Source organism: Lytechinus pictus, chromosome 9 (assembly GCF_037042905.1).
Source record: "Lytechinus pictus isolate F3 Inbred chromosome 9, Lp3.0, whole genome shotgun sequence".
NCBI lineage: Eukaryota > Metazoa > Echinodermata > Echinoidea > Temnopleuroida > Toxopneustidae > Lytechinus > Lytechinus pictus.
Window position 1 is genome coordinate 13,754,394 of NC_087253.1, and position 110,257 is coordinate 13,864,650.

A 110,257-nucleotide genomic window follows, 5' to 3' on the forward strand; every position below is an offset into this window, starting at 1 on the left:
TGGTCAAATTTTAGGAAAAAATACATTAATATTTCAAAAAAAATTTAGCTCGCGCTTCGCGCTCGCATTATATAAATAAGAATTATGAAATAATATATTTATGATGATTTATAGGAATAAAGCTAAGAAGTGACTATTAAGACTACCCCTTCAAAGAAACCAAAAATCATCTTCGAGCGGCCGATCTGGGAAAATATGGCTGAAAACAATTCCGGGCCCCCCTATTGGCGAAGGCTGGATCCGCCCCTGGATCCCCGGCCGCGGCACCTATGCCCGTGAGCAAGGCATTTAATATACAATGCTTTTATCCTGCTTTCAAATAAATGAAAAAGCTATATGCACTATAAAAAAAAATCGATTCTCTCATTCGAATATCACTGAGTTGGGCATAATGTGAAATTTTGAAAACCGTATTTTTTTATTTAAAGGTCAAGTCTACCCCAGAAAAGTTTATTTAAATCAATAGAGAAAAATCTAACAAGCATATAAATCATCAAAATCGGATGTAAGATAAGAAAGCTATGACATTTTAATGCTTCATTTATGTTTTTTTTTAAATACAGTCATATGCACAACTCAGTGATATGCAAATGGGAGAGTCGATGCACGTCCATCATACTTTTTCTTTTGTTTTTATTGTCGATTAAACAATATTTCAATTTTACAGAAATCAATTGACAATAATGTAAAACTTGACTGAACCACAAAATGTTATTTCACATGACAAGGGGGAGAAAATCAGAATGTTTCATAATAAAATAGAGTACAAAATAAACAGTGAGTAGGTGACGTCATCAGTCACCTCATTTGATACCGACCAGGATGTGCATATAACTTTTGTGTGAAATTAGGCAAAATTATTTTACATCCGATTTTGATGACATTTGCAATGTTAATACTTTTTTTTTCTCTTTTCAAGTTTTTGTTTGGATTGACTTAATTGTTCTTTAACGTCCGATTTTGATGAAATTTTTCAGCGTTATGCTCGTTTTATGTTTTTCTATTGATTCTAATCAACATTTTTATTTCTGGGCTGGAGTTGACCTGTAATCAGCGCTAATATGCTGGACCGGTGGGGAGTTTTTTTTTTATTGACTGTCGTCAATGTAAAGTTTTTATCTATAGATGGCGCTCTGTCAAAATCACAGGTTGGGACCAAATGCCAATTATGGGAAATTATATGCTTATACATGTTATTTTTTAAAACATCATGACATCCTGTACCTCAGTGGGGTTTGGGGATTGAGTTGGAAAGGGTGCTCCTGACAGTGGCAGATCTATGGGGGGAAGAGGTGGGGTTTTAGGGAGTTACACCCCTCCCTCCCCATTGGACTGGCAAGTTTAAAATAAAGTAATGACCTACATTTTGGAGCCACCCGAAATTATGTTCATTTTAAAGGGAACATTTTTTTATTTCTCAGTAACAAAATGACCTTCATTTTGTAGTGAAGCCCCCCCCCCCTGTTTTTTTTTGGGGGGTCAAATTTCTCGGTCGAACCCCCTTCATGGTAAAAAGCTAGATCCACCCCTGCCTGAACTCACAAAAAACACACTACATATATTTTAAACATCACTCTCATATTTCTAACACTCAGTTTCACCTACAGATTGACGGCAAGTCATTAGAAGGGAAAACTCACTCTAAATTTTTAGGGGTTATCATAGATGAAGCTTTATCTTGGAATGAGCATCTGCACCATATTACAATGTGTATTTCGAGAAGCATTGGAATTATTTCTAAGTTAAAATTTATTTTGCCTCTTAAAACTTTATTCCTATTGTACAATTCCTTAGTACTCCCGTATATTACTTATTGTAACGTTGTTTGGGCTAATTGTGGCTCAACAAAGCTGACTTCTATTTTCAAATTACAAAAGAGAGTTATTCGCATTTGTACAGGATCTCATTACTTGGCTCACACTGATCCATTATTTTTCAAACAGAAAACACTAAAAGTTGCCGACTTGTATACTCTTCAAGTAGCTATCATTATGTTTAAGTAAATTAATAACCTACTCCCTTCGTCTTTTGATGATATGTTTAAGTTCAATAGTTTTGTCCATACCTACCCAACTCGTACATCTGGAAACTTTGATCTCACAAACCCAAGACTGTTAATTACCTCTAAATCAATTCGACATCATGGTCCAGACATTTGGAATAATCTTGCAGAAAATATTAAATCTTGTTCCACTTTATACTCTTTAAAATCAACTGTTAAAAGAAATATCATTCGATCTTATTCATCCCAACCTTCAAATTAATCCTCATTTACCACTATAAATTAAATAAAAAATATAAATTCTACAGCTATCTTCTGCACCCGCACCTGCACCTGCATTGCACCCACTTGTTCAGTAATTATACCAATCATAGTCACGAACCCTTTTTATGAGGCCGCCATCAATTACAAGCTTAACCGCTCACGATGGCGGTCTCCTGCGTTCATTAAATTTTGTTAATGTTCCTTTTTTATTATCAAAATGTGAAGTATATGCCCACACCATTTTTTCCTTCAAATTATGTATTATGTTTATATTGTATGCATTATGAATTATTTTGTATATTACAAACAATGTAAATATTTATGACTCGATAAATGATGAGAGTATCATCTAAAATTGGATTGAAAAGTTTGAGATTCAGAACTCACTTGGCCCCCCATCACAATGTAATAGATGAGTAATTTCATCTGAATAAATATGGGTTTTTTTTTAAAGAAGTCATCTTTTCTCCACTCTTAAATTTGATTGTAAAATACTCGATTAAGATTTTTTTTTTTTTTTTAGATTTGAAGTTAAACCTTATGGCATCTTACACCACTTGCGGATCTAGGGGGCGCATCCGACCCGTGCCACCCCCCCCCCTTCGAGAGTCATAATCAAACATTTTTAATGTAAATACACCTAACACAAGTGTGCCCCCCCCCCCCTTTAAAAGTGAGGACCATTTTTTTTTTCTTTGCTTTACACAATTTTCTGCAGATGAAAGCAGACGAAATTACCTTAGATTTGATACCTTTTTTTTTGGGGGGGGGAGGGGCTTGTCAAATTTTCCTCGGGAAAATGTGCCCCCCCCCCCTATTTTGGAAAATCCTGGACCTGCGCCCCTGTCTTGAATGGAAATAAAGACAGAAAAAAGTAAGTATATAAGAAAGAAAGAAAGAAAAAAAAAAACGAATGAAAGATAGAAAGAAAGAAAGGGGAGGGGGAGAGAGAATATGAAGTCATTACTCAGTATAGTTTTTATGCATTCACCAAAAGGCTTCATTACTATAAAGGTTAATTTTCTTTCTTCAAGTTCTTCTTTTAGAAGGCTTACCAGCAATTCACCAGATGTAAAATAATATTTAAAGCGCCTTGAAAAAGGTTATTAGCACTATCGTAAAGTTTTGTCGTAAACAACAAGTCTTCTGAACTGACTCCGAATTAGGTGTGGCAAACTACTCAAATATTTGATATTTTCGAATCGAAATCACCTAAATCGTAAGTACAGACTATCAAATAAATTAATTTCAATGGTGACTATGTCATTTTATTTCTGAAAAGTAAGTCAACTTTGTTGTAGAACTAAATTTTGTGTGTGCATGTCTTTCGGATCGGAGTGGGTGTTCATCCTTCGCTCTCGGGTTGAAGCCATACAATAGACACACGGCGTTCGCTGCAGCTGGAGCAGGCTCCGATCTTTTCCCTGGGCTGGAGCTCCGCAGCGCAGCAAAGCCAGGCTCCCGTATATTGACCTCGTCCTCGCCGAACTGTCCCTGGCGCTGGCAGGGTTAATGTTGGGGGAAAATGCAAAATTGTTTACTTTCGTGTCTGAATAAACGGCTGCCGAATAAACATGTAATCTACAATGACTGGGAGAGGGGTAACCCAGAGAGCTCCCGCCCGCGTAGCGGGCGGGAGCCCAGAAGCTTACCGTGTATTATACCATTGTCACCGGACTAGGGTGATTTATGGTCTAAATATTTCTCCAAATGAATTGTGAAAACGGAAAGTATACAATTACCACGATTATATGGATGAAGGTCTAACGAGTGGCAGATTCCTGACATCTGGGCACAGTCTGGAACCTCAAAAAAACGAAAAGTTCTCTCCTTCTACCCAGTCTCGATCGGCCATTTTGTTACGATTTTTAACAAAAATGGCCGATCGAGACGGGGTTGAAGGAGAGAACTTTTCGTTTTTTTGAGGTTCCAGACTGTGCCCAGATGTCAGGAATCTGCCACTCGTTAGACCTTCATCTATATAATCGTGGTAATTGTATACTTTCTGTTTTCACAATTCATTTGGAGAAATATTTAGACCATAAATCACCCTAGTCTGGTGACAATGGTAAAATACACGGTAAGCTTCTGGGCTCCCGCCCGCTGCGCGGGCGGGAGCTCTCTGGGTTAGGAGAGGGGGAGAGTGGGTTTGTCAATTGTAAACTAAAAATTGTCCATAATTTGTTGTTGTAAACGATGGCTTAATGCCTTGATGCATGATTGATTAATTTATTTTAGAGTCTGAGGATCGAGGAGACTGAGGTCTGAGCTTGAGATGATGAGGCGAGCATACATGAATCTATGATGACGATTTGCTTGCATGGTTGTCAGTGTCTGTGAATTTAGTTGTTTAGCTGTTCGACTCCAGCTTTCTTCACTATCGATCTGTCATGTGTGTAGTGTTGTATCAGTTTTTATATGTCTGGCTAAGCATTACAAGATGGCAAGTGAAAAGTTTTTCCCATTTCAAGCAGTATCATTTAGATGGAATAGCACGTAATATTGTAATGAAAACAAAGCACAAACCTTGTTACAAATTACGATCATTTGACATTTGTTCATTTAAAAGCTCTAGTTCTTTAGATGGTAAATCAGAAGAAAAAAAATAAAAGGTTTTACTTTATAGTTTTTTGTACAGTTATGAATTTATGACTGTATAAGCAAAATGAGACTGATCATTAACAACATCCCACATGTTTCGCAAATAACTTGTGTTTTTGTTATTTCATTTGTTCTGTGAATGATTGCAATATTAACTCTTGCCTATTTATCAGTTTGAGTAGATGTGTACAGTTGTACACAACTTTGCTTTTCTATGTTTCCCTTTCTTTTCTCAGCATTCTTCATGATTTGATTTTTTTATTCTGTTTGTATGTTGTTTTGTAAGTTACAGTTGCTTTGATTTTAATTTTCAGAATAATCACGCAATAATTCAAAGCAAAATATGTACAATATGGATTAGAATTTTGAAGTATGTTGATTTACAGAGTGAAACATGTAGGTCAACAGGTTCATGTAGTTTTACAAGTCATGAAGTCCTTAGAAATCATATTGAAATGGGGGCTGAGATTGTGGTAAAATACATTTTAAATTACAGTTTTATGACACTGTTTGTAAAATAATTTAAAAAAATAAAAGATTATTCTGAAGTTTCCTCAGGATAAGGTATCATAATTTGATCCTTTTGAAGCTATACAGAAATGGCATCTATAGCAAAGTACACATGTACATGTTACATGCCTTTGAATATTTAAAGAATGAGTTTCTAAAATCTAAAGATATTTTATAAATCTGAATTGACAAAAAAAAAAATCAGAAATACATGGTCATGGTTAAATGTTTCCCAAAAATTGAAAATTGCCATTGTGCAACCAATGCAACCTTTTGTGATTCATAATATGAATAAGATTGATCGTGTGTTTTCTGTTATTGCCCCAGCTCTGTGGAACAAGCTCCGACCCCATAATCAAAATGCTCCCTCTGTTGAAATTTTCAAACCCTCACTTAAAACTCATCCTTTTTCCACACTGTAGCATAGTTTTTAGAGTTGAGCTTTTTTGAGCTTTTTACTTTTTAATAATAATCATACTAAACAATAATGAAATCACTATAATAATAATTACAAATTTACCAAAGACTGTGCATAATAACAATAAAAATAACTATACATGTAATCTACATTTTTACATGAGGAAAACACTTCTTTTTCTATAAATTTGTTAATGATTTATTTATTTCGACTGTAAGAATTATGAGATTTATAATCGCAATTAAGATCTCTGCTATGACATGTTATCCTCTACTTTGTAGGATCTTGACTTCTGCTATTTATATGCATAATGATCTTTATCAATGCAAAATAAAATGTAATCTTTGGGGTTAGACTAAGCCCTTTAAGGGGAGCAAATTTACTAATGCTGTGCCTTGTTTCTCATTTAATGTGTGGTATCAATGGATAGTCTTGATAGGGATCATACATGTAGGCCTAACTTTTGAGAAAACATTAATTTTATTTGCCTATAATTTTATTTGTGTCGATAAACTAAGATGGTTTTGAGCGGAAATCTAACTTTTTTGCTACTGTACATGTAGCACTTGGTAACATAATTATTGTGATATGAATGTATTGAGTAGTGAATTATAATTCAAGTGTGCTATATTTAAAGACTACATTGCTCAGAATGTTTCATTATGGGTAGTAAACCTGGCCAGATATTATTAATTGAGGATTTGATGTTGGGCTATTATAAAGGCTGCTGGCTCATATGCCCTTAAAAGGTCAAGTCCACCCCAGGAAAATGCTGACTTGAATAAATAGAGAAAAATCAAACTAGCATACATGTAGTACTGAAAATTTCATCAAAATCGGATGTAAAATAAGAAAGTTATGACATTTTAAAGTTTCGCTTATTTTTCACAAAACAGTGATATGCACAACTAGGTGAGTCAGTCGATGATGTCCATCACTCATTATTTTGTTTTTTATTGTTTGAATTATTTCATTTTTTATAGATTTGACAATAAGGACCAACTTGACTAAAACATATAGTATTAATGCTAATTCCACATGTTCAGGGAGGAATTAATCGTTGTATCAAGTGCTTGACAATGAGGAGAAAATTAGAATATTTCATATTTCATACAATAAAATACAAAAGAAATACTGAGTGGATGACGTCATAGTCTCCTCATTTGCATACCAGCCAGGATGTGCATGTATATATACTGTTTTGTGAAATTAAGCGAAACTTTATGTCATAACTTTCTTATTTTACATCCGATTTTGATGAAATGTTTAGTGTTTTGCTTGACATTGGATTTTTCTCTTTTTATTCAAATCAACTTTCTGTTGGGGTGGACTTGTCCTTTAATAAATGAAGTCAATCATCTGGAATGGATAGGAACAGTTAGACTCAAACTTGTAATGGAATGTGCCCTGTTGAGTTAGACAAGGTCACGGGGGTTACTACCACTCAAATACTTTTACGCTCCCATGGGAATGCTTTTTATCAGTCTGATTATGAGTAGCCTTCTACCGATCTGACATTGACATTCTGTGTCGATGACGTACATGTGTTCAAATCGGTCATCTCGCCTTGCAGTGTTATGATTGCAAGATTTGGAATTAAAGTAACCTCAATTTTTAAGCCATCTATAGGCCTGTATTTTCACCGTGGTTTCTGCTGAATTTATACATGTATGTAACATATTATTGTGCTTTGCCCAAAGTGTGCATTTTTAATTAAACTTCATAGTGTACGCGATAAAACATAAAACATAATTTTTTTTTTATTCATGGTTTTGTACCATGGTACAATAAAACCTCTTTTGAGAATATGGGCCATAGAGGTTCACTGTCTCCTTCTAGTGTAGTACTGTAATTAAAGTAATTAAATAATTAAAAGTTGTTTGATTTTATAAATAACATATATACATGTACATGTGTAGCCTTCATGAACAAACAATTGGTGCAGTGAATCCAGCTTGCGTACCCTCAAATTACCATCCTCATTAAATGCTGATTTTCACAAAGATACACATACATGTATGTGTGCCCTGACTTGTATGAAATTGGCCTTAAAGTCTTTATATAATGATTCACCCGTGGGCGTGGAATCAGTTTGGATTTCATAAACAAATATGGCTTTAAAATATTTGCATTGAACATATTTTGTATCCAGTCAAGCATGGGATATGACTGTGGTGTAATGTTTGGAGATAAAAAGTTAGAGATTCTTTAAGTGATAACTTGTTTTTGTTTATTTTTAATGAAACAAATTTTTTTCTCACAGGCTTTCTGGGACTTCGGCCATTCTGAAATCCTTCATGATGCATCCCTGTCTTGTGGTCCCTCTTCTAATCATTTCTTTGTATTTTTGTAATTAGATTAAAGTTCTTGGGTTAAAGGGGAAGTACACCCTGCCAATAAGTTGAGGAAAATTAGAATAAAATATTGGTGAGGGTTTGTGAAAATCTTTCATAGAATAACAGAGTTCGGAGTTTTTTAAGCTTTGGTTTTGGATGCCACATATGACCAGCTCCTTTATTTAGCATGTGATATGAATATTTTTTTATGAATTATGCAATTTTCTAAAAAGAAATGAAAGTTGTTTTTTTTGGGAGGGATATATCATCAGACAAATCATATTTTATAAGAAAAATATTTTTATTTAATTAGTTTTAGATTAAAAAATATAGAATTTACAGAGTTGATATTTACATGATACAGTGTTACATATGAGGGAGTTGCTTGCATACAGTATGACATCACAAATTATAAACTTAAATATATAATTTTTTGATGGATTTTCATCAAATCTTCACCATTTTCTTTCTATTTTGCCTTTTATATTAAGCCTAACTTTTCATTATGCAGGGTGCTATTTACTTTAAAGAAAGATATTTTAATTTATCAATTTTAGATTTAAAAAAAAGACTTTAAGAGTTTATAATACATACAGTGTTATATGCGGGAGCTGCTTGCCATACAGCATATGACATCACAAATTAAAAACTTAAAAACTTCATTCTTTGATGGCTTTTAGTTTTTATCAAACCTTCACCATTTCTTTCCCATTTTTATTATTATAATAAGCCTAACTTTTCATTATTCAGGGTGCTATCTTTTGATATTTATGCCCCTGGGGCCCGTTGCAGAAAGAGTTGCGTTTAAACGCAAGCCAAAAAATCAATCGCAAGTCACAAATGTGCGCTGTTGATTGGTTGAAAATCAAGTTGCGCTTGATTTTAAAAGTTGCGATTGATTGCAACTCTTTCTGCAATGGGCCCCAGGGGCATGAATATCACTTTCTGGGATTTTTTAAACACAAGTACACTGTAGGCCTACATCCTACATGGCCATGATCATACTGGAATGATAAACTGTTTGCTATTTTTCCTTTGTTTATTATATACACAAATATACAACTAGTACATTCTTTGATGTAGGTCTTTGTGTCTGGTTTATGGAATCATGTACATAAACTACATAGTATACTCTTGCAAGAACAAAGTACTGGTACTAATCTTTATCATCATTTGAATATTAGCTCAGCTGGTTTCTTTGGGTATGCCATCATGCACATAATGTGTTCTCACGTTTGTGCAGTATTCACACTGTGTAACCCATCTGGTTTCTTTTAAAAGGGACGTGCAGTGTTCACACCGTTACTTGCATGTACATCCATCATACATGTGTATAACTCAGCTGGTTTCTTTGGATATGCAGATACATGTACGTGTACGTACATGTGTTCTGTGTTCACACTGTTGCAGCCATCAATGGTTAATAACTCAACTGGTTTCTTTGGGTACACAGGTAGATGTACATTGTACATACACTGTGTTCACACTGTTAATACTTTATACATCCATGATCCATCAGTGTTTCAAAGGAAAAGTCCACCACAATAAAAAATTGATTTGAATAAAAAGAGAAAAATCCAACAAGCGCAACATTGAAAATTTCATCAAAATTGGATGTAATATAAGAAAGGAATGATATTTTAAAGTTTCGCTTAATTACACAAAAATAAGTGACATGTACATGTAATGCACCTCGTGGTTGGTACATGAATGCATATGAGGAGACTGATGACATCATCCACTCACTATTTCTTTTGTATTTTATTCTATGAAATATGAAATTTATTCAAATCAACATTTTTCTCAGGTAGACTTGACCTTTAAAATAACTCAGCTGGTTTATTTGGGTACACAGGTTAATGTACATACTGTTATCTGTGTTCACACTGTTACAGGCTCCATCAATGTTTGAATAAAGAATACATAAAACTCAGCTGGTTTCTTTGGCCCCAATGTGGCCCAATGAAAAGTACATAGTGTTGATGTCCTCTTTTAAATTTAATGACCTTGTACATGTATGTACACAGATGCTCCCTAAAGTGAGCACTGCCTTCCCTTAAGGTGCCCTTTAAGAAAAAAAATGGCCTTTAATAATACCCCTTTGAATTCTTAATCCGAGCTGTGATGTTGTACATGTACAAAATGTATCTTGTGCATGTTTTGAAGATGTTGTGACAACACATATTTGACTTCATTGCAGCTTTGAAATACCTCTACTTTTTAACGGTTGTGAATTTCAAAGCTTTATTCTCGTGGGAAAACCCCAGAAGAGAATGGAAATGTTTTCATTAAATGCTTGGGACCATGAATTAGCAGAGAATGAATCGAAAATAAAGGAAGTCATGCAGAGAAGACCAGCACAATTCCATAATATGATAAATTTTCAGTGAATAGATGAATTCTTTATCTTTTTGATAACATAACATTATTTTTCTCTCTCGACAAGTTTCAACCGCTTCACGAGACAACTGTAGTATTGAATTCACCACGATAATGAACATTTTAGAGTTATTTTTATTTTTAAAGGTAAATTCCAGTTCTGGTAACGATCTCAAAATGACTTTTTACAGAATCTGATATAATGACCACCCAAGTGTCTGTTTGTATGAATAAAAAATATGTGCCCAAGGATTCTGGAAGAAATTGTGTAACTGCTGAGAAATAAGCAAAATAAGCGCGGATTCGGTCACTTCCGTCGGGTCTTTATTCCAGCAATAATAATACACTGTCCCACGTGTGCCTATCTGTGTTGGCGATTTTCAGTGTGATCGTATTTCAGCTTAGATTTTATGATTTCACAAAGTTCAGTTTATGTAATTGTACCAGATCTAGGTCCACGATGATATAGTCTTACTTAACCTTGGTTTTACAGACTTTCTCACGAAATTAGTATTTTACTGCAACTACTATCATTTAGCTTTAATTTGCGAATTGTGTGGATGGTGATCTATGTGATTTTGTACTGTAGCAAGTAGAACCAGTTATCACTCAAACCTCTTGATTTCTGAATTCTGAAATTCCCATAGATAAACACATCTAGTACGTAGACAATGGGTTGATTATCACTAAAAATTGTGATAATATTAATACTGGGAGTTCGATCTACACATAGTAGCTTGTTGCTTGGTTGGGAAAGCTTCAGGCAAGCTCACAGACACAGTTTCATTAAAAATATTTGTTTCCATACTGTACTGTGTTTAAAAGAATATTACATTTGGTTGAGCAATTTTTTTAAAAAGCTTTTTGTTGAAATCTATTAAAAATAGCCCATGAGTAATGTATAAAGTAAGGTAAGTTTCTATGAGTGATATTTCTCTTAAAATTAGGAGAAATGCCTAGTTAGCAGTTAAACTTTGGGGGTAAAGGAAATGCCAGCGTTGTCAGATTTCTGAAGATATAAAGTTCATCAGATTAATCCTTTAATCAGTCTTTGACTGAGATTGGCATGTATTATTTCTATACCCCTCAGTGTGAGGTGCGGCTCATTTCCGCGTCTTCAAAATTGACAGATTCTATTCAGATAATCTGATTTGTGTTTACATTCCTGTAGCTTAGCAAATATTTGGCGGACTGTACATGTAGCAGTTATATTCAATGGCTTGGTATTTGAATAATTTTGTAACCAGGAAGAAGAATTTATTCCTGTAATAGTACTATTAGTACAAATTTGTGTATTACCGTAATGAATGTACATAACGTGTAGAACTGCAACATTCAGGGCGATTCCATGCTAGAAAAATCAGCCATTTTCACAACATTTTTCAACCTGCTGTCCAAACGAAAGGAAGATCTTCAACTTGCTTTGTGGTAATATTAAAGTACTACTGGGTAGACATGCAAAAAACTGACAACCAACAGAAATATGTTGTCCATATGTGAATTATAGCTTGAAATATTGCGTGTCGTACGGGACATTTCTGCGTCCTGTACGACACACAGCATTTTCACCTATAATTTACCCATAATCAATTTTGTTTGTGTTGGTTTTTCACATGACTACCCACTATAGCTTTATCATTGACAAAAAAAATTATTTCATTGCTCAAGCATTCGGCTAGGAAACTAGACATTGTTGTCAAAATGTCCCGTACGACACGTATGGAATCACCCGTCAGCGCTTTTCACAAGTATCGTAGGAATGCAGTTTGGTGCATTGTCCTCTGTACTTTGCAAGAAATAAAAGGAGGTTCTTTGGGAAATGAATTTGTACTGGTTATGAATGTTCTATGATATTTTGTTGTACTATTGTAGATGTATATATACTGACAGTCTGGAAATAATGGGAATATGACAGGGGGGTGTCCACTGTCCATCTACATACATGTATACATTGACATTTTACTGATGATGTTCATAGGTTATTGATAATGGTGATGATGATGATTGAATTAAGAATGGTGATACTTGTGATGATGATGATGATGATGATGATGATGAATTAAGGATGGTGATACTTGTGATGATGATGATGATGATGGTGGTGATACTTATGATGATGGTGGTGATGATGGTGATGATGATGATGATGGTGATGGTGATGATGGTGGTGATGATGGTGATGGTGATGGTGATACTGATGATGATGATGATGATGGTGATGGTGATGGTGATGATGATGATGATGGTGATACTGATGATGATGATGATGATGATGGTGATGGTGATACTGATGATGATGATGATGATGATGATGGTGATGGTGATGGTGATGGTGATACTGATGATGATGATGGTGATGGTGATGGTGATACTGATGATGATGGTGATGGTGATGGTGATGGTGTGGTGATGGTGGTGACGATGATGATGATGAGGAGGAGGAGGAGGAGGATGATATTGATGTTGAATTGTCGATGATGATTGATAATTTTGATTTCTACCATTTTCTGGATACCCTTTCTTTCATTCAAATTGCAAAATATTTTGGTCACAATTTCCTTGAGCCATCTTTTACAAAAACATCAATTGTTGTCTCGACTCCTGTACTTTTCCAACTCTAACAACAACATGCTGAATGAATGCAGCATATGTACATGTAGGCCTACAATTGAAAATTTTAATTCAACCAAATGATAAGAAATATCATTGACTTTACAGTTGCGATATTAGGTGAAGGATACGCACACTTCATAGGTGTGTGTGTGTTTTTCTTCACTAATGACTTTGCATGAACTTGCAATAACAATTGATATACAATATTATTTAGTAGTTATCTCTTTCTTTCTTTCTTTCAATGCCTCTGTCTCTCTCATTCTTCCCATTGTTGGCGATTCTTATTGGGATCGATTCGCAGGAAATACTTGAAGCAGAACGGCTTCAGGTTGAAGGTCACACAGGTGTGTTGGAATGATAGATAGACATTTATAAATGACCATCCAACGTCTTTATTACTTTCATGTGGGTGGCACAGATACTCTTGGGGTGAAATTTGGGTTAGGAATTCAATCGTTTGGGTCATATGACTGATTTATTTGTCGGGGGAAACAAATGGATCACTATTTATTCAAATAGGCAACAGTATTCTTTTCTTTTCCATTATTAATACATGTATGCTGAACTTTTGGCACTTTCAGTTGGTGTGTACAGTTCATGTATATGGCATACAACAGATTTATTTAAAGGGTAACAAATGGATCACTATTTATTCAAATTGGCAACAATATTCCTTTTCTTTTTCCAATAATATGCTGAACTTTTGACACTTACAGTTGGCATTATTTCATAGGCATAGTCTGCATTGCTGATTGTTGTTTTGAAGGTTGAAAATGGGGGCATCTGATTGGGATGGGTTGGGACAGATATATTAGCGGTATTTGCCCTTTACAGTATATATTTTTTTCCCCGGGGTGGGTCTTTTCATCAAGTATCTATTAATTTAAGTAGGCCTATAGGAATGCAGAAATAATGAACTATGATAAAAGCAAAAAACTATAGATATAATAATGAGATTTTCACTGTACAGATACAAGTTTATCACTAGTAATCATTGATCTTCCATACGGGGGGGGGGGGGCAGTCAAATATATTGCTGTACACACGCGTGACCAAAAAAACACGTTTAAAGGGGTGGGTTTTTTCTTCAGTTTTGGATGCGGCTGCGTGTGCACTCATTAAGGCTCTCAAAAACACAGATTTTCAAAAAAAGGGCAGTTTTAAAAGACTGATCAATGGTCTATCGCAGGGTCAAACGTATTTAGGGTTTTTTTTTTTTTCAAAAGCTTTTTTGTCAAACGTGTTTTGGGTATGTTTTTTCCTTCTTAGCTTTTTCCCGGGGTCATATTCTGGCGACAACTTGTTTAGGGGGCCAAAATGTGTAAATAAAGCCCGCGAAAAACTTGTTTAGGGGGTTATTTTGCACACAGAGAAAAATCCCCCCCCCCCCTCTTCCATACGTGTTCTTCCAAGTGTATAAAGCTATTTTTAGACCAGAAAAACTAACGGGGATTTATCAGGACTGGAACCAAGAGGAGTTGACATGTTAAGATTGCATGCATTATTAGCACTGTTTACAATCTCTATTTGAGGATCTTGAGGGGGGCTTTAGAAAGTGCTTCCTTCACAAGAACTAGATCAACAATAGACCAGGTCCAGATTATCTGTCTCAGCAGTGCCAGGGACTCTTTAGTGAGGACTTAATCAGATTTGAGAGTGCTTTACTAGGCTATCTTCAAGGCCTATTCTTTCAGTATTTGTGGTGCATGTTCCTTTGTGCTGTATAGTTGTAATGATTTAATCTCTTTATCACCTCTTTTTAATCTCTATTTAATTCGTTTCAGTTTAGGCTCTGATTTTATAGGTCCCTGACCCTTGTAATTCTTCACTTTCAATACTAAACTTTAAAGGGATGGTCCAGGCTGAAAGTGTGAATAGCTTAATAAATAGAGGAGAATTCACTGAGCAAAATGCCGAAAATTTCATCAAAATTGGATAACAAATAACAAAGTTATTGAATTTTAAAGTTTAGCAATATTTTGTGAAAACAGTCGTCATGAATATTCATTAGGTGGGCTGATGATGTCACATCTCCACTTGTTCTTTTGTATTTTATTTAATTTTAATGAAATTAGGTTTATTCAAATTTTTTCCTCCAAGAACTAGAAAAATTGGATTGACAACTGATTTAGTGCATTAGATATTTATTGCTGCAACTTATTTCATAATAAGGGAGACATATTATTCACACAAGTATGAAATAATGAAAAAATTATGATTTTATGTAATAGCATAAGAAAACGGAAAGTGGAGATGTGACATCATCAGCCCACCTAATGAATATTCATGACGACTGTTTTCACAAAATATTGCTAAACTTTAAACTTCAATAACTTAATTATTTGTTATCCGATTTTGATGAAATTTTTCGGCATTTTGCTCAGTGAATTCTACTCTATGTATTAAGATAGATATTTTCAGCCCGGACCATCCCTTTAATAATGGATTTCAGTTTGGAATTTCTATCATTCTGTTTTGGATTTCAATTCAAAATAGATTCTGTCATTGTAGGGTTTATGGCCAGTTTTGTTCAGGAATATGTGTTCTTCTTAAAAAATTGATAAAATTGATACACTCGGTGTTTTTAGTAATTTATTTTAGCACCCTATTTTGATTCAAGTTAAAATAAAACATTTGAACTCTTTTTTCCCCCGATATGATTTATAAAGGATTGGGGATTAAGGATTAGAAAAAAAATTACAAGGTTGGAAACAAAAAGTCAGGTGGTCGGCCCAAATATATATATTTTTTTAATAGGCCTACTCTATACATACTGGAGTGGAGACTATGGAAAGTGTGTACCGGTAAAATGTACACGTGATTAGTTAATAGTCTACTGCGGGTTCAGTGAGAAGTTTTTCAAGCAGTTTTTTCTTTTTTTATTAATGATCAGACTGCAAAGTGATAAGAAAGAGATAATAATGTTGATGTATAATCTTTGCTTGAGATGAGGCTAGATTGTCCTAGATATATTTACGTTTGACACTCGTCCTTTTGAGCCATTGAAGTAGATAGCCCATTGAGACGTCTAATGAATGAATGGAATGTTTGAGAGTAAACTCTTTATTGTTCTTTTGCTCTCACGAAATAGCCTGGGGGCGTGTCGTGGTTTGTTGCTTTTAAATAGAAAGCGTGTACTCTCTAAAACCGAATGTCTGGTATTTATTACTACTAGAGTCTACTACATGTACTAAATGATTTAATAGTCAGTAGCTACTAGCTAGAGTAAGTGCTTGACATGTACATGTAGCTGAAATGTGATACTGTTCCAGAGCTTGTTTCAGTCATTTCTTACAATTCCTGGATATATTTTGGGGGAAGCTTGCTTGTGCTGCATTTGTCTTATATTATGTAAGTGTAATTTACAGTTACTTGAATTTCCTGTAGACTACCGTGTGTACATCATGTAAACACAATTTACATGTTTACATGAAATGTACTGTATGTAGGCCTACATACATGTATGTATAAGAAAAAATAAACCTTGTGCAGTGTTTTAACATGATTCTTATCTACAGGGGCGGGAAAATCCAGGATTTTCCAAAGGGGGGGGGGGGGATTTTTCTGAGGAAACTTTTGACAAGCCAAAAAAAAAGAAGGTTTTCAACCACAAATTAAGGATATTTTGTACCCGCAAAAAATTTGACAAGCCCCCCCCCCCCAAAAAAAAAAAGGTCTTCAATTTCAAAAGAGGTTAAATTAAGGCATTTTTACATTACAAATTTTAATTTTGCTTCTCAAATGGGGGGGGGGGGGGCACGTGCCCCCTGGATCCGCGCCTGCTTATCTACACCATATTGCATACTGCATAGATACTTGAATCAAGCTTTCAAGTTTAAAACGGAAACAATTTTTGTGGGTGTGTGTGTACAAAGTGTGCTATAACATGCATGTCAGGAATTTGCCCTGCATGGATGTTTTTTCTTGGTTCTCATGTATTTATTGTCTTGTAAATTTCATTACATACGTGTATATGATAGGCCCCAATGCAAACAAAGTTCGTTGGAACTCCTTTGGAAGTGCACAGAGATTTCAGATGATATTATCTTAAAACCGTTCATGTATGAAATATTAGAAGTATAAGCAGCTGCAGCTGTCGCTGTTGCTATTGTTGGCGTTCAATCAATTTCACCTTCGTGAAATTGTGTTTACCCCAAGAACAGTTGGCCACTGAGCACATCTCTCTAGATGTGTCCTACCCGGCATTTTACTCTATGATTACTGGTAGTCTTTGCAGACCAGTCTTTAAAATTCCAGTGGCATCTAACGACTCCTTATTCTGGTAGGGTTTACATTTACAATACATGTTCTGTATTTTGCAAAAAGTATGTGGACTTTTGTCTTTGTATATATACAGATCTAATGTTTCGCAAACACTGAGGGGTACAGTATACAGCATTTTCAGGTTTCAAAGAGTGCGGTACATATGTATGCCTCTGTTTCTATGCATATAGAGATTCTGTATTTTATTCCATTATTGTGTGGAAACTTTGGAAATGCACAGTACATGTACATGTAAATTTGCTATGATTATACATTAAAATTCTAGACATTCTGCATACATGTATTGCAAAATTTTCTCTTTTAACTGTTTAATAATTTCATTAGATTTTTCTTTGTTTTTATCTTTCAGACGCTGTCTTGCAGGGAAGCTGCTCATCACAATGGACCTTCTCAGATGACATCACGATGACATCATAGATAGACGTCTACCAGCCATGGTGGAGTTGAAAGTATGGGTGGACGGGGTCCCGCGGGTGGTGTGCGGGATCACCGAACTCACGACCTGCCAGGAAGTCGTCGTTGCTCTGGCCCAGTCAACGGGTCAGGTCGGACGGTTCAACCTGATGGAGAAATCACCAAAGATGGAGCGTATCCTGCACCCAAAGGAGAGTCCATACCGTGCCTTAGAAAAATGGGGTCCCATGTCAAAGAATGTCCGCTACTTCCTCAGGCGGAAGGGAACAACACCGTATAGTCGGACACCACACAGCAGCAGGCCGTCTTCCGTGACGAGCCTGAACCTTTCGAGTCCCGATGATCGCTTCTTAGCGGATTTCGGAGTGGATGGCGAGGATGAGGATTTGAGAGCGGCCGCGTATCAGGCGTCAATGTACGGCAACGGGAAGCAGGGTGCACTGCAGAGACTTGAGCTAGAGAGACATACTCAGCTGATGAAGGAGGAGGAAGAACGTCGGATCCAGAAGATGGAGAGAACAAAAGACTTTCAGAGAGATCAGGCCGTTGAGAAAATCAAGGAGATTGAAAGGGAGAGATTTATAGACCAAAGGAGAGAGATGGAACGACAGCATGCGTTAGCGATCGAGAAGGAACAACAGAGGAAGAGGGAGAGATGGAAGGAGGAAGCACAGGCTAGAGATGCGGAAGAGGCGGCAAAGATAAAGAAAATTGAACATTTAAAAGAACAAGAGAAACAAAAAGAACTTGAACAGCAGAGGCAGCAGTACCTGAAAGAACAGGAAGAAAAGGAACATAAAATTCAAGAGTTGGAAGAGATGGTGCGAGAGAAGGAACGGCAGAAGGAAGACGAGAAGAAGAATGAACTGGAGAGATTGCAGGAGAAGCAGAGAGAAGAGCAGAGGATTAAGGAGGAAGAGATAACAAGATTGAAAGAAGAGGCAAGGAAGCAGGAATTGGCACGTAAGAAAGAAGAGGAGAGAAGGATAGAGACTGAATTGAAAAAGGAAGCGGAAAGGATAGCGGCCGTGCAGCGAGAGAGGGAATGGCAAGCAGAGAGGGATAGGTTACAAAGGGAAGCAAAGGAATTCGAAGAACAGAAGAAGAGGGAGGAGATCAAGAGAAAGATTCTTGAAAAGCAGCGAGAGGAGGACCAGCTTCGAGAAGCGGAGAAGGAAGAGGAGCGGCAACTGGAAATTGAAAGGGTCCAGAGAGAAGCAGAATTAAGGGAAGAAGAGCGAATAGCGGAGATGGAAGTCGCGCGTCAAATAGAAATACAGAAGCAGAGGGAAATCGCCAGAGAGAAAAAGCTGATCGAGGAAGAGTTGCGGAAAAAAGAAATTGAACATCAAAACGCCCTTCAGAGGCAAAAAGATGAAGAACTCAAAAGAGAAAAATTGAGGCTCCAGGAAATGGAATGGGAGAAGGTCAGGATAGCTGAGAGGGAGCGACAGAACGAACAACAGCGACGAAAGGAAGAGCGAGAAAAGGAACAGCAGAAGCAGGAAGAGATAGCAAAGGAGAAGAAGAGAATCGAAGAGGAAGTTCAGCAGAGAGAGGGCGAAAAGCTTAAGGAATTGGAGCTTGAGAAAGCGAAGCTGGCGGAAATTGCGAAGAGGACGGAGGAGGAGCGACTGAAAGAGATCGAGAGACAGAAGGAATTGGAGAAGCTGAGGGCGGAGGAGGTAGAGAAGAAAGAAAAGGCACGGAGGGAGCGGATCGAGATGGAGAAGGTCAAAATCCTGGAGGCCAGAAGACAGAAAGAAGCTGCCAGGAAAAAGGACGAAGATCAAGTAAGAACAAAAGTGATCCCTCTTTTCATGTTCTATTAAAAAGCAATTTTGATATGGAAGGCTGAAGTACAAATGTTAACCAAACTCTGTCTATCTGTACTGAAATTTGGTTAGAGATTAATGAAAGTAGTTTTAGTATTTCACTGATTTCATGAGGAAGTCTGTAAAACCAAGATAGATTTTATTAACCAAACTCTGTGAAATCCTGAAATCTTAGCAGAAAAACAATCGCACTGAAGATAACCAACACAGGTATAACACATATAGAACAGTGTAGTTTTATTGCTTGGAAAATCCCTGACAATTTTAGAAATGCCTTGCTTTATATTTTGCTCATTAAAATTTCCTTACACAGTCATATACCACATATTTTTATTTATACAAAAATGAAACAATGAAATGCACCCCAGATCAGAGTTTGATTAAACCTGAATTCAGAATACAAGCCTATGATGTGTAAACTTTATCTGCTCATTTCTTTTCTGTCAGAAACGACTGAAGGAGAAGGAAAAAATCAACGAGCTGAACCAGATCGTCAGTGTTCAGCAGGAGCGGATCGAGACGCAAAAATCACAACTCACCAGCATCGAGGATGCCATCCTATCCCTCCAGATGTTTGAGATGGACCCGGAGCTGGACCAAATCGAGGATAAGATCATCGAGTTCGAGCAGGCCATTAAAAAGAACAAGAGTGCCCTTAAAGAGATGGAATTCTGGGAGAACGAGCTGGAGATTGAGCTACAGCTGTGTGACAGACTCAATGAGGAGGTAAGAATAATGTCTACTCTTTAACTTGGGGATTGAAGTCTGACTTTGAATTGCACTTAAATTTCCAGTTGTGTTTGTTGTATAAAAAAATATTAGAAATCGCCCCCCATAATAATAATAACAAAAAGAAGAAAAACAAATATAATAATAATGAATTACGATGTTGATGATGGTGATGATCATGATGATCATGATGATGATGATGATCATCATCATCATCATCATCATCATGGTGATGATGATGATCATGATGATGATGACCATGATGATCATGATCATCATCATCATCATGGTGATGATGATGATCATGATCATGATGATCAATGAATAGATTAAATAATGAAAAAATAAAAAAAATAAAATAAAATTGCCTTGCAATGAAGAAAGAAAGATAATGAGTAATGGGAGCCATGTAAAGATAGAAAACATAATGTAAATGTCATTTTGAAATTTTTGGTTTTCAATAATTTTAACACAGAGGCCCGTATACTGAAGACAGGTTTAACTCAGACCATAGTCTAACTTTGTGCTAAAATTATGGGAAGCCAAACGTGTCAAAATTTAAGTTGTATGTTTCTTATGCTCTTTCCTGATTCATTGATGGTGAAGACAATCGTCTATTTATACATGTACTTTCAGACAATTACGAATGATTTGAGAGCCAAATGAACTGAAATATGATATCTCTACTGCTAGTGATTTATGTAACAATTGGCTATCCATACTTGAACCACAACATTAATCCTGAGTTTTTAAAGTAAAACCCGACTTCAGAATACGGGCCAGATTGGCCTATTAAAGTTAAGCTGGACTTCAGAATATGGGGCTCAAGCGACTGGTGGAAGAACAGCCTAGGACTCCCCTAGTAATGCATGAATTTTCTATCTTCTCTTGCTTCAATATCAAGCCAGCTATGTTTCACGATTGTGTGTTTTGTAGGTGAAAGCACTGAAAGCGAAGGTTGAAAAATGCCAGAGACAGACGGAGGAAAAGCAGGCGGAGATCCGGAGGATCGACGAGAGGATGCGGAACGAAGAGGAGAAGATACAAAGAGAAGGAGACGAGCAAGCAAAGAAAGACCTTCTTGTGAGTACCTTGATCTTTCATTCTATCAGTTTCTCAATCATAGAGGTAGCTTGGTCTTGTGGATATGTCTCCGGTCTATAGATCACAAGGCTCAGGGTTCAATTCCCAGTATCGATCTACATAGGTGTCTTAGTCTATTGGATATGTCTCCAAACTAGATTCCCACCTCATTTGGCAAGATGTTGATCTACAGTTGAGGACAATAGTTTACATTCACCCATGGAATTCAGTGAAATTTGTTCTCTTACCAAACATCGTAAACTTTACTATATCTTCAGAAATATAAATACTACCATGGTGAATTTGGTATCAAATGAAAGAGCGTATTAAACTCTTTCATATGATTGGGATGCCGTTTGGGATAAAAGTGTATTTCGGCTGGAATTTTCTTTGAAGATCAAAAGTAATATTCATGCCAATGACTTCTATTGTAATTTCAAACATCGTTTCATAGAAATTTATAAATGTCAAATGTATGCTTTATATTACATTTTCTATCCTTGTCACCACTGAACAAAAAAAGTGTGATCTGAAATGTTTGTGTTGAGAAGTAACTAGCACAAATATGAAATGTTTTTGTCAAGTTTTTATGTTTAATTTGTCTAAAATATGAAGATTTTTTTGGGGAAAATGACACCTAAATATTTGTTTGCTCGTTATGACGAAACGGGCATGACATACTCATTTGTTTGATATCAAATTCATCATGATAGCACAAATATTTCATAAGATACAGTGAATTTTATGATGTTTGGCAAGTGTCAGCTATTCTTTGAATTTCCTGGGTGTATGAAAACTTCTGGCCTCAACTGTATATTTATATGTACTTTTGCCACTCTTGACCCAGGTGAGGTAAATGCTTACCGGGATGGAATTCATTCCTTGAAATGCCAGTAAAAAGTACTTTATTGGCAGTTTTGCTATTAAATTGGGGTAATAATATGCAGCGCAAATAGAAACATATTATTGCATATTTGTGCTGTATGTACTTGTTGGTTTATACACAACTTTAAACGCAACTGGTGATCTTCTGGACTGTTTCATTAAATTGTCAGCACTGAAAAATTAAATTCAACTGTTTTATAAACATTTACCATAGTAATAGTCCTTGACCTGGGGCCCCATTTCATAAAGAGTTACAACAGTTGCAACTTTGCCATTATGGCAACTATCAGGGCTCAGCAGCCAATCAAAATCAAGGTTACCATGGTAGTTGCCATAATGACAAAGTTACAACTGTTGTAAATCTTTATGGAACGGGGCCCCAGATTGTGCCCCGTTAACTCTTACTCAATGTGAAAGGTACAGCAAGATCTTTCAGACTGGAGAGTTTACCCCGGTGACTTTTGCTCAATGAGAAAGGGGTGTTTGACTGAGAGTTTATGACACCTATCTGTCATTCTGTTGTTTTATGTCATGTGCCATAGCTTTCAAGGTCAGCTGAACTTTTGTGATATGACCTTTGACCTTCAAGCTTGGAAACACAAGTGTGTGATTTCAGAAGAGGGTAAAAAGTTCATAGGTATCTGTTTCATTGCTTTGGGTCATTAGGTTCATGGTTAACTACTTTGTGTTCTTTTCAATTTAACTTTACCTACCTTCACTTTTGCCCCCCCCCCCCACCATGTCTATTTCTGCTATTGAAATGATTGTGGTTTCAATTGCTTATGTCTGTCTACCCCCCCCCCCTTCAATTTCCTTCCCCTCCCCTCGCTTTCTCTCTCAATCTCTGTGAGTGAGACAGACATAGAATAGGATGGGGGTCGGGTGTCCGGACACTTTATATTTTTGAAGCCTTCTCTTTTGTCTTTGGATTACACTAAAAATATGAATTCAGTAGTTGTAATCATCTTCTATTTTGTTCTCTATGATATTTCCTAATATTTTGTACTAAAAATTGAAGAAATTTCTCTTGTAAATTTTTCCAAATGACTTTCTAAAATTGATCGTCCAGACACACAACAACTGAGTATACTAAAAACAGTTTTAACAATAGGAAAAAAATGTTAAGGGGAAGGGGTGTATAACATTTTAGTGGTTTTTTTTTTTTACTTTGGGCCTTTGGGTGTGTTTTTATTTAGGGGGCGGGTCTCTGTATAAAGTCATCTATTTCTATATATTTTTTGATAATAATAATAATAATGATAATAATAATGATAATAATGATAATAATAATAAACTATATTGATTTCTTTAATAGAAAGTGTTTCAAAGTGCATGCAATATTGTAAGACCAATACAAGCATATGGAGAGCACTGTACATATAGTGGAGGAGGAGGGGTTAATAGTCCAACATGCACGAATACAAGTATCAATCAATCTTGGCAATAAAACTTGAATCATAAACCTTCTCCAGATTGTTTTCTCTCTCCCTTGTTGATAATAACTCTACAGGTAGCCCTCTTTATCGTACTTGGCCTACTGTTTTCAAATCATGTTTGATATTAAATGCTTTTTTTATGACCAGATTTATGAGAGATAAATCATAATTTTATGAGAATCCTCCTGTTGAATGGTTGCCTTGGCAAGTAAATCTCAAGATAACAAGGTCCCTTGGACAATAACATTTTTGGTTTTATCAGGAAACATTGTACACTCAGGGGATGTTTGATAAATCTCAATTCGTAAAGTTACAAATGACTTTGTTAGCAACTGGAAAATGAAGTATTATAATTGATTTCATCTTTAATTTTAGCATTTTCAACAAAGTATTATGGGAAAGTATAATGCTGGGGCCTGTTGCAGAAAGAGTTGCGTTTAATCGCAAGTCCCAAATACGGGTGTTTCATTGGCTGTAAATCAAGTTGCGCAAGATATTTTGAGTTGGGTCTGATCGCAACTCTTTCTGCAACGGGCCCCATGAGAGACTGCCAGAGGCATTGCACTTTCTGCTGTAGGCCTACAATTTTCATTTGAAGTTTAATTTACATATTTATAGATCATAGAAAAAGAAATAAAGGAAATCATGTTTCAATTTTTGCCAATAAAATGATTGTGAAGCCATCTTGGCTTGTCAATGTCATACATGTATAATGATAATAATAATAATAATAATCTGCTTTTATATAGCGCTTAATACATCGAAACGACGTGTCTAAGCGCTTTACAGATCTATATATTATTACCCCGGTCATCGGATTCCCACACACAATGTGTGCAAATCATCCACTCCCTGGGGAGTATTCCAGTCAGTCGCCGATGAGGTACATATACATCCATTGTCATGTGTAGCTTTACTTGCAGCATTGTGAAACAGGTTTAGAAGGAAATGAGACACTACATGTAGCTGAGAAAGGGCAACCATTCCATAAACAAGACTTCACAGTTGACTATATGTTCGACTTGGTGACCTTTTTCTTGTGTTACTTGATGCGCAAAATTTCATCGATGTTGATTATTAAAGCTCTTATTATTAAGGGATCACCAGTCTTCAGAAAGTTGCTCATAACTTACAAACAGCTTTATTGAATTGAATTGAATTTATGAATCACTCTCTCCAGCCATAATTACCTTTGATATTAATCAAGATTATGATATTTGATAAAGTGGCAAGTGCCCGGGAGTTTGGGGGGGGGGGGATTCCCTCCTCTAATAAAGAATTTGAATAAGGAAAAAAAAGAGGGAAGAGCCCCCAAGTGTGGTGGTGATTTTTTTTATAAAGATCTGTGTTGCTTGTCAGAAAATTTTTGATAGGAAAGTACATGTATGTCTAAAAGGGTTTTTTTTTTTTTGGGGGGGGCAGGGGGCTTGAAAGATAATATTAAAGGAAAAGGGTACTAACCCCGTCTTACAAGGTATGTCAGGTACACTGCTTAATAAAGCTCTCCCAAAGTTACCTTATAACTAGAGACAGGTGGTAAATCAGATGAAATACTGGAGAGGGGAAACAAAGGAAGAACAAAAAAAGATACATGAATTAAATAATGATAATAAAAAGAGGGGGAAAACAAGTGTAGGGAAAGAAAACATATTAAGAAGAAAATTTGAAGAAAGTGTAAAAGGTGAAGATTGAGGTCAATTTTACTTGAAACCATCAATCAAAATATCACAATTCCCTTATGATTCCTATATTTCATACACAAAGTGTAAAATTTCACCTCTTTTGGTGTTCTTGAGGGATTAGTCTCTACGGGGGATTAAAGCAATTATTATTTCAAGGGGTTTTTGGATCGCACTGTATTAAAGTCTGCAACAATTCTTTTCAAAGATCAGATCTTTTGAATTCTTTGAGGAGAAAGGTAAGAGGAAATACTGGTTCTCTTTTGTGTGGGTGAGATATTTCGTTTTGACTAGTCTTTACAGTGTATATATGTACAATAGAGGAAGTGGATGTTAGAGTAAAACTGCATGATGTTGTTGGATATTGAAAATATCATTGAACACGTGTGCGTTTTTACAAATGTACGTGTATGTAAAAATCTGAAGAAGAAAAGAATTAATGTGCACATTATAAAGTGTATATGAATTTCAAGTGTTGAAGTTCACATTACTTGCCGTGGATAACAAATGTACAACTTCCTTTTTTATAGGCTACTAAGATATAGGTGCATGTACAGTGTAGCATTTGGCACTGGTGTAGAGATGATGGGGTTGGGGGCGATGGTGCCCCCCCCAAATTTTTTTTTTTTTAAATCAAGAAATTAAGAGAAGAAAAGGAAAAGGGTTGAAATATCATAAATATTATATTTTTCCTGAATATTAAATCAAAATCTATCACAAAATTAGTAGACTTTTGTTTTGAAAACAGTCAAAAATTTTCTCACTTGCAGATGTTTAGAAATATTGCTTATAATTTTATGCTGTATCTGGCCCTCAAAATTTTTGGCCCATTATTCTCCTGGCATTTGATCCACCAAAAATTTAACATAGAAATTCATCACATTTGAAAAATTCTTTGTTGATTATACCAACCAAATCGAAATTGAAAATGTTCGGTTTGCATCATTTCTTTCAGGCGATCCAGGTTCAGCTTGCAGTCTTTGACAAGGAGCTGGAAGAATACGCAGAGAGCCTTCGAGGAGTCAACAAGGAGATCCAAGAGGTGGAGATGCTCCTGGAGAAGAAGGAGAGAGAGATCAAGAAGTTGGTGGGAGACGTGGAGAAGGCAGACAAGGAGATCAAGGAAGAAGAGCGACGGAGACTGGAGGAAGAAGAGGAAGAAATGAAAAGAGTCGAAGAAGAAGAGAGGTATAAAGAGCTAGAGGAAGAAAGGAAGAGAGAAGCGGCAGAGAGGAAAAGAGTCGAAGAAGAGAGGAGGAGAGCGGCAGCAGAGAGGAGGAGAGCGGTAGAAGAGAGGAAGAGAGCGGAAGAAGAGAGCAGAAGAGTGGAAGAAGAAAGGATAAGAGTCGAAGAGGAGAGACGGCGGGCGGAAGAACAACAAAGACAGGCAGAAGAAGAGAGAAGGAAGTTGGAAGAGGAGAAAAGAATGGAGGAAGAGCGAAAGAAAGAAGAAATGAAGAAGGCAGAAGAAGAGAGAAAGCGAGCAGAGGATGAGAAGGAGAAGGAGGATAAGAGGAAGGAAGAGGAGAACAAGGTAGCGGAAGAGAAGAAGAAGGAGGATATTCAGAAGGAGAAAGAGGATCAGCAGAAAGATGGAGAGAAGAAAAAACCAGCTCCGCTGCCCAAACAAGGAGAACTCATCAAAAATCCAAGTAAGTTTCTTATTAATACTGTTCTAGCAGCCTGTAGCTTTAGGAGTACATAATTGTACAAGATTTCATTACAAAGCACTTTGGTTTGGGTTGCATGGTAGTAAATTTGATAATTACATAAATCAAGAAGTGAAATTCTCATTAAATTCTACCTACATGTACATGTAGTATGAAATTGTTGAAGATCTGTTCACAAAATACAATGCCCGTATTCTGAAGTCAGGTTTAACTTTAAAAGACCATGGTCTAACTCTGTGCTAAAATTATGGGAAGCTAAAAGTGTCAAAAATTTTATTAAATTGTATGTATCTTATGTTTTCTGTGCTCTTTCTTGATTCATCGATGGTGAAGACTATCGTCTATTTATACTTCCTAGACAATTATGAATGATTTGAGAGCCAAATGAGCTGAAATATGGTATCTCTACTCTTGGTGATTTATGTAACAATTGGCTATTCATACTTAAACCACAACTTTAAACCTGAGTTTAAGTTGTGGTTTTTGTCTCGCCTGCATAGCAGAGCGAGACTATCCGACGGCGACGGCGGCGGCGGCGTCAACATAAAATCTTAACCTAAGGTTAAGTTTTTGAAATGACATTATAACTTAGAAAGTATATGGACCTAGTTCATGAAACTTGGACATAAGGTTAATCAAGTATTACTGAACATCCTGCCTGAGTTTCAGGTCACATGACCAAGGTCAAAGGTCATTTAGGGTCAATGAACTTAGACCATGTTGGGAAAATTATTTTCAAAATCTTAACCGAAGGTTAAGTTTTTGAAATGACATCATAACTTAGAAAGTATATGGACCTAGTTCATGAAACTTGGGCATAAGGTTAATCAAGTATTAGTGAACATCCTGCTCGAGTTTCAGGTCACGTGACCAAGGTCAAAGGTCATTTAGGGTCAATGAACTTTGGTCAAGTTGGGGGTATTTGTTGAATTACTATCACAACTTTGAAAATATATGGATCTAGTCCATGAAACTTGGACATAAGGTTAATCAAGTATTAGTGAACATCCTGCTTGAGTTTCAGGTCACATGACCAAGGTCAAAGGTCATTTAGGGTCAATGAACTTTGGCCAAGTTGGGGGTATTTGTTGAATTACCATCATAACTTTGAAAATTTATGGATCTAGTTTATGAAACTTGGAAATTAGGTTAATCAAGTACCACTGAATATCCTGTGCGAGTTTCAGGTCACATGACCATGGTCAATGGTCATTTAAGGTCAATGAACTTTGGCCGTGTTGGGGGTATTTGTTAAATTACCATCCTAACTCTGAAAGTTTATGGATCTAGTTCATAAAACTTGGACATAAGAGTAATCAAGTATCACTGAACATCCTGTACGAGTTTCAGGTCACATGACCATGGTCAAAGGTCATTAAAGGTCAATGAACTTTGGCTGTGTTGGGGGTATTTGTTAAATTACCATCCTAACTCTGAAAGTTTATGGATCTAGTTCATAAAACTTGGGATATAAGAGTAATCAAGCATCACTGAACATCCCTGTGAGTTTCAGGTCACAAAACCAAGTCAAAGGTCAGTTAAGGTCAATAAACTTAGGCCATGTTGGGGTAATTGTTGAAGTGCCATCATAACTTTGAAAGTTTATGGATAGAGTGAATGAAATGTGGACATGGGTGTAGTTGACAGTCTTAAGTCTCCGTTCAAATGTCATTTATAGTCAATGAACGTGGTATTATGTCATTATATGAATGATGTTTTTGTGAATTATTATTTTATAGTAGTTTTCAAAGTTAGCACTGCTGCTATATTAAATTGCGTAATGCAGGCGAGACTGCCAGAGGCGTTCCACTTGTTTTTTTACCTGATTGCTAAGAAAGCATGAATGCTTGTTAGCAAGCAACCAGAGGACCGACGGCTTAAGGTCCTCTCCGAGGGACCTGGTAATGAGGATAAATGCCTTACCAAAGGGCACTAGCGCACCAAGTGGGAATTAATCCCGGGTCACTGGAATCCGAAAACCCCACTCTACAGACTGAGCTATCGCGCCTCCTCAGTTAAACCCGACTTCAGAATACGGGCCATTGAGTCATAAAAAAAGTAATTTTTAACCTTCTTTACACCTGTGTTCTCTATCCACTTAATCTTTTTCCGTGACATTATGTGAGGACACAACATGGATCAATGGGTTACATCTATGCATTGCATCTGTGCTTGGTGGTCAGCAAAGCATTGGCTTTAACCTGCCAGCTCATTTGTTGACATCTGTAACGTTAATATCCATATTAACACACTCATTAACTAAAAGTATTTTAGTTTAGGAGTCGCTGGTCACGAAACTCAATGCAGTGAGAAGCAAGTCTATTTCTGTTATTATTATTATTATTATTATTATGGGTGTGGGAGTGATATTTGCATCATAATTAGTTGTCAATTTTGGGGGGTGAATGGCCAATATAAAAGAGGTACGGAAATCATAGATACAATGAGTGAATAAGTCAAATTTGAAATCCTTTTGCTGGTACCGGTATATCACTCGGTTCATCACTCAAATACAACACTACTCGTCAACACCTACACACTATCTAGACTTCTATGCTCCCGTGACTATGTTCTTCTCTCGGTTCCAAAGTGTAAAACAAAGTGGGGGGATTTGGGGAGGGCTTTCGTTAATACAGGGCCTCGCTATGGAATACCCACAAGAGATCGTTATAGCCAGTCTGCCATGATATTTAAGATTGAACTGAAAACTTACCTTTATAATTTTTTTAATCAATTATATGAGTTATTTCTGTGTTCCTATGTAATTTTGTTTCCTCCCCCTTCACTTGTGCACCTTGAGAATCTCTAACGAGATGGAAATGGCACTTTGTATATTGTTGATAATATTATAGGGCTGCCATGGGCCGGAAATTATGCAAATTGTAGACAATAAGAGATTGAGTGGTAAATGAATTGATTTGATTTTCTTTTTATTTTGTTCTTGAATCATTTTTCCTCACAGCTCCAGGAAACGCTCCTCCTCGAAAGATGCTAAGAAGTCCCAGAGATCTCTTCAAACAAGCTCCAAGCTCGGACAACCCTGAAGGCGTCTTCGTTTAAACACCCCTGCCGTAAGAATGGGATGATCCACCTGATTAGACAACCCTCAAGGCGTATTTGTTTAAACACCCCTGCTGTAAGAATGGGTGATCCAGTCTTGCATGAAAGATTCTGGAAGTGGAAAGCCCTATCAGTTCAAACAATCTCCTGTTTTAGACAACCCTGAGATGTTTAAACACCCCTACTGTAAGAATGGAATGATCCGCCTGCTGTATACACTTCTAACCAACTCTGAAACATTTCCAAGCTCAGACAACCCCGACAGCATTTTGTGTTAAACACCCCTGTTGTGAGAATGGAGTGATCCACCTAGCACCTCTATGTTTTGATTGGATGGATCCATGTGTCAAAGGTTATGTCTTAAGTTTGTACTATTCTGAACACTCCCCCCCTTATTCTTTGACTAGATTCATGTCGATCATTCATGTTGAAAACTTGAGCCATGGGTTAAATTTGAAGAATTAATTGTTTAAGTTTGGTTTCCTTGTATATTTTAAAAAAAAAACCTTAATGCCAGGAAACTACCTGCATCATATATGAAATGAAAATAATCTTCATTTGTTCATTTTTAAGGAATTCTGCAGTTCGTATAGGTTTTGTAAAGGACCAATAAGTTTCAGCAGGTGACCTTATAACAGACCAAATGCTGTTACAAAGGTTTGAACTTTGACCCAGAAGGAAATGTTGCATTGCTATGGGTCAAAGGTTAGGTGTTGGGTTTCTTATTAGACAATGTTTCATGAAGTGGCTTATAAGTGACTTTCACTGACAAAATCCCTCTCAGCCAATCAGACGTAAGTATTTCAGTAGCTTATAACATATCAGTGGGAAGATACTTCATGAAAAGCTTCCTATCTCTTGATATAATAGAACTCAGAGGATCAAGTTAAATCTTGCCAATTTTTTTTTTTTTTTCTTTTTTTTTTTCCTAAAAAATGTTTAATAAATGCTACAGGAGTGTGATTATATTACTTTATTGCCTTTAGATGTTTACAAAAAATAAATGTATCGGATGTATGAGGTTGTTGTTAAACACAATCAAATACGTCATACAGTTTGTGTAAATATGCCATTGGTCATTTCCATAACATAATTATGTCCAATGCAACCCCGATGTGTGGGTCTTTCGTGAAATTATTTTTCTGTTTTCTGTTGACTTGGACACGTTATGAAGTGACGTTGGAGTGAAAAAAGTGGGAGGGGGTGTTGGACATACAAAAGGGTTGATTATACTGTATTGTGGAATTGCCCAGGAAGTATAAATTTCATAGATTTCAGAATTATTATTAGATATTGGTTCATGGGTATTCCATTGTGGTTTTATTTTGCTGGTAAGGAAAAGAAACATATCAACGTAACTTTATTAGATTTTTCAAAATGAATTTATTGTGCTAAGATAAAGTTGGCAAAATTATGCTCTTTTCAATTTATGACAATAATGATAATGATAATATTCAATTTCATTAACAGATGTCCACATGAAGATTTTTAAAAAATATATGTACATGCACAATGCATATGTTTACAGTGTACATATTAAAGTTGAAGGCTCTCAGAAGAAATCGTCTTCTGGAGATGATCCTCATAAAATAGGAAGTATGTCAAAGACAGAGTGAACAAAATCAGATAGGAATTAATTAGTGGGTTTTTCGAGAATCAGAAATCTTATCAAATCAACTCAAGGCACTAGTGGCCATTTGGTCTGGTTACAATTGTATGTGGTATGTAATATAGAGTAAAAAAAAAAGGTTACACATATTACTATTCAAGTATCTACATGTATGACATACTTTAGAATAGTAAATCGGTTACACTTCGTAATTCCGAAGGTTCGTAATTCCGAAGGTTCTTTATTCCGAAGGTTCGTAATTCCGAAACACGTAATTTGCCTATACCTCGATGTTCGTTAATCCGAAAACGTAAAAAGGTTCGTTAATCAGAACATTTGTGGCGCTATTCCGAAGGTTCGATAATCCGAAAACGAAATAAGGTTCGATGTTCCGAAGGTTCGTTAATTCGAAAACGAAATAAGGTTCGTTGTTCCGAAGGTTCGTTAATCCGAAAAACGAAATAAGGTTCCTTGTTCCGAAGGTTCGTTAGTCCGAAAAGGAAATAAGGTTCGTTAATCATTTCGTTTTCGGACAAACGAACCTTCGGAATTACGAACCTCATTTCGTTTTCGGATTAACGAACCTTCGGAATTACGAACCTCACTTCGTTTTCGGACTAACGAACCTTCGGAATTACGAACCTCAGTTCGTTTTCGGACTAACGAACCTTCGGAATTACGAACCTGCGGAAATACGAACCTTCGGAATAACGAACCTTCGGAATATCCGAACCTTCGGAAGAACGAAGCTTCGGAATTACGAATGTATGCGTAGTAAATCAACCCTATGACTATTCAATAATTTATTTGATTGTGGAAAGGATCACTTCAAAGAGGCACACGTATGTGTACACTATGTTAATTGATAGACCAATTTACTTTACCATATGGTGTGCTTGTAAAGTAAGATCAAGTCTTTTTTGTTTGATCAGATACCCTATGATAAAGTGTATATACAATGATTATATGTAGAGAGAATCTTTATACCTTAGACGAAGGCTTTTGTTTTAATGCAACTCGTTTTGTTAAGTAAATACATATACTTTGATAAGAGACAGAATTTCTTATGAATAACAGTTTGGCACAACATACTTGTTTTATTTAAGAAAAAAATTTGAATATTACTATGTTGTTTTTGACAAGAAGATACACATTGCTACACACTTGTACATGTACATGTAGGTACATAATGATTATTATACAGTATTTGAATCGATACTTTACATATATACATGTATCCATTTTTGCACAAATCTTTTATACAAACTCGCTTGCGTCCAACACTTAAGTATTCCAGGGCCCCCCTTATCAAAGTGTTGCAAATTCAAATTATTCTCAACTATGGAAAGCCAGCTGTGACATAATCTTATCTTGGAGGCTTGGGTGAAAAGCAAGTTCTGGCACTTCATTAAAAAAAATAGCATTTAACTTGATTGAAGTCCTGGACCGATATTTGGTGCAATACTTCAGTTAAAAAAAAGGTATTTTATTTAGAATTTTACTCTGATGGAATACTTCGTTATTTGATTTGTGAATTTAGCTAAGTGTTTTACCTTATGTATTGAACTGAATACAAAATATAGCCGAGCCTAATACTTTTTTTGGCTAGGATCCAAGATTTAATTTGAATACCTGTCTTGTATGTTTCTTTTTTCTGTAGAGTCATTTTGATCTTGGGCAATTTCATAAAGCTGTTTGTAAGTTAAGAATGACTGGTGAACCCTTTTTACATGCTAAATCATCAGCAATGAACATTTTGTGTATAATAATAATAATAACTTAGTCTTATACAGCACTTTTCATGAAATCCATATCAAAGTGCTTTACAATTAGAGCATATGAAATATACAAACAAAAGTGAATAAGAAATTTTATAACAAAAAATGAAAATATCAAGGACACTGTAAATGGGGCTATGTTGAATATGTACATATATACCATATGTACCACAATAAGAAAGGATCACCAGTCATTCTTAAACTTGCTCGTAAGTTACAAACAATGAAATATACAAACAAAAGTGAATAAGAAATTTTACAACAAAAAATGAAAATATCAAGGACACTGTAAATGGGGCTACATGTATGTTGAATATGTACATATATACCATATACCACAATAAGAAAGGGTCACCAGTCATTTTTAAACTCGCTCGTAACTTACGCACAGCTTTATGAAACACCCACCTGGTATATATGCTCTACATATGAGTGATGCATTATGGCATGACTTGCTTTCCATATTTGGGATTGATTTGAATTGCGTTCTTTATTGATACAGGGACCAAGTTGCCTTTTCTATGTTCCGACCACCTGAATATATTTCACTGTGTCTTCCAGCTGTATTCAGAAATCTTGATTCATCCATCTCGCTGTTGTAACTTTTAAAGGGTTCTGTGGCGAAGGAGAAAGAGTTTTGAGGTTTCACGGTACGACATGTATTCTTTTGTAGGCATGTGTTAGTCCTGAAAAGGACCTCTCAATCTCGACATTTCGACTAGCGTGTTCTTTGTCGTCTTCAGGAGGAATGGTGTACTGTGAAACTGCTACACTCGGTCTCATTGTTGTAACTTCTGAAGGTTTCCATGGCAAAGAAGAAGAGTGTCGTGGTTTCACGGTACACCATGTATTCTTTTATGAGCATACATGTATACAGTGGTGCTAAAAAGCTGGTGAACCTCTCCGGAAAATGAACATATTTAGAAGTGTTCAAGTTCTGCCATCTTTTAGATATTCAATTGTGAAGTCAGGTGATAAAATATTATATTCAATGAAGTTCGTTTCTCTGGGAACGCCGAACATTGTAGGGTTGATATCTCCATTCAACACTCGGCACAAAGGAGTGCATTTTCTGGAGGGGTTCCCTAACTTTCTGGCGCCACTGTATATTGGTCCTGAACAGTATCACCCAAACTCAACATTTCGACATGACTGATATCGCATTTCATCACTGTTTAATAAGGGACTGGCAGTTAAATATTTTATCGTGGATTACCCAGGAAAAAAATGTTTTCATTCTCGTTTCCATTTATTATCTGTGGATGTTTGCTAATATTTTCAATATTCATAATCAGGAAGGATTTGTCTGTGTGACAAGAGCTCTAAAATGTGAAGAAGTTTATTGTAAACTTGATTAGGATTTGTCTGAACCTGTATTCTATTATGTGTACTGTACTTTGTGTATTGTATTTGTGAAATTAGTAAGCTCGATATGCCGTTCAGTACTTGTCGTCGTATTCACTTAATGCTGTATCTCTGTCGTGGTTGTATTTAGATTTGCAACAATGTATTGAATTTGTGTCGTTAGATTTTCGTTCCAAACCATTTTGGATGCATGTTTACTTTAATGCGATGATGGATAGGCGATCTTATTCCGATTTTGATGAATTTTTGCGATAACTTTTTGTGCTTTAAAAGATTTATTATTCTTCCCATATTCAAGTATTCTGTCTTCATATTTCATCTGTGCAAAATCAGTAATTTGTTAAAAGCTGTAGAGGTACATGTATCAAGTTTTGGAGAAGGTGCGTTTCCTTTTTTTTCTATATTGAAGGTAACTCTCAGGTCACTTCTCGACTGAATTCAAAATCACCTTGCTTTATATTACAGTACAGTTCAATAAGGGGGCTTTGCAAGTAACTTACAATCAATTGGAAATCATTTTTTTTAATAAAAATATCAGTGACTCTTGTCATTAATCTTGCAATCGATTGCTAACAGACATTGTGTTCACTGTAGTAAAAATCAATTGATTTGCTTTAGTTTCAAGTAATCAATTGCAAATGATTTGTATAATTGATTGTAAGGAGTTTCTTGCAACATCCCCTTATCATACAACAGACCAAATATATTTGTCTACTTCCTGTTGGTACATGGATCTGTCCTTCCACTAAGTTTTTCCAAGCATTAATTTTGATTTATACAGTTTTGTCACAAAGTAGAAGCAGAAATTCACCTTTTGAATGTTGTTTTATGGGGACAGGGACAAAGCATGAATTCACGCAATTGAATTTGATAGACTGTATTTCATGTTACCGAGCAGAACACATAAAAATTATATTTTCTTCTCTAATATAAATAATGCACATGTACAAGCACAGACTTTTATTTTTGTTTAGTTATGGAATAATTAAGGCTTTTCACACATCAGTAGTTCATCGAACTCTGGTTTACTTTATTTCAAACATGCAAAGATTATATTTCTTTTCATCTTTCTTAAAAATTATGTGCAAGCGTGGACTTCTATTTTTGTTTAGTTGCATTATGCTTAATCAAGGCTTTTCACACATCAGTAAATAATAATAATAATATAGGTATATTTACCCAAGGAAGCCACTTCAGTTCTGAAAACTGTTCTACCAGCGGGCACGTACATGTAGTTCGTTGAACTCTGATGTACTTTATTTCAAACACGCAAAGGTTACATTTTGTTTCAATTTTCTTATGAATTATGTTCAAGCATAGATGTTGTATTTTGTTTAGTTACAATATGTGGCTTAATGAAGGCTTTTCGCATATTGATAGTTCGTTGAACTCTGATCTACTTAATTTGAAAATGTTATGTTACAAGCACACTAGTTAAACCGACCCCATACTACTCAAACGTTATTACGTTATTTAAATGGGATATCATTGGATTGTTTGGAGTCGGTTTCATGGATGTGACTGTAATATGTGGAACAAAGGGCAAGTTTATATGTATTCTTTGATCAGATATCATGTGTACTTCTCATATTGTACGTCACTTTACAGAAACTCTGATTCTGTGGGATGTGTGTATAAGCCTCAATTTTATGTTGCATTTATAGTTTATATACTGCATTTATATTTTGTATTCATCGCATACTCATATTGTTTATATTACACAAGAAGTATTATGAAATATATATCTTTGCTCAGTTTATATTAGATTTATAATGATAATGAATTTTGAGTTTTTATGTGCGGTTATGGGTTGGTAGAGGTCTGACTCGTCCACACAGAAACATTGTTAGAGCTAACAGAAGGCCTAGTCAGTAGTCACACTTTGATATCAAATGTTGATGCAAAATGCACATGTTCTTCTGACGCTAGGCATCAGCAGCGAATTTACTGGTTGTAACAGGAGCCTCTGTTAGCGCAATCTTGTGTGGCCGGTGCTGGATGATAAAAGCATGGAGAGAGAAGCTCAAGAAATCAGAGAGAGGATGAGAGATTAAACAAAACAAGCAATCTTGGATGTAAGAAAGAGGACATGTGTATAGTAAAAGGAAGAGAATAACGCGAGAGCGATGGATGGATAATATATAAAGAGCGGAGGGGGAGGGGGGGAGAACCAGAGACAGAACTTTAATGAGTATGTGTGTGTGAAAGGGAAAGGATAAAACAGCACAAAATGGAGACAGACACCGGCGAGAAAGAAATTCATTACACATTCTGGTTCATTTTGGTACATAAATTTAATAATTTCCATCATCTCTCTCTTCTACTGTACATCCAAAATCACATGGACTCATACACAGTACTGAACATAATGCAGAATATAGTAGTAATACAATCATACCAAGATTGGATACACAATCTCAAAATCAGATGACGGGTTATCAAAAGCATAATAAAGCCTGGTTGAGAGACCAATAACTACCATCCCAATAACTTCATGTCATAATGAAACCAAGATTTGTCTGGAATTATTACATGAATAATCTCTATTTTCACAAATTAAATCATTCTTTGGGGCATTACTTTCATTACACTGGGCTAAAATAATTTGACAATATTTTTTTAAATGATCACTTTTTTAGAACTGTAAAAATCATTGGAAAATATTTTTTTAAATGATCACCTTTTAGCACAGTGCAAAATTCATTGTGGAAAAGGAAGAGAAAGTTCCAGAGAAAATTATTTGATAAAAGAAAAATGAATAGAGTAGGATGTGATGTCTAAAATGTGATTATTTGTGGAGATGGTGAAAACTAGAAAGTCCAACGAAAATTATATTTCAAGACTTAAGCTGAAAATACCCAAATTCGTATTTTCAAATGCTGAAATGAAACAGAGATGGAAGAGTCCATGAAAATAGCTAAGAAAATACACAAATAATATTTTAAAGACTGCAATGATGGCCCAGTCTACAAATTTTCAAATTAGGTTTCATTAAAACCTACATGTATGATAAATATAATGCTTTCTTATGGGAAGTTGCTGATCCTCAAATTTGAAATTAACTTGTAATATCTAACTTTTAAAAAATGAATAACATTATTTAGCCTGCTAAGAATGTGTGCTAATTTGCAAGTACTTGGAATAATTAATCTGAACAACAAATACAAAAGTTTTTTTTTTTTTTTAGTCAGTTGTTAAAGTAAGTTACATACAAAATATTTCAGGGCATCGATATAACTACTCCAAATATAGTATTACATGTCCATAGCAACAATCGTAAATACTAGTAATTAATAGTCAGTTACATGAAGGTGCACAAGGCGTTCATGCACTGGGCCACAACACTCCATGTGAGGATCACCTCCCGGGGGAGGGGGGGGGGCACTCACATACATTGGTGGTGCGGGGACGTGCCGCTTTGATGACCCACTTTTTCAGACCTAATTTTCAGTTCTCTAGATATTCTGAATGACAAAAGTTCCGTTCAGAAGACGCCCGCCCGCTTGCAAGACCCCCGTTACAAAACATTGTTTCCCTAGCCCTGCCAAAATTGTCAAGCGCGAGCACTGCATGCGAGAGCTGCACGCACGGCTTCACAACTCCCTCCGCTAGCAGCTCCATGCACCGCTAGTGCCCACATTATACATGCGCTGCGCGAGCGTGCACTGTACCTACATACCGTGATCCTGTTCTGTAGACCCTGTTTTTCACACTGCCCGGTATATATTTCAGGGTTTCGTGAGGCACACTACCATCAAAATACAATTTGAGTGCCCCCCCCCCCCCCACATCACCTCTATACAAATATCATCAGCTTGATTTCCCTTGAATTTTTGGTCCCGAGGGGAACGTTTCATCAACACTTTTATGTGACAAGTTGTCAGCTCTGACAACTTTACTTGATTTTGATTGGCTGAGAAGCACGGTTACCATGGTAACTGTCAGATGAAATAGGACTTGTCGGACGTTTTATCCAACAAGTCCTTTCATGAAACGCTCCCCAGGGTCATTAAATGAATCTATCCACAAAGAACACCTGCTCATAAATACAACTACTTTTCTAGACTTCCTTCATCGTACATTAAGGTGACAGCATTATAAACAGGTTTTTAATACATGTAGTGTATATTTCTGCTAATTGAAATTAAATATCCATGGTCCATGTTGACAATTTTCATAAAGGTTTACCAATTCACTTATCCAAACTTCCCAAATTCCAAAGAGAAAACTGGGTTTCATAACACTTAGGTCAATATGCATTTGTTCCTGAAATTGTTAACAATTTTAACTACCGGTATTATATTTATTTTCATATTTTGACATTAACAAGTCTCCCTTTTTTTTTTACAAACACTTAACTTCCACTGATCTCCCACATACATGTATATCTATTATAATCACCATCATCTGCCCCCCTCACACAAAGATTGAAAGTATCATGAAAATATTGTTGAGAAAAAAACAACAACCCAACATAAGGGAAATGGGGTTTATTGTAAATAAAGGGTTCATTCATGGATGGACAACATACATGTAACATTGCAAAAATGCCATGGGAAGACTGGAAACCTTTTGGCACACAAAAAAAAAACCTTCAGTAATAAAGCACAAAAGAATATTCCTACATCTGCTGTCTTCGCAGCCTGATTGAGGGAGTCAGGTATAGAATATAAACTGTTTACCAGAGAAAATGATCAAACAACTAAACTGACTTTGTGATGTATGGTAACCACTCGACCACGACGCCCCACCGACGTAAACTGATTCAATTGCAACTAGGAGGAAATAGACCAACTAAAACAAACTTCCAGTATGAAAAAATGAACCAAAAGATACTTTGAATCATTCAAATTCAAATATAGAAGAATATACAGCTCTCACTGTACTGCAGTATACCCATTAAAAGAACAAATAAACAAATTGCAATGGCTGCTGGAGCCCCAAACAAGAGCCCAAATCCATCTCAGTTTTGCGGAAAAATGCTGAATAATGATGCTCCAGACTGTAACATGTTTCTTCTTGCACAATGTTACAAACCAACCATGTAATACATTCAATTCCATTAAAATCATAATAAAAATCAAATCAAATTACAGCAGTCATTTATGATTATACATCATACATAATATATCTAATTGTCCCCATGTGTCCACTGGAGATAACATAAACACATTTGATTTAATAATAAAACATGAAATACTGATATAAACTCATATTGTGATAATATTTTTAGATGGGAGTTGCTTCAATTCTATTGCACTTTCAAATTTTAAACCAAGGATTACAACCATAGATTTTACGATATATCAAATATATTTGTTAGAATCTTATTACACATTTACTGGCATGACTATTCAATTGTAACAATTCAAGAGCAGCAACATTAAAAAATATCAACACATGTGGGATGGCTTTAATACAGTAGTATAATTATTGGTACCTTGCAAAGAATTGATATTGGATTTGAAACACAAAATCCTATCTATGAGATAGATCATAGAAAAAGCATATAATCAAATTCCAAATACCGGTAATCATATATATCTATAATTCTTACATCACACAAAATCATTTAAGAAAATAACAATCACAAATAATTTTTTGTCTGACATATAGTTGTGCTCATAAAGTCTTCTTAAATTAAACGTTATATGTTTGTCATTTTGCCTCCGACGAAGATTCTGCTAGGATCGAAAGCTTAGGCCCCCTTTTTGACTTTCTAATTTACTCCATTGGCTCTCTTTTATTAGATAAGCAGTTTTCAGCAGCTTCTTTTTGCCATTAAATTAAACGCCCTTAGCACCACACTTCCTCGCACCTCACCGGTGCAGAAACGCCCTTACACAATGCCCTTATGTGCGCTACTAAGGGCATTTCTGCGTGCATGCAATGCACGTGCGTGTGGTCCTAAGGGCGTTCTTGCAACGACTCGACAAAATAAACAAGCAAACAAACAATATTCTATCAAAAAATAGTTAAAATACATTAACAGTAAGTCGTACATGTAAATATGCAATCCATACATACACGATGAAGACTTTGTGCACACGTTTTTTTTGCTAGAGACCGTTTCATAATATTTTGTAAACGTCATTTACCAAATCACCAGATATTAGTGAAACATCTCCTCTTTATTATGATACGTATATTCACATGTACGTACTCAATAGCACAAAACCAAAAACAACATTTATATTTATCATATCTGGGTTTTTTTTGTAAATGCAGGGGGAAAAAACAGATAGATAGTAAAGTGCAGGAATTAAAAATTATATATGTATATTTGAAGATGAGGATTCCCCCCCCCCAAAAAAAAAAAAAAGTGATACAACAGATTTTTTAAGGTTGTGAAACCAATTTCAAGTAATGAAAGTGGCAGTGCTTAGATTTTCCAAATAAATACTTGATTAAAAAAAAAACAATAATGATTTTCATTTTTCATAAGAACTTTCATGATCGAAAATAAAAATACATTATCAATGATAATTTCATGAGCAGATATACATATATTTCATACATGATGTGATAAAGGTGTAATATAAAATCAAACTGAATATTCCTCAAATTGGCAAAAACACAAGTATCAAAATATAGTGAATCTCTATATAACAAATTGGCAACACTGCCTCTCTTATATTTCTCAAAACACAAAACATCATTCTGATTCAGAGAGACTTTTTTTTTATTATAAAATTCTTCTAACCTGTTACTCAGACCTGGGAATGAATGAATAATAAATATGGCAAAAAATATTTAAATAATTGATACATTTTTTTTAATTACTGTTTTTGCTATGAAGCTGTAAATATGTAACTGCAATGCCCTACCTTGAGACAGAAGCTTTAAGTGGTTACAACTGAAATGTCACCCAAAATATTACAAGTAACATATTACTATGTGTAACATTTGTGTGACATATTTAATGTGATATATTGCATTTTTGGAGGTTTGACTATCGATTTACCTTTTGTTATATTATACTTTAATATGAAATTATCAATCTCTGTAGGATGAATATTTCAAAAGTGGAAAAATTTATACTCTATTTCCAATCAAATAACTCAAATAGTTGAATATTATTCCCTACATTCAGAAGTCCCTTTCAAAATATGATTTAAAAAAACAAAGTAGCTGATATAAATTGATAAAAAGGATATAAATATGTTGAATATGGAATATTTCAAAAGGGTGAGCAAATAAAGAAACATTTCAATCTAAAAATGTAATGAAAAAAAAAGAATCTAACTAAATTTTTATGGCAAATGAAAGAGCTTTCTTCAAAAGTTATTGCTTTTGAACTGCAGCTGTATGCAAAGTAATAAAATAAGGCCAAGCTTTTTCACAAACATAAAATCGCACATGAAAGCAACACATTAAAGATAGTAATACTGCCAAACAAACAAAAATTGACCACAGCTATTATGTAATATTTCCAATGACCCAACATTAATTGGTTTGTAGTCTGTTTCATTGAATGGTCCATGACATTTGCTCCGCCGACAATTGCTCCCTGGGAAAATCTGCCATTAAGCCAAACATAAAATCTAAACCCTCCATAACTAAATGAACCCAATTCAATATTTCAACATTGTTCTGAGCCAAAAACGACATTACAATCTTAACTCTAACCATATGCCCTCTGAGATATTAACAGTTAACACCGGAGCAAATGCTGTGTCACCCATTTGATTCCTGCATGAAAGTCACACCGATTTATTGGTAGGGTGGTAAATAGGGTGACACGACATTTGCTCCGGCGACAATTACTCACGGCTTTATTTTTTTAAGATATAGGGTTAGGATGAAGGTTCAAATAGGCTTTATATATTAGGTTTAGGGAAACGTTTTAGGTTAAGGATAGGATATAGTGCTCAATCAAGGGTTGAAGTTGGACATTCCATTAGTGTGGGCAATTTACAGCAGAGCATTTGTCGCTGGAGAAAATGTCATGGAACCGGTAAATTATAGACTTTCATGTAATTATCTTTAAATCAGTGTTATTTTGCAAAACAAAAAGAAAACGAATACAAAAATCACATTAATTTTGCAGCCACATAGCTGCAGTACATCGAGCACACGACTTCCATTGTCTAGTTTCTACGGTTTGTGTTTTGACCAACGCAGATTGACTTTATTTATCGAGTCAAAGCACTGCCATTTATGTGACCATCAAGTCTGCACATTCAATTGAAATTTCTTCATAAATTATAACGACACATATATATATCAAACAAAACAAAAGGTTTGAGAACAATTGGACAAACAATAGGAAAGTTATGAGCATTCAAATGTCGAAATCACAAAATATGCTATGGAGATCCTTCCATTGGCAATGTGACCAAGATTTGTGATGTCACACATGTACAACTCTCCCCTTTATACACTGAAGATAAACCCAAATACATCCATTTTTCACATTCTAATAAATATAAATAGTACAAAGACCCTGTCACTGATGAAATTTATGACACCTCTATTGCATGTCCTCCAATGAAAAAGCGGTTTATTATCAATTGGTCTAATGCCAATTTGTCCAATTATCAACTCATCTACTAAGTGTATCATTTGGTCTACCATCAGTTTGTCCACTATCCACATGGTCTAAATGCCATTTCGTCTAATAACCAATTGGTCCAATAGCCATTTAATCCATATACCATTTGGTTTAATTTGAATAAGTGTTAATTGGGCGAAATGAAAGAAAATTAAATGGATATTAGACCAAAACGATTATGACACGAAATAGTCATACATGAACTAGTGATTAAGACAAAGTGATGATTGGACCAAATGGTTGTTAGACGAAATGTTGATGGACGGAATGGCATTAGATGAAGTTAAACCATGTGATGAGTGGACGAGTTGGCAATAGACGAATTGGCAATTTACAGAAAAAACTCTGGTCTACAGATAGATATAATAACAGAGACAATTCAAATTAAATAATAATGTAGAGAAGTAATTAGGAATCTGTGCAAATGTGACATCACACAAATTCATCCCAATGCCCATGGGAGGATGTCCACACCATTAGTGATCTCAATATTCAAACGCTCATGACTTTCTTATTATTTGTTCAGTTTTTCTCAAACTTTCATTCATTTGTTTCTTTAATTTTTCTGTTTTCACACAAGCTATTACTGTTCCCAGTGTTTCAATCTACTTTAATACACATACTGATCATATGAATAAGTACTTTATTGCGCTAGAAACTTATTCATCATTCCTGTTAATGATGAAACATTCTTAACAACTGCTTTCAAACCCAATTGTAAGGGCCTAAATAAATAGTATTTATCTCTCAAAATCTTTGATTTTGTTCTAAAAGTACATGATAATTTGTCTCATCACCACTACCATAGTTTTTATTGCTTTGGTTATCGATAGCAAAGTACACGTAGGTAATCTTGATTTCTGGTGAAGTAATTCCATCCAAAATCATGGCAAATCATTTCTTTCAAATACATACGGTCAAACAGTGGGCGCTGTCAATTTGTTCTAAAGAAACAACATGGCTTTGCCCACTCGCCGGGGCCTGTCTTACAAAGAGTTACGAATGATCAAATCAATTTCCATACCATGATTTTTTTCTACAAGAAATTTGCACAATATCCTTAGTAAACAAAGAGAATTGCACCGAATCTTTAAGAGAATGATGAATGCACGACTATACATCATATCTAGAGAATATTTTGAATAAATTTGCATTTCAGATGTTGACGTTGCTTGCCGTCCAAAGTTGTAGTTAATCAGATCAATCACAACTCTTTGTGATACGGGCCCTGGATTATATGTTACGGGCCAATAAATTCCAGCAAGAACATTGAGAAATCCTGCTCAGTATTATCATTTCCATAAATCAACTTGGTTGATTCAGTGTTTGAAAAACAGTCTAATGTGAAAGCTTTGATATGTAGATCTGGGCCCCGTCGTACAAGGAGTTGCAGTTGATCCGATCAACCACAACTATGGATGGCCAGCAACGTCAACATCTAAAATACAAATTTGTTCAAAATATTTTCCAGATATAATGTATCTTCATACATTCATAGTTCTCTTGAAGATTCAGTGTGATTCTCTTTGTTAACTTAGGAGAATGTGCAAATTTCTTGTAGAAAAACATTATGGTATGGATGGATTTCCATACAATCGAGATTGATTGGATCAATCGTAACTCTTTGTAAGGCAGGAATCTGGATGAGGAATTACAGGCCTTAAAGTGGTGATATTCATAGTCTCTGGTGTCACTAAATTCCTTATGTATTCTTCACTTTATCCGTCCGCCGTTCTCCACCAAAAAATGACACAGCTCCATGGGGTTCATATCATGGCCAGTCTATAACAATTCCATTGTGGAGAATATATGTGAAGCGTGAAGCCTCAAAATTGATGGCCAGTGTATATCAATATTAATATTTTCACCTTGTAATAATGAGTACACCTTTGCATTGTGGACTGCAATCAGCATTGTATAGGTCTGCGTGGATAAATCAGATATGATTTTTATAATGGCCTGAAGTACAAACACCCAACATATAAATTTCACTCGGTCTTGGACCAGGGTTCGTCGAATCAGTAGCGGGCTTTCGGACCAAAACTTTGGTGGATGGACAGTTGCAACGAGTGCCCAGTGAAGACTTAGTAGAAAGTGATGCCATTTTCTCACCATTCTCAAACCTACAGCCCTCCCTAAAGCAGCTCCATATAGTGAAGTGTATAGAAGGTAGAAAGCATCCCTGGTGAACACCTCGATCCGCATTAACACACATATACCTCACCAGAACTCAAGAATACCGCTGGGATTCTCATCTTCCCAGGTTGACTCTCCGACTAAGCTCAACCACATGTTCCTTCAGTTTATCCCTCTCCCTATCTGCCGTCAACAGTTCTTCCTGTAAGTGCTCGAGCGTTGACAGTAACGACGTCCTCTCCCTCTCGAGCACTGCGAGGGCGTCCTTCATATGAGCCATCTGGCTGCGGAGGATGGTGTTCTCGTCGTTGAGCGTTGCCATGGCAGCTGTGTCTTGTGACGTTGTGGGTGCGTTGGTGTCTACGTTGTGGTGTGTGGTTGGTGGCGTGGGGTCGTTGTCTTCTGTTGCTTTCAAGCTGATGCCTTGCGGATGGATACCTGATAGAAAGAGAATGAAATCATAGTTGATTTTTATCAGTTTCCTTGTAGCAAGAGCTGCCAACCTTGACCATCAACTCTATGATTATGATCATGAAAATCACATTTCCAGGAAGAAAAAAAAAATATATGAACATAACTTGGGACAAAAGGTTGAAGGTTGTTGAATAAGCAGACACGTTTTCGTCGTGAACAATTAAGTTGTTACCTTTGACATGGAAAGCGCCATCTGGAGACCGATGCACTCTGACTGATGGTATTCTCAATTGAAGAGGAGGGCTAGAAACAGTATCAGGGTAGACCAGAGGTGAATCGTCCTGAAAAAATAAAAATGAAAGAACAATTGTTTCATGAAAAGTAACTATTTACACTTTTCAAACAATTTCGGTACAGAACCATTAGAATTTCATCATAAATTTCACAGGTGATAAGGATATTTGGAAAGACTAATTCAAAAAGTCATGGAAATACATGAACTTGTTTGCTTTCTTGGAAAAATAAAAGTATACACATAATTTTTTTTTTGTGTAAAATTCTGTAAATTCATTCTTATTCCCCAATCCGTTATTTTTTATCTTCTATTTTCTGCATCATGTACAGTAGTAAATGTATTGACTGGTGAATTCAAACTAAGCAAGCAGAGAGTGAACTAACCTGTAATGTAACTGCTGTGTTGAATACTGTGATGTCCAGTGGCATGGGCTGAGAGTCCAGCTCATCTTGGACAAGGGAGCTCAGGTTGGTCAGCGATGACTTGAGGAAATTCAGGTCTACATCACTCAACTGCAAATTAGTAAAAAATGTATAGACGACTGAAAAGTAATTGTATTTAGCATATGGGTATTATGTTGAGGATGATGATGATGAAGATTTAAAAAAAAGAATGTTACAATACATCAGTATTAAAATGAAATATTATATTACTATCTTCACTGCTACAATTATATTGTCATTTATCATTAGATCATTATCATCATCATCATTGTTGCCGTCGTCATCGTCATCATCATCATCACCATCATCATCATCATCATAATCATCGTCATCACCATAATCATCATCATCATCGTCGTAATCATCATCATCGTGTTAAAGTGCATTGATAATTAAGTGCAATCAATTAAAGAAATCAATCGGTTTGGATCTTGTGTTCCATGGGGCACTGAATCAATGAAGGAAGCATTTCATAAAACAAATATTTAGTGATTTTTATTGACAATTTTGCCCTCAGCCAATCAGATGCAAGGATACCAGTAGCTTATAATGTAACAAATAGTCAGTGAAAATCACTATTTTGCTCTCCTGTTTGCAAAATAAGGAACCCTGTCAAAGGCCTTTGTCAAGTCTTTTAACAGGAATCCTGCTATAAACTAAGGTACTATGAGTCTTTTCATGGTGGCTTTCTGTATTCCCCATTGTTCTATGATGAAATATGACAATTGGTAATGAAAGCCCGTTTGCGGGATTACCGCACAAAAGACCCGGCTCTTGACAAGAACTGACAAGACAAGGCCAAAAAAAATTGGGGGGGGGGGGGCTATTTTTACAATTTACTGCCTAAATCTGCAAAATTGGATAAGCTTTAATATTTTCAGTGATCCTTTTTTTTATTTTCCAGGGGGTGTATTCTGAACATTGTCTTTTCTCCATATTTTATCTTATCTCAGAGATATGACAAAATTGGTATTCTGGTGGATGTCATAACTTTTGTCACAAAAATTGTCATAAATTTCGTCTCTTCTCTTTAGCGCGCACCAAAAAACACGCGGCTTTAAATGCGCATAATCCTTTTATACAAGCAAAAGATATGACAAAAGTTATGACAGGGGGGTAGCAGTCATAAATTTTGTCATATCTTTTAGTACCAAGTATCCCGAGACCCTACCGACTGAATAAGAAGCATATAATGATATTATTTAGATTAGATTGTGGTAGTCGATTCACTTATCATCCAAGACAATTTTCAAAATTATTTTTTCATGCTACAATTAGTTAGGCCCCACGTATCTATTCCTCCCTTTTTTCTCTGTTTTCCTTCTTTTTCTACTTCTCTTCTAAAATCCCTCACAGCTCCCTGTCTCTCTTTGTAATAAGCGCATCGATCTCCGCGTAGTTGCGCAATGCCAACAACTATTGGGGATACGCCCTACCTGTCACGGGGCCTTCCTATTGGCTAGAAGGGTTCCCACTGGGAACTAACGATGATTTTGATTGGTTTGCTTCCGAAAAGATGGGCAGGAACTTTGAGAGATAAGACAAGGGAAAGACAATGTTCAGAATACCGATTTGTGACAATCATAGCGGTGTCACATCTCAGATAGAAATGACAAAATTTATGACAAAGTTATGACAGTGTTCCAGAATACCACCCCTGGGCTCTAAATCACCTGAAGCCCCTGGGTAATTATTTCCCTGGACAAGACGCGACTTTTGACAAAGTACCTCACAGTTTGATATTTTACCTGTAGTTGCAGGTAACCCCTCTCTCCTCCTTTTTCACACAGCTTCTCAGCCAAAGGCCCGGAAGTAAACCGCATCAATGCCTTGGCTGGTTTTACCGCCGTCTTCTCTTCCGCTTCTTCCTTTCCTTTCCTCTGCTTTACACTCTCGCGCTGATAGTCACCTAAAAGAACAATAACATTTTAAACGTGAAAGGCGTTTGATCTACATCCGCCACTCTCCACCCAGGTGTAGTAAATGGGTGTTTGGTAGGAAAGAATACCTTGAATGCTTGAGCACCCAATCAGGGTAGCAGTGACAAAGTCGGGATAATATTACGCAGTGCTTAGAAACATTGTGTGTAATAACGTGTTGCACATTATTTTGTCTCCCCATTTTTTTTTTACATATTGCACAAAACAAGTCACCAAAGAAGAAGAGAAACATGTGTTCTTTCTTTTTAAACATAAGATTGTCCTCTTTCACCATTTTCAAGCTACTGTCTTTCTACATAATATGATACTGTAATAGCTTTTGAAAAGAACAAACTATTTTTCTCTTTCACTCTGTCTATATCTGTTTGTTTGTCTGACTTCCTAACTCTCTCTCTCTCTTCTTTCTTGTTTCCACTTTACAGTAAAGACAAAAATAATGTAGAGATTAAAAGTTATTGGTTCTTCCTCCACCTATGACACATGCAAATTTCAAGAAACAAACCGATCAGTATTAGAGAATATGGGAGCATTTCATGAAACGTTTCATTGGTGACTTTCACTAATTTGCTCTTAACCAATCAGATCCAAGGATTTGCAGTAGCTTGTAACATCCATTGGGTGTAAATCGACACTGACAACACTAATCATGAAATGCTCTCCAAATGAAGATTCTCAAAGGGCAAATGACATTTAATACAGTGAAGCTAGAGGGGGAAAACATAAAACAAAACCTGATGAGCCCCCAACATATAATAACAAATTTAAAGAAAATTTGATTTCATATGAATGATTCCGCACATGCACCAGATCAAGCGTGGAAATAAAACATGACAAGAATAGAACCAAAAACATTTACATGTACATGAACAAATTGTTTCTCATCCCAATCTCATTTATGCATAAAAAATCAAATGTACAAAGCTTGAAAAATTTTGAAGAAAATTTGTCATTTTGATACAAAGCCAACTGCTTCCAGAAATTATACTGATAGTGAAAAGTCACGAGGAGCCTCTTTAAATGACATTACAGGTGGGTGTTTCATAAAGCTGTTCGTAAGTTAAGAGCGACTTTAAGTACGACTGGTGATCATTTCTTGTGGTAAAGAGTATATACCAACATGTTCATTTGCGATGGTTTAGCGCGTAAGAAAGGATCACCAGTCGTTCTTAAAGTCGCTCTTAACTTACGAACAGCTTTATGAAACGGACCCCAGGCATATCGTGTCTTTATGTGTACCACCATTTAAAATGTATCCCTAACTTTACAAATATGTTTCATCTATAATATAAAAAGGGCACCAGCAATTAAAGATCTTATATGATGTAGGTGACCTGTTGCAAGAAACATTTCAAATGCAAGTCCCATAGTAAGACCATGTTCAACAAGCTAAAATTGGCGAGTGAGTGTTTCATGAAAAGCTTTGGCAGCTATTTTCTCTATGTACAGATGTTATAAGCTACTACAAATCCACGCATCTGATTGGTTGAGAGCAAAATCAGTCAATGGAAATCACTGGAAAAAAATGCCTCCCTGCCATGCTTGTGATAACTTTCATAAGGACTGGAATCTTGAGGCTGTTTCACAAAGAGTAAGTGTGATTAAAACTCACACTTCAATTCCCAGTTGCGTATAATTAACATATCACGGATTGCTTTAGGTCATGTTCATTGAAAGAGCTCTGCACAGCATATAGTATTACCGGATGCGTTGAATATGTTTGTGTTGGTACCTAAGCATGACTTAAGGCCAGACTTTACTTTTTGCGAAACACACCATGATTGGTCATAGATCTTTAGCATAAATGACTAGTTTAAAGGAGAATGAAACTCTTGGAGCAAGTTAGCTTTTGTGAAAGCAGAAAAATCAAAGAATAAGATCAACAAAAGTTTGAGTAAAATAGGACTAACAATAGAAGAGTTATGAGCATTTGAATGTCGAGATCACTAATGCTATGGAGATCCTCCCATTGGCAACGCAACCAAGATCTATGATATCACAGATGAACAACTCTCCCCTTTTGGACACTGAAAATATACCCCAAAACATCTCTTTTTGCTCATTCTTATCATATGAAAAACGATTCATCAATGATATAATGTTGTGAAACCTCTGTACTTGTCCTCTCATAAAGAGAACACCTCACCTTGTGATAGATTCTATAAAAGTGAGAATATAAGTGAAATAAGTACTAAAGCAATGAGGGAGTTGTACGTGTGTGACATCACAGATCTTGGTCGCATTGCCAATGGGAGGATCTACATGGCATTATTGATCTCAATATTCAAATGCTCATAACTTTCTTATTATTCATTCAATCTTCCTCAAACTTTCAACAATATGTTTCTTTGATTTTTCTCTTTGATATGGATTCAGCTGTTTTCAAGGGTTTCATTCTCATTTAATGAAAAATGACCCGTAAATGAAGAAGGCAAAAAACATCATCCATCACCACTTCTAAGCTTTAGTAACTGCCATGCCAAGTTGTCAGTAGATGAAGACCTTTTTCCCAAACAAAATGTACAATTGATGTACATGTATAGAGTCTACAGATGTCGCTAAAAAGAAATACAAAAATACGGGGCCGGGGAGGGTTTTATCAACATTTGATCTTTGACAATTAAGATCTGGAAACTTTTCTTGGTTTTGATTGGCCGAGGAGCACAGCCATCAAGACTGTTACTATGGTAACTGCAAAATAAAAGCCTTTGTCCCATAAAACATATGACAAGTCCATTCATAAAACGCTCCCCAGGTAAAAAGAAGCATAGGAATGTTGTTAGAGATTTTTTTTTATTAAGATGACGCTAAAAGTAAAATGAGTAAACCAAGCATGGAATGCATGGAAAAAATCTAAGGCTTTCATAGATACAGGAAGCTGTTTTGATTGGGGTGTAGAAATGCTATAGTGTTATTGACAGGTGGAAACGGTCAAATAACCCGGACATTCCATAAAAAACTAATAGTATAAAAAGCTAAAAGTGCTACAATTATACAAAGAATATGATGAAGTCTAGGAAGCGTATAAAAGTTTGAGAAATGCTAGTACATGTTGCTAAAGAGGTTTCAGGAGGTGTTAAAGAAATAATGTTTTAAAAGGGTGATAAGAAAGGGTGTTAAAGACGGTGTAGCTACAGAACGCTTACCGTTATCGGTACTAGCAGGCAAATTGTAGAGAAAACGTACAGCATCCCGCGTGCACGTAAAGTACATTAGTTTTTCTTCTACGCATGCTTGTGTTATGCATGCAGTCAGGGTGGCGTGGACTTTGAAAATGTAGGGGCAGAAACGAAAGGGTGAAAGAACGATGTGAACATAATACATGACATACAATATAGGGGGTTCACAATATATATTAGGGGTGCAAAGACTTTCGGCAAGAAATTTAGTTATGGAAGACTGATGCTCCATCACCAGACTGTACATGTTTTATGTATTTCAAAAGTAGAAGCAGGGAGTGATGGTTTTACCATCTCTGCCCCCCCCCCCCCCCGGCCATCTCGGAAGAAAAAAGTAATGACATGAAGGAATACATATGTGATTACAGCACTAATAAATTTTGTTTATGTTTCTAGCACTTAGAAACAATGTGTATAATTACGATTTTTATTTTATTGTTTTCATTATAAATGAAGTGTTTAGTGAAGGCCACTACTGGCAAAAAACAAAAACGTTGTTTATAGTGCTAACAGAGCACTACCAGTAGGCCCAGTCATGTCTTTCGGATTGTAATGTCAAACGTTTTTATCCAAGATGTAATAAGACGTTAGGCAATGTCGTGACATTACCAGCTATAACAGGTCCTCTGTTTATTAGCGGTAATAACGTTTTTGTGTGGCCGGTACTGGATATAAATGAATAAGGTAATCTCATTGACACGAGTATCATACATGTAGGTCATAGTGATTTTAACATAAAATTGCACTTAATAGAACCTACAATAATCATGACAAGAGAAATAATGAGCACACTTCATTTGATAGTGTGTGTGAGCACACTTTAAATTCAGTGCATATACATGATAAAACCTCGATATTGAATACAATAAGGAATTGGGGTGTGCGCAAAATATTAACAACAATTTGAAACATGAAAAACATGACGACACGTGTCAATGATGTCAAAGAAGTCATTGGAAAATATTAGAGATGATCGTCTGAGATTACAGAAGTGACGCACACAAAGATGATATGCGGTATTGAGAAGGAAATGAACAATATCTGGGTATTTATAAATGTATTGACACTTGCTTTTACTACATATGATATTCATGCCATCAGAGAACCCCAAGATGTTAATTGTTATAACTATTATCATTGCAGAATACATTTTTTTTTTTTTTTTTTTTTTGGGGGGGGGGGGTATCGTGCAGCCCTAAACCTCCACCACTGATTTTTATCTTTTAGTAAGGCATTATTCCTCATTACCTGGGGAGCATTTCATCAACATATTTTGCCCAAAAAGTTCATATATCTGACAACTTTCCTTGGTTTTGATCGACCGAGAAGCACTGTTACTATGGTAAATGCCAGATAAAAAAGACTTGTCGGATTAAACGTCCAATAATTCCTTTCATTAATGCTCCCTGGTGGGTGTTTCATAAAGCTGTTTGTAAAGTTACCCACAACTTTACGCACGACTGGAACATGTTCTTAGGTCATATATCAATTATACAGGGATATCATTAAGCACAAGAAAGGATCACCAGTCGTGCGTAAAGTCATGCGTATCTTACGAACAGCTTTATGAAACACCCACCAGGTCCTTCAGAAAGGACCTCAAACAGGGTTGTAATAAAAAACGTTTTTTATTAAAAAAAACAAATAAAACGTTTTTTATTGTTTTAAAACGTTTTAAATCGTTTTAAAACGTTTTTTTTTCCAACGAACGATGTAATTTTCCTGTAAATCAATTAAATTATACACTTAATACAGTATGATTTAAGCTCTTGATGTTTTAAATACATTTATGGAGTAAGTAAGAGATGACTACAATTTTTGTTACTGAATTTTCAACAGAAAAATTCATATTTTTCCCAAAATTACTAAATCAAGGAAATTGAATGCCGAAAAATTAAGTTGACATTTCATAAGTTTATTCCTCATACATGTAGTCTCAGGGTTTTTTAGTCTTGTCAATCTAGGGGGTGAGAAGAAGTTGCGCTATGTAAGAAAACAACATAATCTATAGACTATAGGCTTTCAAAGCTTAATTTCATTTACTCAATATGCTTTATTTCATTTGAATCAATTATACCAATTTTAAGTAATAATAATGATAATAATAGTCCGCTTTTATATAGCGCTTAATACATTGGAACGATGTGTCTAAGCACTTTACAGATATATTATTAAGCCAGTCATCGGATCAATCAGTCATTCCCGCACACAATGCATGCACATCCTCCACTCCCTGGGTAGTATTCCAGTCAGTCGCTAGTGAGGCGCACACAGTACTGGACAAGCTACAATGATTTTCGCATCCTACCGGGTACCCACAAGTGCATGAAATATAAGTTTGGGTTTAAATCTATAAATATTAGGCCCTTGAACTGCTTATTTCTTTAATTGAGGAATTCTGATCAAATTGTTTTTTTCAATGTTTTTTTTAACTTGTTTTTTTTATATTTCTTATGTACAGTTTTGTGGTTACTTTTGGGTTTTTTTTATAGTTTTTTAATGAAAATTATTGGTAATAATTTTCCAATCATTAACAAAAAGCACAAATATTGATACAGATCAAATGTTGGCAAAAAATTTGCATTGGCTTTATACATGAAATCACGATATTGAGCAATTCTGGTCTGACATGCACTTGTGTAATATCATGGAGCTATCAATGTGCTGATAGCTCCATGGTAATATCATAACCGCATATCCATGCATGTATCAAAAAAATAGTCTTGAACAATATGGCGTGGCCCTGCCGTGCTTATGGATTTATCATAGAAATTTTTAAGGGGGCCATTACAGTGCCCTGGGATTGTTAGGGTTAAAGGTCAAATCCACCCCAGAAAAATGTTGATTTGAATCAGTAGAAAAAATTCAAACAAGCATAATGCTGAAAATTTCATCGAAATCGGATGTGAAATAAGAAAGTTACGACATTTTAAAGTTTCGCTTATTTTTCACAAAACATTTATAACAACTCAGTGATGTGCAAATGAGAGAGTTGATGATGTCCCTCACTCACTATTTCTTTTGTTTTTTTAATTGTTTGAACAATACAATATTTCAATTTATACAGATTTGATAATAATGACCAACTTGACTGAACCAAAAAATGTTAAAACAATTGTAGTTCCACTCATGTTCAGGGAGGAAAAAACTATATTTTACATGACAATGAGAAAAAAACGACATACAAAATAAATAGTGAGTGATGTCATCAGTCCCCTCATTTGCATACCAACCAGGATGCGCATATAACTGTTTTGCGAAATTAAGCGAAACTTTAAAATGTCATCACTTTATTATTTTACATCCGCTTTGATGAAATTTTCAGCATAATACCTTTTTCTTGGGGTGGACTTGTCCTTTAAGGTTTGCTAGCTGATTATCTTATTATAAATTAAACTACTTTTCTTCATCTTTACGAAGCGCAAAGTTTCACCTACTTTAGTGTGTACCTCAAGGTTACAATGTCAGTTATACTGTCTATTTGCAAAATATTATTGTGCTTGTGCAACACTTCCATTTCATTCAAGTACTACTATTACATATTTGAGCTTATTTTTAATAGTGTTTCTTTCCCTGTCTAAAAGTGAGCACAGCACTCAAATGCTTGTTAAAATGAGAATATATAGATTGATCTACATAATTGAACAGGAGGAAAGGAACACGACAAAGCAATGGAAAAAGGGAGAAGGGGGGAAAGAGAGAGGAGAAAAAGAGTGGTGTTGAGAAAGAGATTTAGTTAGAAGAAAATAATATACCACTTAAGAAATAAAAGTATAAAAAAATATATTCATGTAAAATCACATCCATGCATATTCATAACACACAAGTCTATGAGGCGTTTTAAATCACGTTTTTTTTGTAAAAAAAACAGGTGTTTTAAAACGTGTTTTAAAACATGTTTTAAAACACACCGTTTAAAACGTGCCAACCCTGACCTCAAACTGTCAGTCCTTTGATTGCTTTAGTAAGCACTTTTCCTTCTTTAATAGCAGTCAGACCAAAGTATCCACCCAATGCCAATGTTCACCAATATGTAAACATTAATCTTAAAGTGAATTGTAGTCAAACTGGATGTTTCAGCTACAAGACAGACACACATTTGTGAGGGAAGATGATAACAGAAAACAGCACAAAAGAAAGGAAAAATCAAATATGACAAGTATAATGACAAAAACAATGATAAAAACAATTCAAATCCAATTATCAACACATTCATACGAACTGTATAGCACAACCACCTAAATAAGACCATAAGTTTTGTTTCCCTTGAGCAAACTTCTGCTGACCCATGACAAAAGAAAGCAACTCTGTGCAAAGAGTGTAAATGAGGATGTTATTTTATGTAGAAATTGCTTTTGAAACATCTAATATCGAAGAAACTGGGGGCTACTCCAATTCCTTTACCATCATGTAGCGCATACAGAAAATATCCTGAATCGAGAAAAAATTCAATTAAAAAAAATCACAGTTGCTTCCATTTGTCAAGGGACAGCATTATTCCCCTTTGAAATGTGATTTACATGCACGGAAACCTGGCCACAAAAGGCCACCTGCCTTTAAAGACTGAATTTCTTGTCCCACTTGTGTGATCTTTATATCCATTTTCGTTGTAAATATATCTATGGAAATTGACATAACATATGCATTGGTTGCTCTATAAAGTTAGGGTAAAATTGTTATCAGCATGGAAAAAAATTACACAGGGCCTCTGGACGACTTCACCCCCGTGAAGCCCCAAAGAGCCCCTGAAATTCCCATAGTATCTATTGTAAACTGTAATACTATTAGTAGTAGTATGAATCAAAATTGCGCTGGTGATCTCACAACTGAGCCCTTCAAATTTTCGAGGATAAATTTTTAAAAACAATTGCCTCTATGGACAAATGGTCTTTATAAACAGGTTGCCACTCTAAAACTAAAGTCAGTGAATATTAGTACATGCATCAAAGAATACATTAACTTAAACTCAGGTTTAAAGTTGTGGTTTAAGTATGGAGAGCCAATTGTTACATAAATCACTAACAGTAGAGATATCATACTTCAGCTCATTTGGCTCACAAATCATTCATAATTGTCTAGGAAGTATAAACAGATTATTGTCTTCACCATCAATGAATCAGGAAGAGCACAGTAAACATAAGAAACATACAACTTAATAAATAATTTTTATACTTTTGGCTTCCCATACTTAAACCACAACTTTAAACCTGAGTCTAAGTTAAACCCGACTTCAGAATACGGGCCATTATCACTGACATACCTGAGTCTAATCTATTCATGTATTTAGTGAAGCTTTCGTTGCCCTTTTCCTCCTTGTCGATATCCAAGACGGCTGCCCTAACCGCCATGTTCTTTTGGCACATCTGAACCACCGCACTGACCCCGTGAAGGTCAAAGGTCATAACAGAGACCTGACGTAGCTTATGGATGCATCCAGCAAAGTCATCCATCTTGGGTTTGTCCTCGGCGGGGACTAGATCGTCGGTGCTACTGTCAACAGTGGACGTTGATCCTACGTGGGAATGGTCAAGAATATAATTGTTAAAAAGCTGTTTGCATTCCACATTTCGTAAGTAGGCTGTTAAAACCTTCAATGTCAACATTTCGAAAAGGTAAACACTCATCAAGGAGACCTTACAAAGCTTATGGACGCATCCACCTTGGGTTTGTCCTAAGCAGTGACTTGATCATCAGTGCTACCATTAACAGTTGGTCATTGATCCTTGGAAAAATGATAAAAAATATCATTTCCAAAAGCTGTTTGCATTGCATCTGTAACAGTAGAGGTTGATCCAAGGTTGGAACAGTCAAGAACATGATTTCTAAGGTTTCTATTCACTTGGTCTACAAGTAGTTGGTCCACTTCCCAGATAGTCTAATACCACATGGACTAAATCGGTCTACTATCAATTTAGTCTGATTGCTGTTTGGTCTACTCTACACTTGGTCTAATACCCCTTCACTCTAATGCCCATTTGGTGTATTTTCCACTTTGTCTACTCATCATCCATCACATGTCAAATGAGATTTTGCTTCATAAATAATTCATCTAACCATACAGATTAAATGGTGTTAGACCAAGCAGATATTAGAGGGCATGGGGAGAGCCATATGGTAAATGGGCTAAATGGCAATTAGACCAAATGGTTAGTAGATGAAGGCTCTTAGACAAAGTAAGATTACACCATGTGGAATGAGACCAAACGGAAATGGGTGTAGATACAACAGCAACCACCATGGAATCCTTGATTTTGGCATCCGACATTGTTACCATGGTAGTTACCATTGCGATACGGTAAGTTACGATAAGAGCAACTTTGATTTTACAGGGCCCTGATCATACACACCTGGTAAAGGGTTAGGTGATGAGGTAAGAACACTGCTCTGATGTCCATCTTGGGTTGTCAAGGACTGCGAAAACTCACTCCCTGGAACAACAATGAGAAATGAAACAAGTTGTAGACAGATAGGTAATAGGTAGGTACTTGCTATTGTCCTGCTAACACATCAGCAATATACCCATCTATCATTGGGTGATTTAATTACATACGATTAAGATTACTACAAATTTATCCTAAGGGACTTACAATTACAAGCTTCGCTTTTTAATAAGTCCCTCATTTTCATTTTCACATGCTAACTGTAATCTATAATTTGTCTAATCATCAAAATGTATCTTGAACAAAAATTGTATACATTTCATCTATTTCCTACGAATTTGTTAATTGATTATTGAAGTATACTTATAACACTTATTTTGTTTTGTACATTTATACATATGTATATATATGTTTGTTATGTTTATTATCAGAAAATGGAAATGAAATAAACTAAACTGAACTGAACTGAATAAATAAAATAATATATAGGATTTGTACAGCACACGTATCCACCTTGCTAGGTGCTCACGGCGTTCCTATATTACCCCGGCTAAGCTAGTCAATCGCTTCTGGTGCGCACAGCTTTTTGAGGAATTACTTCCTGCCGGTACCCATTTACCTCACCTGGGTCGAATGCAGCACAGTGAGGATAAATTTCTTGCTGAAGGAAAACACGCCATGGCTAGGATTCGAACCCACGACCCTGTTTGAAAGGCGAGAGTCAGAAGCACTAGACCACGACGCGACCATAATGGTGATATGGATCCAATTCAAATGATTGGTTGAAATCTATTGCATGACTGGTCATTTAGTTAAGAATAATAGTATGCATTTATATACTGCCAAAAATATTTCTATATATTCTATTGCACAGCAAGAGCTTCCCAGATGCTGTACATACAATTGGAATAGATAGGTTTTTATTTTTCGTTTATTCAAAGTTTTGAATTCCTAATGTTGAGGGGAAGTTTGTTCCATAGTTGTGGGGCTGATATAAGAAATGACCTATCTCCTAGTGTTGCTTTGGTCTTATGTGAGGGTCATTACAGTGTGATTCTGTCTTGTGAGCTACGAAGGTGATGGTCATGAGATAGGGATTTAGTTCAACAGTAAAAATGCCAATGACTGGTACTAAACACCTGTTTTATTGACCAGTCATTGATTGAGGCGAGTATGGATTATCAAATAACGAGAATCCACATCATTATATTATAAAACATATATAAACATCATTTTGTTCAGGCATCAGAATAATTGCACACACCTGTTACCTTTAAAACAGCCCAAACATCCCTACTAGAACTATTCCAAAGATACATGTACCTCATGCGGGACCTAAGGTACCTAATGCCTTTGATGATACAGGACTCTTACCTAAACCACTCTCTGACTCGGTATCCGCAGTGCTTCCCGGTCTCGAGCCTTGAGGAACCATCGTGAACCCTTCACTGGAATCACTGCTCACTGATATTGTCTCGAAGTCCATTCCTTGCTCGTCCAATGATGCCATGGAGCTGGCTGACATGAGCGCATTCATCTGCATCGTGATGGAGTTCTGGCTGTTGCTCTTGGGGATGCCTCCAGATAAGTTGGACAAAGAGCCACCACTAGTCTCTGAGGATACGCTCCCTGACTGGGTCAGGTCTGAGGCAGAGTTGTTCTTCCTAGGTGCTTGTCCTTGAGGATTGCTCAAAGGATGCGAAGTCACACTGATCGTTACCGGTTCATTGCTATTAAGAAACGAGGTGTGACCATTGCCATTGGGTGTCGCATCAGTGATGACCACTGCACCAGGTGGTCCAAGGTTCAATGCCTTCATGTCACTACGATCCATAACATGAACACCATTTCCATTAACAACACTATTGCATATACCATTCTTAACGTCACTTTCAAGATCAACCGAGTCCGACATAGGTGACGAGGAGTCTGTAACAACCTCAGAGCTACTCTGATCTAAATCTGATAGTTCTGTCTTCTGAATGTTTGTCAATTCTTCTACGCTATCACCACCATCGGCTTCTGCTTCCTGACTACTTTCCTCTACCTTCCCATCATCCTTGGTTACATCACTGACCGACGTTGTCTCGTCCTCCTGTTTGTCGGTACCCGACGATGGGGGTCCGAGCAGGGTTAAATGGATACTGGGGAAGACTACGGAGATCACACGACTGGCGGCGGCGGGCATCGCCTCCTGAGGTTCATCTTTGGCGAAAAGGTTTTGGTCAAGTTCCATGTTTGAGGAGAGGACTTGCAAGGATTGCTGGAGTCTAAGAAGGAACAGAAGCTGATAGTGGTTGATGGTGATGTCCACAAACGAGGGCGTGTCTACAACCATGTGCATATTGGCAAGAGATGGGCTACTCCCAGATATATGGTCATGTGATTGTAATGCTGTATTGCTATTGGCTGAGCACATCCATAGGCTGAGCGGCAGAGGCTGGATGAATGGTACTGGCCTGTCCGGGGAGCTGGGAACTCCAACAAAGTCCGCCCAGATCTGATCAACCTTGATGCCCCAGACATCATCAGCTGCATCCGGTCTGAAGGTATACGTTGTCACCTTCACATCCTGAAGTGGTTTAGAGTGTTCCGTCCCGTCCCTCAACTGGGGTGGTGTCCCATTCTTGTGAACAGAGTCATCCTTCCTATCCTCCTGCATCTCTGGAGGAAGGAGGAAGTTAGGTTCATAAGCGTGCTTCCAGAACTGTGATGGCAAGGTCTCCAGATCTGTCTTTTTGCCTGGGAACGACGAAGCATGAAAGAGTTGGACTCCTTGGAACTTCTGCAGGACTTTGGACAGGTCCGGTCTGGAGGAGTTAGTCCCAACCCGGCAGTTGGTTGCCGTTACTTGTGAGACTTGGACCTGGAGGATCTTGGGCCTGTCAGGCTGGTTGGCCACAGGGTCAGGGACAGGAACCAGTACCTGAATATTAAAAGACAAACAGTTCGTTAGTTAGGGCTGCACGGGAGCTGCAATGAAAAGATGCATAATACCTTCATAGTGGGATTCCTCCTAAGAGACGTGACAAGTTGCTTGAAATAATAGTCAGCCAAAATCATTGACAAATTGCTTCATGAAATTTAGATAATCTAAAATATCTTAAGCCGACACGCAAATGCCAATATTAAATTACAGACTGAAATGCAAATTACTTGAGGCGACATAAAACTTAAATGGATATTCACAATCTTATGCATTCAACAATTAAAGAAAAATTGAATTTGATGCCACAAATTTAATTGAACATAAAATCTAATTATTCTGTCATTTCTAAATCATTTAGTTTCTAGTCTATTTATGAAAACAGACATTGGTCTACCTTCTGCATAAGAGCATCTATTCTGATGTCAATGTGGTCCTGTCCTGTGTTTGTCTGGGAAGCTGGAGCTATTTCCTCTATTTCAGGCTGTCGGAGGTAAAAGAATGTTATATTCAATGAGAAACAATCATAAACTTAGTACGGAAGATGTTGATCATCGTGGTAGTATAGAATCGGTAAAGGAAATAATATATTGTCTCACGATGCGGCAAACTGAAATTGCGACGTTTCGACTGCACCTGCTAGTCTTCGTCAGGCAATGAAGTGGACAATCGCTGCATGCGCCTTTTATACCATCCAATCGTAGCGCGGCGGTTCCGGCACCGACGGCACGCAGCTTACGGTATAAAAGGCGCAACCTCTTAGTTAAATTGAGATAAATCCTACTGTAATATTCTCCTGCAAAAATCCTACAAAAAAAAGGATAAAATCCTATTGGTTGGCAGCTCTGGAAGAGGTATATAAAACAAATAATGAATGCTCTGTATTCGGATGATAGTGGAAATGATCACTCACTTGGCACTTTTCATACCCCCCTTCTACCACATTTCGGCCAAGGCCTCGGAGTGATAGAAGGGGCCGGTATGAAAAGCACCTCAGGGCCCCATCTTACAAGGAGTTGCCATTGATTGTATCAATCAAACTATGGAAGGCCAGCAACTTCAACATCTAAAATACATGTTTGTTCAACATATTTTCTAGATATGATGCACTTCCATACATTCATAGTTCTCTTGAAGATTCAGTGTGATTCTCTTTGTTTACTAAGGAGATTTAGAATTTCTTGTAGAAAAAAATATGGTAAGGATGGATTTCCATACAGTTGAGATTGATTGGATCAATCGTAACTCTTTGCAAGACAGGATCCTGGAATAATTTCCAATCCTTCTCATGAGCAGTCATTATTTGTATATTAATATCTGGATGATATATTACTTACTAATGTCTGCATAACATTGAAAGCAAACTGGTTGAGCCATAGCATAGTAGTATTGTCCAGTCTGAGCTGCATAGGGTTAATCTGAGCATAGATCACAGGAGCTGGCACTGAAGAAATAAAACAAAGAGCATACATCATATAATGAGATTTTTTTTATATCATATGTGACATTACTGGTTTCTTTAATGCCTACCAAACAGGAAAGAAAAAGTTTAAAACATCAAAACTTTCTTATGTTTATCCAATTTTGATTAAATTTCTAGGGTTATGCTTGTTTGATTTCTCTCTACTTATTAAAATCAACTTTCTGTGTATTGTATTGAACTTGGTAATTCGTACATGTGCGAATCATTGAGGGCAAAGGTCAAACTTACCTGGGAAGTCAAGTTCATTAGGAAAGTAGAAAGACATGTATTCTACATGTATGGACGGTATATCAGGAGGCAGGTGGAATGTCTTCTTGTCCGACATCAAGAAATGATTATTGCGCAGGTTTTCCTCGTTGTTCGCACCTCGGTCCGACGTGGCCACGTTGCTCAGCTGCAACGCTCGTATTCGGAACACCAGGCAGCTGGACATGAGCTTGACCGCTGTCCGCATTGACTGACCAGGCACGGCACCGGATCGGGGATGACCTTGGGGAGGGGCGGCTGTGCCCCCAGGGCGCCCCGGCGGACGGCCGTGGCTGGCGCTCGAGGCACGCTCCCTGCCAACTTGCGATTGAGTCCTGTTTGGGGGTGTGGCAGGGCGTGCAGGGGGCGTGGTCTGTTTTGCGTGTGGATGATGGGGTGGGGGCGTGGCCGGATGAGTGGGCGGGGCAGTTCTTTTCTTAAGTTCGTTGCGGGCCATGGCGTACTGTTGCTTGAAGTGAGCTAGGATGGTGTGTATCCATTTATCTGAGAGACTCATTGCATCATCAAAGTATTGCCAGTGTGTCCGAGAACTACCTGCATGACAATTAAGAATGACAGACGAATAATACAATTTCTATTGATGCAGCAGAAAAAGGGGGCAAATATACAAGAGATGATATTCACTTCTGGGATAGCAATACAATCTTTGAAAAAACTAAACATACTGTGACAGTTCTTAATATTTTGTGCAATATAAACAATATAGACAGTATAGCAATGATGAATATGATGTTGATGATGATGAATATATTGATGACTATTGTGATAAAAATAATGATGACGATGATGATGATGATGATGATGATGATGGTGATGATGATTATGACGGTTATGGTGTCAATTGTGATGATGATGATGACCATCATGATGATGATGATAATGATGATGATGATGAAAAAGAAGATCAAAATGAAGACGAAGATAATGATGATGATGGTGGTGGTGATGGCGATGGTGATCAAAATAACGATGATGACGACAATGATAATAATGACAACACCGATAAAGCTGAATGCATTCTAAATCCAAAATAATCAAGTGATATATTTTTTTTACTTACTTGCTATATGGTAAGGATAGTAGTCGAATGAAACCCCAGAAAATGAGATCTGCATAGCACCTCCTTCTATTCTCCTTTTGAATGATTCTAAATTGATATGAAACAAATACAGGAGTTATTCAGCTAAAAAAATATATACTTCAAGTAAATAGTAAATATTGACTAATTCCATTGCTTGCAAGATTCACAGGTGCAGAGAAGGCGAAAGATTTGATTATTTTTCTTTATCAATCTTCCAATAAAAAGTACACCTTACTAAAGCAGAACATATCTTTTATTCTCTAATACTAGTACTTCACAAGTCATATTAATATTTACCAGAACAGTATACCCTACAATACATTTTTTAGGAAGACAATAAGTGCAAAAACAAAGAAATGCCTATTTGTGCAAACAATTATAATCATGAAGTGATTGTGATCAAATGTGCAGTGCATTTTCTGGAGAGGTGCACTATGAATGGCTAATGATATAAACATGCAAACATTGTTTTTCAACAAGCGATTTAAATGTACATGTATGTAATGTATGAAGCCACAGCATTTCTGTAAAAGCAACTCGTAAAATCAATTTAAGTTGCTCAATTTCTCTTTTATTTTCATTCAGTGCGATTTTTAATGCTCTCCTTGCTCAAACCCAAGTTCACATGCAGTTAATTTGTCCAAAATGCATATTCTTAATTCAAGCAGGAGGGTATGTTCACATAAAACTTTACTGTCAATTAAATATTACAAAATGCAGAGGGTCGGTTCACATACAGCAATGATCACTTGCACAATAAACACAAAACCAAAGATAAGAAGTTCCACAGAATGGAGAAGGAGTTTCATAAAACCAAAACATTATTCAGGATTGAAATTCTAGTATTCTCCTCTTTCATAAATTATAAAAACAGACTATGAAACGTGTCATTATTTGGGATTTTTTTTAGTTTCTTGGAGGGGATTGATTTCTGTGATTACTTATTCAAAAATGGACAATGAAAGTGGGAGATTATTTCTATTAGTAAAAAAGGGGATACAAAACCAACTAAAATGAGACAAAAACATTACAGCAAACACAGTGCATCAGATTAGCAGTGATTTAATACCTTTTGCCGCATTCTTGTCTGAATGATGTTGAAATGAATGGTGAAAACAAAATGAGAAATAAAAGGACTTAAAAGTCATGGCACAAAGAAATGTATACCAGCACCAAACCCAAACAAAATGAGCTGATGAATGTCAACTAGTGAAAATTCAGTATAACAAGGAGATAATCAGAGTTACCAAGAAAAAAATAATAAGTGGAGCAAGTTTGGGAATTGTACGAGCCAATACTTTAGGGCCGTCTGCACCAGCCCGAGTTTTCAAATTAGCGCGCTATTTCTGATCCGGCAAATTATCCCAATCTGAACAATGTCGAGATTATTTGTAATGGAGACGCAGTCATCGGGATAGTTCGCTGGATTTATCTAAAGATTGCAATCCCAAGTCAACTTAGGATTATTTGCAAAATAGCGCGCTATTTACAAATTGTCCCGCTAGTTCACAGGTGCAGACACACTCAGGATTATTTATTCACGGCGTCTCACCATAATGCATCGATGCATCGCTTGAGCACTTCTTATGCTGGTGGAGATGGGGTTTCTTGAATCTCGAGATTAATCGCGAAGTGGGCCGATCGGGCTAAAATCTTGAGATTGAGCAAACTCGGGCTGGTGCAGCACTGCCTTTTGGCATAAATACAGTGCATATTTTCATGTCTTAATCATTCATAAGCTGTTTATTCATATCGTTCTTTTTTTTAACATGCAGCAATGACAGTAATTAAAGGTTTTGATTGCTATACATATTTCCATATCAAAAACAAAGATATACCACTGACTTTGTCCATTAAGATGTTCCAGAATTTGTTCTGCCCGGTCCAAATGAGCCTTATTTTTGTACAAGATGGGACTAAGATCTCCTTCATACTTAGTTTTCACTGTAACACTATTAATGAATGTTAGATAGCAATTTGATACCAACCACCTATACAGGTACAACAACATATTGTGAAATCAAAAAATTAACTCGCAAAGAATAACTTCTTGAAACAACAATCATTACAGGGTGATCCATAAAAAAGATTTAACAACAGCAACATGTTTGAAATCTTAGTTACACAGTTTCCACAAGATTAAATTCTGAAAATCAAAGGTAAAAGCAAATTAGAAACAGCCTTATTCCTAACCACACAATTTTCTGAATCTTTGACATCAGATTAAAAAGTTAAAAGTTAGACTCATGTTGAGTGTGAAAAATAACTCTAGACCTTTTTTGCAGAAACTAAACCATAAACAAATGGTTTTAGTTCCCTCATAGCAGTCCTTTCTTTTTCTTCCTCTTCTTTGGTATAGATCTTATTCAATTGACGTTATAACGCCGCCATCTTCGAGGCAAAAGCCTTTGCCTTGCATGCAATGCTGATCTGCAGCTGGCGCATCTGTGACAACTCTGCTTACACATATTCCTATATCCTCTGTGGGAGGGCGCTATGATATTATGATGTCATGTATACATAAGGTCTATACTCCTCATAGTCCCATCGGGAACCAAAAAAAGGGAGGATCGTGGAGTACACACCTTTGTGTCTATAAAGCACTTTCAAAGCCCTAGATTATTAAGCTGAACTTTTTTATGGACCACCCTCACCAAACAAAAATTAATCACAACAATGTTATTGCAGCAGCGAGTGAGTTGGGGAAAGGTCTATTTTGTTGCAAAATTATTGAAAAAAAAACAGAAGGCCACATTAATTTGCAAGTTTGGTTAGTGGTGGCATGAAGCTTTTCATTTTTTAACTGCAGCAAACAGAAAGTTCAAGCCCTTATTTTCCTTTTCTTGTCCATCAATTTTTATTCCTTATTTTTTGCACACTTCCATCAGCATAAGGAATGAATATTTTATCAAAGAGAGTTGAAATCTTTGGGCGTCTTCCTTAACCCCGTTCTAGTGAATGGACTGTTCCAATACTTCACAAAGACATACCTATCTCGGGTCGATTCATTTCGTCACAGAGATGGAGGTCGACCCTCTTGGTGAAGAAGTGATAGGATGTCTCTGGGACGTCGTAGCGCTCAAAGAACTGGAGCAGTTGAAGTTCCTTGGAGGTTTTGACATTCTGAGGCCTGTTGGTAGGATCCTCCGTGGGGTGTTGATTGCTCACAGCCTGGATAAGACAACAAAGTCAGGAATGAAGATGGGGGGTGTTTCACAAAGTGTAACTTAGAGTCATGCTTAAACACCGACGCGCACAAGTTATTAAACACATAGTCTGATTACCCAGTAGTGCACATCCCGTGCACATGATCAGACCAATTCGGTGATGCGTTAGTATACCGCACGCAACTGAAATTTAAGTGTGACACTAAGACAGAATTAAATCTTTGTGAAACACCCCCAAAAAGAATTCAGACATATACACCAGCTCTCGCCAAGGATACTTTTGGCAATGAATGGCATACTTTCATTTCAAGTCACACTCACAGAGGTAGTTTTAAATTTTGTATTGGAATCAGTGTTGACTTGGGCAATTTTAAATCATAATAATAATAATATAGGTATATTTACCCTAATCTATGGATTGAATAATAAAGTAAACAGAGAATTATTTCATTATAGTTAATTACTTCACGAGAAAAAATTTACCTATTCTTTGGAACAGAGAAGAAGATTTTTTAATGGTAAATGGTATGGCTCTTCCTCACATGGGAACGACGGCTTTGAGTCTCCTCTGAAAGACTAGACAAGGAAGCACCCTTAGAAAGTGACTGTTACATCCAAGTTTACGTTCAATCACAATCTTGTAAGATATCATTAGGTAACTTCACAAAGCCAAAGCTTTTTCAGCAGGAATCCTACCATCTTCTCCCTTCTACTCTTTCCTTTTCAGTATAGACAAAAGAATAGGGGACTACAAGCAGTCGCAAAGTGAAATCCTGCATGTGTCAAAGCCACTAAACCGAAAATAGACCTACAATTTGTAAAGGTGCCACTGGCATTCTCTGCGGAGGACGTGAAAATAAGTGGATGGGACTACACCTACCTCTCCTGCTGCCTCGGCATGCACTTTACTCTGAGCTGCAGCCTTCTGAATGACGGGGTTGAGACTGCGCATGTGAAGCACGACGGCCTTGATCTGGGAGTCGGTGAGAACCCAGAGGATGTCGTCCAGAAGCACTTGTAGTCTGGACGTCACCAGGGAACAGTCGTTGAGTCGTTTCTTGATCGTGATGCAGATCTGAGGAGTGAAAGATTATAGACAGGTTACAAAGGTCATAGGATCAACAATCCTACCCAGGAATTATCAGTCTTCTTTCTGGTCTTCTATATGACATGGATGAGACCGCGAATGTGAAGCACGATGGCCTTGATCTGGGGAGTTGGTGAGAACCCAGAGGATTTCGTCCAGAAGCACTTGTTGTCTGGAAGTCACCAGGGAACAGTCGTTCAGTCGTTCCTTGATTGTAATGCAGATCTGAGGAGAGAAAGATTATAGACAGGTTACAGAGGTCAAAGGATCAACAATCCTATAGGTGTTATTTATAATTTTGAGTTTGGTAAAGTACAGTCTTGTTTATTAATCTCCAGGCTGGTCCTCTGTATGACATGGATGAGAATACGCATGTGAAGCATGACCGTCTTTGATCTGGGAGTCGGTGAGTACCGAGAGGATATCGTCCAGAAGCACTTGTAGTCTGGATGTCACCAGGGAACAGTCGTTGAGTCGTTTCTTGATCGTGATGCAGATCTGAGGAGAGATGATTTATAGACGTTTATCTACATTCGCCATTCCCTATCCAGGAGTAAAGAAAATGTGTATTCTATTAGGAAGGAATTAAATGAATGCACGTGCACCTGATCAGAGTAGCTGTGCTAAAGCTGGGGTATAGTGTGCTATAAAACCTGTCTCTATTACATCTATTGTCAGTCTAAGCATGGACCGTTCCACTACTTTTGAGGAAAAAGTGATTTTTTTTTTTGTTCAATGACCTTTTCTTGATTTGTGATCAACCTAATTGGTGTAGTTGGAGAGCCCGGCCGTCTCCCAATTGCATCTATAGTCAGTCTAAATGTGGACCATTCCGTTGCATTACAGGTAAAAACTTCTAGTTATGAATATATACTTTTGTTCAATTACCTTTCCTTGATTTGTGATCAACCTAATTGGCGTAGTGGGAGAGCCCGACCCTTTCTCTATTGCATCCACTGTCATTCTAAACGTGGACCATTCCACTGCCTTAAAGGTAAGAACCTGTCCTCGATTCATGTTTTTAATCCTAGAGTATCTCAGGTCTGCTGGCTTCCAGTCTGGGGTTGTGCTCTGGACAACAAGCTGGGATATCTGCAACAGAAAATAATCAGAATACAATAAAAGGGTTAATTCTCTCTCATGCATGTACATGTATTTAGGAATAGATCCTCGAAAGGTGGTTAGACCAGGGCCCTGTCTTACAAAGAGTTACGATTGATCCAATCAATCGTAACTCTATGGAAATCCATCAGTGTCATAAATTTTTCTCCAGGAAATTTGCGCAATGTCCTTAGTAAACAAAGAGAAGCACAGTGAATTGTTAAGAAAGCAATTAATGCATGACTATACATCATATCTTGAAAATAATGAAAAGAAACATGCATTTTAGATGTTGATTGTTGCTGGCCGTCCATAGTTGCGATTGATCGGATCAATTGCAACTCTTTGTAAGACGGGGCCCTGCTTTCGATCCCACCACTCCGTTATTAATATTTATTATCATTTTGTTCTACTCTTGTATGCATATGTATTTTCATCTGACTGGTTGTACATGAATTTTTTTCGGATAGTGGAAATAAACTTGAATGAATACCGTATTCTAAAGGCGACCGCAGACCTTACGATTGGTCTGCGACCCGATTTAAGAATAAACTGTAGTAAAATTTGATGCTAATATTGAAACTTGGAATATCTTACTGTGTAATGTTCTAAATCATCGTACGAATACCTATGTTCAAATCTGTGACTATGCTATCATCCTTCTTAGAATAAAAGCGAATTTTATATCTAGTCGTAATGACGTCATAGCAGTCGTACTATTGGCTACTATTTGAAACTAATTTGGCCTTTATTCCAAAATGAAGGCTTGCAATCTTTCAAAATGGTTATATTAGTATTCTTTCAATTAATATTAAGCTCAAATAAAATGATATGTTCCATTCACATTTTCAGAAAATGAGCAAAATGCGATTTGTTCCAAAATCGGATCGCGAACAGTCGTAAGGTGTGCGGTGGCCTTTAAACAAAGGCAACTCTTGGAGAAGTGTATAATAGCTATGCAGCTCCTAAACTATAGAATCAACTTCCCCTTTCAATCAAAATGGCCTGAACTGTAACTGCTTTCAAAACATCATTGAAGACACATCTGCGTAGGGAAGTATTTATCGGAGTAGATCATCGGTTTTAGTATGTAGTACAAGCAACAGGAATAACCAAAGCAAAGTAAAATGTACTTATATAGTGTATAATGAATTCAATCTAAAAGAATTCAAGTTGTAGGTCAACTACATGTACAAATATGAATTAAAAGAGAATCAATCATGAACCTGTGATATGAGCCAGAGCTTTCTGAATTAATTTTTTTTTCAAATCATTATTTAATTTAAAAATTGCAATTCGATGTTTTCACTGAAAAACTGTATGAAACACACAAACAACTGGTTGGCAGGTCATGGGCCTATTGCAGAAAGAGTTGCGATCAAACACAACTTGATTGAAACACAAATATTTCGGACTTGTGCTTGATCTTTTTTTCAGTTGTGTTTAAATGCATCTCTTTCTGAAATGGGCCCCTGGACTATTTTATATTAAATACAGATTTAAGTAAAAACCCGCTCTAATTTTCAAGTTGATATCATCAACAAAAGAAAAGAGAGATATGGGACGATAATATGTTTAATAATGATTGGGTAATGAAATGACAGGAGAAAATCTGAAAGGTGACATTTTCAATTTGCCATAATTATTCAGTTGCCATTACCAAGCAGGGAAAATTTAAACAGGGTCTCGGGTTAATGTCACCCTGGAATGCTAAAAAGAGCCCTGGTACCTCAAAATGGAGCCCTGGAAAACCCTTATTTATTGCAATGTTATAGCTTATCCCATGTTGCGGATTTAGAGAAATGTGAAATGGCTGTTAACAATTCTTGTCAATAGCTTGGATACCCCCCAAAATATAAACTATGGATACATACAATGTAAGTTTTCTTGTGCCTTTTATCACAAGAACAGAGAATCCCTGAATATGTTTGAAATAACACAATAATTATAACAAGCTTTTAATAAATATCACCTACATGTGTAATTCTCTGATTGATCACAGATCTAATCTACATGTACAGTTCTGATACAAGCAAGTGGCCCATGTGCATGATATCATAAAACGTTAATAATCTGTATAATCTGAACAAGCCTTTAATGGCCTTTAATACAAAATTAAGAAGTCTATGGCATGTTGTGTTATCATGTTCAAATATGACTGGCACCTGGTTGGTGCGTTTCAGCTTTCCACTTCAATATACTTTCAAGGGCAGCCCATACAAGATGGCGGTGTCACTGTCTGTTCTGTTTAATGCCAAACTACGTGACATGCATTGTATGTTTATTGCTTGCCTGACATATAATATTGGCTGGGAGAGTGGATGCTGAAGGAGAGAGGGACAGCTATATGATGTAGAAGATGATGATAAAGTTACTAAAGTAAAAGAATAAGGACGGGAGAGTGAGGAGGAACTGTCTCATACGTGTACATCACATGGTAGTTACAACAAGAAAAAAAATAGTGGAAACAAATAACTAATAATATCAGGCAAAAGAAAGGACAGAACAACTGTATTAGGATAACATATTGTAGATGTATACAGTAATGTGAAGGATCACCAATTATAAAAGAAGAGCTCAAAAGCGCAATGGAAAGAGAAATAGAATATATGAACGAGAGAAACAAGGTCAACATGAATGAAAATGAAAAGAAAAATCTGAGAATGATGATGGTGATGATGATGATGTTGGTGATGATGATGATGATGATGATGATGATGGTGATGATGGTGATGATGATGATGTTGGTGATGATGATGATGATGGTGATGATGATGGTGGTGATGGTGATGATGGTGGTGATGGTGGTGATGATAATGATGGTGGTGATGGTGGTGATGGTGGTGATGGTGATGATGGTGGTGATGGTGGTGATGGTGGTGATGGTGATGATGGTGGTGATGGTGGTGATGGTGATGATGGTGGTGATGGTGGTGATGATAATGATGGTGGTGATGGTGGTGATGGTGGTGATGATAATGATAGTGGTGATGGTGGTGATGGTGATGATGGTGGTGATGGTGGTGATGATGATGATGGTGATGGTGATGATGGTGGTGATGATAATGATGGTGGTGATGGTGGTGATGGTGATGATGGTGGTGATGGTGATGGTGGTGATGATAATGATGGTGGTGATGGTGGTGATGGTGATGATGGTGGTGATGGTGGTGATGGTGGTGATGGTGATGATGGTGGTGATGGTGGTGATGATAATGATGGTGGTGATGGTGGTGATGGTGATGATGGTGGTGATGATAATGATGGTGGTGATGGTGGTGATGGTGATGATGGTGATGATGGTGGTGATGATAATGATGGTGGTGATGATGATGATGGTGGTGATGGTGGTGATGATGATGATGGTGGTGGTAATGGTGGTGATGGTGATGATGATGATGGAAAATGATAATGATGATGATGATGATGACAAAGACAACGATCATGATGGTGGTGCTGATGATGGTAATGATGATATTAAAAGGAAAATATCAGTTTTCTTTTTAAAAATCAAAAAATTAAAATACTGATGATGATGATGGTGATGATGATGGTGGTGGTGCTGCTGCTACTGATGATGATGATAATGATAATGATTAAGCCTGAGTCATATCGATTAATTTGAAAACCGGTGTTCGACAGCTTTAATTCGATCAAACATCGATGCATCGAATTTTGAAGGCGGGGAAATAGAGTAATTTTTTTTTACTCCGGCAGTCGCGTCGATGCGCTATGCACGCACTGCATGCACTGACGGTATGCGCTGGTCGGGTGAGCGTTGCACAAGCAGATGACGGAGCAAATTTTGTTTGTATTTTCAAGGAGCTTCCAACTTTTCCATCATCACAAAACACAAAAAAGGCCGGGGACCAATGCAAAATTCTTCCCAAAATATCGCCAACAATGATATTTGCAGATGACAACATATAAGTTTAAAATGAAACAATATCAAAGACATGAATCACGCAGAGTCGATTCCGAATGATTTTCGGTCAACTAGCACTCGCAGCTAGTCCAGACTCGCACACACCAGCCCCGTATCACTCTCCCGAAACGACAGGCGTGCTTGCCAGCGCCAGCAAACAATTGTGTAGTTGGCGGGGTAGTTGGATCGAAAATGAGCTCCAAATAAATTGATGGGAATAAATACGTAATTTTCTCTGGATGGTCATTTGAATTGGTATTCAATGCTGATATAACGATTGTGAGGAAATATTGTGGAATATGAGTTATGACGATGTTCGAGAATTAATCCATTCTTTATTTTAGAGTCAGACGTAGACACGAGCATGCGATCGAAATAAATATGAATGTCTCGGATCGAGCTCTAAATTCATATAAATCATTATTGGATGTTAAATAATTACGATTTAATAAGATTTTAGGGCCATATACTAAAAATAATGACGATGTCAGCAAAGTATGTTATGTTCATGGAAGAATTAATAGTATTATACTGGCATTATCTTTATTTTTATTCCATCTCTGGACGACGTCTCCGAGCTCCGAGAAAAGAAGCACAATGCGCATGCGCGTTCGATGACGTATGACATATATTCCATTCATGAAATCAGAGCCCAAAGTTGGGCACAAACTAGCTTCAAATTGATGGGAAAAAATATCAAACGCAATTTTCTCTGTTTTGTCATGTAAAATGTTATCATATGGTGATATTACGATCTTGAAAAGAGTTTCTGCATGTTGACAATGTTCGAGAATCAATCATGACGTGATAATTATTTTTTTAGACAAGTGCACTCCCGGTGCACTCACTCAAGTCGATCGTCATGTGATGTCCGTCATTGAAAATTGAAACGAAATACAAACGTTTCACATCAAGCTCTAAATTCATATTAATGATTATCATATGCAAATTATTGTTAAATATTACGATTGAATAATGTTCTATGGTCATGATATTAATATTGTTCATGAAAGCAAGATTTATTTTACGTTGATCGCGTCAATTTCCGGCCATATTCTGGTTAATTGATTAAAGCACAGTACCGCGCATGCACGATCGATGGCGATGACTTCCATTCATGAATTCATTGTGCATAAATTATCTCGGCACGAGGAGACGAGTAAGACTCGAACTATGATTGAAATGATTCAAAATGGTGAATAGGCATCATAATTACACAATCGGTTTCATTTTGGGGGCAATATAAATCAAGTAAGTAGTAGTCAAGTTGGACATTACTGTTATTTTGATTTTTGATGATTGATTGTGTGAACCAAACGAATCGGCCGGCCGACGTTTTTTTTTCTTTTTCGATGCACCGATTTTGCAAAATCTGCACCTGCGCTCGATGACATCGATCGAACACCGATTTTAAAATCGATTCGACTCAGGCTTAATAATGATGATGGTGATGATGATGATGACAAAGACAACGAACATGATGGTGGTGCTGATGATGGTAATGATGATATTGAAAGGAAAATATCAGTTTTCTTTAAAAAAATCAAAATTCCAATAAAGATTGCGTTCAAATGACTCCTAGAAAATGTGAGTCTTGGGTAAAGTGGATAAAGTGCTAAACCCATTTAATCCCATAGGCTTTGGCCAGGGAGTACCTGGGCCCAACAAGCAACAGATGAAGAGATAAGGATGATGTACATGTAAAATGAGAAGAATCTGAGGAAGTACATGTAAGAGCACTAAAAAATGTAAGATAAAAAGAAAATGAGTGAAGAGTCATGATTCATGAGAAGTAGAGCTCTGTATGAATAGATTTTCTAGGTCAAATCTTCAATTTGATTACATCTTTTCATTCTCCATACAGCACAAAGGATAGAAACTGAGAAACAATGCATTGGACTCACATAATGCATTATCGGGCTCCCAGGGATGTCTAGTGTATTGTCAATACATTGCAGTTTCTCAACATGTAAATGTGTTTGACATCAATTACTAGTACCTACATGTAGTCTAGTTTTACAGACACTTTCATGTTGTCTGCCAAAACCAAAATAACCTACAATTTTATAAGAAAACTATTCATGAGTAAACTCTTCTGTATCTCAAAAGATAACGACATATTTAATAGGGATTTCAATAATCAACATTACTTCTTGACTTGTATGTGACATAGCTGCGAAAAGTAATTACTCAGTTTATATATTACAAAAGATTATCACAAAGAAACTGAAAAGGAGTTTGCTATCAAGTGCATCATGTTTATCCTTGAAAAAAAATAACAATAATTTCTAATATTTAACCAGATATAATATCATATTAATCAAGAATGATACACGGAAGGTACATGTATCCCTAGTCAATATCTCATAAATTCCAGAAATCTTTTCCTTGATCATTTGTATTTAAACTTTTAATATTTTATAAACAATTCTTTTTAGTTGTTTGCATTTCATGACACTAAATCAAAATACATCTGAGGCATGTGGCATCTGTCAAGTAGCAAATGCACAATATCAGGCATGTGCCAAGAAACTAATACTCCCCATACCCAAGCAATCCATTTGGCAGGTATACTATTCTCATAAAGGGTCTGTGTTGACAGACTATCTAATGCATTCTGCATACAATCAATAGCAACCTCGTTTAATGTTTCACTCTCCTTTTAATGTATATTTTTAACATTTGATGAGCAGACATCTATTAAAGCTACACAGTCCAAGTCAGGAAAAACCTTGAAATATACATGTATGCAGCTTTCAAGGAAAGTTTTTTTTTTAATTCTTGCTCAATCCCCCCCCCCCCCCCTTCTCCCTTATGTATATTTCTAACATTTAATGAGCGGACAATTCTGCTACTGTATGTACATTGTAGCCTGAGTCATGAAAACCCTTGCAATATGCATGTATTGTACATGTATGCAGTTATCAAAAGAAATGTCCTCTTTTTTTCTTTTCTTTCTTGCCCCCCCCCCCCCCCCCCCCCGCCCGCCCTTCATTCTCATTTCAGAATAACCATATTTCTAGGAGTTGTATTGTGTAGGTGAACTGGAGTGCTGACATGCACATTTATATTGATATTGTGAAAAGCTAACCCTTGCATTTGCTGGGGTGACATTGTAACAAAGGTCTAGAATACAACTCATATCAAAGGCTTAAGTGTGGACACAGCCAACCAGAATCAATGAGAAGGGGATGGAATTGCATGAAACAGTATATGCTGGAGACAATGGGGTCATTCGCACGAGTTGAAGTGAAGTACAGAGTGGCAAGATTCTCATGAAAATCACGGACGCATTGCAAAAAGTTTGCATTTACGTCCTAAATAAATGCTCATGACTGGAAAATGGGCAAAAAATTTGTTTATATTTTCAGGGGCAGCTTTTCATAACCCACTGCCTAAATCTGCAACATTTTATTATCTTTAACATTGCAGTGAATGTGAATTTTAAGTATCTCCTTTTTTTTAATTTTTCAGGGCTCTCATGAGTATTTAGGGGGCAAAATTGCCCCAATCCCCCGTCTAATTTTTTCCCAGATTGAAAGTCACATTGTTTGCGTTTTATAATTGCAACTCAATGAGTGGAATGTCACATACATATTTAAAGAGATGTGTGACAGTTAGATGCAATAAATCAAGCCCTCTTCAATCAAAATAAACAACATATAGTCTGAGTATCTGGGGTTTTTTTATAACACAACAAAAGATTTCAATTTACAGTCTACTGTAAGCTGGTTTGTCTGATGGCATGTGACTAATGTCATTTCAATCTACATGTGGATGCTTGTAATGATTTTGCCCATAAAAACGGAGTGCTTGCACTTGCTTCGAGAGTAGAATGGTACAAAGTCCACCGCTACACGCTTTTCAGGCAGGTTGGGACAGTGAGAGTGGATCTAAATGCTTTGTATAGGGTACATATACACACATGTTTTACGGAAACAAAAGCATACTTTTTACAACATTTTGCATGTCTAGAACCAAGCACATAATAGTGTTTTTTCTTTTGTGATTAGAGTAAGTGCGCAAATGTGCAGCTGCATAAGGGTCTTCCACCCTGTAACGTAGGACCTTTTCACGCATGAATCTTGAATCATCATGATTACTATTGTAATCGTGACTGTGATTATCGTTCGTGATTCTAATCATGTTCAAGTTTGGTTTCACACGTGCTAAATATTTGTCATTAGCCTTATTTTTCACTGGAATCATCATTCAAATTACAATTTTTTTTTACAGTGTGAAAGGCCGGTAAATTGCACAAAAATAAATTTAAATCCATAAATATCATTAAGGACTAATGGCACTTCCCTTCGTTATTACGAAAAAAAATTTAACCAATGACAATCACGTTGGTCAAGATTGACGACTGCAGATCGGGATAGCATGTACAGTACACTACAACATGTAAAAGTCTTATAAATTTTCAAAATCCGTGGTGTATTTTAACACCTGAAAGCGAGATCCTCCTTGAACACTGACTAGGCCCCACTGCATAAAAGTTACCATTATGGTAACTTTGCCATCCAATGGTAACTACCATGGTAACAATGCTAACCAGCCAATCAGAATCAAGGATTTCAGGGAAATTACCATTGGATGGCATAGTTATACTATAAAAGTAACTTTTATGCAATGGGGCCCTGGTGTCTTTTTAACACAAACATTTTTCATTGTACTGTATTCTGGAAGATTGAAGAAGTGAGGATTCCAGTGTGAACACATCTCGTTACAATCAATGGGAGAGGGTATGAAATTACATGATGAAGTCTTGGGTGGAGATGCGAGTGAGTGCATGAGAAAGGAAAAACACCTATAAAGTAGCTGCTTTCACCTTCATAAACATGTCACCTACGGTGTGATGGATAATCATGGTTACAAGAAGGGTGATGAGATGGTGTGGGGGAGTTTAGTTAAAGGGGAATGAAACCGCTGGAACAAGTAGGCTTGTGTCGAAACAGAAAAATCAAAGAATAAGAACAAAGAAAGTTTGAGAAAAATCGGACAAATAATGAGAAAGTTATGAGCATTTGAATATTGCAATCACTAGTGCTATGGAGATCCTCCCATTGGCAATGCGACAAGGATGTGTGATGTCACATGTGAACAACTTTCCCTTTGATGGACTATAAAATACCCCCAAAATGTCTCTTTTTGCTTTTTCTTACGGTGATAAAAACTCTTTATCCATGATGTATTCTTTAAAAATCTGTAATATATGCCCTCCTATAGAAAGAATACATGCTCTACTGATAGATGTAAAAAAGAGGCAGTTTAAGTGAAATATATACTTAAGTAATGGGGAGAGTTGTTCACAAGTGACATCACACATCTTTGTCGCATTGCCTATATGAGGATCTAGATAGCATAAGTGATCGCAATATTCAAATGATCATAACTTTCTCATTATTTGTCCGATTTTTCTCAAACTTTCGTTGATCTGTTTCTTTGATTTTTCTGTTTTCACACCAGCTATCTTGTTCCAAAGGTTTCATTCTCCTTTAAGAGAAGAGGTGATCTAAGGAGGGAAGATTTCTTGCTGTTTCATTATGATCTTAAGTTTGTGTTGTCGTTATCATCAGAAGCAGCATTGGCAAGATCACTATTGCAAACATTGTCACTATCACTATCATCATCACCATCATCATCATAAATATTACCACCATCACTATCACCACCGCCATCACCATCATCTTCATCATCATCACCATCATCACCAAAATCATCATCATTATCATCAACACCTTTACTATTAAAAACACAACCACCATAAGTCCACCATGATTAGCAATATCATTATCACAATCAACAACATCACCATCAAAATACTTTTACGAATATAGAACCTACCTGTATATCTGCATGGAATGTGTCCGATTTGAACTTTCCAATGATTGAGTTAACATGAACATACATTCCATCTACAACTCTCTCCGGGAACCCGTACTTGCTTGGTGCTCTAAAAAAGAACAAAATACAAATTCAAATCAATTCAGCATCCTCAACAGTTTCATGATCAAAAAGTGTGATTCGTATAGTAACTACACATAGATTTTTAAAATATTATTGTCACATTGAATCTAACACTGAACTAGAATTTTAATTCGTCAATGGGTCATGAGGACGAATTAGGTGATCTGTCTCTGATTTCATGATCAGGAAGACAATCAGCATGTTTATTGAGATCAATATGATCATTATGATGGAAACTGAACTTCTCTTACGAAAAGAACGTGTTGAATACTCTTGAAAAGAAAGAAATGAGAAACTTTGGAAAATAGGTGTAAATGATACACATGGTACATGTACATGTTATATTAAAAGGATTTTTTTAACTATTTTATTGTGCAATGTTTTAACTTAATATATACCTTGTAATGGTCATGAAGGACCATTTGTGAAATGTTGAAAAGAAGAAAAAAAAAAAAAAAAATGTTCACCCTGAGGTTCCAACCCTCGACATTAAGATTGCAAGTCTGATGCCTTACCAACTGAGCTACACTATTTCCCATAGACTTTTACGCATAAGCACTATTTCCCATAGACTTTACACATAGCAAATTGAGAGGATCTCAAATCCAATTTTGCAAGTGAAATACGGGCATGATCATGGCATCTGATTGGAAAATGGAGACCACACTTGCGATAGCTTACAATCTCAGCTACAACATACTTCTAGCTCAGAGAAAACCGACAAAAAGAAATGGAGATATGGCTTGCGAAATAGAAGAATGTAAAATCCAGTTTTGAGAAAAAGTCATTTCCCATAGAGATTGCACACAAAATGAGCGAAAATGACATGCCTCTATAACTTGCACTTTTTCAGGATGATTCATTCCTTTAAAAGAAAATATAGCCATCAAATTAAAAAGAGTATGTCCTCAGCTACAATATATTGAAAACTGAGCGAAAATTTGCCAATATCTGAGGAGTTAGATTCAAATTTGCATAACTATGATGACGTCATAGGTAGCAAAGTGGGAATTTTGAGTTTCGACGCCACTTTGATGACGTCATGATAAAATTAAGGGTCAAATGTGGCATGAAATCATATCTCCTATCTATACACTATTGGAATATGAAAAAAAAATCGGGGGTCAACGGACTATCTAAAGAGCTATAATGAATTTTGTATAGGCATGTTTTTGCACATATATTGTCTATGGTTAGTGCGCGCGCGCGTGCGTGCTGTAAACTTTGATGGAGGCTTATTCCGTTATTACTTGTTGTAAAAAGTTGATCAAGGTATCAAATTATTCAGAATTATATTATCAATGCATTGATATAAAGAAAATGGTGACCCTATGCTCTATAGTGCCGTTACGCGCGAGAACGCGCGCGTAACCGTGCGCGCGCAAATTTTTGAAATGCTTAAAATGACCTGATTCGTACTCTACTTTGGTCAAAAAGTGATTTTGAGCATTTTAACATTTTGACGCGCGCGTACGCGCGCATCGTGACCTTTACATGACCTTTAATGACATGGACAGTTGACCCTTGACCTGAAGTTAATGTGATGTAAATATTGTTAATTTTTTTAAATTGATAATGAAGATATGATTGATAACGTGATTTTACAAAATGGCGTCTAGATGACGTCATGATGACTTTTTGACCTTGAACTTGTTTTATACACATCTGATGATATTCTGAAGATAATTGATCATGTAGATTTTGAGATTTTGTGCTAACAAGAAAAGGGCGGAAAATAAAGAAAAATAATAAATAAATAAAAAAGAAAATTCGTACGAAATTAATAGTTGATCTGTCGATTGACAGATCACCTAATAATACAGTGTTATTATTTACAAGACAAATATATTTGGAAGATGTTGGACCCTGTAGGAATTTCAGGGACTCATTTTCATTTTTCCATGGCTCAGGGAATTTAAGGGGGAGGGATTTGCCATGAGCCACCAAGATTCTGCCTCCTTTTCAATAGATTTTTTGAACTGTTTTGTGGTCAGGATAAATTTATTAGCAAAATCCGTTTACCCTGAATTGTTTACAAATGAAATGATCCATGGATAAAAAGGGTTGATTATCAAATTCAAGCACATTACCATCAAGCTGTTACCTGTAGCAGTACATCAAATCAACCAGCCACATTCTTTAATGATAAACATGAAATAAACATATAATTGTATTCTAATCAGCTGCAAATACAACATATCAAGTTTAAATAACAAACTATTTCCTGCAAAAAAAACTAACACCATAAAGAAAGATCACTTTCTTTTATAGTGATGTTGTTGTTTATCAAGTTGGTTGTTATCTTGGGTACACACCTTAAAGATAAATTCCAGTTGTGGGAACGATCTCAAATGACTTTTTACAGAATTTAATATAATGATCACCAAAGTGTCTGTTTGTATGAATGAAAAATATGTGCCAAAGGATTCTGGAAGAAATTGTTTAATTGCTGAGAAATAAGCAAAATAAGCGCGGATTCGGTCACTTCCGTCGGGTCTTTATTCCAGCAATAATAATACACTGTCCCACGTGTGCCTATCTGTGTTGGCGATCTTCAGTGTGATCGTTTTTTAGCTAGATATTATGATTTCACAAAGTTCAGTTTATGTAACTGTACCAGATCTAGATCCACGATGATATATCAATACTTTACCTTGGTTTTACAGACAGAACTACGTTCATTTAGCTTTAAAACCCAAGATAACAACATGTTGTTGTTGTTGCTGTTATCAAGGTTGGTTGTCACCTTGGATATGCACCTTTAAACCCAAGATAACAACAACATCACTTGGGTTAAATGGCTTGACACTCAAATATGATAATTGGTAGGCACTTACGACTGCAAAGATTGTTTATTCTCTGTTTTCCTGAGATCTCGACATGTCTCCATTTCTAGCTCCACCTGGTCCAAGTACTGGGAACAAAAATAAAAAGACAATAAGGAATACTTGGCCCAGAATTATTCTTCTTTAATGGAAGTTGGACAAAGAACTTTCTTTTTATCCAATCTCTTTCTCCAAAACTGCACATACGCGCAAATTATTTCTGCTGTGTTATGCTACTGTACATATTATGTAATTTCATTGGGGTAAATTTCCCAATCAGAAAATGCCAGAAAAATATTTCAAAGCTACAAATGTAGACCAAAAGCTTCGGTCTCTGTGACAATGGTTGTTCCGCTGAACTTCGTTGGCTCCACTCACATATTACAGAGAAATTTATAAAAGACAAAAATGTTTAAAAACTCCTCAAAACAGACAGCTGCCAGCTATCTACAGTGTACATGTATGCCTATTAAAGTGGACTTTTTAATAGTTGAAATTCGTGAGAAACTACTTCTTACTCAGGTTGGGCAATAAATCCCCCAATTTGAAAAAGTGCAATAATCAAATTTCTCATTCATTTCATTTCCACCTACTACCAATATCCTCCTAGTTTCCACTCCCCCTTTCTCCCCATCCAACCCCCCCCCCCTCCATCTCTTCTTGTCCTGAGTCTTTTCTAACTTTCTAGCTCAAACATTTTCTCTGAACAATCATTCCATTTCAAGGCACAATGAGATACCCTCCGGAGACGGAATGAATTACATCTGAGCATAAACAACTTGAACTAGACCCAAAACTGCCCACATTCAATTTGCATTTAGATGAGAAGGATGATACATTGTGCAGTAACTAAAACCCTTCCTGCTGTATTTCTTCACACAGGAATCAAATCTGTACCACGTTTCAAATAGCTATTTTTTTCCAAACAGGCAATATGAACAAGAACATTTCAGTATTTCTAAGGCTGAAAATCAGTATTTTGGTGAGTAACTACCATATAATGACAACACATAAAACTGAAAGTTTAGAAATAATTTTTTGCATGAAACCATCAGAATTGTTCTCATTTTCTTTTAAAAAGTACGAATTAATGAAAACCAGTACTAGTTTGCAGCTCTGTATCTACATGTAAAATGCATCACACATTTGCGCAAATTAACATGGATGCTCTCCAAATATGGGACAATTTCAAGCAATATATTGCGATCAAAGACTGTTGATCTCTATGCCTCAAGGTTACATCACATGAACAATAACATGGAGAGAAAAACAATAAAAGGTGTGCATGGGAATCATGTTAACCCATTATCTTGAGACGGTAAGAAATTAGAAACTAATCCAATTAAGAGATCAAGGCACTTAAACTGTGCTTAATTCCAAGTTCATGTGATAATTACCCCTAACAGTAACAAGGACAAGGCCAGCACATGATGGTAATGATGTTCTTCACACAATGTAATCATATTGTAGACATACTGTACATGTACACTGTACATGTTTCACAATAAAGGTATCCTCTCTTCAGCAAAATGGGTACATTTCATGAAACAATTAGTCAGTGATTTTGATTGACAGAGTTAAGACACTGAAATCCTTGCATCTGATTGGCTCAGAACAAATTAGTAAGTGAAAACCATTATTTGCTTCAAGAAACACCCCAAAGAATATGGTAACAGATCATCCAAATTGAATAATGTTGTACCTACCAAACATATTGGATGTGTCTTTAGCTTTGTCCACGGAATCTGAAGAAAAAAGAAAAACAAAAACAAAGATAAATACAAATGGCCCAACGTCAAAACTATGTATAGGATTAAAGTGTATAACATGGAAATGGATTGAAAGTTTTACATGTAGGTAATTTTCTGTTGTTATTCAAGCTTTCTTGATACAGGAGGCATCAATAAAACAAAAAGGCATATATAACAAATTTGCTTCTGAAAATTGAAAATGGTTCCTTAAGAGACTACCAAAAAAGTCTCTACAATTCTATGAGAATCTGATGTTAGCCACACAGCAAGTTGAGGGGTCTGGAAATTGCAAAATATCAGTTGTATATATCACAGTAACTTTGTATCAAAATTTTCAGTACCTACATGTATGTACAAGTGACAAGTGAAATACTATTTGTAAAAGCTGCAATGCAATGAAGTTGGGGGGAGCGAAAAAAGGGGGGGTGCTATCTTTTTCAGATGAAGCACGTGTGCACTTTACAGTTCATAAACACCTTGAAATTAAACTTCCCAAACTCGGTCTCTTGAAAATTCACCCCTATGGGTAAATACATGTACATGACCTTTATGAGAGGTCGCCTAAACATGTAGACATACTTGTGCAAGCTTCACATTGCCTGATTACAAAAAATACCTGTAAATTATAAGAAATGGTTCAGGTCAGTCTGGTAATCAATTCTATGGGCTAGTAAATGGTGATAATGTTTACCTGAATGTTGAATATTATCATTATTTTTTGTGTGATTAAAGAGGTTCTTTATATGAAATTCATGATATACATGTATGAATAGTAGTTGTTTTATGATATGATGAAAAAGCCCTGCTTGGTGTAAATGGCTGGAAAATGATCCCCAGACTTATTAAGTATAATTTCTTTGCGAAGCCAGTACTGCCAGCATATTGAAAGAAAATGAATTATTACTAGTATTGTATAGATTAAAACTTACTTGTACAATTGCACAAAAATGTTGGCGTGGCACATTATTAGGGATGCAAATTTACATTTTTCTCTACGAAATTAATGGAGCTTTTCAACTATTGGACCACAAAACAAAAGGAAGATAGCTGGTCTAAAAATAAAACTCCATCTCTAGACCTGCAGGTTAGGGTGTTAACTATATTGGATCAGCTGAAGACGTCTGCCCGAGCTATCAAGCATGCTAAAAAGCTTGGGAGTTATCCTCCACGATAACGAGAAATGATCGGATTGCTTTTCAACACTGTCTGGTACAGCCCATGTGTATGCTGGATGAGAAATTCTACACAGAGCATACATGTAATATGCTATGGATATTTGAATTTATTTTCTTTTTAAGGGCATAAATGTGTTGCTTTAATGAACTGGATAAAAAGGAGATTGATGAACATAATTACTGTCTACTGAAATATTTAACCCCACATGTAAATTCACAAAAAATGAAATATATAACTTGCACGAATAATTTCGCTTACCAAATTTTGGGTCATATGAGAAAAGCTCTCAGTCTCAACTATTAAAGCACTGTACAGTCCTACATGTACATGTACATTGTACTGTATGTAAAGATCAGTAACACAAATGATTTTTTTTATGTAGCACAGTAGCAGTCTTTAAAAAATGCGATACCAGGAAAATTATTTCCTGATTATTAATTACACGTACTGTTTGTAAAAAAATGTTTTATTGTGAGCCTCTACATATATGTACATTTTTCCCAATGAACACTGCATGTATTCCAAACACTGCATCTTCCCACTTGACTCCAATAATAGGGATTTCTCAAAATCCAATTAATTACAAACTCTTGATATCGATTACTACACAGTACATACACTGTACATGCAGTACAATGAATACCATATTTTCATTTAACTTTAGAGTTTAGGACAAGGCTGGAAAAATCACATAACATTGAAATTATTGATTTTAACTGTACATATGTATAGTGTACATGTATGTCTTGGTTTACCATTTTAATCTACATAGTACATGCACAAGGTAAAATATTTTCTCATTCATAACTCTTTCATGGAAATGTACACAAATTTGTGAAGATAATTGCTAATTGCTACTTGCTACACAATCATAGCAAGGATAAAATCCCTTATTTCCCATCTAAAACAGAGAGCAAACTGTAGTTGCGCAATATAAATACTAGTACTAGTAGTACATGTATACTTGTGAAAATTCATGAACCCAAGCCTGGATTGATGTAGAGAGATTGTGTTATGATTTGAAGTGCAATCTTGTCATCGCTGGCATTCCTGTCTAAAGTTCAAGCGATATGAAAACAATACACTGTGCTTACAGGTACGACTGTCATAATAAGCTTAAGAGCACCCACATTAACATTGTATACAGTGTCAGTACTGTATAGTGCACTGGCGGATCCAGGGGGGCACAGCCAACCCTGCCCCCCCCCCCTTTGAGAAGCACAATTAAAATTTGTAAATGCCATCAAAACAGAAGTGTGCCCCCCCCCCTTTTTTTAAGTGAAGACCTTTTTTATTTTTTGCTTGTTAACATTTTCCTAAGCAAAATGTGCCCCCCCCCCTTCCAAAAAACCAGGATCCACCCCTGGTATAGTGTCCAATGTCAGTCTAGGTTTACATCTTCTTGTACTTGGCTGTTGCCAAATTGAAATGGTGAAAAAATAAAGGTCAATTTAATAAAATGTTCTTCAAGAACAAGACCATTAAATTGTGTAGTATTGTGACCAGACAATTTTTTTCTTCTTATTTTTGTGTAAGAGACACCAATCATGCTATAAAGAGGACGCGCATTACTGTGTATAAGATTGCACCTAATATACATGTACATATATGTGCGCTTCATTTATAAACATGACATGTACATGTATGTATACCTGAAATTGCAGTCTTTCAACTTCTAAAATTAAACCACTTCCAGAATACTTTTTAAAACCCTAAATATGTTGTCAATCGATATAAATCAGAAATCTAGAATTTAAAAAAAATCTGATAAAAACAACATCCTGCCTTGATAGTATATTTTCAGTTTTTGTTGCCTTTTTAGACAGACAGAAGGGAGTTTTTCAGATTTTTGAGTGATTTTCATATTCACCTGTATTAATACAGGCTACCAAAATAATTGCACTGATTGGCTGTGGGGAAAGCTGTCATACATCCCACATCCACGACCAGTATGTTACCATCTTCAGTAGATATCAGGGGGTGTTTCATGAAATGTCTTGTCAGTGATTTTTTTAATAACAAGTTTACATTCAGCCAATCGCCTCAATGCATTTCAGTAGTTTTTAACAAACTTGTGAAAATGAAAATCACTGGCAAACACCTCATGAAATGAGTAACCTGCATTATGAAGAAATGTATAAGTTCCTGTTTCATACATGTATGTGTATACATGTATGAACAGTATAAAGCTACTTTTAACAGTCAGGTGTTACATGTAATTTTTTAATAGATGACATCAATACAGTAGTTATCCCACATCACTTTTGTAATAGGTTTTTTTTTGGTAATATAATAATGCAATGCAGGATAAATATAAAAATGAATATGAATTCCCTAGAATCCCTACTTCTTCCCTGGCATTCTTCCTTCTCTCCTTTGTCTGTTTGTGACTCTCTGTCCCTTATAAACACATCTTTCTCTCTCTCTCCTTTTCTCTTACTCTCTCTAACCTCTTCCATCACACCATTATGAAAAAATAAACATCCTGTTGTTTTTCACTTCTCTCCAGACAAGCCCTCTAGCCAAACGCAGAGCAAGAGACAGCTCACAAAATAGGACCGGATCGTTTCTGACACCGTTCCGTTTCGTCTTGGCGACACACGTTCCCAACCCTCCCGGGAAATACGGCTCTACTTGGGACCTACCGCAAGTATACACATACAGGCGCATTATGATATCATGTTCATAATCACTGGCATGGTATAGTTTGCATGCATAAACCCTAGATTCTAGAGAGTTGATTCATATCAATACAGGGTCTGAATCAAAAGGCTACAGGTAGGCATATATGTACTGTACATCCTGCCCATGTAGTCTTGGTATACATACATTGTACAATGTACATGTAAAAGCAGAACAACTGCAGGCTCTAACAGAGCCAGTTTATAGGCTTCATTCAAGACAAGAGGCAAGCTATTGAGTTGAATGACATGATTCTGTTCCAGGGTCTCTTCCATAGAGACTAATCAGACCTTTCGACCAGCGATCAAAATATTCTTAACAGGAATGAATTATCGATGAATAGCTTTCACAAGGGTTAGCAAGTGGTCTGATAATGAGATAACTTGATACCTAATGCCTGCTTGTTCAAGCTTAATATTGTCAAATGCCATCTTGAAATATGAAGAGCAGAATTCTGTATAAATAAAGACAATTTTAATCAATTCCCAATGATGATTTTTTTTTTAGAGTGTGTGTGTGTGTTTTTTTTCTCTTTTTAATTTCTTTTAATAGTTTGTACCTATCATTTTTACAGAAAACTGTTCATAATGTCACCAAAAAGTTAAAAATCACAATTTTCACAATTTTAATTATATTTTTCAGAACTTTTGTAAGGGGTGCGGGCAAAGAAGCTATTCTTGCTGAACAAAAACAAAAATGGACAACATTGTACCTGAAGAAATGTATTAGATGTAAAATCCTTCCAACATTATTTTTTAACAAGAGAGCAAGGATTAATAAATTCAACAATCAAAACATTGCCATTATTCTGAATTTTTTTTCATCAGAAATGAAATCAAAACGATCCCAAATGAGACTGAGCCTCTTCATATAAATGTTTTGCTCTCACATGTTATCAGCTTCATCATTATTTCCATTCCACACTCAAATTGAATGGGTACAGCAATGACTGCACACTAGTAAAATTAACTTTTCCACTCTCTTCTTGGATAGAAAATTAGAAATATACCCAGGTCCCAGGGGGAGAAATATCCACAGATATTGAATTTTGAAATGTCACTGGTTCAGTCATCAAAGACAACAATTCAGTTATTGATAATAATAATTTATATAAATTTGAAAGTACGAATAATAGCAATAGCAAGGTACATGTACGTACACAATGTAAACTTACCCCTTCAGATGAAGCTGCTGGTCAATATTTATTTGTGCATGACTATTTATCAAAATGGAAAAAAAAATAAGTATCCAGTGTCTCATGTTATGTTGGATACAATTTTGCAGTTTTTTATTATCGAGAATGCTACAAATGGAATAAGAAAAAGAAATATGAACTGAAACTTTTTTTTTACTTGAGCTTCATCATGTTAAATCATGTACACATTTGAAATTGGCAACAAGATTATACAAAACAACCAAATCCTTATTTAAAAAGCCAAATCTATTCACATTAAGATGAAAAAACAAAAACCAAATCACTGTTTAAAAAGGAAAATTGGCACATTTCAGTGAATCAGTTCTTTTTTTTTCTAATTTTGACTTTACACCAGTATATCTTTTCAAAGTATGAAAATGAATATGAAAATGTGATTGTTGCCAATTTGAAGAGCTGAGGAAGCTTTTTTATTTTGTAAGTTGTGTACAGTGTGCCTCTATGGCATACTATCTGAGTATCAGACTGAAATTGATCAGTCATCCCAACAACTTTAATAACAAATTATGATAACAGGTTTATTCTTTTTCAGTACAATCTCATTTCATCATTACAGTACCGCATTAAAAACTGATGGCATTAACTCTTGTTCGGAAAGAGTCCTAATATTCCACCCACTCCATATCTCTGACACACATCGGATTTGTCAACATGTTTTCCACTGGTTTATTGCATTAAATTGGATCTATATCGAATCCTGTTTAGAGCAAAGTTATTATCAGGTGAAATCGAAAAACATTTAAAAACAAAGTCTTTAAAGCATACAGTACATGTACAATCGCACAAATAAAATAAAGACCTACACTGTACATGTACTAATACATTTTACAAATGATCAATTTAAACATTGAAATTCTTTATAGACTGACATATTCTGCTAGAGTTTTATCAATTGATGGAAAGAATATTAGAGGCAGGGAATAATTTTGCTTTAACAAGTTTGAATAGCATTACTTGGTCATTTAAGAGAAAAACTCTCACCTAAAAGTAATGTACAGTCCTTTGTAAAATAACAAAAGACTTTATGCATAGCAGTCTTTCAAAAATGTGGAGCAAATTGCGATGAGATACTGGTCAGGAAAATTATTCCCTGATAGGCCTAAAGTGCAAACACGTACATTGTACACAAACAGGCCTACCCTACATACTGTACACAGAATACAGAGATACTTATTTTCTGATTTTAATGGCATTGAGGGAGACTACATATTTTGAGATGCTCAGTGAAAAATTAATATTTATTATAGAATGGGTTTGATTTTTCTCGGGGATTCCTGCAATCTGATTGGTCGAGAGCAAAATTCGCGCAGACGATTTATCTTACTGGATGCATGAACGATATCCACTTTAGTGCGCTATCGCTATCGTTCTGAAACGATCGTTTGTTTGTAAACAAGAAAAATGGCGACCGCCACGGAGGGGCCGCGATTCGAACTTCTGACAGAGGGAGATTTGGAGGAATTGCTACTAAATGCCGATGCAGTGAGCAAGAGAAAAGCAATAAAGTTTGGATTTTCCAAACTGGAATGCTTCGCAAGACTGAAACAAAAAGATGATGTCCTGACGAACGTTGGCGTTGCTGTTGCTGCTGTCGAGAACACGACCGATTTGGACTCGCTGCTGTCTGCGTTCTATGCATCACTGCGGAAGAGTGATGGTAAGCCGTACACTAAAAAGACAATGCAGTACATTCGATACGGGATCCAGCGTCACTATTTGGACAATTGTAACATTGACATTTGCAAGAATGAACTTTTCCCCCAGAGCAATCGGATGTTCAAGGCAGTTTTGGTCAACCTGAAGCGAGAAGGATTAGGCAGTACCAAGCACAAAGAAGCCATTTCACATGCTGATATGGAGAAAATTCAGACCTCTGCCGAGCTGGATTGCAACACTCCTGCAGGACTGCAGAATAAAGTGTTTGTTGACTTGTTAACTTACTTCTGTAACAGAGGAAGAGAGAATGTGCGCCAGCTCAAGGCATCAGATTTCACGGTTTGTGTCGATGATAAAGGCTCAAAGTACATCAAGAAGCGTGATCATCTAACAAAAAACCACAGAGAGAATGACGACGAAGCTGTCGGAGGATTGATGTACGAAATTCCCAACACTGAAAGATGTCCTGTCAAAACATTTGAACAGTATCTTTCTAAACTCAACCCTGCATGTCCATGGTTTTGGCAGAAGCCCAAACCAAAACGGCCAATGAATGATAATGACCCGTGGTACCAAAACAGCCCAGTCGGCATCAACACCTTGGCAAACAAAATGAAGATCATCTCAACAAGTGCGAAATGTAGTAAGGTGTACACGAATCATTGTTTGCGGGCTACATGCGTCACTACGCTAGACCAGTCCGGGTTTGAGTCTCGAGACATAATGTCGGTGAGTGGACATAGAAGTGAAAGTTCCATCAAAATCTACACTAAGACTAGCACTGAGAGAAAGAAGGAAATGAGCAGCAAGATTGGACAAAGTCTGTATCGTCAGTTGGATCATGAGTCTCGCTCCAATGAGCCATCAGCTTCTTTTGCTCCTGCTACTGCTACTAGCCCAAGCACCAACATTACTCCTGCGGTAGTGCCGATATCCGTTGAGCTGCAGCATATCAGTGATGAAGAGCAGACAATCGTTGATGGTGTTCTTGTGAGGGAACAGCGACAACCTCAGCCAGAAGCTACCTCACCATCTGCTCGACTACCATTAGCAGCTCTCCAACCAGCACGGTCTCCTCTGTCTTTGTCTCTGTCATCGCAGAGTAATACCACGCGTACCTCCAGTAATGTTTTCAACATTAGCAACTGCGTGGTACATATTCACAACAAATAAACCTAATTGAGGAAGAACTCCTTGTATATGCGTTACTGTTTTCAATTCATCTTTGTTCAGCTTTGTTTTAAAACTTTGACTATGTTCGTTCTGGAAGTGGAACATTTTTCTTCTACTGTTACACAATAGACATCATAATTGAATGATGAACTGTACGATATAAGTTCTACATCTGCTCATTTTGGCAATCTTCTGGGATGCATAGAGTGATTAGAGTCAAGAGTCTACTAGAAAAGGTAAGTTTTCTTATTTTCTAGCCAACCGTAAAATTACTGCATGAAATTGTATAGAAAACTAAGAAAAAACTAGATTTTAATTCGTCATGCGGACGAATTAGGTGGTCTGTCGTATAGAGAGATAAACAGGAAAAAAATATTTAAACAGATATTAGATTGAAAAATAGATAGACAAACAGATTTACATAATCAAACAGATACATACAAGAAAGATAATTATATTAGATGGATGGAGTGATGGATGGAGAGATAAATTATAGGTGGTTATATTAATAAAACATAGACATATATAGATTGATATAGAGAGACAGACATATAGATAGAGAGACAGACATATAGATAGATAGAGAGACAGACTTATAGATAGAGAGATAGATTGATAGATATATAGATAGATAGAGAGATGATTGGTGGTTATATTAATAAAACATATATAAACATATAGATAGAAAGAGAGACAGACAGATAGATAGATAGACAGATAGATAGACAGACATATATATAGATAGAGAGACAGACATATCATGAAGCTATTACGAGCTATCTCGTAATAGCTTCATGCTGCGTGGTCCTATCGCGTTATGTAAGCGGGCTCTAACTTTCGCCTGGCGGCTCGCCAATTGATGTTAGATATCGTTCCTTCGCCCGAAGGAAGCGATAACAAAGGATTAAGAGAGAAATTGGAAGATGGTTCTCCTTCTCGTGATAGCTTCATGGATAGATAGACAGACATATAGATAGACAAACATATAGATAGACAGAGAGACAGAAATATAGATAGATAGAGAGACAGACATATAGATAGATATATAGATAGATAGATAGATAGATAGATAGACATATAGATAGATACAGAGACAGACATATAGATTGATAGAGATCGAGACAGAGATAGATAGAGAGACAGACATATAGATGAATAGAGAGACAGACATATAGATAGATAGATAGATAGATAGACAGATAGATAGATAGATAGAGAGACAGACAGACAGATAGATAGATATATAGATAGATAGATAGATAGAGACAGGCAGATGGATGGATAGATAGATAGACATATCTAAACAGATAGATACATATATATTAGACAGAGAGAGAGAGAGAGAGATAAACAGACAGATAGATATACAATGTAGGTAGATAGACAGACAGACATATGGATAGATAGAGAGAGAGGGACGTATTCAAACAGAAAGATATATATTAGACAGAGAGATAGATATGTCATGTAGGTAGATAGACTGAGACAGATAAATAGATATGATATAAAAAAGTAATTATAATCTGTTTTATTTTGCAATATTTTAGCTATTATTTGTTAGAATTCTTATAATTGATCGTGGGCAAGATAGCTAAAAAAAAAAAAAAAAAAAAAAAAATCATGTTCACCCGCGGACTCGAACCCCTGCCTGCATGATGGAATGAGAAGTAAGTCTGACGCCTAACCGATTGAGCTAGAATATTTCCCATAGACTTAACACGTAAGCAAAACACCAGAATCTCAAATCCAATCTTGCAAGTGAATTACGGGCATGATCCAGACATCTGATCGGAAAATGAAGGAAACGCAACCGAAAGCTTAGAATCTCAGCTACAACATACTAAAAGCTCAGGGATAACTAGCAACAAAAATTGGAGATATGGCTTACGAAATAGAAGAATGTAGAATCTAGTTTTGAGAAAAAGTCATGTCCCATAGAGATTACACGCAAAATGAGTAAAAATGACATGCCATTATTATTTGCAATTTTTGAGGATGATCTGTTTATCAAAATGAAAAATAAAGGCAATAACTCAGAAAGAGTAAGAACTAAGCTACAACATATCAAAAATTGGGTGAAAATTGACCAATATTCACGGAGTTAGAGCAAGATTTGCATAATTATAATGACGTCATAATAGGCAAAATGGATTTTTTGAATTCCGACGCCATTTTGATGACGTCATAATATAATTGAGGGTCAAATGAGACATGAAATTATATCTCTAGTTCATACTCTATCAAAATATGAAAAAAAAATTGGGGGTCCCCATGCGTTCTGAAGAGCTACAGCGGATTTTCTATAGGCATGTTTTTGCCCATATATGGCCTATAGTGAGAGCTCGCGCGCACACGTGCTGCAAACTTTAACGGGTGTTAATTTCCTTATTAATGGTCGTAGAAGGTTGATCAAGGTATCAAATTGCTCAAAATTATATGATCAATGCGATGAAATAAAAAAAAACAGTGTTTCTGAGTTGCATTGAGGCGTTACGCGCGGAAACGCGCGCGCATACGTTTGCGCGCGCAAATTTTTGAAATGCTTAAAATGACCTGAAACGTACTCTGTTTTGGTCAAAAAGTGATTTTTAGCATTTTAAAATTTTGACGCGCGCGTACGCGCGCGTCGTGACCTTCAGGTGACCTTTGATGACATGACCTGATGACCCTTGATCTGAAGTTTATGTCATGTGAATTTGATTGATTTTTGATAATTGATAATGGAGATATGATTGATAATGTGATTTTACAAAATGGCGTCTAGATGACGTCATGATGACGTCATGACATTAAGATTCTTGCAGAATTGAGGTCTTATTGATGTTGATATGTGGTGATATTTTGATGATTATTGAATATGGACTTTCTGAGATTTGCTGTCCACAAGAAATGGAGGAAATAAAAATAAGAAATAACTAGATTTTAATTCGTCATGCGGACGAATTAGGTGGTCTGTCGTATAAATAGATAAACAGGAAAAAAATATTTAAACAGATATTAGATTGAAAAATAGATAGACAAACAGATTTACATAATCAAACAGATACATACAAGAAAGATAATTATATTAGATGGATGGAGTGATGGATGGAGAGATAAATTATAGGTGGTTATATTAATAAAACATAGACATATATAGATAGATATAGAGAGACAGACATATAGATAGAGAGACAGACATATAGATAGATAGAGAGACAGACTTATAGATAGAGAGATAGATTGATAGATATATAGATATATAGATAGATAGAGAGATGATTGGTGGTTATATTAATAAAACATATATAAACATATAGATAGAAAGAGAGACAGACAGATAGATAGATAGACAGATAGATAGACAGACATATATATAGATAGAGAGACAGACATATCATGAAGCTATTACGAGCTATCTCGTAATAGCTTCATGCTGCGTGGTCGTATCGCGTTATGTAAGCGGGCTCTAACTTTCGCCTGGCGGCTCGCCAATTGATGTTAGATATCGTTCCTTCGCCCGAAGGAAGCGATAACAAAGGATTAAGAGAGAAATTGGAAGATGGTTCTCCTTCTCGTGATAGCTTCATGGATAGATAGACAGACATATAGATAGACAAACATATAGATAGACAGAGAGACAGAAATATAGATAGATAGAGAGACAGACATATATATAGATATATAGATAGATAGATAGATAGATAGATAGACATATAGATAGATACAGAGACAGACATATATATTGATAGAGATCGAGACAGAGATAGATAGAGAGACAGACATATAGATGAATAGAGAGACAGACATATAGATAGATAGATAGATAGATAGACAGATAGATAGATAGAGAGACAGACAGACAGATAGATAGATAGATATATAGATAGATAGATAGATAGATAGAGACAGGCAGATGGATGGATAGATAGATAGACATATCTAAACAGATAGATACATATATATTAGACAGAGAGAGAGAGAGAGAGATAAACAGACAGATAGATATACAATGTAGGTAGATAGACAGACAGACATATGGATAGATAGAGAGAGAGGGACGTATTCAAACAGAAAGATATATATTAGACAGAGAGATAGATATGTCATGTAGGTAGATAGACAGACAGATAAATAGATATGATATAAAAAAGTAATTATAATCTGTTTTATTTTGCAATATTTTAGCTATTATTTGTTAGAATTCTTATAATTGATCGTGGGCAAGATAGCTAAAAAAAAAAAAAAAAAAAAAAAAATCATGTTCACCCGCGGACTCGAACCCCTGCCTGCATGATGGAATGAGAAGTAAGTCTGACGCCTAACCGATTGAGCTAGAATATTTCCCATAGACTTAACACGTAAGCAAAACACCAGAATCTCAAATCCAATCTTGCAAGTGAATTACGGGCATGATCCCGACATCTGATCGGAAAATGAAGGAAACGCAACCGAAAGCTTAGAATCTCAGCTACAACATACTAAAAGCTCAGGGATAACTAGCAACAAAAATTGGAGATATGGCTTACGAAATAGAAGAATGTAGAATCTAGTTTTGAGAAAAAGTCATGTCCCATAGAGATTACACGCAAAATGAGTAAAAATGACATGCCATTATTATTTGCAATTTTTGAGGATGATCTGTTTATCAAAATGAAAAATAAAGGCAATAACTCAGAAAGAGTACGAACTAAGCTACAACATATCAAAAATTGGGTGAAAATAGACCGATATTCACGGAGTTAGAGCAAGATTTGCATAATTATAATGACGTCATAATAGGCAAAATGGATTTTTTGACTTCCGACGCCATTTTGATGACGTCATAATATAATTGAGGGTCAAATGAGACATGAAATTATATCTCTAGTTCATACTCTATCAAAATATGAAAAAAAAATTGGGGGTCCCCACGCGTTCTGAAGAGCTACAGCGGATTTTCTATAGGCATGTTTTTGCCCATATATGGCCTATAGTGAGAGCTCGCGCGCACACGTGCTGCAAACTTTAACGGGTGTTAATTTCCTTATTAATGGTCGTAGAAGGTTGATCAAGGTATCAAATTGCTCAAAATTATATGATCAATGCAATGAAATAAAAAAAACGGTGTTTCTGAGTTGCATTCAAGGCGTTACGCGCGGAAACGCGCGCGCATACGTTTGCGCGCGCAATTTTTTGAAATGCTTAAAATGACCTAAAACGTACTCTGTTTTGGTCAAAAAGTGATTTTTAGCATTTTAAAATTTTGACGCGCGCGTACGCGCGCGTCGTGACCTTCAGGTGACCTTTGATGACATGACCTGATGACCCTTGATCTGAAGTTTATGTCATGTGAATTTGATTTTTTTTTGATAATTGATAATGGAGATATGATTGATAATGTGATTTTACAAAATGGCGTCTAGATGACGTCATGATGACGTCATGACATTAAGATTCTTGCAGAATTGAGGTCTTATTGATGTTGATATGTGGTGATATTTTGATGATTATTGAATATGAACTTTCTGAGATTTGCTGTCCACAAGAAATGGAGGAAATAAAAATAATAAATAAAAATAAATAAATAAATAAAGAAAGAAAATTCGGACAAACATAAGAGGTGATCTGTCATAGACAGACCACCTAATAAATAAATAAATAAATAAATAAAGAAAGAAAATTCGGACAAACATAAAAGGTGATCTGTCATAGACAGACCACCTAAAAAAAGTGAAATAATTTGTGTTAAAATGTTCATAAAATCAGTTGTTATAGGCTTTACTGTGTAAACAATGAGTCATTTGTTGCCATGCTCTCTTTAAAAAAAATCATGCGTCCAGTAAAAAAAATCATGCGTCCAGTAAAAAAAATCATGCATCCCGTAAAAAAAATCATGCGTCCAGTAAAAAATTTCATGCGTCCAGTAAAAAAAAATCATGCGTCCAGTAAAAAATTTCATGCGTCCGGTAAAAAATTTCATGCATCCGGTAATTTCCTTTTTTTTTCTTTTTTGAGTTTTTTTTTTAAAAGAAGCCCCCATTCTATAAAACAGATGATGCACAGCTCAGTATCGTGGGTCAGTGGAACTGTGTGCACGCGGTAACTTTGGCATAATGGTCTAAACCCACTCGGCTGCGCCTCGTGGGTTAAACCATGCCAAAGTTACCTTGTGCACACAGTTCCTACTGACCCACTCTAATCTGTGCATCATTTGTATACATGTACTATACATACATGTACATGTACACACATGCATGTATATGTACTCACTGGTGCTATATTTTATTGGGGTTGACCACATAATCTGAGATGCTCAGTGAAAAATTAATATTTGCTGAAAATAATATGAGTCACTATTACCATACATGTATATTACAGTTGTGGTACATGCCACTGTTTACGTATTGTAGGTTATGATGCATGGGCACTGGTGCAATAGTTTATACTCATCTGTGTAGTACCAAGGCTAAAGCCTAAATGCAGATCAATGAGTAACTATTGCACAAGAGTGTCTGCTCATGTTGGAGGGTGGGTGGTATGGCAAATATGACGTGGATTGACTCACTTACATACAGTCTGAAAATTATAACTCTAGTTCACAAGGACATAGGACAAGTGATGCCTTCAAGCAATCATTCATTATCATTTGCTCTGATTAATCATTCATTTCTTTCCCACTACACATGCACATCAACAAGCACTCCTCAATTAGTTGTTCCATCAGTTTCTGATCTGTTGATTTCATCTTCTAGCTTATTAGACATAAGAAGGGCATTTTGAATCATTTTCATCTATTTTGTAAACTTTTATTTAATACTCCTTATAGTCGTCTTGTAATGTTGTTCCTTCTTCCATAAAAAGCAATTTCTTGCATCTCTACATACAGTGTACATGTAAATAAAAAAAATGCAAGTGCCCCCCCCCCCCCGGATACACTGCCATCCTAGTTTATTCCCTCCAGTATTACCAGTAATAATTAATCACAAAGTGTTCCAGAAACACAGCACATTGGAAACTAAAGTATGTCTACATGTATCTACATGTAAAGTCAAGAAGTAACCACATGTAAGCACAATAAAGAGAAAAATTATGATAAGTGTCCTGAAATATTTGTGTGCTTTAATAGCAAACAATGATGGCATTATCATTCGGTTTAGGATTGTGTACAACGCACCTGTAGCAAGTTATTATTTACATTGGTAGATTATTGAATCTGGTCAAAATCTCCTCCACTCCTTTGGGTGTACATACATGTATGTATAAAGGCCATCAACTTCCAACTTCAAGTCTGATTTTTCTCCCTATTATTAAGATAATGACTTGCAAAGATGCTTTTATATTTGAAAATGTTAACAGCTTTTAATAGAGTTCAAGAAATTTTTAATAATTTTTTTTCAAATATTAAAAAGTATTCAAAGAAAGGACCAAGATCCAATATGAAATGCTGGTATTAAAGATGTACATACGTGTAGACCTTTTTAAAGGGTGATTCTGCAGAAGTGTATTCACTTACTATCAATTTTATATTTTTGATTAAAATTAATAAAATTAATATAGGGAACAACATAACATCATTATGGGCTAAGTAATTACTTTTTAGGTACCGGTACATGTACATGTACATATAGGCCAATACACATGTAACCTAGCTGTTCTTAGTTGGCACTCCCTCCCCTTCATTTTTTTTTTTTAATGTTAGCAACGGTATGTTGATGTGTATGACCCCGTTCTCATTACCGCCTTAAAACTAGTTTACTAGAAACTAGTTTAACGTGTAATGAGAACAGTCGAATCGGTCTTGAAAGCAATCTTCCAAACCAGTTTGATAAACCACCTCGCAATGCAGTTTTCAAGATCGCTTTGCCTCGTTAAACTGGTTTTACCGAAAGTGAGGACACAACCGTTCGTCAGGAAGCGATCTTCGCATATTTTGAGCGCGCTACTCCACACACTGTGTGTAGAATGTCTATGCTGCTTTTTTTGCATTGAATTTAATTGAATGATGACAAATAGTGATAAGCGTTCTTCTGGTTTGGACAAGAAATGCCACATACATGTACACATCAATTACTGTAACCTACAGTACATGTACAGAATACCTGACAAGTGAAGTTCATCGGTGGCATGTCTTATTAAATGAGGGAGAATCAGTGTTGATTAAAAGTACCCTCCTGTAGTAGTAAGTTCTGTGTACAGTCCGTCTTTGGTGATTCATCTTCGTGAATCTATAACTTGTGACAATCCTTTAAACGCACCCGAGACCCAAGGTTTAATAGGGCAATACTTGTATGTGTAATAAAAACAATTCTGATCTTATCTTCTGATAACAAACAATATAGGCTGGCAATGTAGACCTACATATCTGTAATGCAAACCTAAGCTCAAGGTTCAATAGAATATTGGTATGCTTGTTAAATTAAATACACTACTCTACATGTATGGAAGTCTTAATTGTCATATAACATAGTTGAAATTTTGCACAAAGATGTAAAGTAATCTCGTGGCGATTCCATTGCTCCTGAACAGTTGAATACGTACATACTGTAATAACTGTGCTAAAATCAAGACCAACCAGTATACATGTACATGGGTAAATTGCCAATTCGTCCACTGCCAACTCGTCCACTCACCACATGGTCTACATGCAGAGCTACCAAGTTGTATTTTGCATTTTCAGTATTCTTATCCCCCAAAATCAGTATTTTGAAAAAAAATCAGTATTTTTACCGTGTGAGATAAATATTTTGTATTTTTCCCAAAAAAAGTATATTTCATAATAAAATGCTTGGCACCTTGCCAATCACGGCGCTCAAGCTGCATGCAAGCTAAAATGCGCACAGCTCTTGCAGATGGAAAAAAAACCATTGAAACTTGTGTATATGTCACCCTGGTTTTTACAAAATGATTGAAAAAAAGAACAAGTTACCTGAAATTACAATGATCTAATAACCATATTTGTGTACGTTTTATGAAATAGAGACATAATTATAGAGATGATTTTTCTCAATAAATTACGATTTTGTTTAAAAAAAAAATTTTGGTTGCAAAAACGTACTAAATACGGCTAAAACGTACTGGTTGGCAGGTATGTACATGTACCATCATTTAATAGTCTATATTCGGTCCATCAACATTTTGTCTAACAACCATTTGGTCCAATCATCACTTCGTCTAATTACCATTTTGTCTCATAACCAGGGGCCCGTTGCATAGAACTTTTGCAATAAAAAAACTCTGGCAAACCAAATTATGCCTATGAAAATTACACATTAAAATTTCGCCAGAGTTTTTTATGGCAAAAGTTGTGCAACGGGTCCCAGGTGGTCTAATACCCATTTTCTTTTCATTCATTTTACACAATTAACAGTTTAGTTTAATTAGACCAAATGGTATAAGGACTAAATGGCTATTGGACCAACTGGTTATTAGATGGAATGGCATTAATAGAACAAATGAAAGTAGACCATGTGGTGAGTAGACGAACTGATGATAGACCAAATGGTAGTAGACAAGTTGGCAATCGGACGAATTGGCATTTAATAGATGAATTGGAAAAAAACCTACATGTAAACATGTACACAGGAAATCAGTTCTAAATATTCTTGGAACAGAAACTATTCCTGGTATAAGTCTCAAATTCTCGATAGTTCAAAGGGAAGTGATTGCTTTGGCAGATGGCACAGTGTCAAATAGACAAGGGCAGAAGAAAGTGAAAACACATTTTATACTGCATGTAACTACATATATATATTCACAAGATAGGGAAAATAATATTTAGGAGGCTTCACACCTGCCTGATTCCAAAAAATAATTACTTCATAGGTAATTTATTACAACTAATATCCCGAAAGTCAGTACATGTACATGTATGTACATGATTTTCAAATTCACAAGAACTTTAATTAGCAGCCTGGATTTCTTTGAAGTTATGGGGGAGATACAATATTACATGTATTTGCAATGTCAAAGCAATTATAAAGAAATCTTATAATTTAAGGCAAGGAAAATATTAATCTTGCTCGAGGCTCACTATGATAATTTTATCTGGTTCAGGAACTGTTATAAATGTGAAAGCATAGAATAACAAGTTCTCATTTGGAAGTTATGAAAGCACCTCATATAAACTCACTGAACTCTAGACAGAATATTCAATTATTTTGGGAAATAATGCAACAGTAACTGTTTTGATTCACATCAAATTGAGTACAATGCTTAATTACCTCTTTTATTATATCATAACATATCAAATTCCCACGGAACAATATTGAGAACAAAATTTATAAGAGTGTTCTACTTTTTATGAAAGACTATTATGCTTTTCACACTGCATTTCCTTAACCCCATACTATCCTTAACCCCGGACTATCCTTAACCCCATACTATCTTTTTTTCGATTCACACTGTCTTTCTTAACCCCGTACTATTTGCTTAGCCGGGGTTAACGCCTTAACACCGGGCAATCACACAGCTCATAAATATTGATGATTTTACCATACAGAACACGATTAACGTGCAATTTCGACTTCTGTGATTGGCTAATGCTTAGCCCCACTTTCGCTTAGCCCTGTTTCGTTTCACACTGCATCTCTTAGCACCACAATAAGCCGGCTAACCCTGCTTTTTTGCAGGGCCAGATAGTACCGTACTATTTACCGTGCTAGCCCACTTTGCTAAAACGTAGTGTGAAAACGAAGTGGGCTAAGCTTAACCCCGGGAAATTGGTGGGGCTAAGACCCCCCCCCCTTAGCCCCACCAATTTCCTGGGGTTAAGGGAAAAAAGTGCAGTGTGAAAAGCATATATTAGGCTGATAATTTCTTTCTTTCTTTCTTTTCAGTTGCAGGCCAGGCCGATTTTCTCTATGACATTGACAGGGCTCATATTACAATACAAAGGGGGGGGGGGGAATAAACAAGGGCAAAGAAAAATCCAAGGCTTATTATGAATCAATAACGCATCAACGAACACATGGCCTTTGTGTGGCTATGAATTCATTCAAGCCTGGATATAGTTAAGGATGAAACCTCTTTATAGCATGTATTAAAAGTAAACATGAAAAAAAGGAAATAAATCCTGAAGCAACATTTCAGATAAAAGCATATTTCATGACTTTCTTTTCAGTTTTAATGTCCATTATAAAAAAAACTGAACTAACCTTTATGGAGAGTCTATTGCAAGTGACTTTCGAAATAACGATCCATGATGGAAGTTCCAGAACATCCATTAAAACCTGTTCATCTAATTCTAGGTTGGTTAGTTGACCTTCCCCTTTAAGTGTGCTCAGACCAATCTTGTCTGACGAAAGGTTCTTGACGAATCTATAAAGAAAAGTAATTTTTAAAACGCATTAGTAGGGGAATTTTCAAAGTTCAAACCCTGAAAATTAGATCCAAATCAAAACAATACTTTTTTATATGAAGACTGGTTGGATAAAGATTTGATTTATATTAGCGACTTACTTGACCCTCCTATTCAGGCAGTAAATTATTTGAATAAATTGTTCTCGATTATGGTGTTGATTTACACAACAGGAGGAAATTTTTTGATGAAAAATATTCCAGAAGGCTGGCTTGTTAGCTTTCAACCAGGATGATATTTTTTAATAGGATCAAATCCAAACTTATGCATCCAACATCAAACATCCAAGGTTCCTAAATATATAATACGATGTTGGAGGACTGTATTCCTGAAAATTCCTTATCATACTGGAATGCTCTCTGTAAAGATGTACCTTTGAATTGGAAAGAAATTCATCTAAAAATGTTATACTGTATTCTTATACTGTATGTTCGATCAATACCCATTTTCGTTCTTTTTATTTTAAATTCTTTCATAGAGCAATTGCTCTTTAATTTCTTTTTACATAAGATTAAAGGAAGGACTCTCCAAATTGCGATTTTTGTAAGAGCAAACCAGGAACATTTGTCATTTGTTTATGGAATGCGCCCACATTCAACCTCTTTGGAATGAAGTGATATAAATCTATAAATATGAAAATGCATAACATTTTAAAATTTACACCCTTTGAAAGAATGTTTGGATACAAAGACAATAGGTTTGTGACTTATATTTTTCATTTACTGAAATATTTTATTCATATTAGTAAATTCCAAAATAACTCTCCCACCTACCAAGCTTTTAAAATTTATTTGAATGTTAATAGAGAAACAGAGTACAGGATAGCCAAAAAGTGAGGTAAACTAACTCTTCATTTCCGCAAATGGAGATTTGAGCTGTAATTTGATTGATTTGACATATTTTATTTCCACATTTCAAAACAAAAACAAAGAATATACAAGTATAATATTTTTTTTTTCAATATTTCATAATAGGCAAATATTTTTTTTAATAGATGAATAATGCACATAAATCATTATAAAATATCAACTGTACTGTGAAAATTATATCTATATATACATTTTCTTTAATTACTGTACATATATATATAGAAATGTGGGAGACCTCCACCTTAAGCTTGGAGCTTGAAAGTGATGGAGAGGCAATTCCACATGGGAGAGGGGAAAAACACTAAATTTAAAAATTAATAATTTGCATCTGAATGTGAATGTCCTTTTTACACAAAACCTTATATTTTAAGGAACTGAAAACCTTTTTCAAATATCTTTTACGGTTTTTGTTGAATGATCTTTTGAATTTGATGACAATTTTCAATTAGAGAACATATATTTTACATTATTTTGGTTAAATTTGATAACTAAAAACATGTTTTACATTTTTGGTTCAAAATCATCTTATTTTGTGTGTGGAGGTGTAATAATTACCAGTAGCAAATGTCTTTATCATGGGTATTTTCAAATTTCTCTGAGAAAATTTTGCAATCTACTACAAAACGGATGTAATTCCGTTACCATGAAACTGAAAAAGTTTTTCTTATGAACTAAATCCTTACTTGAATTTTATATAATTCTGAATTCTCTGATTTCATGTGACTTGCTAAAGACTTAGCAACATTTTTTTGAAATATCATTTCTAATTCTGCTGTAACTGTGGTAACGGAATTACATGGTAACGGAATTACCATTATCATATCTTTGAAGGGGTGTGTGTTAGCCAATTTTGTTCCATTAGCATGTTGATATCTTAGCTGTAGTTCAGAGTTATGAACATTAAAAGCCTTCTGATTAGTAATTACACTCCAAATCAGGATGAGATTATAAAATTACTTGACAGCAAGCTCCCATTCAGCATAACATTCAGAATAAAGGCAAGATAATGTACATTGGCATTAATTAAGTATATTGATGGAACATACAATGTAGGTGAATGCCTTTCAAATGATTAATGGGCAATCACTTCTTGGTGAGGAGTAGAAGAAAGATTATGCAGGATGACAAAACAAAATTGTCTTCCAGAATCCAGATTGATTTTGCCAAAAATGTCACTGCCAAGAACCAGTTTTAATGAGATCCAAAATACTGGACACACAATCACGAAGTGACCATGTTCACTGTGTGTGCCTTGGAAAAGAATGGCATTCATTATTTTGTAAGTGCCTCTGAACATCTCGGTTACACTTCGTAATTCCGAAGGTTCGTAATTCCGAAACACGTAAATTGCCTATACCTCGATGTTCGTTAATCCGAAAACGTAAAAGGGTTCGTTAATCCGAACATTTGTGGCGTTATTCCGAAGGTTCGTTATTCCGAAGGTTCGATAATCCGAAAACGAAATAAGGTTCGTTGTTCCGAAGGTTCGTTAATCCGAAAACAAAATAAGGTTCGTTGTTCCGAAGGTTCGTTAGTCCGAAAACGAAGTAAGGTTCGTTAATCATTACGTTTTCGGACTCACGAACCTTCGGAATTACGAACCTCATTTTGTTTTCGGATTAACGAACCTTCGGAATTACGAACCTCACTTCGTTTTCGGACTAACGAACCTTCGGAATTACGAACCTCATTTCGTTTTCGGACTAACGAACCGTCGGAATTATGAACCTTCGGAAATACGAACCTTCGGAATAACAAACCTTCGGAATATCCGAACCTTCGGAATAACGAAGCTTCGGAATTACGAATGTATGCGGAACAACTCACCCTCGACAGTCTGTAGTGAACTTTTCATTAAAAAAATTATGGGATGGCTGGGAGTAGTTCTATGCTTCAAAGAAGTGGTTATATTTTTCAGATGGTACTGCCTAATAATTTAAGCAATATCTTCTGTGTAACTCTCCTTGCATTGGAAGACTGGAAATTTTTTGCAACAAGCCGTGGTTAGGGACCAGACTCTGGCATTGGTAAACAGTGTAGCGAGCAGTAAAAAGTAATGACTGGAAAAGGTTGAAGTTAGATCCATAATTTGCAGATGCAAGAGCCACATGCCAAAAATATCATACTAAATCTTGATACAGATTATATTTCCGAAAGTATGGTGGATTTTGACAAAGATATTCAAGTCTGTCTTTTAAATTAGCACCAAACCAATACTGTTCTCCACCCCTATGCAATGGATGTTCAGAAACATGCAGTCAGCATCATCCAATAATCACTGCTTCAGGGATGGAGTAAGTGAGTAACTATGATGACCCTTCAAGTGAGGATGATACACATAATGAACACTCCTCTAAGGAGAGGATGGTGATAATGTTGAGACCAACAGTGTCATCAATAACAAAACATCTGAGAACAGCAACATAAATGTAACAGAAGACAAACTCAATTGGAAATGGGTAGAAATGTACAGCATTCTGCTGTGAAAGAAATTCAAAGAGACAGTGGTAGTATTCTGAGATACATTTGTCTGAGATACATGTTGTAAAATAAAATATTTTATCTCTATAAAATCACCTAAAGTTCTTTCCGAAATGGTATTCTAATAACAATTTCATCTTTGTTTTATCTCTGTGACACATGCCTATTTATGAAGCAATTTTCAATGAGAAAGGCTGTTTTTTAGCACTCATCTCATTCAACCAATGAAAAGCCTTTCTGCCATGAGGTTTGACAAATGAGTGAGATTGCATCAAATCAAATTCTGTGCTTACATGGATTTAATTTAAAAAAAATTAACAATACTTTTAGAAGTCAATATCACATTTCCTACCTCATTTCATTTCATAGACAATATTAGTCAATAAAATTATTTGAAATATTTATTTTATATCTACAAGAATAATGTTAGAGTAGTACTCTCATGATTACATAATTTATTATTTTTCCTTTATTGTTATTTCAAAGTTTTGAGCGATTTGACCTAGAAATATTGCTGAAATTGAAAATGGATAGAGAGAATAGCTTCCACCTAATTTGAAGTTCTTTTTTTTTCTTCAGAGGAACATTGGCGCAGGCACATCATCTGTGATGCAATGGTTGGATACGCAATGAACATGTCTACATCCTAGGCACTGCTTTGTCACATATCTTAAGATACGGAAGATAAAGATTCATCTCGGATAAATTCATATTTTATATGATAGATAACAAATTTTAATAGAGATAACATTTGAAAAATCATGGCCTAGGAAAACCACCTCAGGTCATGAATATGACGTATGATCATCAAATGACTGCAGTTTCTTAGTGTCACATTTGGGAAATACATCTGTCAGGAAGATGATATTGACTTTATACTCAGATCTGCTATAATTGCAGTCCTCAGTGAGCCACATATAGACAGAAAATGAATCCTTACCCTTAAAGAGAAGTAGATTAATTGGTGCACTAATTTATTGCTTTAATAGTTGTCCCCAGCATTCTTTCAAAATGTGAATGTCAACATTTTTTTCATGTGGTTTCAGGCTTTCAGCATTATTTCTCGTTTTCAGTACATTTATTGAACAACCAAACAGAAAGTTTTCAGATTAACTGTTTTAAGATGCAAATTGTATGTAAAACTATGTTTCTTTTGAGTATTCAAAGACTTTAGAATATCTTAAACTATCATCTACACAAATTTTTTTACTAAATATGCAGATCTGATCACATGCTGTACTCAGTTTTTGTAAAATTCCTGATGTGTATACATATGGCTGTAGTCCATGTAATTCCGTTACCATGAGTATTAGTGATGATTTTTGGCCTTTGCATAATTCCTTTCATCAGTACAGGAGGCAAAAGGTGGCTAGTAAGTCCTCATACCCCTGAAGTTGAAAATGAACTAAAATTCAATTACCACTGATCCCTAATATTTTGTAAAATTCTGTTTATTCATGGTAGAGCCACTTATTACATATTATATACTTATATTTTATTTGATATTATAGACGTGAAGTACTTAGTTTGTGTTAAGTATTAGAGAAGAATATATAAACAAGCTATATTGAGGCATTTCTTCAGTCATAAATGCCTAAAAATATTATTTTCCTTCACAAATGTCAGAGGCGTAATTCTGTTACTATTATGTGTAATTCCGTTACTTCCCCCAAAGAAAGACCAATTATGAAAATTTGTTCATGATATTTGTGAATAAATTACTTTCAAAATAAAGTTGACATAATAATAAATTGAATCAGACATTAACTAGGAGCTAGTGTGTTGTACATTTCAGAGAAACTTTTACTAAACTTTGTGTTGAAAAGTTACTGATTTCTCTGGTAATTCCGTTACCATAGCACATATCCGTCACTCACATCTGAACGTGTGAGGGGTTTTCTAAAAATCTTGGTTCAGAATATAGCACAAATGGCCATGCATTGTATTAAGTTCAGAAAATGGGAAAATATTGAGACATCTGGATGCTGTGAGCAAAAGTAACAGCCAAATTTCTCTGATTTGTAATTCCGTTACCATGGAATTGCCCGGTCCAGGCCTCGAAAGGAAAGGGGATAGAAAACCAGACTGTATAGTGCAATTTGCTGTGAATGTTCATGGTTATCTTTATTAATCTCTATTGAAATTCATGTTGCTCCTTTATTCCTTTTTCTATTTTTTTTTTATTCAATTTTTGTTTTTATTGTAATGCTATGTGTGATATTCCATGTAATTGTTTTCTTGATTGTTGTTGTATAATTATTTAATCAATAAAAACTGAATTATAAAAAAGATGAAAAAAAAACCCTGGTTTAAAAAGGAAGTTCATCCTGAAGGTAAGTAGGTTGAAAATTAGAGAAAACCATTGGTCAAGATTTGAAGAATATTTTAAAGTCTTAAAGATGTAATATCATTTACAAGCAGCTTGCAATGTAATATAGGTCTTGCCCTAAATTCAATAAATTATATTTTTCAATGGAATATGATGAATACAAATATTTATTCACATAGAAGTTGCTTTCAAATTATTTGTCTGATGATCAATAAATTCACTGCACTTCCTCTTGTAAATAAAATCCCTTTCACCATTTTGAGAAAATGGCATTTTGGGAATATGTATATCACATAACATACATTGTAAGTAGGAGGTGCTCGTTTGTAATGTTACAAAATCCAAACTTGAGATACTGTATTCGTAACTCAGTTGTTATCATTTGATTGATTTTCATCAAACCTTCACCGATAGTTTTCTCTGATCTTTTATCTTTTATTATAACCTCTTTAAACTTACATATCATCAGGATGAACATCCCCCTTTATAAATGACTTTATTTTCAAAAAAGAAAAAGTATTCCAATGCTTTCTTTATACCCTTTCATCAACGAGACTTCAATACATGTATTTTTGTCCCCCCCCCCCCCCACAAAAAAAATTGGAAGATTATGTATTAAAATATGTGTGCCCTGTGTCAAGGGTCAAGCAACACAACACATGGTTTCTATTGTCTGGCTAGTGACTGGCCCAGCAATTGTGTTTGTGCAGTCATTTTCTATGACAACAAAAGATTGAGATAATTTCGCTATTTTCCCGATCGCGATATATTAGAATACTCATAAATATTCATGAGTCTTCATCCGCGATCCCCGCGCATGCAAAATTTGCGTTTGCGATGTTTTGGTTCGGTAATGAATAATACTTGCGAGGATATAGCTACTGGCTGTAAATCACCAACTTTGAGACTGATAGAAGTGTGGAAAATGAGTGAAACAAGGTGAAATGTAAGATGAGTTGTTATAAATTAATGTAAGGTCATTTTGTTGCATGAATTTTATGTTTTCCAAACATAAATTGAATACTCCAAGTGACAAAGGCTTTGTCACTCAGACAGAGTATCAGAGCGAGATATGTACCCTGAAAGTTTGGGTAGGTGTAGCGGTAGTGAAGTGTAGTGCTGAGCCTACAAGAACCATCACCTGTCCTGAGGTACTACTAGAGTTATTTATCATGCTTGTTGGATTTTTCTAATCTTATTTTCAAGCCAACTTTTTATTGGGGTGGATTTGTGTATGTCCTTTAAAAAGGCAATAGCCGTCTGCTACTGACTGTACTAAGTCTCGTCTAAGACTAATCCGGGGGGCACTCAAATTATTTTTTTGATGGGGGTGTGCCTCATGAAACCCTGTCTATAATAAAGGAATCCTGGGAACTAAATGAATACTGTGAAAAACAGGGTCTACGGAACAGGATCACAATCACGGTACAATCACTCACACTTTCACTGACTCGGTACAGCACCGCTCAGCTACTCTACAGACAGTAGTA

At 36.0% G+C, this 110,257-nt stretch overlaps 2 protein-coding genes across 2 annotated transcripts; one reads left to right on the forward strand and one right to left on the reverse strand.

Moving 5' to 3' along the window:
- The first annotated feature begins 16,241 nt into the window (after positions 1-16,241).
- On the forward strand, positions 16,242-30,924 carry LOC129267708 (trichohyalin-like). The gene is made up of 6 exons (XM_064104741.1): positions 16,242-16,474; positions 17,757-19,614; positions 20,104-20,382; positions 21,322-21,468; positions 26,424-27,120; positions 30,101-30,924. Exons 2-6 carry the CDS (start codon positions 17,842-17,844, stop codon positions 30,196-30,198), a joined length of 2,994 nt encoding a protein of 997 aa, XP_063960811.1. The 5' UTR covers positions 16,242-16,474; positions 17,757-17,841; the 3' UTR covers positions 30,199-30,924.
- A 10,816-nt stretch (positions 30,925-41,740) lies between these two features.
- On the reverse strand, positions 41,741-84,583 carry LOC129267707 (bridge-like lipid transfer protein family member 3B). The gene is made up of 20 exons (XM_064105076.1): positions 84,563-84,583; positions 83,827-83,865; positions 82,133-82,209; positions 79,173-79,281; positions 69,188-69,391; positions 68,093-68,287; positions 67,036-67,216; positions 65,115-65,132; positions 64,025-64,111; positions 62,926-63,498; positions 62,552-62,658; positions 61,612-61,698; positions 59,663-61,214; positions 58,256-58,336; positions 57,169-57,420; positions 51,876-51,995; positions 48,541-48,701; positions 46,733-46,861; positions 46,287-46,395; positions 41,741-46,078 (listed from the first exon to the last, which is right to left on the reverse strand). The coding sequence occupies exons 1-20, from the start codon at positions 84,581-84,583 to the stop codon at positions 45,756-45,758; spliced, it is 4,425 nt and encodes a 1,474-aa protein (XP_063961146.1). The 3' UTR covers positions 41,741-45,755.
- Positions 84,584-110,257: the final 25,674 nt, after the last annotated feature.

What these genes read in the sequence shown, in the direction of transcription:
- LOC129267708 (XM_064104741.1), top strand. Translation starts at nt 17,842, where the DNA reads ATGGTGGAGTTGAAAGTATGGGTGGACGGGGTCCCGCGGGTGGTGTGC. An exon ending in GTGACAGACTCAATGAGGAG is followed by an intron (nt 20,383 to 21,321) that starts GTAAGAATAATG and finishes TGTGTTTTGTAG; the next exon opens with GTGAAAGCACTGAAAGCGAA. An exon ending in AGAACTCATCAAAAATCCAA is followed by an intron (nt 27,121 to 30,100) that starts GTAAGTTTCTTA and finishes TTTTCCTCACAG; the next exon opens with CTCCAGGAAACGCTCCTCCT.
- LOC129267707 (XM_064105076.1), bottom strand. Translation starts at nt 84,583, where the DNA reads ATGATAATATTCAACATTCAG. An exon ending in CATGAATAGATTAGACTCAG is followed by an intron (nt 51,996 to 57,168) that starts GTATGTCAGTGA and finishes ACATTTTCAAAG; the next exon opens with TCCACGCCACCCTGACTGCA. An exon ending in ACACAGCAGTTACATTACAG is followed by an intron (nt 46,396 to 46,732) that starts GTTAGTTCACTC and finishes TTATTTTTTCAG; the next exon opens with GACGATTCACCTCTGGTCTA.